This window comes from Equus caballus, chromosome 14 (genome assembly GCF_041296265.1).
Source record: "Equus caballus isolate H_3958 breed thoroughbred chromosome 14, TB-T2T, whole genome shotgun sequence".
NCBI lineage: Eukaryota > Metazoa > Chordata > Mammalia > Perissodactyla > Equidae > Equus > Equus caballus.
This window is the reverse complement of record NC_091697.1, coordinates 72,269,096-72,413,274: the sequence shown is the minus strand read 5'-3', so window position 1 is coordinate 72,413,274 and position 144,179 is coordinate 72,269,096. Positions and strand designations below refer to the sequence as shown.

The 144,179-nt window shown below is 39.3% G+C and overlaps 2 protein-coding genes and 1 long non-coding RNA gene across 7 annotated transcripts; 2 read left to right on the top strand and 1 right to left on the bottom strand.

Annotated features, from left to right (window-relative positions):
• Positions 1–25,923: 25,923 nt before the first annotated feature.
• On the top strand, positions 25,924–103,929 carry LVRN (laeverin). 3 transcript variants are annotated; one of them, XM_070233223.1, is made up of 21 exons: positions 25,969–26,797; positions 50,472–50,614; positions 51,656–51,795; positions 55,518–55,644; positions 69,658–69,812; positions 71,543–71,656; positions 77,283–77,426; positions 77,960–78,025; positions 78,115–78,180; positions 78,595–78,767; positions 80,387–80,463; positions 80,826–80,965; positions 83,060–83,115; positions 86,613–86,766; positions 88,231–88,325; positions 90,715–90,822; positions 91,554–91,721; positions 91,941–92,078; positions 93,077–93,139; positions 93,823–93,866; positions 98,078–98,153. In XM_070233223.1, exons 1-19 carry the CDS (start codon positions 26,100–26,102, stop codon positions 93,135–93,137), a joined length of 2,823 nt encoding a protein of 940 aa, XP_070089324.1. In that variant the 5' UTR covers positions 25,969–26,099; the 3' UTR covers positions 93,138–93,139; positions 93,823–93,866; positions 98,078–98,153. The 3 variants fall into 3 exon arrangements, with proteins under 3 accessions (XP_023473606.1, XP_070089324.1, XP_070089325.1); XM_023617838.2 differs by lacking the exons at positions 93,077–93,139; positions 93,823–93,866 and adding an exon at positions 102,380–103,929 and having other exon boundaries at positions 25,924–26,797; XM_070233224.1 differs by lacking the exons at positions 93,823–93,866; positions 98,078–98,153 and having other exon boundaries at positions 93,077–93,234.
• A 4,981-nt stretch (positions 103,930–108,910) lies between these two features.
• LOC138917320 (uncharacterized) lies at positions 108,911–117,814 on the bottom strand. The gene is made up of 3 exons (XR_011425142.1): positions 117,721–117,814; positions 113,257–113,336; positions 108,911–110,153 (listed from the first exon to the last, which is right to left on the bottom strand). It is a non-coding gene; the product is annotated as an uncharacterized lncRNA (long non-coding RNA).
• Positions 117,799–138,690, top strand: ARL14EPL (ADP ribosylation factor like GTPase 14 effector protein like). Of its 3 annotated transcripts, XM_070233222.1 has the most exons (5): positions 117,836–117,975; positions 126,136–126,221; positions 130,596–130,700; positions 132,464–132,603; positions 135,706–138,690. In XM_070233222.1, the coding sequence occupies exons 2-5, from the start codon at positions 126,192–126,194 to the stop codon at positions 135,926–135,928; spliced, it is 498 nt and encodes a 165-aa protein (XP_070089323.1). In that variant the 5' UTR covers positions 117,836–117,975; positions 126,136–126,191; the 3' UTR covers positions 135,929–138,690. The 3 variants fall into 3 exon arrangements, with proteins under 3 accessions (XP_023474134.1, XP_070089323.1, XP_001504608.3); XM_023618366.2 differs by lacking the exon at positions 126,136–126,221 and having other exon boundaries at positions 117,799–117,975; XM_001504558.5 differs by lacking the exon at positions 117,836–117,975 and having other exon boundaries at positions 126,022–126,221.
• Positions 138,691–144,179: the final 5,489 nt, after the last annotated feature.

The window sequence follows — 144,179 nt, the reverse complement described above, 5'->3', positions numbered from 1 at the left end:
AAATGCTCTGAAGAGATGGGGTGTTGTCCTTCAGAATGCAGTGGATTTATTAAATCAGGGATCTCTAATATGCTGTTTCCCCATTTGAAAGGGTACAAGTCTGGAAAACAACGAGTAAAGACAGGAATGGCCCTATCTTCTATTCCTTCTAATGACTAACTAGGAAATTTTGTATTTCTCATCTCTGAAATTCTGGGCTGTGTGTGGTTGGAAGTCCTGCTGCCTTAATGGGGTGCACTCTCCTAGGGGACTCAGCAAGCATACCATTGAACTACAAGTTCTGGCTACCACGGGGCACTTTGGACTCTTTGTGCTCAGGGACTAGCAGGCAAATAGAGGAGTTACTATCCTGGCAGGTGTAATTGACCCTGATCAGCAGGAAGAGGTGGGACTGCTTTTACGTAATGAGGACAGCAACGTGATCCACTTGGGCACCTTCAGGTACTTCTTTGCCCTGTTGTAACTGAGTGGACATGTGCACCAACCCTAGACTGAGAAAAGTATGACTATCAAGTGATCAGACCCCTTAGGAATGCAAGTTTGGTTCATACCATCAGATAAGCCACTAGACCACTGAGGATAAAGGGAATCTAGAATAGATGATGGAGAAGGGAGGGGATGCATACCAATTGTGGCCTTGAGATCAACTGCTGTGTCAGAGACTGTAGTACATCCTACTCACCTCCTTTCACTGAATTTCTCCTTGGAAAGAGAGGCCCGTTGGAAACAACAATAGAGCTGCTTCCTGGACCTGTCTGGAGAAATAGATCTGCGCAGTGGTCTGTGGAAGCCATGAGAACCTGCCTAGCTGATCTCCAGGGCATGTAATTGAAGGAGGGCCCACGCTGCTGTGGTTGAAAGCTGTGCCTGAAGGAGGCCATGCCTCCAATGAGCTCCTTCTCACTGAGTGAGGTAGGGAGATGTGGAACTCTCTCATGACAGTCTGTGGGCTCAGGGACTCGCCAGTAGCCTTGTCAACACTTCCATTGACTGCAAGGCAGTCTAGAACACTTCCACCCAACCTTCTCTCCCTCTCTCTTTCACTTGAGGTCAGATTTACATTGAGGTCTAATGACTCTCCCATTCTGCCCTGGCTCCTTGCCTGTTTCTTTTCCCACAGGTATTTCCCCCAATAACATCCTTGCACATTTAATCTCATCTTGGCATTTGGCATGTGCTTCTGGGAGGATCCAGACTTCCACAGGGCTGTGACTTTGTTCCAGCAGACAGTTAACATACTTGTCAATCAAGTTCGTGCTTCTGAGGCTTGATTTTAGGCTCTGGTGGGCCAGATCTAAAATAGTCTTTTCTTCTAGGACTAGTTCAGCCCTAAAACTAGGGAGTTTTCTTTCCAGGGTTTCTGATTAAATGCCCTGAAGTTCAACAAGGACTCTCCACTCTGGCTGGCTGGAACATGAATATCTTCCAGCCTTTTGTGAGCTCTGTACTTGTTCAGCTTACGGCTTCCTGGTTCTTTCTTGCCTGGATTTGTGGCATTTTATCCTATGCACATGCAGCTAAGTATGCAGCAATTGATTCGAGACCCCTGTGCAAATTTCTCTGCCTAACTCCTTCCTCTCGGATGTTCCTGCTCTATTAATATGAGACATCTCAGTCTCCCCAAACTCCAATCTGGAAAGCCAGGATAATCATAGATGTTACTTCATTTGGGACCCTTCTCTTAGAGAGGAATCACGATCCTGTACTGATTGTTTAATATCTGAAAACAGTTGCTTCATAAATTTTATCTCATTTTCTAGTTACCATAGGAGGGCAGTTATCACAGGAGAGCATGTCTGGTTCCAGCTACTTTCTCGTGGCTGGAAGTGGAATCCCAGCACCATAGACCTGGGCAAGTAGAGCTCCCCCTCTGGCTGTGCTTTGGAAGACCATGTTTGAAGTTTTCAAGTCCCCTCTCCCCTGGTGCCCGAGACCAGCTGGGACCAACAGCACCATCCTGTTGGGGTGTCACAAGTCCAGACTGGGACCCATGTGGAACTCTGGTCCTCATTTCTCCCCTTCTGGGTGCTCTCTAACCCAAAGCAGAAGTGTGGCTTAACCAGTGCACTACTTCCTGTGCTTGATGTGGTATTTCTTTTGCAAGATTATGTGAGATTGGGCTTCAGAGAGGTGCTAATAGTCTGGTATGCTGATTTTGGACAACTCCCACTCACGTGGGACACAGTGTTAAGTTCAGTTCTGTGGTCTACCACTGGTCTACCACTGACCCTTGGGCTTTATCCATGTTTGTGGGCCCATGCATCAGCTCTCACATTCATATTCCAGTTGGTCTACAACACCAAAGGGGACAAGGAGGGGATGGCATGTGTCCTTTATCCTTTGTGCCCCCAGTCATGGGCACCTAAGGCAGTGCCCTTACCCCCTCCACAGGCTCTGTGCCGTGTATCAGGTATTCTTCCATTGGTAGCTGCACCTATTTCCTCTGAGAGCTTTTGAGACCTTTGCTCTGCGGTGTCCAGGCATATGTTTAGGAGGTGAAAGAGCAGGTCACACATAATAGACCCATTCCAATATTTCCATAAGCAGCAGCTTTTTGATCTCTTCTACTACAGTGGTTCTCAACATTAGAATTACTTGGGAAACTTTGAAAATACCAATGCTTGGACCCCATCCCAGACTAATTACGACAAAATTTCTGGGCATGGGGCTACAGCATCGTTATTTTGAAAACTGAGGTGATTCTAATTTAATTCTGGCATATCAGGCTCATTGACTGTAGGCTACTACTGAGTTTAGGTTTCCATTAATTCTGATCCAGATCTTCAAGCTAACCTATTAAATATGGAGTCTTATGTGACAGCATCATCATAAATTTGACCTGATTCACTCTTATATTTGTCTAACACTCTTAGAATCCCTTCTCATATATGCTTCACAGACCTCTGCTGACACAAAATTGAAGGATTCTAGGTATGTAGGCTCTCTTCCTGGAGAAGACTTTGCACCTCCTTATCTGGGCTATTTTAGAATCCATTTTGAGCCTGGAGGCAATGAGAAGTGGGTCTGTGAGGGTGAGAATAAGCATCCCTTTTCAAGGCAGCTGCTTCAGATGAGGCAGAAAGGTTTTGCTGCAAAGAGAGGTTGTTTCCTGAGACAGAGTAGGGAGCTGCTTCCACTGGTAAAGAAGGTTCAGAGCAAACTGATGCTTTGAAATTCTCATTTTTGTCTATTTCTGTCCAAATATCCCCACCCAAAGTCCCAGCATCCCACTCCTTCCCGAATAGTGCCCTTACCTTAGCATTAGAGACCTGGTGGGGTTGCACATGTAACTGACATTGCAACCCCAAGCCTAGTCCAAACTATGTTGGTCTTGCAGCTAGAGGAGATAAGAGACTTCTTTAAGTCAACATGGAGATTTTCTGACTGTCCATTTATACCTTGAGATGGGATTTTAAAGCCTTAAATTTACCTTTTTCTCCTTGGCTCTCTCCAGGACATTCAGAAGAAGCCATAATAGTCCACAATCCTCATAATCACCGTTGCCAACAGCTAAATCACACAGTCATTCAATCTCCCAGTGCCTTGTTTTCTACCTGTAATCTATCCTATGCCACAATGGTGAGAATGTGAGTGAGCACTGTCCCAGCAAGGAGGATATTCATGTGGTCTTCAGATAAATGAGCTGTCCAGTCCCATAGTCACATTTTGAGAGTCTATTTCCTGGGACAATTCCTGATAAAATTATTGTATCAGGATCCAACAGAAAAAAGATTTCACAATCTATGGGTTTCACTAGAGAGAATTTAACAAAGGGGCTGTTTCTGGAAATGTGGATAGGATTGAGGGAAGCAATAATGAATAGTTACACAACCAGGGAGTAGCAGCAATGAGAAATCATTGCCACACTTAGACCCGAAGGGCAAAAGGAAATGATTTCACCTGAGCCTGAAGAAAGCTGGACTGTGGAAGAGAGCCACTCAACAGGAGCTGTGGCCATAGACGAGCTCATCCCTTGCTGGAACCATAGTGCTGAGGTACAGAAGGAGCCAGGGAGAAGAATTACCTCAACCTGTCTCTCTTTCTGCCTTTTGATCTCTTGATGCTGCCTCCCATTTGTCAAATCCAACTGGGCTCAGAGGTCAAGAGGGTCTGGCTAATGCAGTTAGTAGAGATCAGCCTCCCAGAGCAAAGAACAGAGAAAAGATTGAATTGGATGATGAAGAACTGTGAATAATTAGCCCAAGATACCAATCTCTTTCCAAAGAGCTGCTGCAGGAGCAAAACAAACCTTTATGGAATCTCTGTTGATCTTAGCCTTTGCTATCTATGAAGTTACCTTTGGCCACTTCGTATGGCCAAAGATATAGGATGAGATGCTCCCAAGATATAGGAATTTAAAAAAAGTTTTATTATTCTTGATCTTATTTTACTACTGTCTAGTCCATGGGAAAGCTTCTTAGTGAGGTAGTAATAGAACCAGGATGGGAAATGACATTATCCAACTCTTAGCTTGCTGTTCAGTTCTCTACCTGAACTCCAGAACTTTCTCTGTTTTGCGTTTGTATAGTGATCCTGATTTACACAAATGCTGAAGGTTCACTTGATGCTGACTAAGGGTCTTCTGGCCTCTGAGTAGGCTGAGTGAGATGCCAATTATAGCCCAGTGCTCAGTAAAACTCCCGCCTCCTCAAGGCATAGGAAATGGGGTGGAGTGGTAATTTTAGACAGAACACTGGAGAATTGAGGGTGCACGTGGCAGGTTTGACCTTCATTTTTGGGTGAGCTTCATTGCCTTCCTATGGCTCATAAACTGTGTGACAATTGATAGCCACACTGAACGTGTTTTCTGTGCATCCTTAGATAAAAATAATGTTCGGTGCTACACAACATTTTCCCTGAGGTTTTGGTGTGGTAACTTCCTTTTTGTAAGTATTTTATTTAAATCCTGAGGCAAGACTGACTGCACTAAACTGTTTTCTTCAAGTATGGCAAGACTGCTAATTATCTTCCAATGCTCATTTGTTCTTTCCTCCTTTTAGTAATAGAAATCCCTCCACAGAATTTTAGAGACAAATTTAGTTTTCTTTAGAGCTAGATATGGCTATATGATTTCCTTACCATTGCAATATGAACCAAAAAAACATGTGCAACACATCTGCATCACTTTCCAAAGGGATCATGTGCCCTCCACTTTCTTTTCCCATCCCAGAGCCAAGCTGCAGATGTGGCACTGGTGAGCCAGTGTTGAGCTGGGGGATGGATGATGTCATGGAAAACAGCCACCAGCTTAACTGGGATCCTCTCCTTACCTCTGGACTACTATGTGAGAAAAAATAAACTGCCTTCCTTGAGCCACTGCTTTTTTTGGATCTCTTTGTTACAGCAGTTTAGGCTAAACCTTAACTAATACATCAGGGCTCATTTGGAAGTAACATATGCCAACTGACTGTTTTGTACAAATTTGTCTGAGAAGTTCTCCTGTAATCTCTAACTTCCCATCTAAATAAACAGGTAACCAAACAAAATATTTTACTGAAAATCAAGTTTTTTATTTGATTTTATATAATTAAATGGATAGCTGAAAAAAGAAATGAGCACATATTTTAATGTATGTTTTTTAGTAGTATTATCTAGAATGGTCTTCTCCTTCACATGTTTTTCTTCCTATCCTTTTCTTAAATGACTGTTTTCCATGCTTATGGCTCCCACCAGATTGTGTGAAAGATACTACAGAGAAGAAAACACAACTTTGTCCTCCTCTTCTTTACAGTTTGCTCTCAATTATTACATGTGAACTGCCAATGTCAGGCAGTGTATTTTCTGATTTAGGAAAGAGGGTTGATTTACACACAGTTGATCTTCATTTTTTTATTATTATTAACATTATGATAGATTACAACCTTGTGAGATTTCAGTTGTACATTTTTGTTAGTCATGTTGTGGGTACATCACCCTTTGTGCCCACCCCCCACTCCCCCTTTTCCCTGGTAACCACCGATCAGTTCTCCTTGTCTATATGTTAACTTCCACCTATGAGTGGAGTCATATGGAGTTCGTCTTTCTCTGTCTGGCTTATTTCGCTTAACATAATACCCTCTAGATCCATCCATGTTGATGCAAATGGAACAATTTTGTCCTTTTTTATGGCTGAGTAGTATTCCATTGTGTATATATACCATATCTTCTTTATCCAATCATCAGTTTCTGGGCATTTAGGTTGGTTCCACGTCTTGGCTATTGTAAATAATGCTGTGATGAACATAGGGGTGCAAGGGACTCATGGGATTGCTGATTTCAGGTTCTTAGGATAGATACCCAGTAGTGGGATGGCTGGGTCATAAGGTATTTCTGTTTTTAACTTTTTGAGAAATCTCCATACTGTTTTCCATAGTGGCTGCACTAGTTTGCATTCCCACAACAGTGTATGAGGGTTCCTTTTTCTCCACAACCTCTCCAACATTTGTCACTCTTGGTTTTGGATATTTTTGCCAATCTAATGGGTGTAAGGTGATATCGTAGTGTAGTTTTGATTTGCATTTCCCTGATGATTAGCGATGATGAACATCTTTTCATGTGTCTATTGGCCATACTTATATCTTCTCTGGAGAAATGTCTGTTCATGTCCTCTGCCCATTTTTTGATCGGGTTGTTTGTATTTTGGTGTTGAGCTGTGTGAGTTCTTTGTATATTATGGAGATTAACCCTTTGTCAGATAAGTGGCTTGTAAATATTTTTTCCCAATGAGTGGGCTGTTTTTTTGTTTCAATCCTGTTTTCCCTTGCCTTGAAGAAGCTCTTTAGTCTGATGAAGTCCCATTTGTTTATTCTTTCTATTGTTTTCCTCAACTCAGGAGTTATAGTGTCCGAAAAGATTCTTTTGAAACTGATGTCAAAGAGTGTACTGCTTATGTTCTCTTCTAGAAGACTTATTATTACAGGCCTAATCTTTAGGTCTTTGATCCATTTTGAGTTTATTTTGGTGTGTGGTGAAAAAAAATGGTCAGTTTTCAATCTTTTGCATGTGGCTGTCCAGTTTTCCCAGCACCATTTGTTAAAGAGACTTTCTTTTCTCCAATGTAGGCCCTCTGCTCCTTTGTCAAAGATTAGCTGTCCATAGATGTGTGGTTTTATCTCTGGGCTTTCAATTTTGTTCCATTGATCTGTGCACCTGTTTTTGTACCAGTACCATGCTGTTTTGATCACTGTAGCTTTGTAGTATGTTTTGAAATCAGGGATTGTGATGCCTCCAGCTTTGTTTTTCTTACTCAGGATTGCTTTAGCAATTCGCGGTCTTTTGTTGCCCCATATGAATTGTAGGTTTCTTTGTTCAATTTCTGTAAAGAATGTCCTTGGGATTCTAATTGGGATAGCGTTGAATCTGTAGATTGCTTCAGGTAGTATGGACATTTTAACTATGTTTATTCTTCCAATCCATGTGCATGGAATGTCTTTCCATCTCTTTATGTCGTCGTTAATTTCTTTCAAGAAAGTCTTGTAGTTTTCATTGTATAAATCTTTCACTTCCTTGGTTAAATTTATCCCAAGGTATTTTATTCTTTTCATTGCGATTGTGAATGGGATTGAGTTCTTGAGTTCTTTTTCTGTTAGTTCATTGTTAGTGTATAGAAATGCTACTGATTTATGTCTGTTGATTTTATACCCTGCTACTTTGCTGTAGTTGTTGATTGTTTCTAATAGTTTTTCTATGGATTCTTTGGGGTTTTCTATATATAAGATCATGTCATCTGCAAACAGCGAGAGTTTTACTTCTTCATTACCTATTTAGATTCCTTTTATTTCTTTTTCTGGCCTGATTGCTCTGGCCAAAACTTCCAGTACTATGTTGAATAGGAGTGGTAAAAGTGGGCACCCTTGTCTTGTTCCTGTCCTCAGAGGGATGGGTTTCAGTTTTTGTCCACTGAGTATGATGTTGGCTGTGGGTTTGTCATATATGGCCTTTATTATGTTGAGGTACTTTCCTTCTATACCCATTTTATTGAGGGTTTTTATCATAAATGGATGTTGGATCTTGTCGAATGCTTTCTCTGTGTCTATTGAGATGATCATGTGGTTTTTGTTTCTCATTTTGTTAATGCAGTGTATCACATTGATTGACTTGTGGATGTTGAACCACCCCTGTGTCCCTGGTATAAATCCCACTTGATCATAGTGTATAATCTTTTTGATGTATTGCTGTTTTCGGTTTGCCAGAATTTTGTTGAGGATTTTTGCATCTATGTTCATCAGTGATATCGGCCTGTAGTTCTCCTTCTTTGTATTGTCCTTGTCAGGTTTGGGGATCAGAGTGAGGTTGGCTTCATAGAATGTGTTAGGGAGTACTCCATCTTCCTCAATTTTCTGGAATAGTTTGAGAAGGATAGGTATTAAATCTTCTTTGAATGTTTGGTAGAATTCTCCAGAGAAGCCCTCTGGCCTGGACTCTTATTTTTGGGGAGGTTTTTGATCACTGTTTCTATTTCTTTACTTGTGATTGGCCTATTCAGATTCTCCATTTCTTCCTGATTCAGTTTGGGGAGGTTGTAGGAGTCTAGGAATTTGTCCATTTCTTCTTGGTTGTTCAATTTGTTGGCATATAGTTTTTCATAGTATTCTCTTATGATCCCTTGTATTTCATTGGTATCTGTTGTGATTTCTCCTCTCTCGTTCCTAATTTTATTTATTTGAGATTTCTCTCTTCTTTTCTTGGTGAGTCTGGCTAAGGGTTTGTCAATTTTGTTAATTTTTTCGAAGAACCAACTCTTCGTTTTGTTGATCCTTTCTACTGTCTTTTTTGTTTCAATATCATTTATTTCTGCTCTGATTTTTATTATTTCCCTCCTTCTACTGACTCTGGGCATTGTTTGTTCTTCTTTTACTAATTCTGTTAGGTGTTGTTTGAGGTTGCTTATGTGAGCTTTTTCTTGTTTAGTGAGGTGAGCCTGTATTGCAATGAATTTCCCTCTTAGGACTGCTTTTGCTGCATCCCAAATGATTTGGTATGTTGTATTCTCATTTTCATTTGTCTCCAAGTAATATTTGATTTCTTCTTTAATTTCTTCAATAATCCATTGTTTGTTCAGAAGCGTGTTGTTTAGTCTTCACACTTTTGCACCTTTCTCTTCTTTATTCTTGTAGTTGATTTCTAGTTTCATAGCATTATGATCAGAAAAGATTCTTGATATTATTTCAACTCTCTTGTATTTATTGATGCTTGCTTTGTTTCCCAAAATATGGTCTATCCTTGAGAATGTTCCATGCGCACTTGAGAAGAATGTGTAGCCTGCTGTTTTTGGATGAAGTGTTCTATATATATCTATTAAGTCCATCTGGTCTAATTTTTCATTTAATGCTATAATTTCCTTGTTGATTTTCTGTCTGGATGTTCTGTCCATTGGTGTTAATGGTGTGTTGAGGTCCCCTACTATTATTGTATTGTTGTTGATGTCTTCTTTTAGTTCTGCTAAGAGTTGCTTTACAAATTTTGGTGCTCCTGTGTTGGGTGCATATATATTTATAAGTGTTATGTCTTGTTGGTGGAGAGTCCCTTTTATCATTATATACTGTCCCTCTTTGTCTGTCTTTATCTGTTTTGCTTTGAAGTCTAGTTTGTCTGATATTAGTATAGCGACACCTGCTTTCTTTTGTTCATTATTAGCTTGGAGTATTGTCTTCCATCCCTTCACTCTGAGTCTGTGTTTGTCTTTGGGGCTGAGGTGTGTTTCCTGGAGGCAGCATATTGTTGGGTCTTGTTCTTTGATCCATCCTGCCACTCTGTGTCTTTTGATTGGAGAGTTCAATCCATTTGCATTTAGAGTGATTATTGAAATGTGGGGGCCTACCGCTGCCGTTTTATGTCTTGTTTTCCGGTTTTCTTCAATTTCCTTTGTTTCTCATCCCATGGTTTAATCTGTTCTGATGGAGAGCTGCTACTCTCTGTTGTTGTCCTTCTACTTATCTCCTTTGCTCTTGGTTTTGTAGCCCCTTTCCTTTCTTTGATTTTTCAGGAATGAGGGTTTTCCTGAGCATTTCCTGAAGAGGAGGTTTTGTGGCAATGAACTCCCTTAATTTTTGTTTTTTTCTGGGAAAGTTTTTATTTCTCCATCGTATTTGAAGGATATTTTTGCTGGGTAGAGAATTCTCAGCTGTAGGTTTTTGTCCTTCAGATTTTTGAATATATCATTCCACTCTCTTCTAGCCTGTAAAGTTTCTGCTGAGAAATCTGCTGATAGCCTGATGGGGGTTCCTTTGTAGTTTAATTTCTTCTGCCTGGCTGCCCTTAGTATTTTCTCCTTGTCGTTGACTTTTGCTAGCTTCACTACTATATGCTGTGGGGTTGGTCTTCTTGCATTGATAAAGTTTGGAGATCTATTGGCTTCTGTCACATGAAGTTCCATCTCTCTCACCAGGTTTGGGAAGTTCTCAGCCATTATTTCTTTGAATAGGCTTTCTGCCCCCTTCTCCCTCTCTTCTCCCTCTGGTATACCTATGATCCTTACGTTGTATCTCCTAATTGCGTCTGATAATTCTTGGAGAGTTTCTTCATTTCTTTTTAGTCTTACTTCTCTCTCCTCCTCTGCCTGCAGCATTTCTATATTCCTATATTCCAAATTGCTAATTCTTTCCTCCATATTATCAGCCCTACGGTTCAGTGCGTCTAGATTTTTCTTAATCTCCTCTATTGTGTGCTTCATTTCCAGTATTTCGGTTTGGTTCTTCTTTATAGTATCAAACTCTTTTGTGACATAGCTCCTGAACTTGTTGAGTTGTCTATCTGAATTCTCTTTTAACTCATTGAGTTTTTTAATGATGGCTGTTTTGAAGTCATCGTCATTTAGGTTATATATTTCATTTTCTTTGGGATTGTTTTCTGTGTATTTGTTATTTTCCTTCTGTTCTGGAGATTTAATATATTTTTTCATATTGCTTGATGTTGTAGATTTGTGCCTCCGCATAGCGATAGAGTTTAGTTACTGCTTCCACTTGTTTCTACTGGTGTGGTGGGGGAGCAGCTGTTTATACTGCACCAACCAGGAACCCTATCAGCTGTTGCTAACTGGGCCTGGGCCCCTCCTTGTAGTCACAGTGGTCCTGTGGGTTCCCTCTTCAGCTGTAGGGGCTGTCACAGGGGGGCTTCAGGCTGCTGGTGCCTACTGTTGCAGACCACCTAGACGTGCTCCCTCCTTAGGTTCTGCAGCAGTGTTATGGGCTTTTCCAGCGGCCAGGGGCAGGACCACTTATATTTGCAGCTCCGTCACTGTTGGCGCTCACAAAATCTCACTTGTCCACGATGGGTCACAGCAGAGCTATTGGCATCTTCTGCAGTCTGTGGTTAGCTCACCTAGCTATGCTACTTTTGTCCCAGGGTCTTCCAGCCTTGTGGCTGCCAGATGGATGCTCTCTACTAGTGCTGTGCAGAGGCTTTCATGAGGCTGCTGTGAGACTGTAGGGTTTCCCCCTGGGCTACAGAGCCGGGCCGCTGGAACTCCACCCAGCCCCAGTCCTCTCCCCAAGGATGTCAGGGAGCCCCTTGCCCTGTCTGGGGGATAGCCGGAGACCTTGAGTTCAGTGGCAGCTGGCCGGCTGCTGCCCTGCCTGGTATTCTCCTCTCCAGGACCCTCCAGGTGTTGTGGATGCTGGGTGGAGCCTCTCTGCTAATGGCAGGTAGAGACTTTGCCTGCTGCCAGGGCAGAACTCTGGAGTATCCCCCCCAGGTCACGGAGCTGGCTGCTGGAGCTCCACCCAGCCCCAGTCCTCTCCCAGGAGATCTCCGGTAGTCCCGAGCCCTGCCCGGCAGTCGGTGGGGCCAGCAGCGGCAGCTGGTGGGCTGCCGTGCCATTTGGGATTCTCTCCGGGACCCTCCCAGCATTGTGTATGCTAGGCGGGGCCTCCCCGCTAATGGCGGGTAGAGGTTTTCCCCACAGACTCAGGTGTGTAACTCTGGAGCTTCCCTCTGGGCTTAGGTGTAATTGCGGGGGGCTTAGGTAGGGCTCTGGTCACCTGTTTCCACTGTCGCTCCTCTGGTGTGCGCTCCCTCCTGCCCTAGGTGTGTGTCAATGTTCTGGGGGCATCCGCTGGAAGAATGAATGTTTTTGATGAAGGATCAAGAACAATTGAGAGAGAAGAAGCAATAATTCAAAACATAAGTGTAAAAAATTTCTTAAACTGAAAAACTGATTAAAAATCTCAGAAAAACTCATGACATTCTAATAAAAAGATTCAACGAAAGAGGCTTGCTCTTAAACACATCCTAGCCATAATTTTTGAATTGTGAGGATAAGAAAAAATTCTATATATATCCTGACGTAAATGTAACAGAATTCTAAATAGGACTTTTTCTATAGTGTATTAGTTTGGGTCTTCCAAGAAGCAGACTCCAAGATGGGGTTAGATGTGAAAAGAATTTACTGCGGAAAATGATTGTGAGAGGAAAGGGGCAAGGAGCCAGAGGAGGTGGGGAGAGCCTTCAGACTGTGATGCTGGTCAGACTTCCATGTAGGAGGAAGGGAAGAGAGGAGTGCTAGACAAGAAGAGTCTCAGATTGCAGTGCAGTGTTAAAGTTTCTGGCAGGCCAGTGGGAGGTCTTCCAGCCAAAGCCGCTCATCAGCCAAGTCCTTCATAAGACCTTCATTAAAAAGCCTGCTAGGCTCAGTCATTCATTGGCGGGGAGCAGCCCAGGGAATACAGGATGCATAGCCTCAGTGTGAACACAGTGGTGGACTCAGAGCAGCAGCTGGGGCTGTCAGTCAGTTGCACTCCCTGCTGCAGGGGATCTGAATGATAATATTTTCATGACCACCACATGCAGTCAGCCAAAACCCGAAAACTGAGGACCACAGATGATAGGTATTATCACACTCTAAAAGTTTACAGATGCACGTAAGCAGGACTTGGTAAAGGATAACAAAAGTAGTCTAGAGACTGCTGCTCTGAGCAGGCTCTAGAAGAGAAGGCTACAGTTTGGAATTTCAAAAGAAAATATTTGAAACGAAATTCTTCTCTTCCTGGAAGGCTCCTACTCTCTTTTCAGCTGTCTCTATCCTGCTTTAATATCAAAAGAGGTATTTGCAACATACGTATCCAACAAAGGACTCATATCTAGACAATATACAAGTCAATGAGAAAAAGACAACCAGTAGAAAAATGTGCAAAACCCTTGAATAAGCACTTCACAAATGTGGAACACCAAAGACCTAATGATTATGTGAAAAAGTCCTTAGACATTGTCAATTAAGGAAGTGAAAATTAAAAACACACACACCAAAATGGCTGAAACTTAAAAGATTGATAATATCGAGTATTGGCAAAGTTATGGAGCAGTGGGAATTCTTATACACAGCTGTAGGAGTGTAAATTGGTACTACTAATAGCTTTGCATCTTCTACCTAAGTTGAAAGTACACACATATTCTATGGTTTAATAATTTCATTCCTAGATATATATTGAACGAAAATGTATACCAGAAAACATACAAGAGTATTTATAGCAGCACTTTTCATAATGGCCACACATTAAAAACAACAACAAAATGTATAATAGCCACGCATTAAAAACAATTCAAATATCCATCAACAGTAAAATAAATCATGGAATATGCATACAATGGAATACTGTATATTGGTAAGAATAAATCAAAAGTTAAATGCAACGTCATGCGTGAATCTTACAAAAATAACATTGAGCTAAAAACCCAGACATCATAGAGAACATATTAAGGTTCCTTTTTATATGAAGTTCGAAAATAGGAAAAACTGGGGGCCGGGCCGGTGGTGCAGCGGTTAAGTTCACACTGTCTGCTTCAGCGGCCCAGCGTTCGCCAGTTCGGATCAGAGAGCAGACCTGTGCACCACTTGTCAAACCATGCTGTGGTAGGCGTCACATATATGAAGTAGAGGAAGATGGGCACGGATGTTAGCTCAGGGCCAGCCTTCCTCAGCAAAAAGAGGAGGATTAATCCTGGGCGCGGACATGGCACTGGTCATCAAGCCACGCTGAGGCGGCGTCCCACATGCCACAACTAGAAGGACTCACAACTAAGAATATACAACTTTGTACCGGGGGGCTTTGGGGAGAAAAAGGGAAAAAATAAAATAAAAGAGGAGGATTGGCAGCAGATGTTAGCTTAAGGCTAATCTTCCTCAAAAATAAAAGAAAAGAAAAAACTGATATATAAGGATTAGGGTCGCACATATAGGTGGTAAGATAAAGAAAATGAAGGAAATGAATATCATAAAACTAGAGGATGGTAGTTTTGGGGGGAAGGAAGTTTATTATTAGAAGGGGATTGTAGATTCTGGGGGTGCTGGTAATGTTTTCTTTCTTTTTTCTTATTTCTTCTAGTCTTTTACTCCAACATAATATTCATTTTTCAAAAGGATTCATATTTTTCTCTTAACAGTTCGGTTGTTAAATTTCCAAAGCAACAGGTACAATTATAAACAAACATTCACAGACTAAACATCCAGAGTGACAATAACTTTTAAGCTAATATTGTCTGCATATTCCTGAGTTTTAATAAGTAATAGCTCTTGATCACTGTACATAATGAAATCTTACTATTGTGCTTAGGTTTACGGTATTTTTTTAAATTGTGGTGAGATATACATAACAAGTATCATTTTAACCATTTGTAAGTGTATAATTTAGTGGCATTAAATACAGTCAGACTGTTGTGTGACCATCACCACTGTCTATACCTAAAACTTTTTCAGCCCCAACAAAAATTTTGTACCCGTTAAACAATAACTCTTCCCTCCCCCTCACTCCAGCACCTGGTAACCTCTAATCTACTTTCTGTGTCTGTATTTACCTCTTCTAGGTACCTCATATAACTCATATCATCATATAACCTTCTGTGTGTGGCTTATTTCACTAAACATAATGTTTTCATGGTCCATCCTTGTTGTAGCATATATCAAAATTTCAGTCCTTTTTGTGGCTGAATAATATGCCATTGTATGTATATACCACATTTTGTTTATACATTCATCGGGTGATAGACATTTGTGTTGTTTCCACCTTTTGGCTATTGTGAATAATGTCGCTATGAAATTTGTATACAAATGTCCTTTTGATTCCCTGTTTTCAATTCTTACGGATATACACCTAGGAGTGGAATTTACTTGGTCATGCGGTAGTTCTGTTTGTCTTTGAGAAACTGCCAAACTGTTTTCCACAGAGGCCGCACCATTTTACATTCCCACCAGCAGTTCATAAATGTTCCAATTTTTCCACATCCTCTCAACATGTTATTTTCCATGTTTTTTATTATAGCCATCCTAATAGGAAGGGAGTGGTATCTAATTGTGGTTTTGATTTGCATTTCCCTAATGACTAACAATGCTAGGCATCTTCTTATGTGCTTATTGGCCATTTGTCTGTCTTCTTTGGAGAAATGTCTACTTAAGCCATTTTTGAATTAGGTTGTTTTTCATTGTTATTGAGTCATAGGAGTTCTTTATGTATTCTGGAACTTAATCCCTTATTAGACATATAATCTACAAATATTCTAATTTTGCATGTTGTCTTTTTGCTTTCTTGATAGTATCTTTTGATGCACAAAAATAATTAATTTTGGTGGAGTCCAATTTATTTTTCTTTTGTTTCCTATGCTTTTGATGTCATATCCAGGAAGTCATTGCCGAATCCAGTGTCATTAAGACATTCTCCAGTGTTTTCTTCTACAAGTTTTATATTTTTAACCTTATGTTTAGGTCTTTGATCCACTTTGAGTTTACTTTTGTATATGGTGTAAGGTAAGGCTCCAATTTCATTCTTTTGCACATGATTATCCAGATTATTGGCACCATTTGTTGAAAAAACAGTCCTTTCCCCATTGAATAGTCTTGGCACTCTTGTTGAAAATCAATTGGAAATATATGAGGGTTTATTTATGGGTTCTCTATTCTATTTTATTGATATATATTACTATCCTTATGCCAGTACCACACTGTTTTCATTACTTTAGCTTTGCAGTAAGTTCAGAGTCAAGAAGTGTGAATCCACCAACTTTTTCTTTTTCAAGATTATTTTGGCTATTTGGGTCCATTTTCAATTTCATATGAATTCGAGGACTGGCTTTTCCATTTTTGTGAGTTTTGATGGAGATTATGTTGAATCTGTTTATCACTTTGGGTGGCATTGACGTCTTAACACTGTTAGGTCTTCCTATTCATGAACATGTGCTGTCTTTCCATTTATGTAGATCTTTAATTTCTTTCAGCAATGTTTTGTAGTTTTCAGCATACAAATCTTTCACCTCATTGGTTAGATTTATTCTTAAGTATTTAATTCTTTTAGGTACTATTGTAAATGGAATTGCTTTCCTAATTTCATTTTCAGATTATTCATTGCTGGTGTATAGAAACACAACTGATTTTTGTATGTTGACGTTGCATCCTGCAACTTTGCTGAATTCATTTTTTAGCTGTAATAGCTTTCTTGTGAATTCTTTGGGATTTTCTATAAATAGTATCATGTTTTCTGCAATATAAATAGTTTTATCTCTTCCTTTCCAATTTAGATTACTTTTATTTATTTTTTTCTTGTCTAATAGCTCTGGCTAGAACTTCCAGTACAATGTTCAATAACAGTGACATTAGCAAGCATCCTTGTCTTGTTCCTGATCTCAGGGGGAAGTCAGTCTTTCCCCATTGAATATGATGTTAGCTGTGAATTTTTCATAAATACTCTTTATTATGTTGAGGAATCTTTACCTTTATTCTTATTTTTCTGACAGTTTTTATCATAAAAGTTTGGTGGATTCTGTCAAATGCCTTATCTGCATCGAGATGATCATGCTATTTTGTCCTTCTGTTCTATTAACGTGTTGTATTACGTCAATGGATTTTCTTATGTTGAACCACCTTTGCATTCTTGGGTTAAGACCCACGTGGTCATGAGGAATAAAACTTTTAATACTCTGTTGGGTTTTATTTGCTAATATTTTGTTTAGGATTTTGCATCTATACTCATAAAGATATTGGTCTGTAATTTTCTTGTGATGTCTTTATCTGGTATTGATATCAAAGTAATGTTATCATAAAGTGTTTCCTCCTCTTCAATTTTTTGGAAGAGTTAAGAAAGATTGTTTTTAATTCTTTTTTAAATATTTGGTAGAATTCACTAGGGAAGCCATCTGGTCCAGGACTTTTGTTTTGGGAGAGGTTTTTCATTACCTATTCAATCTCTATTTTCTATTTCTTGTTGAGTCAGTTTAAGTAATTTGTGTGTTTCAGAGAATTTCTCTTGTGGGTTAATTAATTTGTTAGCATATAATTGTTTATACCATCCTGTTATAGTCCGTTTTATCTTATCTATAATCCTTTCATTTGGAGTAATGTTCCCACTTTTATTTTTCTGGTCAGTCTAGCTAAAGGGTTGTCAATTTTGCTGATCTTTTCCAAGAACCAACTTTCGGTTTCATTGATTTTCTCTATTGTTTTCCACTCTCTATTTTGCTTATCTCTACTCTAATGTTTGTTATTTCCTATCTTTGAGTTTATTTTGCTCTTTTTTTCAAATTCTTTAAGGTGTAATATTAGGTTATTGATTTTAGATCTTTCTTCTTTTTTAATGTAGGCACTTATAGCTACAAATTTCCCTTTGAGCATTGCTTTCACTGTATCCTGCAAGTTTTGGTATGCTATGTTTTTGTTTTGATTTGATGCTAAGTATTTTCTAATTTCTCTTGTGATTTATTTTTTGACCCATTTGTTGTTTATGTTGTTAATTTCCAAATATTTGTGAATTTTTCACTATTCCTTCTGTTACTGATTTCTAACTTCATCCCACTGTGTTCAGAAAAGAGGTTTTGTATAATATCTATCTTTTAAACCAACGAGACTTGTTTTCTGGTCTAATATATGGTCTATGTATGGAGAAGTCTCAGCTATGCTTGAGACGAATGTGTATTCTGCTGTTGTTTGGGTGGAGTGTTGTGTATATCTGTAAGGCCTAGTTGGTTTATTGTGTTCAGTCTTCTGTTTCCTTACTTATCATCTGTCTGGTTGACTTATCCATTATTGAAAGTGGGCTACTGAAGTCTCAAACTATTATTGTAGTACTGTCTAATTCTCCCTTCAATTCTGTCAAATTTTTGCTTCACATAATTTAAGGTTATGTTATAGATGTGTAAATATTTATAATTATTATATCTTCTTCCTGTATTGAAACTTTTACTAATATAGAATATCCATCTTGGTCTCTTGTAAACTTTTTGGTTTAAAGTTTATTTTATTTGATATTAGTATAGCCACCTCAGCTTTCTTTTGGTTACCATTTGCATGGAATATCTTTTTCCCTCCTTTCACTTTCAAGCTGTATTGTTGGATCTAAAGTGAGTCCCTTGCAAACAGCAAATAGTTAAGTCATGTTTTTTAAAAAAATCCCTTCCACCAGTTTCTCTCTTTCCATTGGTGAGTTTAATTCATTTACATTTAAAGTAAGTACTTATAAAGAGGGATTTACTTCTGACACTTTGCTATTTGTTTTCTATATGCTATATAATTTTTTTCACTTCCCCCGTTACTGCCTTCTTTTGTGTTTAGTTGATTTTTGTATGGAACATTTTGAGTCCTTTCTTTTTTTTTCAAGATTGGCACCTGAGCTAACACCTGCCTCCAATCTTCTGTTTTTTTTCTTCTTCTTCTCCCTGAAGCCCCCCAGTACATAGTTGTAAATTCTAGTTGTAGGTCCTTCTGGCTCTGCTATGTGGGATGGTGCCTCAGCATGACCTGACAAGTGGTGCTAGGTTTGCGCATAGGATCCAAACTGGTGAAACCCTGGGCTGCTGAAGTGGAGCACACAAACTTAACCCCTTGGCCATGAGGCCAGCCCCTTGAGTCCTTTCTTATTTCTTTATGTGTATTATCTATAGCTATATTCTTTGTGGTTTCCATGGGGATTACGTTTAACATTCTAAAGTTATAACAATCTAATTTGAATTCATACCAACTTAACTTCAATAACATACAAAGTCTCTGTTCCTATACAGCTTGATATCCCCCCTTCCTGTTATTGATATCACAGATTACATCTTCATTCACTGTGTGCCCAATAACTTAAATTAATAATTATTTTTTATACATTTGTGTTTAAATCACATAGAAAATAAAAAGTGGAGTTATAAACCACAATTACAATAATACTAGCTTTTATAATTGCCCATGTTTTTACCTTTACCAGAGATCTTTATTTCTTTATATGGCCTTAAGTTACTGCTTAGTGTCCTTTCATTTTAACCTGGACTCCCGTTAGCATTTCTTGCAGGGCAGATCTAGTGGTAACAAAGTCCCTCAGCTTTTCTTTATCTGGGAATTTCTTATTTCTCCCTCATTTTTGAAGGACAGTTTTGCTGTATATAGAATTATCAGCTGACAGTTTTTTTCTTTCAGCATTTTGACTATATCAATACACTGCCTTCTAGTCTCCAAGGTTTCTGATGAGAAGTCAGCTGCTAGTCTTATTGGGAATCCCTTGTATGTGACAAATCACTTCTCTCGCTGCTTGCAAGGTTCTCTCTCTGTCCTTGGCTCTTCATAGTTTGATTATAATGTGTCTGATGTGGATTTCATTGAGTTTATCCTACTTGAAATTTGTTGAGCTTGTTAGACTTGTAGATTTATATCTTGCAAAAGATTTGGGAAATTTTTGGACATTATTTATTCAAATAATCTCTCTACCCCTTTCTCTCTCTTCCCTTTCTGAGACTCCCACAGTCTGTGTATTGGTCTGTTGATGGTATCCCACAGGTCTCATAGGCCCTGTTTATTTTTCTTCATTCATTTTTGTTTTCTTTCTTCTACTCAGCGTGGATAATCTCATTTGACCTATCTTCAACTTCATTGATTCTTTCTTCTTCCTGATTAAAAACTGCTGTTGAGACCCTATAGTGAATTTTTTATTTCAGTTATTGTACTTTTAACTCCAAAATTTCTATTTGGTTCTTTTTTTAGAATTTCCGTCTCTCTATTGATATTCTCTATTTGATGAAATATCATTCCCATACTTTCCTTTGGTTATTTAGACATGATTTCCTTTGTTTTTTAAAAACATACTTAAAGTGGCTAATTTCAACTCTTTGTCTAGTAAGCCCAATGTCTGAAAGTCCTCAGGGACATTTTCTGTTGACTATTTTTTTCCCTGTGTATGGGCATATTTTCTTGTTTCTTTGGATGTCTCATAAATTTTTTGTTGGAAACATGGTATTTTAAATAATGTGACAACTCTGAAAAAAAGATTTTCTTGCCTCTTCAAGGTTTGTTTTTACTGGTCATTGTTGTCATTTGTTTGCTTGGAGACTTTTCTGAACTAATTCAGTAAAGTCTGTATTCTCTGTTGTGGTGGTCACTGATGTCTCTGCTCAGTTATCTCAGTGGTCAGCTAATGGTTAGACAGAGATTTCCTTAAATACCTAGAACCAATAAGTTTCCCAGTTTTTGCCAAGGGGATCTGTGTATGTGTTGAGGCATCCTTTTAACACTTGCCAGGCAGTTGACAACTCTGCCTTAGCCTTCAAAGCTGGCTTGAGCAACACCTTAACACTAGCTAGATGTGAGAGCTCAGGGCCTTCTCAGGTCTTTTCTGAGCATATGGACAGCCTTAGGCATGTGCACAGCCCTATGCATTCATGTGGCCTTCTAGATTTTCAGGAACATTTTGGAGCTTTTCAAAGCCCCTATAGATATCTAATTCCTGAGCTTTTGCTTTCAAGCTTTCTGATGAGCTTAGTGTTTGCCTCAATACTGCCCACCTCAGTCAGTTGGAGTGTTAAACAATTGCCTATGCTTGTTTTCAACTATTGCTCATGGGAAAGGGATGTTTGCACTGGGTGAACTCTGAATCAAGTCAAATAAAGGCAGCCTTGAGAGTAGAGTCTTCCAGGGATTCACTAGATAGTTCAAATAATGACAAGTTTCTGAGAATGGGGCCTTGATGGAGCTTTAACACTTTTATGCTCCTTCCAATGGCTGCCAGGCTGCTGGTTTTCACTATGATGGCAGTCTGTTGATTTTTAAAGCTACCACAGAGCTGAGAAGAAGGAAATGAGAATAAAGCAAGTGAAAATGCCATAGACATCATTGTTTTCTACTGAAATTTGGCTGTTTTTCTTGAACAGACTCCCTGTATTGCTGCAAGCTTTTGGTTACTTTCCAGAGTTCTGAAATCATTAATTCTGACAATTTTTCCAGTGTTCACTGGAGAAGAGGATTTTCAGTGTTTCTTACTCTGCCTTACTTCTGGATATCTGGTTTCTGACTCTTGATCAATTTATGATGTGCAATTAAGGTCTGAAATTCTCCCTGGAGGTCACTAGGTTTAGTTTCTTTACTGATGGTTTGCAACTGGATTTATGGGTCTGACAAAATTGCCTTGATTATTTAAAGGACCTCTCTAAGAGCTTCTCCTTTGAGCTTTTTGTAAACAAGATTCCTCTTACAGACCCTGGTGGTTCAAGCTGATGACGCAGTGTGGTCTGTTTAGGCAAATAAGGGCCCTTGGGGAGCTTGCACATGGGCGCTCTCTCTGACCTCCAGTGCTTGCCTGTATTCTCTTTCTCTTACTGAACCATATCTTTTGCTTTTAAATAAAAGCCTGTGTGAAGATACTCTGTGGAGTCTGGTGAATCCTTTCAAGTAACCGAACTGGGAAAATCTTTGCAATGGTATCTGCATACAATATAATACTATGCCGCAGAAGTATAATACTATAATACAGCTGTGGAAAAGAATGTGAAAGATATCTGTGGACTAATATGGAAAGACATCCAGGATATATTGGTAAATGAAAATGCTAGATGCAGAATTGCATATTTAGTATATTATTTTTTATGTAAGAAAGGGGAGAAATACAAGGGTATATAATTGTATTTGTTTGATTTGCATAAGGAAACACTGAAAAAATACACAAAAAAACTATTAAAAATTCTTAACTATGGAAGTGGTGGGGGCAAGACATCTCAACATATAAATTTTCATATTGTTTCTATTTTTGAACCTTATGAATATATTACTCATTCAAAAAATTTAAATTTTCAAAATAAATGAAGCAAAAAAGAAAAGAAAACTTAGATCATGTGGCCAAGGGGGATAATAAAGTATAATAGAGTTTCACAATAAGTACCAAGAAATAAAGATGGACATGAAATGATGCTCAGCATCACTAATTATTAGGGAAATGCAAATCAAACCACAATTAAATACTCGTATCCACATACGTCACTTTTCAGTAGAGTTTCTTATATAAAATTGAGGAGAGGGAAACCTCTGACACGAATTTGAAGTAGTTCTGTTACTCCATTTTACTTTTTCTTGCCTTAGGAGTCTGGAATCCTTCAAAGAATTGTCCAGAGGGTGGTAAGACCAATGATTGACTAGCTTCATATCTGTGACAATCCCCATCTAACAGTGACCTAAATCCAGAGGCCCCTGCCTGCTTAGCAGCTTACAATTCTGGCAGCCTGACTTGTGGTAGGTTATACAGAGAGCAATAGAAAGAGCTTCTGGAACTCCCTCAGCTTACATGGGTCAGAATGGCTATAATAACTAAAACAAAGAACAACAAATGTTGAAGAGGCTCTGGAGAAAAGGGAGCACTCATACACTACTGGTGGGAATGCAAATTGGTGCAGCCACTATGGAAAACAGTATGGAAATTTCTCAAAAGATTTAAAAATAGAACTACCATATGATCCAGCTTCCCCACTACTGGGTATGTATCCAAAGAACTTGAAATCAATGATCCAAAGAGATTTATGCACCCCTATGTTCATTGCAGCATTATTCACAGTAGCTGAGACGTGGAAGCAGCTCAAGTGCCCATCAACTGACAAATGAATAAAAAAGATGTGGTATATGTATACAATGGAATACTACTCAGCCATAAAAAAGACAAAATTATCCCATTTGCAACAACATGGATGGACCTTGAGAGTATGATGTTAAGCAAAATAAGCCAGACAAAGACAAACACTGCATGATTTCACTCATGTGGAAGACAAAAAATACATGGATAAAGAGAAGAGATTAGTGGTTACCAGAGGGGAGGGCAGTTGGAGGGTGTGCAAAAGGGACAGAGGAGCACATATGTATAGTGATGGATAAAAATTAGACTACTGGGGGTGAGCGCGATGAAGTGTATTCAGGAACTGATAAACAATAATGTACACCCAAAATTACACAATGTTATAAACCATTATAATCCCAATAAAATTACTTAAAAAAAAGGGAAAAAAAATAGGCATGCCAAAGCATAAACATAAGCAACAAAAGTAAATAGTGACACAAGATACAAAGGTGAAATTTCATCTGGGTAGCATATAAAAGGCTTGGATTATTGTTTTAGCTTAGGATATCTGAACAGCAGAGATTTTGGGTGGAATAGTTCTTTTCGTGAGGGGCTGTCCTGTACATTGTAGGATATTCAGCAGTATCCCTGGCCTCTACCAACTAGAAACCAGTAGCAGCCCCTGCAAAGCTGTCACAAACAAAAATGTCTCCAAACATTGTCAAATAGGGGAGGGGGCACCAAAAGCACCCCCAGTTGAGAATCACTGCTTTTGCTGATCTGAATGGCAACTAGATCTTCTGAGCAGCTCAGTAAAAAAGTTTCTTTCTGGGGCCGGCCCCAGGATGGAGTGGTTAAGGTCGAGCTCTGCTTTCACGGCCCAGGATTTCGCTGGTTCGGATCCTGGGCACGGACATGGCACCGCTCATCAGGCCATGCTGAGGTGGCATCCCACGCAGCCCAACCAGAAGGATCTACAAATAGAATATACAACTATGGGGGGTGGGGGGGAGATTGGCAACAGATGTTAGCTCAGGGCCAGTCTTTAAAAAAAAAAAAAAGAAAAACATTTTTAAAAAGTTTATTTCTAATTTTCTAGTGAATGTTTTCCTGATGACTGATCTATGTCCCAGAATGACTCTTTCAGTGAGATGTCAAACATTTCACATAATAGTATTTTCCAGTTTATTTATTATTAACGTAAGCATGACTAAACTGATATACTATTTTGCAACTTCTTTTGAGTGACATTAATGACTTGGAAATATTTTCCCTTTTAATAAAATATTTAATTGCTGAATCATTTGGTGTGATTTTATTACTTTGAAACTCTTTGTATGGTAGCCAACCTCTATTTCTTTAATGAAATTAGAGAAATGGAATTAAATACTCATGTCCACATACACTTTTCAGTGGAATTTCTTATATAAAATTGAGGAGAGGGAAACCTCTAACATGAATTTGAAGTAGTTCTGTTACTCCTTTGATTTTATTTTTTCTTGCCTTAGGAGTCTGGAATCCTTCAAAGAATTGTCCAGGGGCTGGTAAGACCAATGATTGATTAGCTTCTTATCTGTGACAATCCCCATCTAACCGTGACCTAAACCCAGAGACCCCTGCCAGCTCAGCAGCTCACAGTTCTGGCAGCCTGACTTGTGGTAGGTTATGCGGAGAGCAATAGAAAGAGCTTCTCCTCCCTCAGCTCTACTCAGGATCTTCTGGGAGTGATGCATGTGGCCATAATTATATTTAAACGTGACTGTTCTGTTTCTGAAGAAAGCAAATCAAACCTGTAATCAGGAAACTGGTCCGCAGATTACAGCACAACCACGTGCGTGAGCCTGGAAGACAAGTCTCCTTGCTCTTCTCTGAGGGTTTTTTTTGTTGTTGTTAATGTGATTAATTTCAGTTCAAGGAGCAGGGAACATCACATTTTCCAGGAGAATCATCTTGGTTTACCCCGTCTCTCAACTCAGGTGGAAGGGTTTCCTCAATCGGAAGGGAGATACAGTTCAAAGCAGGAAAGCGAAGACCGTTTTATGACTCCGACGGAAAAACTCTCTTCGTTCTGAAAAAACCGAAGGCGTCTAAAGACAGGATACGCTCAAATAAATCTTCAGCCAGCAACAGGATCTGTAACCAACCTGTCCTGCCTCTTCCCCAGCGCCCGCTGAGTGCTTGCAACCCTGTTCCCAGTTCACCCAGCGGGCGCGTGCGGAGTCGGCCCTCGGCTCGCGGGCGGGGGAAGGCTCCCAGGGCGCCCGCTAAATAGCAAACAGATGCCGGACACGCCGGAGATCTCACGGACCAGGGCACCGCCGCGGAGACGAGTTCCAGCCCGGAGGCTTCCAAGGGAAAAGGCTGGCGGCCGCCAGACTGTCTTAGTCTCTTTGCTTGAAACGGGCTAGTTTTGAAAGCAGGGCGACCTTTTTCCCCGGGCAGGGGTGCAGAGAGGCAGATCCGGCTCCAGGACTGGAAACCGCATCCCAGCTGCCGAGGAGCTAAGTGGCGGCTTCCCGCCTGGCCCCTTCCCGAGGTAAAGCGGCCGTTTCCTTTCCTGCACCGGGGAGACCCAGACGCCACGCTCCCTGGCTTTATGTCGCCCCCTCCTCGAGCCCCACTTCCCAATCTCTGAAAGGCTCCAGGACTCGCGACCTTGTTTCCCTCCTCGCGCTTGCTGCCTGGGTCGCGTGAGTCCCGAGCTTCTTCGGGAATTTAAGGCCAAAGGTTTGGCTCTGAAAGTTAGTTTTGACTGCGCCGCTGTCCCTCCCAGGGTCATTTCAGAGCGCGCCCCCAAAAGTCCTGGTGCTTAAGCCCCCACCGCACCCCCTAAAGCACGAATCCCCGGGGTGGTGGCCAGCAGGTGTGCTGCCGGCAGCTCATCACGGCAGTCGAGGAGCTGAGGATGCTCTGTACCTGCCTCTTTTCCGACAACACTTGAAACCGCCCCGGGGCACACCCAACACATCCCATGAATCCAAATATCCCTGACACAGGTGTCCGAATTCGAGTTTGGTCCGACCCTCCCCTCCCCGCGGCGACGCGGGGAGCCTCTTCTGCAAGGTCTTTTCCTTCGGACCCGAAGGGGCGCGCGCTTCGGTGCGCTGGGTCCACCTCTTCCCTAGGCTCGGGCGGGGGCGGGGGTGGGTAGGCAGGGACCTGGATCTGATTAGCTGGGAGGGGGAAAGCCGTGGGCCCAACTGCTCTCTCCTGTCTGCCGGGTTCCTCGAGGAGGAGGAGGAGGGACGGTACAAAAGAGGAGGGGCAGGGGTCCCATGCCTGAGCGCCCGGGCCTGTGGTTTGAACCGCCGCCGCCGTCACCGGGCTCTCACCTCGCCCCCGCCCCAGGCCCCAGCCATGGGGCCCCCTTCCAGCTCCGGCTTCTACGTGAGCCGCGCCGTAGCCGTGCTGCTGGCCGGGCTGGCTGCCGCGCTCCTGCTGGCGCTGGCGGTGCTGGCAGCCCTGTACGGCCAGTGCGCGCGCGACCCGTCGTCGGAGATGCAGCACCGCGGGGGCCCGGGCGCCGCGCCGGTCCCGCCCCGCAAGCAGAAGGAGCAGCCGCCGACCCCGAAACCTGGCCCCGCTCGTAAGCCGGCGGTGGCGGCCACCCCAAGCGACTGGCGGCCCCCAGGACCCTGGGATCAGCTGCGCCTGCCTCCCTGGCTCGTGCCGCTGCACTATGAGCTGGAGCTGTGGCCCCGGCTGCAACCAGACCAGCTCTCGGCGCCCGCATTGCGTTTCACTGGCCGCGTGAACATCACGGTGCGCTGCATCGTGTCCACCGCGCGGCTGCTGCTGCACAGCCTCCTCCTGGACTGTGACAGCGCCGAGGTGCGAGGTCCTCTGTCCCCAGTCACTGGGGACGCCACCATAGGCCGCGTGCCCGTGAACGACGTGTGGTTCGCGTTGGACATGGAGTACATGGTGCTGGAGCTCGGCGAGGCCCTGCAGCCCGGGAGCCGCTACAAGCTGCAGCTCAGCTTCTCTGGCCCAGTGTACCAGGACACCTGGGAGGGGCTCTTCCTCAATCTCTACACAGACCAGGGTGAGCGCAGGTAAGGGCAGGTTGTGCGGGCCTCCTCAGCCCCCGCGCGGGCTGCGGGTCCACCTGCTTACATGCGTCCAGGTGCGCATCTCCCGCCTTTCCCAAACAGCCTCCAGCCCATCCCTCGCGACGTTTTCTTCCAAAGCCAGAGGGCGAGCGCCTCCTTCCTCTTCTTCCGTCCAGAGATTCTGCTTGGAAGAAAGGCTTCGAGACCATAGTCCTTCCTCTGGCCAGTTTTCAGCCCCATCTCTGCCCATCCAGTTTGTTTCTATAGTTGCCCCTTTTAAGGTCACTCTAAGTTTATCGTCCTTTTCAGAAAGCCCCTGTCTTCTCTAACCTGGAGTTTCTTCACCGCAGTGAACAAATCCCTTGCTACTCAAAGTTTGGTCCGCGGACCAGCAATAGCTGCAATATCTGGGAGCTTGTTACAAATGCAGACTCTTAGGCCCCACTCTCGACCAAGGGAATTAGAATATGCGTCTTATCGAGATTCTCCGGTGATTCACGGGCGTTAAAGTCGGAGCAGCGCCGGCCTATAGCACCCTTGCCCGCTCTGTTTTTCCCTCCTGGAGCGACCCTCAGCGCTCAGCTCTCACCTCTTTCCTCTGGGCTCTGTAATTGCTGCTCTTGCAACAAATAGACTCTCGTTGGGACTGTTTGTTCTTATACTTTCTTCTTTTTGCTAAGGTTTTCCAAAACTTCAGAATCCCCTTTAATTCATCCTCCTCTCCCACCCCCTGCCTGGGTCCCGCGTCTCTTTTTGCTGGCGAGCAGAGGCATTCCCTTCCCCTCCTGGCTCTTTGAACAGCTCTGCCGAAAAAGTCGGGGGGCGGCGCTTTCAGGATTCCTCCTTTGGGAAAAAAAATAAAAGCGATGACAAGAGACCCCCGCCTCTGAGTTTGCAAGCTCACGTAGCGTACATGTGTTCTCTTTACATTCTTTTGAGATAATGTCTCCCACGTGGAGTGTTTCCAGCTTAAAAATTGCCTCTTTCCACGCTCTGTGATCACATTACTGACCTCGGGCGAGCGCCAGGGAAATGGTTTATGTAGAAGATAACTCTCTTTTCAAACTGGCGATCTCCACTCACGCACTGGTGGAGCATTTGCGGTTTACACAACTGCATGTACTTTGCCCTTTATTATTAGAGAAAATGTTCTCAGATGTTCTCTGAGGGGGGAAAAACACTAAATTACCCACTAAATCATCTCCTTCATTATTTTCAAAACTTCAGGGGGTTTTAAATAAGTTTAATAAACTTCCTTAGTGGATGTGTAATCTGTAACTTTTGTTTTTAAGGACAGTGTGTCTGGTTTTTCTCTTTCAAAAATGCATCAATGCTTGAAAAATAGTTTCGAGAAGTTTCTCATTAGGATGGTGTGTTACTGGATTTATAGGCACTGGAAACATTTTGAAATACTGTGTAGAGTTCAGGGCGCAAGATTTTGGGGAGGAAAAAGAAGACCACTCTCCTTGCACAAATATGGGGTGGTGTATTCTGCTATCAGTCAGTAAATCTTCATCTGCTCACCCTCTTGCTTCTTCCTGTCTTGATGGGGCTGTGGCCCAGACAAACTGCCCCAGCAAACATGGGAAAGCAAAGTCTCTTTCCAGTTTTCTATTGTGCTGGTGATTCTAGAGGTGACTAGAAATCAGCTTTGGAGAACATTAAAACTCAAACAAGCAGAAATCTTAATAAGTCCTGCAGGTGTTGACAGACCAAGGCAGAGCTCCAGAATCGTGGTATCTTAGAGGAGCAGTTGCCTCTAAGTTGTCTTCTAGGTCTCTGCTTCTGAAACCACGAGGAAAAGGAGTCTGCCGCTGCGTTTGAAGCCAGGATCACAAAGAACCTGGTCAAAATGACAACTTGTAGAGGAGCAGATTTTAGAAGCCCCGTAGGCCTGAGTTGGAACCTGAGCCATGTGACTTGAGTCAGTCTCTTCACCTCTCTGAGTTTGTTGTCTCATTCATGAAATAGTCATAGTAAGTGCCAGCCTGTACAGTGTTGTGAGAATTAACCCAGACAGAGGGGACGGTGACTGGTACACAACCTGTGGTACTATCATTAGCTCGGGGTATAATGGTTCGGAGCAGCCTCCTGTTATCTAAATATGGAACCTGCAACATTCCTGGAAGATATGAGTCTAAGAAGATTCCCAGATGGGAAGAAAGGGCCTATTGATTTCACGTTTTTCTCGGGGTGTTTAATACCAGCTGCAAAGGTTGGAACATGTTTAGCTCTCTTCTTTGGTGACCCCTTGTCAGAGTCTGGACAGGCTAATGTTTTTAAATAATTTTACTCAACACTAAGGGAAAAGAAAAAGAAAATCATTCCAGAAAATACAAAGAGCATCAGTGTCTCACATTTCTAAGGTTTAGGTTATGATTTTCTAGCTTCAGAACTTGTTTGGGATGCTTCCCACCTACGCTTGGCCTTTCTCTGCTTAGCACGTGCCATCACCTTCTGCCATATAGAAGCCATCTATGGATGCCTTGGACATGTGCTTCTGTGTGTCAGTGTCTGGCTCCCTCGTTTCATGTGTAGAAAGTTGAGAGCAAGATCCAAATGTTAATGTCCCTCAGAGCAGTGTGTTCTTCATTCCTTGGCATATCACTGTTTCAGGGTTTGCCATATTCACCTATCTCCAGCCATGTTATTTGCTAAAAAAAAGTTACTTGATTTAAACAAAAATATTAAGTAGATTTATTGAAAAGCAGCTCTATCCCATTGTCATAAATGGAAAACCACTTGCAATTTATAGAAAGTAATGGCACTAATTTGATAAAACAAAACAATGTTATTAAGTTCTATCTATATTACTGCCTGCTAAAGGATCTGAAGACTGAATCTGAAGGCTGCTGTCTCTCTGTTAAAAAGAGAAGGTAGAATTAGGTATTCAAGATAACACTGAACTAAGACTTTCTCTTGACCTAATCAGAATGGCTCATAAAATTGGAAAAGGACTGACTTTCTCATGTGTGAGTCAGATCTATATAACAGTGTGTCTGAGGGCGACCAAAAATCTTTCTCCAGCTATACTTTGGAAAATCCTAAATTAGAGTAGTGGTTCACAAACTTTAATGTGCATCAGAATCACCAGAGGAGCATATTAAATATGCAGATTCCTGGGGCACACCCTCAGAAATTCCAGATCAAAACCCTCATGTTCATACCAACATTATTCATCATAAGATAGAAGCAACCCCAGTGTCCATCGATGGATAAACGGATAAACAAATGTGGTATATACATACATTGGAAGATTATTCAGCCTTAAAGAGGAAAGAATTCTGACATATGCTGCTGTATGGATGAATCTTGAGGACTTTATGTAAGGAACCCAGACTAGCCAAATTCATAGGGACAGAGAGTAAACTGATGATTGCTAGGGGCTGAGGGAGTGGGGAGTTTTAGTTTTTCAAGAAGAAATGAGTTCTGGAGATTGGTTGCACAACAGTGTGAATGTACTTAACAGTACTCAACAGTACACGGTTAAGATGGCAAATTTTATGTGTATTTTACCACAATTAAAAATGTAAAAAGAACAGAAAATTTTTAGATCATTGAGTTTTGAGTGGGGTTTGGAAGTTTATATATTTTTAACAGTTGCTTCAGATAATTCTGGTGCCCACAATCAGTGCCCCATTTATTTTTCTATTATTTTGAAATCATTACAGATTCACATAAAGTTGCAAAGATAGTACAGAGAGGTCCCATGTACCCTTCATCCAGTTTCCCAAAATGATTATATCTTACATGATTATAGTACAATATTAAAACCAGGAATTTGACACTGATACTATGTGTGTATATTGTTCTATGTCATTTATTACATGGGTAGATTTGTGTAACCACTACTACTATCAAGATACAGAACTGTTCCATCACCTCAAAGGTCATCTTCATACTTTCCCTTTATACTCATACCACCTCTCCCCCCACCATCCCAAACCCCTGGCAACCACTAACCTGTTCACCATCTCTGTAATTTTGTCATTTTGAGAATGTTATGTAAATGGCATCATATAGTATGTGACCTCTGGAGACTGGTTATTCTCACTCAGGATAATGGCCTTGGGATCCATCCAAGTAGCATGTATCAATAGTTTGACCTTTTTAATTGCTGAGTAGTATTCCATGGTACAGATGTGGAGTTTGTTTAGCTGTTCACCTATTGAGGGACATTTTGGTTGTTTCCAGTTTTGGGCTGTTACAAATCAAGCTTCTGCTAGCAATTATGTATAGATTTTTGTGTGAATGTGAGTTTTTATTTTTCTAGGATAAATCCCCAGGAGTACAATTGCTGGGTGGTATGGTAGTTGCATGTTTAGTTTTTAAGAAATTGCCAAACTGTGTCCCAAAGTGTCTGCACCATTTTCCATTCCCACTAACAATGTACGAGTGAGAGAGTTTCTCTGCACTGTGGACACCATTTGGTATTGTCACTGTTTTTCCTGTTAGCCGTCTGATAGGTGTTTAGTGATTTCTCATTGTGGTTTTAATTTGCATTTCTCTAGTGGCTAATGATGTTGAACATGTTTTCATGCTTATTTGCCATCTGTCTATCAGTTTCAATGAAATGTCTCTTTGTGTCCTGCCCATTTTCTAATTGAATTGTTTGTTATTTTCCTGTTGAGTTCTGGGAGTTCTTTATATATTCTAGATCTAAGTTCATTGTGAAATACATGGCTGACAGATGTGTTCTCCCAGTCTGTAGCTTGTCTTTTCATCTTCTTAATAAGGTCTTTCAGAGAGCAAAAGTTTTTAATTTTAATAAAGTCCTATTTATCAATTTTTTTATAGATCATGCTTTTGGTATCATTTCTAAGAATAATTTTTTAAGGCTTTATTTTTTTAAGAGCAGTTTGGGGTTTACAACAAAATTGAGAGGGAGATACAGAGAGTCCTTGTACACCCCCTGTCCCGACACATGCATAGCCTCCCCCATTATAAAGATCACTCATCATAATGGAACTTTTTTTTCTTTTTTTTTTACCAAGGATGAACCTATATTAACACATAACAATCACCCAAAGTCCATCGTTTACTTTAGGGTTCACTCTTGAGGTTGTATATTCTATAAGTTTGGACAAAGGTATAATGACATATATATCCATCATTACAATATCATACAGAATATTGTCACTGCCCTAAAAATCCTCTATCTGCCTGTTCATCTCCTCTCTCCCTGCAACCATTAATCTTTTTACTATCTCCATAGTTTTGCCTTTTCTATAATGTCATATAGTTTGAATCATACGGTATGTAGACTTTTCAGATTGGCTTCTTTCACTTAGTAAAATACTTTAAAGTTTCCTCCATGTTTTTTCATGGCTTGATAACTCATTTTTTTTAGGGCCACATAATATTCCATTGTCTGAATATACCACCGTTTATTTATCCATTCACCTACTAAAAGACATCTTGGTTGCTTCCAAATTTGGGGAATTATGGAAAAAACTGCTATAAACTCTGCATTCAGGTTGAGATAAGTTTTCAACTTCTTCAGGTAAATATCAAGGAGCATAATTGCTGGATTGTATGGTAAGTGTATGTTTAGTTTTATAAGAAACCACCAAACTGTCTTCCAAAGTGGCTGTACCATTTTGTATTCCCACCATAATTAATGAGATTTCCTGTTGCTCCACATCCTTGTCAGCACTTGTTGTTGTCAGTGTTCTAGATTCTGGCCCCTCTAATAGACATTTAGTGATGTCTCATTGTTGTTTCAATTTGCATTTCCCTGATGACATATGATGTGGAGCATCATTTCATATGCTTATTTGCTATCTGTATAATTTCTTTGGTGAAGTGTTTGTTGAAGTCTTTGTCCATTTTTTTAATTGAGTTGTTTTCTTATTGTTGAGTTTTAAGAGTTCTTTGTATATTTTGGATAACAGTCCTTTATCAGATGTGTCTTTGCAAACATTTTCTCCCAGTCTGTGGCCTGTCTTCTCATTCCCTTTATATTGTCTTTTATAGAACAGAAGTTTTAAATTTTACTGAAGTACAGCTTATCAGTTATTTCTTTCATGGATCATGTCTTTGGTGTAATATCTAAAAAGACATTACCATACCAAAAGTCATTTAGGTTTTCTCCTGTGTTATCTTCTAGGAGTTTGATAGTTTTGCATTTTACGTTTATGTCTATGATTCATTATGAGTTAATTTTTGTGAAGGTTGTAAGGTCTGGGTCTAGATTATTTTTTCTGTTTTTTTGCTTTGGAAGTTTGGCCCTGAGCTAAACTCTTTTGCCAATCTTCCTCTTTTTGCTTGAGGAAGATTAGCCCTGAGCTAACATCTGTGCCAGTCTTCCTCTACTTTGTATGTGGGTTGCCAGCACAGCATGGCTAATAAGTAGTGTAGGTCTGTGCCCGGGATCCAAACTTGTGAACCTGGGCCACTGAAGCTGAGAGTGCCAAACTTAACCACTACTCCATGGGGCCAGCCCCCTAGATTCATTTTTTTGCATATGGACATCCAGTAGTTCCAGCAACATTTGTTGAAGAGACTATCTTTGCTCTATTGTATTGCCTTTGCTCCTTTGTCAAAGATCAGTTGACTTTATTTATGTATATCTATTTCTGGGCTCTCTATTCTATTCCATTGATCTATTTGTCTATTATTTTATCAATACTACACTGTCTTGATTACTGTAGCTTTATAGTAAGTCTTGAAGTCAGGTATGTCAATCTTCCAAATTTGTTCTTCTCCTTCAATATTGTGTTGGCTATTCTGGGTCTTTTACCTATCACTATGAATCTTCAATGCCGTTTGTTGATATCCACAAAATTAGCTTGCTGTGATTTTAATTGGGATTGCACTGAATCTATAGATCAAGTTGGGAAGAATTGACATCTTGCTAATGTTGAGTCTTCCTATCCATGAACATGGTATATCTCTCCATTTATTTAGTTCTTCTTTGATTTCATTCATCAGAGTTTTCTATTTTTCCTCACATAGATCTTATACATATTTTGTTAGATTTATTACCTAAGTGTTTCATTTTAGGAGTTGCTAATGTAAGTGGTATTGTGTTTTTAATTTCAAATCCCACTTATTCATTGTTAGTATATAGGAAAGCAATTGACTTTTGTATATTAACCTCATATCCTGCAACCTTACTATAGTCACTTATTAGCTCCAGGAATTTTTTTGTCAATTCTTTTGGATTTTCCACGTAGACAGTCATGTCATCTGTGAATAAAGAGTGTTTTATTTCTTCCTTCCCAATCTATACACCTTTCATTTCCTTTTCTTGTGTGAGTTTTGGCAGATTGTGTCTTTGAAGGAATTGGTACATTTTATCAAGATTATCAAATTCATGGGCATAGAGTAGTTCATAATATTTCTTATTATCTTTTTGATGTTCATGGGATCTGTAGAGATGTCCCCTCTTTCATTTCTGATATTGGTATTGATATAGTTGGATTCATTTGTTGTTGTTGTTAGTTCTGTCACTAGATTTTGACCCTGTGTACAGCAGAGCAGAATTCTGGTCTTTTTGCACCCCCTCTCACTTCCAGTGCTGCATCAGACAATGCTCCAATGCTGTTCACAGGGTTTTCATGGCCATTTTTTTCCAAAGTGGGTGATCAGGACCTTCTTCCTAGTCTGTCTTAGTCTGGAAGGTCTTCTGAAACCTGTCTGCAATGGGTGACCCTGCTGGTATTTGAAATACTGGTGGCACAGCTTTCAGCATCACAGCAACATGCAGCCACCACAGTATGACCACCAACAGACTAGGGGTGTGGTTCCCTGACCAGGAAATGAATCTGGACTGTGGCAATGGGAGCACTGAATCTTAACCACTAGATCACCAGGGCTAGCTAGTTGGATTCATGTCTACCATAGTTATTACTATTTCCTATTTGTTACCCTTTTCCTTGTTCCTATTTTTGTCTTCCACTATTTTTCTGCTTTTCTTTACTATACTGAATCTTCCAATCCATAAATACAGAATGTCTGTCCGTTTATTTAGATTTTTGATTTATTTCCTCAGTGTTTTATACCTGTTTTGTTAGATTTACACCTAAGTATTTAATTTTGTTTGAGCAATTGTAAATGGTGGGTTTTGTTTTCGTTTTCGTTTTTTTTTTTTTTTTTTTTTTGGAGGGAAAGATTCATCCTGAGCTAACATCTGTTGCCAATCTTCCTCTTTGTTTCTTTCTTCTCCCCAAAGCCCCAGTGCATGTTGTATATCCTAGTTGTAAGTTCTTCTAGTTCTTCTTATGTGAGCTGCTGCCACAGCATGGCAACTGACAGACAGGTGGTGTGGTTCTGTGCCTGGGAAGCACACCTGGGCTGCTGAGGTGGTGAGAGTGCTGAACCTTAATCACTAGACCATCAGAGCTGGCTCAATGGGGTTGTATTTTTAATTTTAATTTTAATGTGTTTGTTGCTATTATATAGAAATACAGAGTTTTTCTGTCTGTCTAGGACTTGCTGATCTCACTAGATCTAGGAGGGTTTTTTGGGTTCCTTGGGGTTTTCTGTGTAGATCATCATGTCATCTTCAAATAGAAACATTTTATTTCTTCCATTCCAATCCATATGCAGTTTCTTTTTTTTTTGCCTTATTTTCCTGGATAAAATTTCCAGTACTATTTTGAATAAGAGTAGTAAGAGTAGACATCCCTGACTTTCTCTTGATCTTCGGGGAAAACTTTTTAGCCTTTTACCATTAAGTATGATGTTGAGTGTAGTTTTTTTGTATATATTTTTTATCAAGTTGAAGAAGTTCCCCTCTATTCATGTTCTTTGTGAGAGGTTTTTTTTTTAATTTATGGTGAATGGATGTTGGATTTTGTCAAACACTTTTTCTGCATCAGTTGATATGATCATGTGACTTTTCTTCTTTAGACTGTTAATATGTTGTATTGTATTGATTGATATTTGAATATGAAACCAGCCTAGGGTCCCTCGCTTTGATGAGAGCAGTTTCTGTATAGGAAGGGGGAATAGTGGAAAGCCCTTCCAACATGGAGAGGAAGGCTGGGAAGACAGGGAGAAGCCAAGTGGAGAGAACAGGTGTTTTTACTTTTTACACTCCTCCTTCTGACAGGGTATGACACTAAGACAAATTTTCCTGTGAAAGTAATTTCTTAGGAACTGATCCCAGGAAAAACCAACTGGAGAATGAGGAAGTATGACTGAGAAGGGAAGGAGGCCAAGCTAGGGTATGAGATCAATCAAAGTCCCATGGAGCAGAGTTCTGGAGAGTGTGTGAGGCTTGCCTCCAAATTGTCCCCATCAGGAGCAAGGGAGCAGGAGCATTTGTACTCCTCACATCTGTAATTCATTGATTACAGACTGGCCCTTGGGCCAAGTTAATTCTCAGGCTGTCTTCTCCTTAAGGGTGCAGGCAGTGCAGGTCCACAAGGAGACACAGGTGCTGACTGTTGGACGAGAGAGCAAAAATGATAATGAGATCTGAGAAGATATCACTGACATTACCTGCAACAGGGTAGAATATAATAAAGGGTGGAGGATGCAGCAAAAAATACTGAAAGAGTACATAAGGAAGATGTCAGAGCGGGAGGCTTGTTTTTTCTTTTATGGTCAGCATGGCTCTGCAGCCAGTGTGGCTTCTAATTTGTAGAATAGAAATGGCTTAGGCCATTGGGTCCTAGATAGTGCACATGGTTCCTGTGATTTATCTGAGGCCTCATGGGATCTAGAATTTCCCACATGGGCTGAGGATATTGACTATGGAGCTACAGAGGGGCCACCATGCCAGGGATCAAAGTAACTATTGCAGTGACTGCTGTAGGGTGGTTACCTAAGGTGTACTTCCAAAGGGAGTTGCAGCCAGGACTGGCCATGTGAGCTAGAGCCCAGGTAAGGGTCATGTCATCAGTGGGAACCACTGGGCCTTGACTGTTATGAAGGAATGGTTCACAAGTCATTCCAGTCAAGAGAATGTAGTCACACCAGTCTAGTGAATGCAAGAATTCCTTCAAAAGGTCTCTTTCTTCTCTCCCTTTTGCCCATCTGGCATCTGGGTATAGGAGGAAGCTTCTTAGTTCTCATGTCCTAAGGAAATAAAAGAGCCCTGAAAGGGAATTTGGACTTTGAATTGACTACCCCCTGCTCCCCCCCCCCCCCCCCCCACAAATAAGACTGTTTTAAACTCAGTCACAATGAATAACCTTTAATTGGTAAGCTTTTGGGTTTTTCCCTCCACCATCAGTGAGAACATGGGTTCCAGAGTATAGTTAGTTATAAGACAGTTTTCCTTACACATCTGACTTCTGATAAGTAAATGCTGACTAATAACCCCCTACACGTAAAATAAATGTCTCATCCAACATGAATGACTGGAGTTTGTAACAGTCGAATTCATCCAAGGGTTCCAAACAATTGTTATCAAGGACTTCACAAAACATTATACTACAAAACCATATTTTTTACCAGTTGCTTCTGACCTTTGGAACCCATTGCAGATGATACTTATGCTAAAGGCTAGTTACTCAGCTTGTTGAGGGTCGCTTAGTTATCTGATAACAGGGGCACTGAGAAAGTAAAAAAAATGATTTTTTTTCTTGTAAGTACAAGTCACTCAAATGGCCCTGGACTACAGAATGGATAACAAGTTGTCTTTGGCCACTTTAAAAGCACAAGGAGGCTTTTTCTGAAATATCTTTCCCAGGGATAAAATTAGTTACGCCAGTACTGAGAATAGTAGAGGACGATGTTTCACTTGTAACCCTTGAAGATGAGCTTGACCTTTCATGAGACCCTTGTTGGTAGCGCTAATCCCAATTAATAAATATCCCTTGGAATCCCTTTCATTAGGGTGATATTGTACCATTATGAGTTATGAGAATTTTTTTTATATTTACCTCTTAATTAACTGTGTGAAAGACTTATATAAAGTATGGATAGAAGTGAGAAGCGTGGGATCTAACTCCATGAAAAACAATACAAAGTACTAGGGGCTGTCTCCTTTTCTTATTGACATAGTGGATTGAGAAGGTTTAGAATGAGATCTTTTAAGTTTACTGTAAAGAAAATGCCTTCCTTTTGTTTGAAAAACCTAAAGTTTTCAAATCAATATTAGAAATGCCAATCCCTGCCTAAGCTGCCCACAACATTTTTGAGAGACTATCTCTATGTAGGGGCCATGCTCTAATCCAGTGATCTTCTCCCACCTTCCTGTTCCAGCTTTCTTATGATTACTGTTTATACATCTTTTTTTATTCTATTTTTAACTTATATGTGTCTTGATATTAAAAGTGAATTTCTTACCAAAACACAGTGTTAGGTCTTACAGTCTGACAATCTCTGCCCTTTCATTGGGATGTTTAGATTGTTTACATTTGATGTAATTATTAATTTGGTTGGGCTTAGATGTACCATCTTGCTATTTGTTTTCTATTGTCCCATATATTATTTATCCTATTTTTATCTTTTGCCTTTTTTGGATTGAGTAGTTATTAACATTCCATTTAATCTTTTTTTTTTTTAAAGATTGGCACCTGAGCTAACATCTGTTGCCAATCTTCTTTGTTTTTTCTTCTTCTCCATAAAGTCCCCCAGTACATAGTTGTATATTCTAGTTGTAGGTCCTTCTGGTTGTGCTATGTGGGACACTGCCTCAGCATGGTCTGATGAGCGATGCCATGTCCGCACCCAGGATCCAAACTGGTGAAACCCCAGGCCGCCAAAGCAGAGCATGCGAACCTAACCACTCAGCCATGGGGCCGGCCCCAACATTCCATTTAATCTTAACTCAGCTAATTAGCTATATCTTTTTGTGTGGGGGAAACAGGGCAGGAGGATTGCTCTAGGATTTACAATGTGCGTCCCTAACTTATCACAGACTACAGTTAAATGATATTATACCACTTCACATATTATATGTGAATCTTAGAACCCTATCCTTCCATTTTCCCTCTCCTTTGTGCTATAGTTGCTACACACTTTACTTCTACATTGGTTATAAACCCTATAATATATTGTTACTGTTTTTGCTTTAAACAATAACTTTTAAATAAATTTTTAACAAGATAAAACCTCTTTTTATTTACTAACATACATACCATCTCCAATGTTCTTCCTTCTTTTGTGTGCATCTAAGTTTCCATGTTGTATTATTTTGCTTCCACCTGAAAGGCTAATATTTCTTCAAGTTCACGTCTACTGTTGATAAATTCTTTCAGCTTCTATTTGTCTAAAAAGTTTCACTTTTCCTTCATTTTTGAAAGATATTTTGGCTGGATATAGAATTCGGTTCTAGGTAGATTTCCCATAAGTATCTTTGCTGTAAACATGTTTGCCACAAGAATTTTTGCCACAGACATTTTTGCTGCATAATTGGTCATAAGGCAATTTTGCTGTAAAAGATAAAATAATGAGTTAACCGTTTTTAGTTTCATTTCTCCATTGACGTCAATCAACCACCTTTGGCAGACTTAATGTATTTCAGCTGATTGTCAGTTTGGTTTTATTTACTTTCCATTGACATAATTCTTGCAGTACTCCCATTTGTATATTTCCCACATTTCCCATAGAGTTCTGGAACATCTATCAATGGACATGTGACAATATTGCATTTCACAATGCAATTCAAAGCTCAGTTACAAATACGTATCCTAGTATTTGGAAACTGATATGTCTCTTAATGAAGGTAGAAACTTCTTTTGTGAAAAAGAAAAAGTATGATGGATGCCAAATGAGAAGAACAAACCAGGGTGTAGATTCATGGCAATACTGCACACACAATTGATTTTATTTTGTGGATTGTACCTAAGTACTTGTCTTCCAAGTCTTTCATTTATAATATTATACATTTTTTGTCTTCTTTTGATTTGCCTACTTGTAAGATATTTATTTATTTATGACAAAGATGTATGTATATCTTTTCCAGCAAAACTGCCGTAAAATTCAATAAATTCGGTGTTACCAAAAATTACCAAAAGATGGAAATGAAAACAAACTGTCAACCAGTTATTTTACCTTTTTTGGCAAAATTGTTGTATGGCAAATTAGTTATGTAGTGAAAATGTTTGCAGCAAAAATGCTTATGGCAAACATGTTTATGCTTATGGTGAAATGCTTATGGTGAAAATACCAGACAGAATTGAATTCTAGATTAGCAGCTTTATTCTTGTTGTTATTTTTTTCATTTCAGCAGTTCAGAGATGTGATTTTGTTGTCTTCTGGCTTGCACAGTTTCTGAAAAGAAGTCTATGGATTTTAATTTTTGTTCCTCTGTGTGTGATTTGCCTTTTTCTCTGTTTTTGAGACTTTCTCTTTATTACTTGTTTTCAGTGATTTGATTATGATTTGCCTCAGTATGTCGTCATCTGCTCATCCTGTTTGAGGTTTAATGAGCTTCTTGTATCTGTGGGTTTACAGTGTTAATCAAATTTGGAAAAAATTTCAACCATTATTTCTTAAACGTTTTTTTCTGTCCCCTACATTTTCTCCTCTTATTCTGAGACTCTAATTACCTATTAGGCTGCCTGACATTACCTAAAGGTCGCTGACATTCTTTTCATTATTTTTCAGTATTTTTTCATTGTGTATTTTATTTTGGGTAGTTTCTATTGTTTTGTCTTCAATTCCTTTGATATGTTTTCTTCTGCTCCAAGCTGCTTTTAATCTCATCCAGTGAAATTTTTACTTGAGGTATTACATTTTTATCTCTAAAATTTCTACATTTTTATATCTTTCATTTTATTCCTCATTATGTTAATGTTTTCCTTTATATCCTTGAGCATATTAAGCATATCTGTAACTGTTTTAACACCCTTGTCTGCTAATTTTATCATCTCTGTCAATTTTTGTTTTGTTTGTAACTTCTTTTTCTCCAGGTTATAGTGCACATTTTCTTGCTTCTTTGTATTTCTATTAATTTTTAAACAACTTTATGGAAGTCTAATTGACATACAATACACTGTACATATTTAAAGTGTACAACTCAATAAGTTTTGGCATATGTACACATATGTTGTGGCGAAACCACCACCACAATCAAGATGATAAACGTATCCATCGCCTCCAAAATTTCTTGCACCTCCTTATAATTCTTCCTTTCAACACCATGCTGACACCCTCATCCCCAGGCAACCATGGATCTGCTTTCTATAACTATAGATTAATTTGCATTTCCTAATGTGTTATATGAAGGGTATACTGCAATATGTACTCTTTCATGTGTGACTTTTTTCACTTAGGAGAGTTACTCTGAGATTCATCCTTGTGTATATCAATTCTTTTTTATTGCTGGTAGCATTCCATTGTATGGCTATACCACAATTTGTTTATCCATTCACCTGTTAATGGATGTTTGGTTGTTTCCAGTTTTGGGCTATTATAAACAAAGCTTCTAGAAATATTCATGTACAGGTCTTTATGTGAATTCGTTTCTCACGAGCAAACAACTAGGAGTGGAATGGCTGGATCATATGGTAGGTGAATGTTTAATTTTTTAAGAAACTGAAAAACTGTTTTCCAAAGAGTTTGACCATTTCACATTTTCATCAACAATCCAGGAGAATTCTGGTTGCTTCACATCCTCACCAACACTTGGCATTGCCAGCCTTTTCATTTTAGCCGTTCTAACAGGTGGTTCTCATTGCAGTTTTAATTTGTATTTTCCTAATTATTAATAATATTGTGTATCATTTCCTATGTTTATTTGCCATCCATGTATCTTAGTAAAGTGTCTGTTCAAACCTTTTGCCCACTTTTTCTTGTTTCTTATTGTTGAATTTTGAAAGGGTCTTTTTTCAAATACGTGATTTGCAAATATTTTCTCAGTCTGTGCTTTGTCTTTTTATCCTCTTAACAGTGTCTTTCAAAGAGCACAAGTTTTTCATTTTGGTAAAATCCACTTCATCTAGTTTTCCTTTTATGTATCAGCTATATAGTATTGTATCTGAGAAAGCATTGCTCTGCCAAGCTCACAAAAAAATTTCTCCTATGCCTTTTCTAGTTTTATAGTTTTAGGCTTTATAATTAGATTTATGATCTATTTTGAGTTAATTTTTGTATATGGTGTGAGATACGGGTTGAAGTTCAATTTTTTTTTACATGTGGAAATTGAACTGTTCAGACACCATTTGTTGAAAAGTCTATTCTTTCTCCATTGAATTGTCTTTGCACCTTTGTAAAGAATCAGTTGTTCATCTATATGAGGGGTACATTTTTTGATTTTCTATTCTGTTCTATTGATCTATTTTGCATATCTTTATGCCAGTTCCACGCTGTCTTGATTACTATAGCTTTATAATAAGTCTTGAAATAAGGGAGTATTCATGCACTAACTTTGTTTGCTTTTTCAAAGTTGTTTAGGCTGTTCTGGGTCCTTTGCATTCTCCTATGAATTTTTAGAATTAGCTTGTCAATTTTTACCCCCAAAAAAGTCTACTGAGATTTTGATTGGGATTGTGTTGAACCTATAGAACAATTGGGGGAGAATTCAAATTTTAAAAATATTGAGTCTTCCAACCCATGAATGTGGTATGTCTGTTTATTTATGTCTTCTTTAATTTCTCTTGGTGAGGTTTTATAATTTTTACTGTGCATATTTTACATGTTTTATCAGATTTATCCCTATTTCATTTTTAAAATCTATTATAAATGGTATTTTTTTAATTCCAATTTCCAATTGTTTGTTGCTAGTTTTTGTCTGTTGCTCTTGTATGCTATAACCTTACTAAATTCACTTCTTACTTTTAGCAGCTTTTTTGTTGATTCCTGTTGTGACTTCGTTAAATTAACATTTGTTAAATAGAACACTGGGGTGTTAGATGGTGAGCCATAGTTCAACAAAAGACCACAAGGGAATTAAAATAAAGAAGTTTATTATTCACAGGTCCTGGAGGAAACTGGCATGCCTTGAGGGGTAACATGGGGAGGTCAAAGCAGGGTATAGGATGGAAGTAACAGGACCTGGGGCACATGCCTTTATTAGGGTCTGTGACTGGAGTGCTTTGGGGTTCCTGGGCTAAGGCCAGATTGGGCAATTGGAAGTATTCCTTTTTCTTTAATTTTCTGGAAGAATTTGTATAGAATTGACATTATTTCTTCCTTAAATGCTTGGTTGAGTTTCATCAATGAAGCCACTTGGGCCTGGAACTACTTTGTGAGATGGTTTTTAACTATAATTATATTTCTTTAATAGATATACGGTTATCTGTTAGCTTATCTATTTCTTCATGAGTGGGCTTTGGTAGCTTGAGTCTTTCAAGGAACTTGTCCACTTAATCAAAGTTATCAAAGTTGTAAGTATAAAGTTGTTTAAAATATTTCTTTATTATTATTTTAGTATCTGTAGAATCTGTAGTGATGTCACCTCTCTCATTCCTGATTGGTCATTTGTATCTTCTCTCTTTGAGGAGCTGGAGCCTTGGTTCTAGTACCAACCCTGCCACTTACTAGTTCTCTAATTAGTTACATAAACTCCCAGGGCCTCAGCTTTTACATCTATAAATTAAGAGACGGGGCTTTCCAAGGTCTCTTCCACTTCTGATAGTCAATAAACTTGATTAGTCTGCTTAGAGATTTATCTACTTTATTAATCTCTTTATAGAACCAGTTTTTTGTTTCACTGATTTTCTCTATTTTAATTTTTTTATTTCAATGATTCATGCATTATTCTTTATTATTTCCTTTCTTCTTCTTACTTTGGGTGTTGATTTCCTTTTCTTTTTCTATTTTCTTAAGGTGAGTGCAAGGTCATTGATTTAAGATCTTTCTTCTTCTCTAATATAGGCATTTACTGCTATAAATTTTCCACTAACTACTGCTTTAGTGGCATTCCACAAATGATTTTATGTCGTTTTTTCATTTTCATTCTGTTCAAAATACTTTCTAATTTTCCTTTTGATTTCTTCTTTGGTTCATGGGTTATTTAGAACTGTACTATTTAGTTTCCAAGTATTTGGGCATTTTCTCATTTTTTATTGAGTGCCTGACATATTTTATGTTGCAAGTGCTGCATTTTGTTATATTGCTTTAGTGAACGCTGGCCTCTTTTGGATAGGCATGTAAGTCATTTGGTGATCCTCTTGATCCTTATTTGATCTCTCGCGGCTTGTATTTAAGCCTTTTGAGAGCGGATCTAAAGTTGCCTTTAATCTAGGGCTACTTTAGCTTGCTATTCAGGCATTGCCCTTTTGATCTCTGTTGAAAAAGCCTTATATTCTGGAGATTTCTAAACTCTGGCTTGTGGAAATTTGAACAACTCCTAGCACTATGTGAGCTCTAGGGATTGTTCAGCTTTCCCCTCCCTGGTAGCTATTCTTTCCCTGACAGCTTTTCTTTGTGTGACTTCATGAAGTGCAGATTAATGTTTGACCAAAGACTGAAGGGGACTTCCATGTAGATTTCTGGATGTCTTTCTCCACCTAGCTACCTCCTCTCTTATACTCTACCCTGCAAATTCTAGTTATCCAGGTCTCCCTAAGCTCCAACCTCTGTGGCCTCAACTCAATGAGGTCACCAAACTCTTTATCAGTTCCGTTTCCCTATGCTGCAGTTCTGAAATTACTTCCAGGTAGGAAGACAGAGTGATCGTAATGTTTACCTTGTTTGTTTCTCTTCTTTTGGGAATCAGAGTCCTGTGCTTCCTGTCATCTAATGTCTGAAAACTGCTTGTTTTATGTATTTTGTCAGGTTTTTTAGTTGTTTTCTGCAGAAGGCTAATTCTGGCCCATGTTACTCCCTCATGGTAGAAAACAGAAGTCTCAATTTCTAGATTTGGTAATGCTGATAATTATAAAGTTAACCCTCAGTCATCTTCACAATATCCAAGTTTGCTTTTAGTATTTACTGTATTATGTACTTCAAAGCAGGCAGCACACTGGAAGGGACCCCAGACTAGGGAGCTGGAACCCTGGTACCAGAACCAGGTACCATCCCTGCCACTTACTAGTTGTCTAGTCAGTTGCATCAACTCCCAGCTTTCACATCTGTAAATTCAGACTGTGGGACTTCCCAAGGTCTCTTCTACTTTTGAAATTCAATGAAAGAATGTATAATCCCATTCTTGTTCAAAGAGTCTTTTAGGAGTGCTTCTTGCATTTCTGATCATACCATTTTCTTTATAAAAGATAAGACAGAATCTGGAGGTATTTAGAGAAATGAAAATAGAAAAATCAAGAGAAGGGAGTGGCTTGCTAGTGTGAAATGGCTGGAGAAAATTAGGATCTTTACTTGGATCAAATTAAGGTGAGAGCAGCGTGATCAAAATCAATCAATTTGTGCAGGTGAAGGAAAAGTGACTAGAGAATTGAGAAAGTCCTCCTTCCATCGCTGTTTATGCTGAGAAATCTGGCACAGTCCTCAGGGTGTGGCACACAAGAGAGAAATTTGAGTAATATTAGGAAAGAATTTAGAAGTCTCAAAACAAGGTCAATGAACTCAAGTGCCAGGCACAGGATGATTTTGGTGTCACAGAGAAAAGAGGTCATTTCATTATTCTAGAGAGGTGTTGAACACACATATTTCATGTGGCTGAGCAGTTTTCTCTATGGGATGGTTTTGCTTGTTAAAGATTTAGATCCTATATCTTTTAAAAACAAGTGTAACTAGCATATTGAAAAAGCATACCTCATAGTTCAGTAAAAAAGCAACCACGTTTCTCCCACTGTCTTTTTACAGTTTAGTCTCTGGGGTAATCTTTCCTGCTCCTGCGTGAATACTCTAGCAGCCTACAATTTCCTGCTCATTCTTAGGTGACAGATGATCTATGGTCACTAAGTCACAAACACTGTCCAGATGCAAAAATTAGAAAATTCAGTCCTGTGTGATACTCAAAACTTTAAACTTAATTTACTGGTAAATCTCCCTTTCTCCCCCTCTACCCTCACTTCCCCAAGCTCAGGCTGGCTTCAGGATAGCCTCAGCCTGTAAGGTAAGTGGTAGTGGTCCTTCCGTTTCTCCACCTCATGTTTCTAGTCCTCCACTTCCATTTGAGAGCTGCTGCTTCAACACCCCTGGTGCAGTGCGACTAGAGGAGACAGGGAGTGGTGACTCATAGGGCAGTTCTTACTTGAACCAGTGTTCTTGTCATTTGGTCTCACTCTGGTCTAGCAGATGCCTTTTTACTTCGGGATGTTATTTTCCTGGACTTTTCAGAGTTTTCTCATTATTTCTCTTTCTCCTATAATTCCCTTGACCCTGCAGATGTTTCTCCTATTTCTACATTCTAATGGTCACTTGTGACTCTTTCCTCAGCCCCTAGACATTGAGTTGTGCATCTCCAAGCTCCTCTAGCTTGCTCCAGGTGGCTCTATTGAACAGAACCCAAGACGGTCTCCTTACTGGCTTTTTCTTTGTCTCAGGGCCCACAGCTCTTCCAAGGAACACTCATACGTCCCTTGCCTGGGACTGACGTGGGTGCCAAGGCAGCAGCACTCTTCTAGTTCTGCTAGTCAGTTCTCTTGCCTTTCAGTTTCCTACCTGGCAGGAGTTAGACTCCAGCCAATGTCAACGTCAGCTTCCTCAAGAGTGAGGTGAGCACCAGCCTCTAGGTCTCTCCGCCTCAGGAAACACTTCTACTGCTCTCCAGGGGTCTTCTTGCCCAGCTCAGAGTTAGAAGCTTGCACATGCTCCCAACTCCCTGAGAGTATGACGGCTTGGCAAAATAACACCCCTCCCCCACCAAGAAATCTCTTCTCTGATCTCTTTTGTCTCCATTCCTTGACTCTTCTTCTATGTCCTTGATATAGCTGAGAAGCCCCAGAGGGGCCCACAAGTTCTCAAGCCCGTTTACTTTGAAAATATTCATAACATGGTCTGGCACCTTTCTTTGGAATTTTGCTCCTATTATATTTTGTTGCCTGATGGAAACTTCCATTTTAAGATCCTATTACACAAGTAATAAACAAACATGATTCAGGGGCCAATCTTTAAACCACAGGCCAGTGGTGTAACATCTGTCTTTACTATAGAGATTTTGATTTCTGAGTCTGTTATTATATTTAAAAAATTGGGGGGACAACTCTCCAAGGAGTCTTATTTAATTCTTGACCAGCTATGTTATTTAGCACTTATTAACTAGACCTGTAGGCATACGGAGCTCATAAAATAATTTGGAATGAAATACCTTACTGAGTGGATGGATCCCCAAGGGCATCATGTGCTCTTGACTGCTAAGACCCCTTCCAGCTCAAGAAAGTAGTGAGTCCGTGATTCTCTGGCTATTCAAGAGGACAGGAAGATGGCTTTGCAATACTGAGCCGCTAGGAGACAAAGTCTCCCAAATTAACTCCCTTGCTGGCTGACCACTCTAAACTTCATAGGCACCATAATAGCATGTTTCAGTGAGGTTTGAAGGGAGGAGAGGGCGGTGGATGCTTCTATTTTCTGAAATCAGGATATTCTTACAGGGTTGCTTGAGTCCAAAGCAGAGAGAGATGGGAAATAAATACCAGCCTTTGGTCTCCTGATGTGGCAAAATCAGATCATGCGTGCTGCTTTCTGGCCCAGATCTTTGCAGTTAAGATTGAGTCCAGAAAGGCTGTGTCTTGTAGAGAATTTTCCCTTTTTGTTTGTTTGTATAAACCAGGGAGAGAAATAGTTGAGTGAAATCCAACAGAGTTTCTGTTATTTTTTTCTGGAGACCTGAGTCACGGAATTGGAAGGCCGTGCTCGGTGTTTGATTTGGTAAAGTGGTGACTCTCAAAGCTGATGTCTCTTAGACTTTTTGAACCTGGAGTCCCTTTCAATGAGCACAAAAGTTTCCCACTTCCTTGAAGAGTCTGATTTTCTCCCTCCTCCCCGCCTTGCAACATCCTTGAGATTCATCTGCTTTGTGAAGTCATGGCAGTGGAGAAGATATTACCAAGCTTTACTCTCTTTAGTTTCTGTTACAAAAACAATAGGCATTTTTTGGCTTTCCAAATATATAAGCATGTATTATATAATTGAGTGTGCTTTTTCACTCTACACTACACTTTTTTATGCTAATATATTGCCATGTGTACAAAATTTCCTATAATTTCAGAGGGCTCATAGACGTCCTGAAGGCTGTGCATGAACTTCCAAGGGGACTGTTTCTCCCAAGCCTAGATGACTCAGCCATGGCCACTTCATGGGCTCATTTTTCCATCTGTTGGATGTCTTTATCCCTGTTAGATTGGTTTTAGAGCTGTAAGTGAATTTAGAGATCATCTAGTCCCATCCCTGTACTTTCTAGAAATGGATGTCTGGAGGGTTTAAGCAACTTTCCCAAAGTTGCACCACCGTATTTAGACTGCAGATCCTGAGCAAGAACTCAGGTAACTCATTTCCCTTCTTTCCTCTATCTTGTCAATTGCTTGACTCTTCTCTACTTTATCCTATACTTTTTAAAGATAGCAACCACTACTACAAAACAAACAAATGCCAGTTTAACAAACTCTGAAAAATACTTTGTATTCTTTTGAATATACTAATATCAAGCTGCCTTTATTTTAGAAAATACTTATTTAATTACTATGAACTCATATTTTTGCCAAGTATTATAAACGATACAGAAGAAAAAATACCTAACCCCTAACTTCTGGTAGTTGAAAATTTATGGAGGAGACAAACATGGTTCATATTCAGCTTGTGGTCAACTGTGACTTCTGGGACGGTTTTAAATGCATTTGTAATTAGGGATTTCCAACCCTCCACTGCTACACTGTAACTTATCCCTCTTCGAATTCCTCTCTAGTTCATCTATACCAGGAATGATTTGTGAGGTTGGAAGGAATATAAGAGAATACAAAGGTAATTTATTGGTAAATTTAGTTACTAATAAAATGAAAACTGAAACAGCTGATGAATAAATGAAAAGCAATAGGATATATTGGAGTACATGGGGAAGCCATTTGGTTTAAAACTAACTTGGCCTGACCTTGTTTTTCCAGAAATGCCTGGTATGGCCTGCTGAGCACGCATCGCACATCTGCTTTAAACATTTACAATGTCCCAAAGCCAAGAATGATGCCCTTAAAGATAGGGATGTTGCCTCCCCCGTATCAGCATTTCTTTAAGAATAAGCATTTCTTCCCAGAAACTAAAGATTAATTACTGACCTACTTTAACTCATCTCGTGACCGTTGACCTGCTGACCACCAGCTTGCTGTGCTCACCTTGCGACCACTGACCTGCTGTGCTAGCTAAGCATCTTGTGACAGTAGTAAAAGAGATATTCCTGTCACATGTGTCATATTCCTGCCTTTGTTCCAAGACGGTATACAACCACTCTGTATACCCTACTTCTTCGGAGAGCTCCCTCTCTTGTGGAAAAGTTCTCCTGGGCTATAGCCCTCAAATTGGCTTATCATAAACTCACCCCAATTTTGATTTATAGATTGATTATGGATTATTTGTGCTGATACAGCAATAAAAAGCTGATAGTGTTGTTATTTTCTAAGTGAGGAAACTGAGGCTCAGAAAGAATATGTCACTTGTTCAGAATTGCTCATTTGGTAGTAGATAAAGCAGTCTTGCAGCCAAAGTGGCTGATGTCAGAGCCCACGGGCCTCCTTCAATCCATGCAAGCAATAGTATAATAAAGTGGAAAAAGCAAATAAGACAAAACTGACTTGTTGAAAATTATAGTTTGTTACAGTGAAGTTATGAGCACCTCTGATGAGCTGACTGTCAGAGGTTTGGGCCGTGCTGACTGTTCTGTGTGTCCTTCCTAAAGCTGTGTGAGCCTTTATGTGAGCGGGGGCCCCATCCTGAGGGAGAAGGGATTCACAGAGGTGGGTGATCGATGGGCTGTGCTCTCTCAAGATATCTTTATTGAATTTGCCTTTTATTTATCTAAGAATTGGGCCTGAAGCAAGAATAAATGCATCAGAGACACTAAACCTCAGGACCTTATAAGGAAAAAGGAATTTAGCATTCACAAGTGTCATCTAAAAACAGTTCCTAGGGCACAGAGTCTTGAAAAATGGGATAGTGAGACCACAGGTTTATTTCGAGGAAAAAGTTGTTTGCTAGGACTCAGGCTCTTGTCGGACTTGGGGGATGTGTACAGAGGGTGGACTTGACAATCTCCTTGTTTGCTCGGGGTATTCTTGTCTCTAAGCTTTCCCCTCCAAATCACAGGTACACGGTGGGATGATGTCACTTTTCGTATTTCTCCATGCAGATCGGGGAAGGAGTGGTAGAGATCTGATAAATCTATCCATAGGTAAAGGAAAGTTGTTTATTTCAGTTGGCATGTACCCATGTTGTTTACCCCCAGGGGTGTGCAAAATAAAACTTTTTGTAAGTTTTCAACCAGGAAGAAGAGGGAATATGTGAGAAAAAGATAAAAAATGTCACCATTCTTCAGCTGACCTGCACTTTGGTGGAGGGCAAAAGTAATAAACCATTCGCAAAGAAGTCATCCTGGTTTAAAAGAAACTTGGTTCTCAAAAGCCTGGCAGTGCATATTGGTTATATTTGTTCTTATTTTGTTTGTAAAAGGTTTTAAAGATGTATGAAATAATGAAGTAAATGTCATTTTGTAATTGAAAATTAAATAGTTCTTTCGTATTTTAGATCTTAGAAGATTCGAAGGGGCAGTAAGACTTGAAGTGGGAGTGTGTGTAATGGGAGGGTAGCGAGGAAGATGAAGGGAAAACATTCTAGCTCCTTCCTGTATATAATTATGAGCCATAATCGCTCAACCTATTTTTTTTTTTTTTTGCTTCCATTGGTCTGAGATAAAAATAAATAGATTTTTCCCAAAAATGTATTTCAGGGCACTGTTAGCATCTCATATGGAACCAACATTTGCCAGGTATGTTTTCCCTTGTTTTGATGAGCCAGCTCTGAAGGCAACTTTTAGTATTACAATTATTCATCATTCAAGTTATGTGGCCCTTTCCAACATGCCGAGGCTAGGTAAGTAATGTTTCCTGTCCTCTCACATATATGTATTTTTCTACGTTAATTATATATATATATATGTATATGTATGTATGTATACATATATATCTACATTTACCTCTATAATAGCTTTTAGAGCCAGCCCTGGTGATCTAGTGGTTAAGATTCAGCACTCTCACCGCTGCGACACTGGTTCAATTCCAGGTCAGGGAAAAACACCACCCATCTGTTGGTTGTCATACTGTGGTGGCTGTGTGTTGCTGTGATGCTGAAAGTTCTGCCACTGATATTTCAAATACCAGCAGGGTCACCCATGGTGGACAGGTTTCAGCAGAGCTTGCAGACAAAGACAGACTAGGAAGAAGGTCCTGGCCACCCACTTCCAAAAAATTCGCCATGAAAACCCTATGAATAGCAGCAGAGCATTGTCTGGTACAGTGTTGGAAGGTGAGAGGGTGGTGCAAAAAGACTGGGCAGGGTTCTGCTCTGCTGTACACAGGGTCGCTATGAGTTGCAATCAACATGACAACACTAACAACAGCAACAAAAATAGCTTTTATAGCAGTAGCTTTTCTAGGCAATGTGTTTGTAGCGTATTATCATTAGGGAGAACAGTCACATGGGGTATGTATCAGCAGCCACATCTTGGAGATGGTAAATCCTGATCTTTTGTAGTAGACGCTGGGGCCATTATACTGTTCCTTTACATTGGCAGCCTGTCAGCCCATGAGTTTGGGCTTCAAGTATTGATCATTAGCGATGACAAGCTAGTGGGCTTAGTCTGAATCTGGTGCACAGATGTGTTGTATTTGGTTCACATGACTTTTTTCTTTTGATTGAATTAGTATCCAACTTTTAAAAATTCAGAGATTTCTCATAAAAGTCAAAATTCTTGCATCCTTGGAAACTCAGAACATCTAACAACACTGGGCCTGCAGTTCCTATGTGACAGCAATAGTCACAGCTAAGAAGTGATGGTCAACTTGACGAGTTATTTCAAAGGTAGATATTATTGCTTAGGTTCACAGTAATTTGGACTAAAATCAATTTCCCTAGGTCAGTCTGAAAAAGAAGATGTGAATGGAAGCAAATGGACCGTTACCACCTTCTATACTACACCCCTCATGCCAACTTATTTAGTCGCATTTGTCATATGTGACTGTGACCATGTCAACAGAACCGAAAGGGGCCAGGAGGTGAGTAAGGAAGATTCTGCAGGTGAAGGTACTATTTGGATGGCTGCAGATTGTTCATCCACTCTTTCTGCATCCAGGGGTTATTCCATGTATCCCATCGCCTCCTGGTTCTCGCTCATACTTTTCCCAAGCCCTGTTAAAACCCTTAGTGTGGCTTTGCAGAATGGGACACAACAACTCCCGCTGCAGCTCTATGGAGGGGTCTCTGTGGAAAGGCTGCACATGAAGCCCACTCAACGCAGGTTCTGAGCCCCTCTTCCCGGGCTGTTGCTGCCTTTCAGTGGACAGGAGAGAGTAGGGCCAGCTGTCGCACTAGCACCTTGAAGCTCAGGATTCCCTGCTGTTTACATACCCACACTGTTAATGCAGCCTTGGAGCTGGGCTGGTGCTCAAAGTGTCAGCAATGAGCATGGCACAGGCCCCAAACAACCAAAACGGACACCAGCCGGGACAACTGCTGTGGTCGAAATGGTGCACGCGGGTTAAATGTCACCCCCATCTAGAAGCAGGGCTGCTGAGGTCCGAATCTCGGCATGCAGCACTTCCCCAGAGTGGTATAAAGTAGTGCTCTGTCCTGAAATACCTAGTTTTCACCCAATTATACCCTCATTACATAATAATCCTTTAGAAAATATCAAGGTTATTGTGGCAGCACTTTATATACTGGTTCACTCCCTATACCAGAGTGTGGAGGTAAGTAAGGCCAGTGCCTGAGGCCCAGTTCCTTCTAGTCAGATCGACTTCACGGAGCTGAGGAAAATCAGGCCTTACAGCTGCCTGAAGCTCTCTGCTGGGCTCAAGATCTTCCAGGCTTGTACCATGGACTTGTGGGGACAAGAAAGTTGTGGATGAGCCAAGTCTATCACCAGAGGGAGAATCACTCAAAGGTACTCCTCCTAAGGGTAAATAAATAAAAATGTGTTAGATGCAAACAACAGCTTGTTATTGTCCTCAGCTGTTGGCTTCAGCCCCTGATTTTCCTTATTGAATAATCACTGGTACATCCTTGAATATTCACAGAAAGAACACTGGCCAAGTCAAATGTTCATGACACATTGATAAATCTTCTCAGGCATGATTTGGAAGCACATGCTTTGTACCTGGCAAGAAATGGGCCCAAGAGCTAAGGGGTGACCCAAGGTGACCTGTCAGCATCCACATCTCAAGTGGCTTATTGCTCTCAATCCTGCTGCATTGTGAACAATTCTTATAAAAAGGTCATATCTGTTGCTTCATGAAAGATCACCCTGAAAAGAATGCCAGCTGCCGTAGAAGCAAAGCGGAAATGGAGCATGCCTAAGAAAATGATGTTCTTAGCCAGAAAATAGAATTTTGGGATGAGTTTATCAGTGGAATGTTGCATTTGGCAATGGGTCAGCTCTACAAAGTGAAGGAGTCCACCATATACTCTACAAGGGAACCAGAATGTACTCTTGGAATAGAGTCCAGACTATACAAAAATTGCTCATGAAGTAAGAAATAAAAATTTAGTGAAATTGAATATGTTGTTAATGCAGGGCATGAGGATAAACATAGGAAACATACAACAAGATAGGAAAAAATGTATTTTGAGTAGAATTTAGCACACATGGGTAAAGATATTCATCTCTTAGAGGGTGAGCTCTGCTATGTCTCGGGAGACCTGAGAACACACTGGTGCACCAGGTGGGATTTCAAAGGAAATTTATGGCTGTATCTCCAAAATGTTTCTCACTGGTTTGTGTTCCTTGCTGGCCTGCCAGGGGCCACCTGCCTCTCCTACCCAGCTTGAAATCTCCATTTTTTGCTTCCCGTTTGTCTTATAGAACGGTAGTTTTATAAACTGAAAATTAACATATGAATGTTAATTGTTATTGCCCTTATTTTCCAAAAGGCTTCAGTTGAAATGCAGACATTATCTTCAATGTGGGGAGAAGTGTCTGATCCATAATGTGTGCTTTGGTTTAGCAGTCTTCCTGTTCCCTCAGCAGTTGGGACTGGAGTTGGGGAGGTAAAGTGTAGTTCAAGGGCAGGGCTGAGGCCTAGGCCTCTCTTTCCCAGGATAATGAGGCCTCTGCAGCATGGGGGCAGCTGACAGCAATGAGATCAAAGCAGCAGGCTTCAAAAACAGATGGTTGCGTTTTGTGAAACGGGAGCATTCCTGAAGACTTCACGTAATTCCAGACAAATTTTCCAGCAAACATAAAAGCAAAGTAAGGTGAACATGTTCTTGGAGTGCAACAGTCTGCAAGTATTGTTCTGCTGCTTTTTGTTTCCTTAGCATTTTCTCTAATGTTTTGCAGAGAGCTCTTTCTCAAATTAATGGTACTCACATCAGAACAATTATTTTCACTCCCTCATCTCTAACTTTCGTTCCAGGGTTATTGAGTTTCATGCATGTTCTTTAGCATTAACACCAGCATCTCCATTTAAAAGTGGTTAGATGGTGGTGTTGTAGCGGATAAAATGATTTCATGGTAAAATAATGATAAATGTTAAAACAACAGCAAGTTAGTCACCAAAATCTCACAAATAAGTTCCCAAGTGCCCAAATAATAGCACCATTACTTTCACTTACAGTACACGGCAGGGATTTCTTTTTACCTAGTAACGTGAAAATGTCATAAACAGAGAATATAATTCACTTAATTTAATAACTGTAAAATCATAAGACGTTTGGTGAACTTTCTAAAATTAGGGAAATTAGCCTTATTTCAAATTTTGAAAATAAGATGGGACTATTAATGTTTTCATTAAGAAACCATTTTAAACTTGTATGATTCAAATTTGCTTCATGTGTTCTGTAGGGGAGGAAGACATTTCCTCTGCCCACTCTAGGTCCTTCTGGCTGGGCTATGAATTAAATCCACGTGAGAGAGAATAACAGGAGAAAATTAAACAAAGGTTTATAACATGTATACATGGGAGAGACACAGGGAAACTGAGCAACTTGCCAAAATGGCCGAGGTTCTCATCTTAAATACCACCCTCAGCTAAAGACAAAGGAGGATGTTGGGGGTTGAGGGAGGCAGTTATGGGAGATTACCAGGAAAGTACAGGAAGCAAGAATAAGGTTATCATGCAGATTTACATCCTTGCCTTCCACATTGATAAGAGTTTCTAGAGATAAGGTCATCCCCCCTTCTTCCTGGTACAGAGGGGGACACCTTTACAGATGGAGATTTCCCTTTCAAATCTAGATGTGTCTTACAAAGGTTAACTTCTACTTTTCAGAGTTTCTCTCATGTCTGCAGTTTTTAAAAGTAACCAGCCCAAAATAATCCTCATGCCAAAGAGACATATCTTGGGGTGGCCAATTCCAATCCCCCACAGTACCATACTGTGTAACCCAACTGCCTGTACAAATCTGTTTTGGCTCATTGGAAATATGTCCTAAAGAGGGAATCAAGGGTCCCAGGTGCCTTTTACTCTGACATAGAGTCTACATTTTCTGAGGAGGTAGATACGACTCCAGGAATTATTTTTGAACTATATTTTGAGTTATACTTGTTATTCTAAAAGATTGAAATAACACACTTTCAGAGAAACCACTGTTCACAACCTAGTGAGTAGCCTTCTGGGGTTTTCTCAGTCCATATACACATTTAAACAGTTTAGTACGTAGCTGCTTCTGAAAAGCAAAGGCTTTGGCTCTAGAGCATCAGGGAATTGGAGCAGGGAGGCTGCCACTTTCCAAAATCATTACTGCTTTTCCTAATCACTGCCTAATTGTTTTGATTTAGATAAGCATCTGGGCCCGGAAAGATGCCATCGCCAATGGATATGCAGACTTTGCTTTGAACATCACAGGTCCCATCTTCTCTTTTCTGGAAGACTTATTTAATATTAGTTACCCTCTTCCAAAAACAGGTGAGGTATTTCCCCTTCCAATGCAATTGGTTTTCTTTTATGGGGCCCTGGGTTGAGGTCAAAAGGTATCCAAATGAGCCTCCAAGGACCCATTGTCACCGTTTAGCTGCTATTTCAGAGTTAGCCCCACTGGCCTCTCATTATTATGTCCCACACCTTCCTGAACACACAGAGGCCCATCTGCTCTTTCTCTGTATGGTGCCATGTGTCCAGCACATGTTCAGAGAGCCCTCAGGCTTTAGATCCCTCCTGGGTAGTCACTGACAGCCTCACATCCTCCAGACCCTACCTTCTTTCTTGCATTCTGTCCTTTACTTTCATAACACAAGTGTGCAATGCAATGTTCTGGATCCTTTTAGCAAGCCTGTGTGAGTTACATCAGTTCCCGTTAGTAAGGTTTTGTTAGTTTTAAAAAAAAATTCTTTAGCCATAAGTCAGTGGATAGGACTTGGCGTCCCATCTGTGAAGGTTCATTTAATAAAATTGGAATCATGAGTGAACTTAATATTATCCTCAATAAACTATGTAAATATCTTATCTCTAATAGATGTGTATGGTACGTCCTTAAAATTGTGGGGCACTCAGCTCAGAAAGTTGTTCAGAGTTTTTTCTCTCTAAACTGAGGGTATCATGTAAATGTATTTTGTTTCTCTGACATGTTAGTTGAAATCTTAGAAAAAGTATGCTCTGCCTATACTGGTAGACGGTGGAAGAAGGTGGGGAGTAAATAAATATGTGGGAGCTCAAGCCTCATGAATTCCAGGAAGCCAAGGGCTCTGCAGCTTGAGCCTTCTGGTTAAGGAGGAATGGGGACTGAAGGAATGGGACCCAGCCTTGGTCCACTCAGAGATCCTGGAGGTGATAGCTGTCATATTGGGAGTTGGAGGCAGCAGGAGCCTAGGCATGGAGACCAAGCTTCTGGCACTTCTGTGGTTGGAGGTTCTCAAGATGACCCATGTGTGGCAAGAAAAGTTCCATTTATCTTTATTTAGATGAGAAGTCCAGAGTTATTCTTGATACTTTGTTCATGAAAGCATCTCCTCCGTGCAGTTAGTCACCTCCTTTTTATGTCTACATCCATCCATTTCTTCCCATCCCCCTAGTTCTCCCTAGTTTGCATCACTAACATCTCTGCCATAACAGCCCTCATCTGGTTTCACCTCTAATCTTCTTGCCCCCTCCAATCCATTTTCCACACTGAAGCCAGAGGGATCTTTCCAAAGTAAAGTCTGATCATGTTACTGTCCTCTTTAAAACCTCTTTGTGGCTTCCCATTACCCTGAGGATAAAGTTCAAACTCCATACCCTGTCTTTACAACAGTGCGTCTCTTGCCAATCTCTTGGGGCTTTTGGCAGTCCCTCAGAGTGGGAAGGATGCTCTAGTACTGTCTCTGTCCTATCCTACACTTTCACCTTCCTCTCCTCTTCTTTAGGCTCTGCACATGCGTTTTGCACATCCTGCAATGCCTTTCACCGAACTGGTTGATTCTTGTATTTCTCAACTCAGTGCCACCTCATCCAGGAAGCTTTCCCTGACTCCCTTTCTCATGCTTCCACAGCATCCTGTGCACCCCTGCATTCAAGCCCTTGACCTACTAGATCCTAGTGGTCTTCCCCATTAGGTCAAGGGTAACTTGGGGTCAGGGTCTGGGTTGTCTCTTTGTTTTGTACCCTCAGAGCCTATGACAGCGATTCTCTCATAGTGGTGAATAGTGAACTTTTTTTTGGTGGGGGGAATAAATACATTCAATTAGTTCAGTAATTCCATGTAAATTCTGGCTAAATTATCACCTCCTGGGAGTCAGGGTTGTTTCTGGCATTTTGTTGGTATCCTTCATAGCACCTCAACCAACGTTACTCTATGAACACACACGGGAGGTGCTCAATCAAAATTGTATTTCGATAGAGAGGTGATTAAAATAAGGAGTTTCTTTATTACAGGATGTTTAAGAGACAGATATATTAATGTTTCCTAGTTACTTTAACTCTTGGTTGAGTCACTTAAAAAAATAAAAGCCCCAAAAACCAAACCTTACCTACTAGCATTTCCCACAGATGCGATACTCTTACTCTCAGTGAGTCGAGTGAAAAGCCATTTTGTTTATTTCTCCCATGTTGCTCTTGTAGCTTATCTTCTTGTAGCTTCTCAATGAATTCTAAGTCTTAGAATCTAAACCATGTTTATGTACCTATTGTATAGAACAGCCTTTTTTCTGATGTTGCTTCCATCTTAATTCACTCTGTTTAAAGTCAAAAGTGGACTGAAATATCAAAATATTACAGAGATTGGTAGAGTTGGCTGTTTGAGTTGTTATCAGTTTTGAAAGAATAAGTGGCATGCTGCTTTTAGGAATAAATGTGGGCATGTAAGATTTGCAAGCTTTTAAAATGGCAACTTCCCTTTTAAGTTTTGATTATACTTTTAATTTGTATCAATAGTACAAATTATACATCCAAGCATGATTTGTATTTTTGTAGCAATAAAGCTCAAGTACAGTATAACTCATAAAGCAGTAAAATAATGGCCAGAATCAATGAGAATCTGAGTAAATACTAGTTACCTATGACTTTTCTAGGTGCTCTGTGAATGCAAAAGAAGTAGATGGCTGAGGCTCCGTTCAAGTAGCTGAGTTAGGGAGATAGCTTCTATATGTTAGAAACAAAAGCGAGAAATTACGAAGCAAGAGATAACGTACCAGCTAAGTAAAAGTCTTAAAAGAAAGAGGATTGAGAAGTGGTCATTGGAGTAGCCCAGATATATAAAGAACACCTACAAATAAATAAGAAAAATAAAATAGATAAAACAAATAAAGGATATCTGAATAGATATTTTACAGAAAAGCGAACACGTGGCTAATACGCTTGAGATATTTAACTTCATTAAGTAACCTGAGAAATAAATATCCAAAGCCACAATGAGACACCATTTTATACCTATTCAGTTGTCAAAAAGTAGGCATTCTGACAAATGCCAAGTGTTAGAAAGTGACATTGTCAAAGGGAGTATCAGTTGTTACAACTTTGAAATGTATTTATTATCTTTCAACGTTGATCATTAGAATAACTTAAAACCCAATAATTCCATTTCCAAATATATCCACAAGAGGCATTTGAGCACATATGTACCAGAAGACATGCAAGAGTGTTCATAGCTACACTTTTTACAATAGCTCCAAAATGAAAGCAACCAAAATGGTTATTGATAGGAGAATGGATAAGTTGTGGTTCATTCACACAATGGAAAAGTATATAGCAATGAAAATGAAATGCTTTCTTAAGTTAAAAAAAATACCTAAACAATATCATATCTAAGCATTATGTGTATATATTATAGATATTATAGATATTTTATATCTATAATATATATAAGCAAGGGAATGATAAACACAAAATGTAGTCTAGTGGTGAAACTCTGGAAAAATAGGCTAAAGGATCAGTTGAGAAGGAGCACAGAGAAAGACTACGTCAGCTGTTCTCAAACGTTAGCATGCATTGGAACCCCCTGGAAGGCTTGTTAAAACACAGATTGCTGCTCCTGACCCCTGAGTTTCTGATTTAGTAGGTCTGGGGTTGGTCTCAGAAGTTTCATTTCTAATAAGTTTCCAGGTGGTAGTGATGCTGCTGGTCTGCAAATCACAGTAAGAGTTATTAGTAATATTCTAAATTAGGGGTTGGCAAACTATCAAATCCGGCCCATTGCCCATTTTTGTATGGCCCATGAGCTAAGAATGGTTTTTACATTTTTCAACAGTTGAAAAAGATCAAAAGAAGAATAATATTTTGTGACATATTATATGCTAGAGTTGAAGATGCAACAGAAAACATGTAGCCCACAAAGCCAAAAATATTTACTCTCTGGCCCTTTACAGGAAAAGTTTGCCAACTCCTGTTCTAAAGTATAAGTGCAGATTTATGGGTATTTATACTATTTTAAAATAATGAGTTAATCATTAAAATAAAACTGGGTCATGTGTGAACCAATAATGATGGTTTATCAAGAAACAAGAATTTTGTTTATTCCAATTCTGTGCATCTGAAGTGTACAAAAAAATAATTTTTTAAAAATACTTATCAGGTTATCAGGTTAGTCTGAAATGACTTCTTAGAATTGGGGAGACTGGACCACAAGTATTGGTGGCATTCATAGATTGAGCAGAGGATTTCCTGGGAAACCAAACAGCTTGAGCAGAGAAAGGCTCAGTGGTTGCAGAGAACAACAGTGTTTGTCTTGAGCAGAGCAGAGGAGTTTTTTGTGAGAAAAGTGGGTGGGTTTGTGGGTGGGATGGGTGTGGGTGAAGGAAAAGGAAGGCTAGAAGAATGGGAAACTTAGGCTAAGGCAACTAAATACGCCCAAAGTTAATAGAGCATTAACTGGTGGAGGCCACGTAGTAACCTGGGTAGGCTTTACTACACACTGTCAACTTCAACCATGTGTAAAGTCAACTTAAATTATTGAACATAGCACAGTGTAGAACATTCATTAGGCAAATGTAGCATGGATTATAAGAACAATATTTCTTTCATTAACAAAAGACCATAGAAACGTTTATTGTTCTTCTAGCTATAAAGGTAATAAATGATCACACGACAGAAAATCGTGGAAAAATAAGGAAAAGCACAAAAAAAGAGAAGAAAAATCTCCTGAAATGCTACTATGCAGAGATAACCAAGGCTAACATTTGGCGTATATTGTCCCAATGTCTGTTTTAGTCCCACTCTCTGTGTTTGTCTATTTTCTTCTTTGTTTTTAACAAAGATGGCACCATAGAGTTGACATTGTTCTTTGAATGGCTTTTTAATTTTTTTAGCTTAACAGCATGTAGCAACATGATCCAGATAACTAAATGTTGTTTTTTATTGCCATTTTTAAGACATAGAATACCTACATATCAATTCGACAAAATATTTAATTCTCAGTGGTTGAACATTTGGACTGATTCTACCATTTTGACGGTGGAGGGGGGGCTACTTTTAAAATGCTAAAGAAAACCCTTATAATGAAATGTTTACAAATATCCATGCTATTTGCCTGGGTACAAATTCCAAAAGTCAAAGAGTAGGAAATTAATTTTTTTATTGTGGTAACATTGGTTTATAACATTATATAAATTTCCAGTGTGCATCATTATATTTCAATTTCTGTGGAGACTCCCTCATGTTCACCACCCAAGACTAATTACCGTCCATCACCATAGGCGTGTGCCTTGTCACCCCATTTGCCCTCCTCCCTCTCCTATTCCCTTTTGGGAACCATTAATCTAATCTCTATATGTGTCTGTTTCTTTGTTGTTTTTGTTTTTATCTTCTACTTATAAGTGAAATCATGCAGTTCTTGACTTTCTCTATCTGACTTATTTTGCTTAGCATAATACCCTCAAGGTCCATCCATGTTGTTACAAATGGCACAATTTTGTCTTTTTTTATGGCTGAGTAGTATCACATTGTATATATATATATATATATATATACACACACACACACACACACACACACACACACCAGATCTTCTTTATCTATTGGTCCTTTGAGGAGCACTTAGATTGTTTCCAAGTCTTGGCTATTGTGAATAATACTGTGATGAACATAGGGGTGCATAAATCTCTTTGAATTGTTGATTTCATGTGCTTTGGATAAATACCCAGTAGTGGGATAGCTGGATCATATGGTATTTCTGTTGTTAATTTTTTGAGAAATCTCCATACTGTTTTCCATAATGGTTGCACCAGTTTGCATTCCCACCAGCAGTGTATAAGGGTTCCCTTTTCTCCACATCCTCTCCAAAGCTTGTTTTTTCTTGTCTTGCTAATTTAGCCGTTTTGATGGGTGTGAGATGATACTTCATTGTAGTTCCTATTTGCATTTCCTTAATAATTAGTGATATGGAACATCTTTTCATGTGCCTGCTGGCCATCTGTATATTTTCTTTGGAAAAAATGTCTGTTCAGATCCTCTGCCCATTTTTTTTTTAAAGATCAGCACCTGAGCTAACATCTGTTGCCAATCTTCCCCTTTTTTTTTCCTTCTTCTCCCCGAAGCCCCCCAGTACACACTTGTATATTCTAGTTGCAGGTCCTTCTGGTTGTGCTATTTGGGATGCCCGCTCAGCATGGCTGAATGAGTGATGCCATGTCCATGCCCAGGATCTGAACCAGTGAAACGCTGGGCCACAGAAGCAGAGGGTGCAAACTTAACCACTCGGCCATGGGGCCGGCCCCTCTGCCCATTTTTTGATCAGGTTGTTTGGTTCTTTGTTGTTGAGCTCTATGAATTCTTTATATATTTTAGAAATTAACCCCTTGTTGGATATATGATTTGCAAATATTTTCTCCCAGTTAGTGGGAGAAGTCTTTTCATTAGTTCATGATTTCCTTTGCTGTACAAAAGCTTTTTAGTCTGACATAGTCCTATTTGTTTATTTTTTCTTTTGTTTCTCTTGCCTGAGTAGACACAGTATTCGAAAAGATACTGCTAAGACTGACATCAAAGTGTACTGCCTATATTTTCTTCTAGGAGTTTTATGGGGTTTCAGACCTTTAATCCATTTTGAGTTAATTTTTGGTATGGTGTAAGATAATGGCCTACTTTCACTCTTGCACGTGGCTGTCCTGTTTTCCCAGCATCATTTATTGAAGAGAGTTTCCTTTCTCTATTGTATATTCTTGGCTCCCTTGTTGAAAATTACCATAGATGTGTGGGTTTATTTTTGGGCTCTCTATTCTGTTCTATTGATCTGTGTGTCTGTTTCTGTGCTGTCTTGATTACTATAGGTTTGTAGTATATTTTGAACTAATGGAGTATGATACCTCCAGCTTTGTTCTTTTTTCTTAGGATTTCTTTGGCTATTTGGGCTCTTTCATTGTTCCATATAAATTTTAGGATCGTTTGTCCTATTTCTGTGAAAACTGTCATTGGAACTTTGATAGAGATTACATTGAATCTGTAGATGGCTTTAGGAAGTGTGGAGATTTTAACTACATTAATTCTTCCAATCCATGAGCACAGAATATCTTTCCATTTCTTTGTGTCTTTGATTTCTTTCAGCAATGTTTTATAGTTTTCAGTGTACACTTCTTTGGTTAAATTTACTCCTGGGTATTTTACTCTTTTTGTTGCAATTGTAAATGGAATTGTATTCTTAATTTCTCTTTCTGACATTTCATTGTTAGTGTATAGAAACACAACTGACTTTTGTATGTTGATTTTGTATCCTGCAACTTTACTGTATTCACTTATTATTTCTAATAGTGTTTTAGTGGATTCTTTAGGATTTTGTATATATAAAAACATGTCATCCACAAATAATGACAATTTTACTTCTTCCTTTCCAATTTGGATCCCTTTTATTTCTTTTTCTTGCCTGATTGCTCTGGCTAGGATTTCTAGTGCTATTGTAAATGTGTGGTGAAAGTGGGCATCCTTGTCTGGTTCCTGTTCTTAAAGGGACAGTTTTCAGGTTTTCACCAGTGAGCATGATATTAGCTGTGAATTTGTCATATACGGCCTTTATTATGTTGAGTTACTTTCCTTCCATACCCATTTTATTCAGAGTTTTTATCATAAATGGATGCTGTATCTTGTTGAATGTTTTCTCCACAACTGTTGAGATGATCATGTGATTTTTATTCTTCATTTTATTGATGTGGTGTATCATGTTGATTGATTTGCAGATGTTGAACCATCCCTGCATCCCTGGAATAAATCTTACTTGATCATGGTGTATGATATTTTTAATGTATTGTTGTGTTCTATTTGCTAGTATCTTGTTGAGGATTTTTGCATCTATATTCATCAGTGATATTGGCCTGTAATTTTTTGTGTGTTTGTTGTTCTAGCCTGGTTTGAAAATCAGGATAATGTTGGCTTTGTAGATTGAGTTAGGAAGCTTCCCCTCCTCTTGAAGTCTTCGAAAGAGTTTGAGAAGGATAGGTATTAAGTCTTTGAATGATAGAATTCACTTAGGAAGCCATCTGGTCTTGGACTTTTGTTTAGGGGAAGGTTTTTGATTACTGTTTCAATCTCTTTCCTGGTGATTGATCTACTCAAATTTTCTTCTCTTCTCTATCTCAAATTTCTTTTTTCCTGTGAGGAAGATTGACCCTGAGCTGACATCTTTTGCCAATCTTCCTCTTTTTGCTTGAGGAACATTGTCGCTGAGCTAACATCTATGCCAATCTTCCTCTATTTTGTATGTGGGATGCTGCCACAGCATGGCTTGATAAGTGGTGCTGGGTCCATGCCCAGTATCCAAACCTGTGAACTCTGGGCTGCCAAAGCAGAGTGCTGAACTTAACCACCATGCCACCAGGCCAGCCCCTCAAATTTCTTTTTGATTCAGTTTTTGAAGGTTGTATGATTCTAAGAATTTATCCGTTTCTTCTTGATTATCCAATTTGTTGGCAAATAGCTTTTCATAGTATTCTCTTATAATCCTTTATATTTCTGAGGTATCCATTATAATTTCTCCTCTTGCATTTCTGATTTTGTTTATTTGAGCCTTCCCTCTTTTTTCTTGGTGAGTCTAGTTAAAGGTTTGTCAATTTTGTTTATCTTTTCAAAGAACCAACTCTTAGTTTCATTGATTTTTTTCTATTGTTTTTTCAGTCTCTATTTCATTTCTTTCTGCTCTGATTTTTATTATTTCCTTCCTTCTACTGATTTGGGGCTTGTTTGTTCTTTTTTCCAGTTTCTTTAGGTGCACTGTTAGATTGTTTATTTGAAATTTTTCTTTCTTTTGAGGTAAGCCTGTATTGCTATGAACTTCTCTCAGTATTGCTTGTACTATATCCCATAAATTTTGGCATGATGTATTTTCATTTTCATTTGTCACCAAGTACTTTTTGATTTCTCCTTTGATTTCTTCATTGACCCAATTGTTGTTCAGTAGCATTTTGTTTAATCTCTACATATTTGTAATTTTTCCAGTTTTCTTCTTGTAGTTGATTTCTAGTTTCATACTGTTGTGGTTAGAAAAGATGTTTGGTATTAATTTAATCTTCTTAAATTATTGAGACTTGTTTTATGGCCCAATATGTGATCTATCCTGGAGAATGTTCCATGTACTTTTGAAAGGAATATGTATTTTGTAGTTTTTGGATGGAATGTTCTGTATATATCCACTAAGTCCATCTAGTCTAATGCGCCATTTAAGGCCAATGTTTCCTTATTGATCTTCCTTATGGATGATCTATCCATTGATGTAAGTGGAGTGTTAAAGTTCCCTACTATTATTGTGTTACTTGCTATTTCTCCTTTTATGTCTGTTAATAATTGCTTTGTATATTTAGAAGCTCCTGTGCTGGGTGCACAGATATTTACAAGTGTTATGTCCTCTTGTTGGATTGTTCCCTTTATCGTTATGCAATGCCCTTCTTTGTCTCTTGATGCAGTTTTTGTTTTAAGGTCTATTTTGTCTGATACAAATATTGCTACCCCCAGCTTTCTTTTCATTGCCACTTGCATGGAGTATCTTTTTGCATCCCTTCACTTTCAGTTTCTGAGTGTTTTTAGGTTTGAAGTGTGTCTTTTATGTGCCACATATATATGGGTCTTGCTTTCTTATCCATTCAGCCACCCAATGTCTTTTGATTGGAGCATTTAATTCATTGACATTTAAAGTAGCTATTGATAAATATGTACTTATTGCCATTTTGTTACTTTTTTCTGGATGTTTTAGTAGTTCTTCTCTGATCTTTTCTTCTCTTGCTCTCTTCCTTTGTGATTCGATGTTTTTCTTTAGTATTATGTTTGGATTCTTTTCTCTTAATTTTTTGTGCATTTATAACAAGTTTCTGGTTTGTGATTTCCATGAGGTTTATATATAATAACCTACATACATAGCAATCTCTATTAAGTTGATGATCTCTTAAGTTTGACTTCTTACTAAAAGCCCTACACTTTTACTCCACTCCTCCCACATTTTATGCTTTTGATATCACATTTAACCTCTTTGTGTGTGTGTGTGTGTGTGTCCTTTAACTTCTCATCTTGGAGGTAGATATTTTTAGTACTTTTGTCTTTTGGCTTCATATTGGCTTGTAAGTGGTTGATCTGCTACCTTTACTGTATATTTGCTTTTCTAGCGATTTTTTTCTTTGCTAATTTTCATATTTCTATGTGTGGTCTTTTCTTTTCCACTTAAGTCCCTTTAACATTTCTTGTAAGGCTTATTTATTGATAATAAACTCCTTTAATTTGTACTTGTCTGGGAAACTCTTTATCTCTCCTTCCATTTTGAATGATAACCTTGCCAGGTAGAGTGTACTTGGCTTTAGGGTTTTTTTCCTTTCAGCATTTTGAATATATCATGCCATATTGGGCCACTCCTTTCTAGCCTGTAAGGTTTCTGCTGAGAAGTCAGCTGATAGCCTTATGGGGTTTCCTTTGTATGTCACATGTTGCATTTCTCTGATAGCTTTTAGGATTCTCTCTTTATCTTTAATTCTTGACATTTTAATTATAATGTGTCTTGATGTAGGCCTCTTTGGATTCATCTTGTTTGATGCTCTCTGTGCTTCTTATACCTGGATGTCTGTTCTTTTACTTAGGTTAGGAAAGTTTTCAGCTATTATTTCTTCAGACAGGTTCTCTGCCCTTTTGTCTCTCTCTTCTCCTTCTGAGACACCTGTAATATGGATGTTAGTGTGCTTGATGTTGTCCCAGAGTTACCTTAGACTGTCCGTGTTCTTTTTAATTATTTTTTCTTTTTTCTGTTCACTTTGGGTGATTTCCTCTACTCTTTTGTCAAGCTCACTGATCCATTCTTCTGCGTCATCTACTCTGCTGTTGATTCCCTCTGGTTAATTTTTCATTTCCATTATTATATTCTTCAGTTCTGATTGGTTGTTTTTTTATATTTTCCAATTCTTTGTTGAATTTCTCACTGTGTTCATCTTTTCTTCTCCCAAGATCAGTGAGCATCCTTATGACTGTTAGTTTGTACTCTTTATCAGGTAGATTGTTTATCTCTTTTTCGTTTAGTTCTTTTTCTGAGAATGTGTCCTGTTCCCTTACTTGGAACATATTCCTTTGTCTCTTCATTTTTCCTCCTTCTCTGTGCTTTTATCTGTGTATGAGGTAGATCAGCTATGTCTCCCAATCTAGGAGATGTGGCCTTATGTAAGGGATGCCTTATGGGGCCTAGCAATGTGCTTCCTTCTCATCACCAGTTCCAAATGTTCCAAGAGTGTCCCTTGTGTGGGCTACGTGTGCCCTTCTGTTGTGGCAGGGTTGTTCTTGCTGCAGGCACATGGGTTAGGCTAGACTGGGCCCCCTGGCCAGCTGGTTGTAAGACTCAGCCACACGTGGCTGCTACAGTCACTTTAGTCATTTTATTGGGCAGGGGGAGCCCCAGCATGGCTGGCTACAAGGTCTAATAGCACATACCTGCTTCTGTTTTCCTGTTAAGTGAGTAGGCCCCCAGGGTGGCTGGTTGCTAGGCTTAGGAGCTCACAATTACTGTAGGCCTCTGGCCTGCAAGGCTGTTGTCAGCTGTCTCAGGATTGTAGCTTTGTGGGTCCTGCCCCAAGCTTGACAGCACACAATTGTTTCTGGTATTGGAAGGTGAGGCAGATCCCCTATAAGGCTATTTCAGATGGCCAGTGGCACAAGTCTGTTGCAGCTGATCCACCCCACTGCTCACAGGTCCACACACCCCACCAACACACTCCTGTCTGATGTGCATGCCCTGTCCCACCAAGGCAGACCTTCCAGCCCTGCTGTAAATGTCCCACACCCTCCACCTACACAGGCCAACAAATTCCCTGCAGGCTTGCTGATGGGTGGGGCCAGTCCGTAGGGCAGGCTGCCTACCCTGGCTGAGCTGGATTAAATTGGTGGGCAGGGAAAAACTCTGGGCTAACAGGCCAGAGGAAGAAATCCAATGGTGTCTGCCAGCATCTGTGTCAGCACTCATGTACTAGGTCAGAATAATGGCTGTTGCCAGTGTCTCCTCCCTGGGGAGGTGAGCCCAGCCACCTTCTACCTCTCTGAGATGTACTCAGAGCTTATCAGATTAGTCTCTTCTACCAAAGGACTATGTGCCTTTCTTTCTGGTGATTTTGTGTTGATTTCCAGAACGGGCGAATCTGTGTTGGGGCCCTTTGCTTAAGAGCAGACTTTTCTTTCTCTTTTGTTCAGTAGCTTTTCTGGGAGCATTCCCCATTGGTTTTAATAGCCAGCAAAGCCAGGTATTAAGGCACTCATCTTGGTCGTGCTGAATTCAAAGGCATAGCTCTCCCTCTCAGATCCTCTGCTTCTGCAGGAAAAGTTTAGCATCTTAAGATTGTTCCTGGCTATGAAGCGCCATGGCTTGAATGTGGTTTTTCCCTCAGCAGACGATGTTTCTGCCTCTTCTACCTCTGTCAGTGTTGTTCCCTGTTGTCGGGGCTCTTTTTATCCAGTTTCCAGTTCTCTCTCAGAGATAATTGTTCCACAGGTAGTTGTAGATTTGTTGTGTTCATGGGAGGAGGTGAGTTCAGAGTCCTATGCCACCATCTTCCCAGCATTCCCTGAAGTTGAACATTTTAAATGCGTTTTGACTGTTTGAATTATTTAGTGAATTTCTCACATTTTTGTTTTTTCTTTTTGATTTGCCAGAGTTCTTTAAATACTGAAAAAGTATTGTCTAGTTGCGATAGATGCTGCAAATATTTTTCCCAGTTTGTGCTTTGCCTTTCAAAGTTGTTTGTGATGTCTTTTGATGAACTAAAATATTTAATTTTAAATAGACTTTATTTTTTAGAGCAGTTTTAGCTTTACAGAAAAATTGGCAGAAAGTGTAGCATTCCCATATACCTTCTCTCCCTACCCCCACTCCTCCCCTCCCTCCAGTTTCTGCTATTGTTAACATCTTGCATTAGTATGGTACATTTGTTACAATTAATGAACCAATATTGATACATTATTACTAACTGAAGTCCAAAGTTTACATTAGGGTTCACTGTTTGTATGGTACAGTTTTATGAGTTTTGACAAATGTATAATACATGTATCCAACATTTCAGTATCACACAGAATAGTTTCACTCCCATAAAAGTCCCCTGTGCTCCACCTATTCATTCTCCTGCTTTCTCCCAAGTCCCTGAAAACCACTTATCTTTTTATTATCTCTGTAGTTTTGCCTTTTCCATAATGATATATAGTTGGAATCATACTGTGTGTAGCTTTTCTAGACTGGCTTCTTTCACTTAGTAATATACATTTAAGGTTTCTCCATGGCCTTTCATAGCTTGATAGCTCATTTCTTCTTATCACTGAGTAATACTCTATTGTATGGATATACCATGACTTGTTTATCCATTCACCAATTGAAGGACATCTTGATTGCTTCCCATTTGTGGCAATTATAAATAAAGATGCTATAAACATTTGTCTGCAGGCTTTTGTGTGGACATAAGTTTTCAATTCATTTGAGTAAATACCTAAGAGCTCAGCTGCTAGACTATATGGTCAACCTGTGTTTAACTTTATAAGAAACTGCCACAGTCTCTTCCAAAGTGGCTATACGATTTTGCATTCCCACCAGCAGTGAATGAGAGTTCCTGTTGTTCCACATCGTTTCCAGCATTTGGTGTTGTGTTTTGAATTTTGGATGTGGAGTAGTATCTTATTGTTTTAATTTGCAATTTCCTAATGACATATGATATTGAGCATCTTTTCATATCATATGCTTATTTGCCATTTGTATGCCTTCTTTAGTGAATTACCTATTTAGATCTTTTGCCAATTTTGTAGAGTTGTTTATTTTCTTATTGTTGAGTTTTAAGAGTTCTTCGTATATTTTGTATATACGTCTTTTATCAAAAGTATTTGATTTTTATATAGTCAAAATAATTTATTTTCTGGCTTCTGTCTTTGATACCAGTCTTTAAAGCCTTCTCTCCCTTCAGGCTATTAACAGTCACTTGCATTTTCTTTCAGTAATTTTATGATTTCATTTTGAGAAATTTATATCTGGAAATCTCAAATTTTTCAGAAGAGATGATTTCATTTTTCCCTCCATTTAAATCCACTTAGATATAATTGCCTTGCCTACTTTTGACAAACGTGCAATGGAAAATTGGGGACTACTGATGTTCGATGAGTCATTATTGTTGCTGCAACCAGAGGATCAGCTAACAGAAAAGAAGACTGTCATCTCCTCCATTGTCTCCCATGAGATCGGACATCAGGCATGTGGTAAAATGTTTTCTCTTATTTACATGGAGATATTCTCCAGCTGCTCTACCAAAAATAGCAAAAACAAAAAATGCTGCGGTATACCAAATTTTTAAAAATTATTCAAAAAGTGGGACAGTGAGTAAAAACAAGGAAGGATGTATGTAATCAAATCCTCGGTGGATTTGAGCTATTGGGTTTGGATCATAGTGATGAGAACTTGCAGTCCATTCGAGGGTCAGGTATTTACATCCAAAGATTAACTTTTCTCCACAAAGTCCTCTTAAGAAAACGTAAGCCAAGCAGAGCTTTGATGATTTGTTTTCATTCCATCTTAAGATAAGGGATATTGTGGGGTTGACATATGGCCGAGTGGTTAAGTTCACATGCTCCTGCTTCGGCAGCCCAGGGTTTCACCAGTTCCCATCCTGGGTGTGAACCTAGCACCTTGCATCAGGCCATGCTGGGGCAGCATCCCACATAGCAGAACTAGAAGGACCTACCACTAGAAGATACAGCTATGTACTGGGGGACTTTGGGTAGAAGAAGAAGAAGAAGAAAAAGATTGGCAACAGTTGTTAGCCCAGGACCAATCTCCAAAAGAAAAAAAAGATAAGGGATATTGTAAAATGTCACTGAAAGATATCCACACTTCGTCAAGATTGTGATAAACTTGGATTTTTTTTGTTCTTTTTGGAGAGAGGTTAAAAGGATGTAGGCAATATTAGTGTCAGTGAGATGAGCAGTAATTAATCCTTGAGCTGCATCCCAAAAGGCGCTATAAAGAAGAATTCAGTTCATTAGATCTGTATGCTTTCATGTTGTGACTTCAGAAGTTAAGTTTTTTGATTTGATGGAGATTCTCACATCTGTATTTTGACCTCCACTCCATTAATACAAGTTTGTCAAGAAAGAAATCTCCAAACTGTGAAGTGATCTTCTTCTTGTGTGGGTCCGTAAGAAGTTTTGGGAAAGAGTGATTTACTGGGATTGAATAACACCCTATTACACAGTCAACACACACTTTCACAAGTTTTGAGCAGTCACCCAAAGTGTCATTTTTTGTTAGAGCCTAAGTAACATGTCATTTGGAATATAAGCGCTGTTAGTACAGCACAGTTGTTATAAGAATTTGGTTAAATACCAGGATGTGGATTTGTTAGTTTTGGAAATTATTGTGTTTTTCTTTCCTGATTCAATTCATCATCTGTTTGACACTTTCTCTCTGTTAAGCTCAAATAGAAAATAATTATAGCTGGACCACTTAGCAGAACATATGATTATTTGAGTGATTTGTGCATAATGCACATCAAATCATGTTCTTAAAACATCATAACTTCGTCCAGCGAAATCCTGACGTAGTCTGTTTAGTGTATAAGATGCTGTAATTAGTAGGTGTTAAACGAACATTCAAGACTTCTGCTTTTTTAATTTAACATAACTTTTGGGCAAAGTGGACAGTTTAAGAAATGCTGCTTTAGCTTACCTTATTTTTGAACATCACAGTTTTAAAACAAAAATTACTCTCAATCATTGGCTGGGAAGTAATTACTTCAGAGAAATGCATCACTGATATCTCTTCATGTTAAAACAGCAACATGCTTTTTGGCATCTTCTTTTCAAGTTTTATTATTGATGGCAAATAAAGTTTAATGATGTCTTTCACCTCACATTTATTTAACATGCAATTACAGTAAATATTACTTAAATTTAAGGGAGCTCTTTTTTTTCCAATCTCCAAAAGTGGTTTGGAAACATGGTTACCATGGCTTGGTGGAACAACCTCTGGCTCAATGAGGGTTTTGCATCTTATTTTGAGTTTGAAATAATTAACCACTTCAATCCTAAATTCCCAAGAGTAAGTATTCTGTTAAATTTATTTATAATTTTTTCTCCTAATTATAAAAGTAATGCATATTCATTGTTGAAAATATATAATACAGAAAAAAATGCATGGAATATTAAATTATCTGTAATCCCAGAGATGATCAGTGTTATCTTTTGAAGTGTTTTCTTTTTCCATGGTTTTACTTATTGTAAATATTCATAAAAGTGGGACTTACGCAGAAATATGTAACATCTTTTCTACTTCATATTATATCAAAAGCATTTCCATAAATCATTAAATGATTTTTGAAAACAAGATTTTTAAGATTTTTTAAGAACCTAATGTTTTATTATATCACCTTATAAGGTATGTGTATATTATCTTTCCCTATTGTTAGATTTTAGATTATTTTAACTTATTCCTATCTAAACTAAATTTTAAAGCAGTTAAAATCAGTAGTCTATCACTTTAATGATAAGTAGTATGCTATATTATATAAGTATTGTATATTATATTTTATAAAATAGAGCTGATATTATATGCATATTATAGCTGATATTATGTTCTCCCCTCTGAAGTTCCTATCTCCCATCACCTCTCTTGCTCCGGACTGCTCTGCCTGGTGCTGTTTGCTGGCTCCTGCCTCGTCTCCCCTCCCAAGTGTTTCTAGGGCTCGATTCTTGGCCGCCTCCTCTTCTCCCTACACCCACCCGTTCAAAGAGAGTATTGATATTTGAAATGCTGATTTCCACTAGCCAGATATTCCTTACAGGCCAAATTTATTCACTTTGAAGGAGATTCTAAGATTATGTTCCTTCTATTATATCAGTAGTAAAATTTCCCTTCTTTTATGAAAGGATGGTGATAGGAGAGAGATGATATTTGTCTTGGCCCCACAGAAACTTTAAAAAAAAATGTTTTTCCATCTGTTTATGAAATCAGTTTCTGGGAAGCACTCATGTAGCAGCCTTTTAATGCCCCAGTTTCATGCCACCCTCCCTACCCTTTGCAGACATCCTATCAAACGCCCATCACCCTGCCGTCCAGCCGCTCTGCAGTGCCTCTGCTCTTCCTCCCCTGGATTGGACATTGTTATATAGATCATGGGAATGAAGTATTGACAGGTTAAGTGACTTTCCCAAGGTCATTTGCTTGATGGAGTCAGAACTGTGATTATAACCACGTTGTCTGGGTCTAGTCTGATGATGAGGATCACGATGACGATAACAAAAGTAATACTGTATTGGTAACAACAATTTACCATTCACTGAATATTTAGGTCTTAAGTGCCAGGTGGTATGAGTTCTATACATACATCATCTTACTCAATCCTCGAAACAATCATATGAGCATAGTTGTTATTTTTTCCATTTTATAGTTGAGAAACTGAGGCATAGAAGCATTAAGTTTTTTAAGGTCTCTCAGTTATTAAACATCAGAGATGAGATTCAATTCCAGGTTTTTCTGTCTGCAAAGCCCATGCCTTTAACCACTGTGCTCTACAGAGAAAACACCTGGCAATGTAATTATTCTCAAGGAGCTAATCGGGAGTGTGTGTGTGTTCATTATATGACTCTTTTCATATATATAAACTTTATATACATACAGTAAATCTTAGTTGTCTTCAAAAGTCCTTTCCATATACTCTGTACTTACAGAATTGTTTATACCTCTTTTTTATGAAATAGAATCTACACATGGTTGGTGTCTTCTATAACTGATTTTGAATGCATTTGGTTGTATCCCAAATTAACTTTGTGCTTAGAGTCCATTAGGAAAAATTTCCATTCGCATAAAACAATTAGAGTCCCCTCTATGTTCTTAATTGAATAGAATATATTGTTAACGTTAATCAATTACCTCTCAGTGCAACTAAAATGGCTAAGATATTATCACATCTGGGAAAACTTGGTGAAAACGTATTATTGGTATTTTTGAAACTAAAACGGTAAGATTAGCCCTTTTTTGTACCATTTAGTTATTTCTTTTTATCATTGGTTTCTTACTCACTCTTTTCTGTGTCTACATTTCTCAATCACTTGCAGAGCTAAGTGAATATAACCCTTGCCAGAAGAGTATCGGATCCTGGCACCTGAGAAAAAGTGCCCCAAGCTTTCTGTTTTAAAAGCTTGAGACCTGTTTCATTGATCTTTGAGAGATCAAGAACTTTGGCTTCCTTTGAACTAGGGAATCAAAGAACCATATGCAGAAACACAATTCTATTTTTTCTATTTCTTGGTCTAATTTTCAGCTGAAAGTCATTAAAACATGAAATGAATGGGTCATGGTCAAGAATTCAGAATATTAAGGACCAATTGGTTTTTTGTTCTCTGAAGCTCCAGCTCTGACATTGCCACTCACTGACTCTTCTCTATCTCTCTTCTTCTGCCTGGTCCAGGGAAGCAGCAGAGTTGGGGGAAGGGAAGGGCACATATGGACCTTGCAGCCAGTCAGATCTTGTTCTGTTTTTATGATCATTTTAAGTGGAGGCAAGCAGTTGCACACCTCTGAGCTTTAGTTCCTCATCTGTAAAATAAGTTTCGTGCAGTCATTCAACAGATTATGGAGTATCCACTAGATATCATTGTGACAACTACCATTTACTAAGCACTCGCTGTGTGCTTATAGAGTATTATAGACATTATCTGATTCAACCCTCAGAAGAAGAAGGAGGAGGAGCAAGAGGAGGAGTAAGGAGTGAGAGCGCTGGGAGGGAAAGTGGGGTGGGAGAGAAAGAGGTAATCACAGTCGTGGTTAGCCCTTATGGAGCATGTCCTATTTGCCAGGCACTGTGCTAAGAATTTTATGTAAATTAATTTAGTCCTGATAATAATCCAGTGAAGACAGTGTTCCTTCCCCCATTTTCAGATGGTGAAACTGAGTTTCAGAGAGATAAAGTTCGTTGCCTTTTATGAGTCACACAACCCCTAAGAGGCTTCAGGTAGGATTCAGACTCAGGCGACTTGAGTCCAAAGCCTGTGCTTTTAACCACAGTGACATTCCACACAAATTTATTATAATAAATACAGTTGTATTTCTTAGGATAATAATCGATTTAACAGAAATCAGTCTTGTTCTCTGGGAGATCTCACAGCTTGCAGGAAGAAAGGGATGGTGAGTGCACAGTCTCTCTTTATCCAATCACTAAATGCAGTGACTAGATAAGTTATTTTAGAAAAGCTAACATCACTTTAAGTTGTGTTTCTCTCTGGCAGAACAGCAACAGCCTGGGACAAGCATCACCTTATGTGAGGCCCAGAGTAGAAAGACCTCACGGATGTTGAGGAAGAAGTGTTTGCCTCGTTCATCACAATTACCTTGTGTGATTCGATGATACCGAGAAGGTTATGTAAAATCTTATTCCAGGCAGGTAGAAGAGAGACAGACAATCCATTCTAGGGGCAAAAACCCCACAAAATATGGAAAAGGCTATGTGTACAAAAATGTTCATTAAAACATTGTTTATAATAGCAAATAACTGGAAGCAACTTAAATGCCTAACTAATAGGGAAATGATAAAGTCAATTATGGTCCACCAACCTGATGGGGTATTATGCAGCTATGCATTTATTTATGTTAATGTTTTACTTTTGCAAAAGTTACATCTGCTGTACTTTGAAAAGAAGAAGATCATCTTTGATTTGGCCATCTTGTGTAATCACTATTAAGTTTTTGTTTATTTCCTTCCAATTTATATGTGTTTCATTTATAATGCAACAGCCATTATTAAGAATAGTTAAGAAGATGAGATAGCAAAATTTTTAAGTGAATGCTATAATTAGTAAATGAGCAGGTGTAGAGGAGGAAGAACTCTTCCTCTACCCTCTAGATTCTTCTGGCTGACCTAAGAATTAAATTGACATGAGACGGAATAACAGGAGAAAATCAAACAAATTTAATAACATGTATACATGGAAGAAACTCAGGAAAACTGAGTAGTTCACCAAAGTGGCTGAAATCGCCACCTTAAATACCATCTGTAGCTAAAGACAAGGGAGGGTGTTGGGGGGTAGTGGTTTGAGACTTCAAAGAAGAGGAAGGCCATTCACGTGGAGATGGAAAAGCAAGTGTTTGGTAAACAAATGTTTGCTGGGCCATGGCCTTGCTAAGTGCCTTTCTGGCTACCACACCTAGAGTCATCTGTGATGATAGCTCCTTCCTGAGACAGGCCTTCTATTTTAAATTCTTTGAAACGGTTAGGTGGAAGGTCAAAGATTTTTTGTTCTTTTTTTTTTGAGTCTTTTGTTCTTAAAAATAATCAAGCCAAAGAGACACATTTTGGGGTGGCAAATTCTATCCCCTCCACAGGATAAAAAGTTTTTACAACTGTGAGAAATAAATAAATACATAGGAAAAAAGATTGGAAAGAACTGTACTAACATTCTAATGGTCATTATTGTAGGGGGTATTTTCTCTATTTTCTTCATGGTGCTTATATGACACATGGGTCAAAAGTGAGACACTACCAAGAACTCTTGAGTATTAAACTAGTAAAGGCCATACTTAAGAAGATCAGACTTATGCAAATGTCTCCTCTAAATCCTTGCTACTCAAATTGTGATTCTTGAACTAGCAACATCAGCATCATGTGGCAGTTTATTAGGAATACAAGCCCTAACCCAGACCAAATGAATTAGAATATGAGTTTGACAAAATCACCAGGCAATCCTTATTCACATTAAAGTTTAACATGCATTGCTCTAGATGACAGACTTTCTCATTTTTGGAAGAGCAGAGTTTGATAGTAGCCTAATCAATGGCAATAATAAATCTAAACATAATGTGCTCATCGGAGAATGTTGATTGGAACATTGGCAAATGGAAACTGGGGAGAATTTGAAAGTTTACCTGACACTGTTGAGGGTTGAGAGAGTCACTTGGGGACCCCAGAGAGAATCACTAGGGAGTTGAGGCTTCATGTGGATTATCAGGGGCTCGCGCAACTCTGCAGGGTATGAATGAGCTGTCCCTGAAGCTTCTCCCCTGCCCTTTCTTTGACTCCCATCCCACACACCTCTTGGCTATCCTTTGGTTTTCCTTCCAGCATTTCTTCAGAAAGAAACGGCCCTTGTTGTGTGTCTGAGAGAGACGGTCTTTTGGAGAGTCCTGTACTTCTCATCAAAATATAATCAATTGCCTTCTCTTAATGCATGAACTATAAACTGTAGTATCCAGTCTGTGGATTTATTTCCAGTTACAAATTATTTTATCAGCATCCTTGTGAATTTGTAAATCTGGCATGCTTTTGCTTCATACATGCCCATATAAGAGACATTGATCAATTTTAAAGGGTTACTAATGAAATTCTAGAAGATTAAAACTGTCTTGAGATGCTATTTCTTGGAGGGCCCTGTCTGGGTGGTCAGGGACCTCCTTAGGGGAAATGTAAATAGCTCTCTTGGAAACCACATTAACTTTTGTAATTGATTTTTTAAAAATTGAGTTAAAAAGGATACCAAATGGGAAGGAAAGTATCCTAGACTTTTGTTATTCAAGGAATCTTGACTTATTTGGCATATTGCAGCTCACAGAGCCCTTCTCAATTACTGTTTTTCCCCTCTTCAGTGTCAGTTATTGAAAGTTATTTTAGGAACATTGAATTTTGTGTTTCTGTGACACCTCAGCAGTTAATGGTGGCTCAATCTTTTCCTTTTAGAATGAGGTCTTTTTTACTAACATTTTATATGGTGTCCTCAAAGAAGATCACGCCCTGGTATTTAGAGCTGTATCCATGAAGGCGGAAAATTTCACAGAAACGGGTGAAATAAATGAGATTTTTGACTTATTTACTTACAACAAGGTAAAATCACTTAGATCTTTCCTTTTATTCTGCACTCTTGAAGAAAGTTGCATAAAATGGATTGTAAGGGTCATAGACTCATATGCTACTGTACAACTTTTGATACAGATAACTTTAATGTTTTTCAGTAGATGGATTTCAGAAAATGTGATTAAATTGATTTTTATCTAATAAATATTAGTCAAGCCCATATTGGGTGCTCAGTACTATCCACCATTATAAATAGCCTTAGACAGCTTGCTACTTTGAAGGCAAACACGTCTGTTTGGTGGAAATTTTTCTTGCCGTGTAATTCAATTTAAAAAAATTTGTGTACTCTGAACTCTCTATATGTAGGACATTGGCTCACCTTTTATCTACTGATTAGTGACAGTCTACTATTTTATTAGCATACTTTGGGATAACACCAACATTCGACTAAAGTGCATAATACAATCAGGAGCACAGCCCAAAATATTGCATAGCAAAATGGACTATGTCAGTATTTACATATCGAATTTTGTTCAAATAATGGACAGCTTTTTATGTCTTAGGGAGCGTCTATGGCCCGCATGCTTTCTAGTTTCCTGAGTGAGAGTCTGTTTATCAGCGCACTTAAGGTGAGTTTACAAAATCGTTACTGGAGGACAGTAAACATAAATTGCTTTGGCATGTTATTTATTTTAACCTTAACTTTTCTATTTTTCAGTCCTATTTGAAGATATTTTCTTTCTCAAATGCTGAGCAAGATGATCTATGGAGGCATTTTCAAATGGTAATTGTCCAACTTCCTGACGCATTTTCCTGAGTTGTTTTGTGTGATATAGTACAACAAAATCAGGAGGCCAGGCATGTATGGCGATGCCACAGGAAAGCAATTTTGCCTTGTTTGTGAAACTCCCTTAGGTCAGAGGTTGTTTCTTTAGTCTTCACCACAGTATTCCCAGTGCCCAGAACAGAGCCTGCACGTGTTAGATCCATAAATATGTGTTCAGTGAATGAATGAATGAGCTAAGGAACCATTCATATGGAGAGTTGAACAGAGTTCTGAATTTGGCCTAGAATATCACCCACTGGAAGTTGCTATATAAATGAGGAATAGAATAGCTATGTGGGTTTTTTTAGGAGATTGCTACCTTGAAAGATTTTGATGATAAATAACTGCTTTTGTGATGATTTTTTTAAACAGGCCATAGATGACCAGGGTAAAATTCTTTTGCCAGCAACAGTGAAAAGCATAATGGACAGTTGGACGCACCAGAGTGGTTTTCCAGTTATCACCTTAAATGTATCTACTGGCGTCATGAAACAGGAGCCATTTTATCTTGGAAAGGTTAAAAATCAGACTCTTCTAACCCACAAGTAGGTAGATTTGCTCCTCTGTGTTCACCTTCCTTGAGACTGAGCTCTGATCAAATGGAAACCAGCCTGTGGACGAGGAGCATAACCCCTGCTGGCTACACACCTTTCTGCAGAGTGACTCCGGGATGATGACTTAGTGCTGCAGGCTGGCTGTTACTGGGGTGCCGGGATGAGGTAGAGCCCCTGATGTCCTGAGCAAGGCCAGAGACCTGCATTTGTGAAGTCAAGGCAATGCCCCTCCCCTGGGATTTAGGGTAGCACTAGCAACCAAAGCTTTGGGTGTTATGTATTCCTTTTTGTCCTTCAGACAGAGGTAATGAATTACTCAGGATTCTGGGTGAGAAGCAATCGGATTGAGCCATGGATGGCCTCATGTCAGTTTAGAGAAAAGGTGATCCTGTTGCAAGGTTGTCTTCTCTTCCTTAGAAACAGAACTGAATGGTAACTGCATCCTTGGGGAATAGTTCTGTGCGTGTCTGCACATGAACATATGTGTGTATTTGTAGCCATACTTATATTAGAATTAGAGCCTTGAGATTCTGTTAGACCTGGGTTTAAATACTAACTTCACCAAAATTCAAACCTTAGGAAAGCCTTATTTAAACCTCTGAGTTTCAGTTGCCTTATCTATGAAGTAAATGTAATAACATGTGTCCCAGGGGATTGTTGTAAAAATGAAAGGAAGTAATGAGTATAAAGTGGTTTAGCATGCATCTCTTTCTCCTCTTCTCTTCTCTTTCTTAACTTGTTAAATAATTTTCAGCTGTTTTCAATCCTCACATCTCATTGTAGTATCAGCACAAATGAGGAATTAATTTTCAAATACCACCACCAAAATCTTCTGGTCCTCCTACTCTTTCTTTAAAACCCCCGGGGAGAGGAACAGGAGACCTGGATGTTTCTTGTCACTATGACATTCTGTGACTTTTGAGAAGTGTGCCTTAGCTATCAGATAAACACAGAGCAAAAACTAGACCCGTGAGCAAGATTGGAGCAGACATTTGAGCAAGACTGGAGCTATTGCTGAGACTCCAAATAGTGTGTCTCTTCAGATGACGAAGCCCTCCCTGTGGTCAGCTACTTCATCTGGGTCACATCCACCAACGTGGGAAAATGTGAATAATCTGGATGATTTGCGCTGAACACTTTTCAGATGGGGAGAAAACTTGAGGTGGAAAAGCGTTATGAAATGTTTGAGGCTTTTTCTTCTTAAATTCCTCTTCCCCTCTCTTGCCACAGATGGGTTTGGATCTGTCTGCCGCATTGGAATGACCCTGGACTAAGCTTAGCTGGCTAAAATTTAATATGAATATGAATATGAATATGAATTAATATGAATAGGTCTTTAAAGCTTCAGATACAAGATAGTCTTAAGAGCTGCTTTAAGTTATAAGAGGAAGTAAATCTGTAAGACATAAGAAGAGAGAGTAAACAAGTAGCCAAAGCAAAGCTGGCTTGTAAAAATGACAGTGAATAATCCTAAGAGCAAGTCCTGCACTTCCAGAGGGAGAGACCAAAGGATTTGAGTCCGGTTGTTTTATCACCTCATTGAATATTGGCTCAGAGTTTATATTCTTATGTGTGAAAATTAACTGAATTTTTAATTTTTTTTCGATAAGTGACACATGGATTGTACCTATTCTTTGGATAAAAAATGGAACTACACAGTCTTTAGTCTGGCTAGATAATAGCAGCAGTAAGTAACAAATTTCAAAAATATCTTCGCATATCTATATGAATATAGTTTTATATATATATATATATATATATATATATAGGAAGAGAGTAAAATCTTGAAATGTCTACCTTTTGAAAAGCTATCTTGTTTAAAACTAAAATATTATATCATTCTTGTTCAACATTGAGCTTTAAAGTTATAAATCAAAAGCCATTATGTGTGAAAAAAATAATTATATGGTAAGATTGGTATATATTTTAGAATTCATTTACTTTTTGTTTTCTTGGGTTTATTATTTAGAATTAAGAGGATATAGTATAAACATGTATTGAATATTTTAAAAATACACCATTTCAAACTTTTCACATGTTCCTTTGTAGAAGTATTTCCTGAAATGCAAGTTTCGGATTCTGAGCATGACTGGGTGATTTTGAATTTGAATATGACTGGATATTATAGAGTTAACTATGATAAATTAGGCTGGAAGAAATTAAATCAACAGCTTGAAAAAGATCCTAAGGTAGGGTTAATTTTTTATACCTTTTATTAAATACCATTGATAATGTGCTGTCCAGCCTTTCAGAGGTTGAACTTTCATAAACCTGGTGGTTTATAGTGGATGAGGAGAGACGCCACCCCCATTGCTGCCTCTCACCCCAAGATGTACTGGATTTTTAAATTTTTCTTAGAAAGGGGAGATTTTCGTTGAATGTATTATGTTTTTGAACATTAATCTTGCCTTCCCACAACAATTTTACCTTTCTAAGTAAAAATCAGAATACAAATTAACCATTAGTTTTGTGATCTTCGGCAAGTTACTTAAATATTTTACTTCTATTTCTTCATTTTAAAAATGGGAATAATATCATATTTTTCTTATGTATGTAATAAGACAATGTAGGTAAGCATATACTTAAAATTTCTAAGCTCATAATGGATGTGCAGTGTATGCTAGAATAGAGTTTTTAGAAATTCTCACTCTCCCTCATAGCAGAGAATTTAATTAATAAAATATCAATAATAATCCAATATCACTTTAAATTGTAAAACAACTATAAATCATTATGCAATATATAAATATTAAAATGTTGGCTAGCTCTAGTCAGTCAGATTTTAATTGGTTGAATTAAACCAAATCTCCGTTGGTGGAAATGGATGCTACCTTAGAAGTCTATCAAGTTGGCTCTGCTGTGAAGCCTGGCCCAGTTCAATGAGACTCCATGCATAAAAGCAGAGTGTTGAACTAAAAGATATCCTAGGTGTCTCTCTCTTCGAAAGTTCTCGGAGACACGCATCAGCCTTTCTAGCAGAAGAGGCAGTACGGCATTTTGGTCCAGAGCTTGGGTTCTGGGTCAAGTAGACTTGTGTTCAGATTTTTGTTCGTTTACCAGATATGTGACCTTGGGCCTCTTATTGACCAGTCATGCCTCAGTTTCCTTATCCATGTAATAATGGGTATAATAGACCTTATAATCTTATAGGTTACAAACAACCCTAAGAGCTGTTGTGAGGATTAAATAAGGTTATGTGGGTATCATGTTTAACAGAGGCCTGACAAAATTCAGGTGTTCAGAACATGTTTTGTAATTTTAAAAAATTATTATTGGGCTTTTGAATAAAGCTACAAAACCCACTTATAATAATATTTTCTTCTTAAATCTTTTCAGAGTAGCTGAATACTTATTAATTGCTAAGGGTACTCTTGGCCTTGGAAGCACTAGGTCATGCCACTACAATAGTTGTAGATTTACTTATTGAAAAACTGAGGTCAGTTATTCCTACAACATAATTGGTGAGCAAATAAAACACTTCTATTATTAATATTAATCTAGAAAATGTAAGTGCTGTTACGGCCAGAAAAGAAATGAGACTACTACCAAGGAAAGACTGGAGCTTGGCCTGGTCAGATGCTTGAAGGGATGTTGTGAAGATAAATCTTCTGGGACCACAGAAGTGGACGTGCTGGGAGGTGTTGGAGGAATGCTGTAGGGGAGTTTGGGCACCCTCAGGGCACAAGACGAGACAAAGTCCTGGGGTCTGGCAACGCCAAGGAGCTCAAACAGAAGCCTAAGGAGTTAGGTTGGCAATTGACCCCTGCCTTTCCGTGTTTCAAAGGGCTCTGTCAGTGGTTTTGTGTCAAATTAGTAAAATCTCGAGAAGACAGATGCCATTTAAAAGAGTATCTGATTACTGCCAAAAATAGTGGTAAATAATATTTATTTAAGGCTTCACATGCTTCAAATTCCCCTGACAATAATTTTGACATTGTAATACAGTTTAATATATATTTCTGTTTTGGAGAAGCCTTTTAAACTTGGCTTCTTGCTTTATTTTTTAACACACTGTTTTTCAGGGAGTATTTTGGCAAAACTCTTCACCATATTTAAACCTTATGATTGGTGTCCTGAGGGATCATTTATCAAAAAACAGATATATAATAAATAAGTTATGGAAACTATCTTTAGAAATTGTTATTTCTCTGCGCATGAGATAATTCACATGAAAGTACTTTGTGAGCAGCAATGATCTTTAAATGTTGTTATTATTTTGAAAATTATTTTCTTACTAAAAATGTCTTCATCTTTTCCTGAACACGCTTGGATCTAATTTGCAGGCTATCCCTGTTATTCACAGACTGCAGTTGATCGACGATGCCTTCTCCTTGTCTAAGTGAGTACATGTTCTTCATTCATGGTTTAGAGTGGACCTGAAGAAATTTGTAAACATCATAACCTCATCACTGTAAGGATGGTTCTTTAGTATATACAGACCCTAACTTTTTAGATTAGGATCAAATTCTGTAGTTATAGTGGAATTTTATAATATATGAGTTGCTGAAATATGCAACAACGTAGATGAATCTTGAGGACATTATGCTAAGTGAAATAAGGCAGTCATAAAAAGACAAGTACTGTGTGATTCCACTTATATGAGGTACTGAAAGTAGTCCAAATCATAAAGACAGAAAGTAGAATGATGGTTGCCAAGGAGCTGGAGGGGAAGGAGCAATGAAGAGAGATTGTTTAATAGGTATAGAGTTTCAGTTTTAAAAGATGGAAAGAGTTATGGAAATGGACAGTGATGATGGTCACACAACATTATGAATATATTTAATACCACTGAGCAGTACATCTAAAAATGGTTACTATGGGGGGGCCACCCTGTGGACAAGTGTTGAGTTTGTGTGTTCTGCTTTGGCGGCCTGAGATTCACCAGTTCAGATCCTGGGCACGGGCCTAGCACTGCTCATCAGGCCATGCTGAGGCGGTGTCCTACATAGAAGCACTAGAAGGACCTACAACTAGGATATACAACTATGTACTGGGGGGGCTTTGGGAAGGAAAAAAAAAAGAGCAAGATTGGCAACAGATGTTAGCTCAGGGCCAGTCTTCCTCACCAAAAAAAAAGAGGTTAAAATGGTAAATTTTGTGTTTTGTGTATTTTGCCACAATAAAAAAAAATTGAAAAAAGCCAATTCAAAAAAGTCATATCAGGAAGAGCAATAACATCTACTGCTATTAGAAATGAAAGCCAAAAAAACAGTGTTTTTTACAACAACTTGAGAAGAAGGAATATATTCTTTCTCAAGTCAAAACTTGGCTGTCAGTTATATCAAAGTCCAATATATTTTCAGTCAAATTTACTTTGGTATAATAAGATTTAAACTGATTATGGAGAATTTTTTAAAGGATCATAAAAGAACAATAAAGATGATTCACTGTCTTAAAACAAAGCCCTTGAAGGAAAACTTTTAAAAGGATGCAGTAGAGGAGATATGAACAGAAAAAGATAATGGGGTTTCAATATTTATAGAATTATTTTTAATAGTATAGGAATCATTATTTTTAAAATCTTAATCAAGAATAAAACTTAAGTAAAATACAAGTGATTAGGCTTTTTAAAATCTGTTAAATATTAAAATGGATAAATTTAGGAAGATTGTAGAGGATGTATTCATATTTTTCTATACTGTTGGAAGTCAAGGAGATAAAGTAGCTGACGTATCAAAAAAGAAAGAGTTGCTGGAAATAAATAGACTATCAATTAAGTTTTTTTTTTTTTTTTGAGGAAGATCATCCCTGAGCTAACATCTGCTGCCAATCCTCCTCTTTTTGCTGAGGAAGACTGGCCCTGAGCTAACATCCATGCCCATCTTCCTCTACTTTATATGTGGGACGCCTGCCACAGCATGGCTTGCCAAGTGGTGCCATGTCCACACCCGGGATCCAAACCAGCAAACCCTGGGTGCCAAAGTGGAACGTGCACACTTAACCACTGTGCCACTGGGCTGGCCCCTCAATTAAGATTTTGAAGTGATTTTTGTTACTCAAGGGTGATGGCTGTAGGTATAATTTTAATGAGGCTGTAATTTAGTATATTACAGAATTATTGATTTTATCTATATTGGATTTACTCAATATAAGCTATGCTTCTAAATATTTAACCAGGTAAATTAATATATGTTCAGAATTTAAATTTTCAGACAATAAAATTAAGGGGTATACATAATAAGTTATCCAGTGTGCTCTCTCTTTCTTGGGCCTGTCATATTTCTTGAATGAATGTCTGCTTATGTTATCCTTCATTCTCCACTACTTTTTCCCTCTGTGACCTGCGGCACATTTCTTTGCCTCCTACTTTGCTGAAACTCCTCTCTAAGGTTAACATGACTCTGATATTGTTGACCACATCCTCCTGGAAACTTCTTTTTTTGGCTTCCTGAAACTCCAACGTGCAAACCTGGTTCTCCTAATATATCTGACTTCTTCCTGCTTCTGTGAGCATCCTTAAGACCAATCATGGTTATGTTATTTTCTGCTGTCTTTCCTTTGGATAACTCATGTATTCTTATGGTTTCAGTGATCATTTTATTACATACATGTGCAGTGCCCAGCAGATATAAGTTCCTCAACAAATGTTTGTGGAAGGATATGTTGATGACTTCTAAGTCAACATCTCTCCTTGTCTCCTGTCTTCTGTTCATCCTGTGGTCATTTAAATTCAGTACCTTAAACACTGAACGTTATTTCTGTCTCTAAATCGCTCCTGCTATCAATTTCTCCCTCTCTGTCAAAAGTGCTACTATTCTTCCCATCACCCAAACTTGAAACATCAGAGATATCCTTGACTTCCTCCTCTCTCCATCTCCCAAATAGTCACCATGTCTTATCTATTCATTCTTGGGAATGTCTTTTGGATTCTCACCTTGCTTACTACCTTCACTGCTTGCATACAAAACCAAGCTTTCATCATCCTTTGCCTGGCCTATGGCATTAGCTTCCAGCCTCATTCCTTTGAATTCCATTCTGTCTTCTTTAGCACAAGGCAATGGAATTATAAGGCATCAATTTCATGATGTTACTTCAGTTGTTTAAAAACCTTCCCACCAAATGTAAACTCTTCATCCCGATATTCAAGGCTCTCCACAGATTTGATCCCCCTCATCTATTGGGCCCCACCTCTTGCTATGCACAAAAGAAACCCCCTGCCTCGGTGAGCTTGATCTGCCTATCACACTAATTCCCACTTTATCTTCTTTGTTCCAAGCTGCCTTCCCCTTTCTCTCTACCCATTTCAATCCTACCCATCCTTCATTGCCCTTCTCAAGTTTCTCCTCTAGGAGGCCTTCCCTGACTTTTTCATCACGTGCACATGTTTTCCTTCTTTGCTACTTTATTGTATTCTTTGCCTTTTCTAGGACCTTTCATTAACAGATTCTTATACGTAAGTTTCAACTCCTCACTGAAGTAATGAGCTCCTCAATGGTAGGCAGGAGTAACATCCTATGTACTAGTTTGTGTTCTTATTAGTGGTCAGCAAAGTATTAGATAAAGAATGACTTTTAATTAATATTTGTTGCATGGAAATTATACTCTCATAAGAATCATACTAAATGCACCAATACTCTATTGCTTGATAATCAGTCTAAGGTTTGGCCTGGATTTTCTATAGCCTCCAAAAATTTGGGCACTTGAACACACCAAACTGAAATGGAGGGTCTGTCAACATTGCTTGGATTCCATCTTAGAGAGAACTTTACCCTCTAGCTTCCTGATTTCACATACCTTATTGAAGTCAGGCACTGAAGCAGGGAACGAATATGGAAAGTATGCAAATTATTTAGCAAGTAAAAGTTTTTTGAGTGTACTTTTTTAAAAACCAAACAGAAACAATTATATCGAGATCGAAACAGCACTTGATTTAACCAAGTACCTTGCTGAAGAAGATGAAATCATAGTGTGGCATGCAGTTTTGTTGAATCTGGTGACCAGGGATCTTATTTCCAATGTGAACAACTATGATATATACCCATTATTAAAGGTAATTGCATTCTTTGTTGTGTGGTTTTGAAAAAAATCTTCTCTTCCTCTTTCCATGTTCTAGACAAGCATCTGTGAGACAGGTCTTTCCCAGAGTAATAGTCTATTGGTTCTGTATATATTCATTCTCTTCACAATGGCTGATTATTGTTGGAAGAAAATACCTTAGTCATAGACCTGTCTAGGAGATGAGTGTGAGTGAAGTTTGGAAAGGTACTTAATTTGTGGCAAAGTGACACTGTGTCCTGAGAAACCAGAAGTGGATGGAAATGGTATGCTTTTTTTCTTATAGAAGAAGATAGTATCTATTAGCAACTGGTTCCTTAAAAGATTGTTAGTCAAACAGCATGACTTTTAACAACTCTATATTTATAATTGAAATACTCTGATTTACAGGACCAGCACTTAAGTCCAGAGAGATATGTTCCAGAAAAAGTAAAAGTTTTGAAGCTGCTTTTGAAAGAAAGAAGAGACAAGGGGAAATTAGAATTAATGAATGAAGAAATGACATGCCATCATGTCATTATAAAAGGGGAAAATAACATAAATAACACAATATAAAAGGGGAAAAGTTCCATTATTAGATCTTAAACAGTGGTCATAAAACAGATGGCACAGGAGAATTGAAAGCAGAAGCTCATGAGCAACCCTTCAGAGAGCTGGGGGCCGCAGACAAACCGGCAAGTAGGTTAGGCAAGGATTCCAAGTGAGTTTCTGGGGCAGCCTGTAGGCAAGATCACAAATACCTTGGGTTCCATATTTTCTTTTATCTGGCGTCCTATGTGCTAATGGGCACTTACTTGAATATGGGGATGATGCCCAATAAAAGAGGCGTTTAATGTTTGTGGGGTCAGGGTGGCTTGTTGATAATATCTGATGACTGGTTCTGAGTAAAGTCAAAACTAATGTTTGTTTTTAAGAAGAATTTCTATGAATTGCATCTGGTTTATTCTTAGGAATGTACTGGTACATGTATAACTTTCATAATCTTATTATTTACCAACTGATAGCTAAATTGAAGAAACTTTATTTCAGAGTTGGGGCTTAAATTTGTCAAAGGCATAAGTCAATTCTCCTTATTTTCTTGGAGGTAGATATACTAAGATGGAAGTTTTAATGTAGAAGGTTTAATAGTTTTATATTTTTCCCTTTTTTTCTCTATTTTGAAGAAAACTGGAAATGTTTGCAGTGATAGTGAATGATAATAATAGCTAATATTTACTGAATTCTTCCTGTATGCCACGCGGTGTGCTTGTATACTTTATATTTTACAAATTACTTAGTATAAGGAAACTGAATCCAGAAAGGTTAAAAAATAAACCAGTTACACATTTAGTAACAAAGATCATTTCTGAAGAAATATCTGTCAGTTCTCTATTAATGTCTTTTCAGGCAAAGAGAAATACAGTGAAAAATTCAGTGTTGTGAACCAGAACTAACAGTATATTTTCTTTATTGTTTATAGAAGTATTTATTAAAGAGACTTATGTCAATATGGAATACTTATTCGACTATAATTCGTGAAAATGTGGCAACATTGCAAGATGACTATTTAGCTCTGTAAGTATTTTTTGAGCAACGATAATTGAATAAAATGATTCATATGAATAGATAGGCTTCCAGATTCATAAAATAAGATCTGAATACCTCTGATTCGCTGAGAGATTTTGTATGCTACTTGAGAACAGTAGCTTTGGGATCGGTGAGCTACACATATCCTAATGAGAAATAATAGTTTGAGATCTTAATTTACCTGAAAGGACATACATGTACATACAGGAATTTATAGCTCTACATTCTCAAATCTTAGGCTACTGGTTGAAATTATAAGTTTGTCCTACTGTTGTTAAAAGGTTGTATTAAGCAAAGCCAGCTATACCAATGAATTGAAGGGCATGCGAAGGCCATGGGGAAAACGTCTCTGTATATTATTGGTGACAGCAATTCTACCATTATGCAAATATCACGAGGGAGATTGAGAGTGAAATATATCAGTCATTTGTGTATGAGCATGAGTAAGTTCTGCAAATGATTTTCACATCATTGGTTTGGTGAGGGGAATAAGTATGTTGTCGTGATGGCCTGGGAAGGGGGTGAAAGGCAAGACAGGGCTGTGGTACCACTGGCCTCCCTATGACCCAAGGTTTGTTTGTTTAGGCTGGACTTGTAGATTTAGGGAGGGAACTTGTGACCAACAATGAATGTTACAGGGATTATATTTACAGCTCTAGTCAACATCAAGCTAAAATAATTAGACCAAGCAAGAAATACCAAATCTACAAAATGTGATTATACTCTCTGAAGAGTATCCTGAGAAGAGATAAATTTTAGTGCTAGGGCGTGACTGGATGGACAAAATGTCGAACAGACAAGTAGATGGAAGGCGGAGGATAGAAAGTGGTTAGGCAAGTTGTGTGAATGAATAGGAAGGCAAAAGCGTACTCAATCAGGCAGCACATACGCTAACCAGCCATATCCTTGGCTCTCCTAAAATGAATTGAAATGACCTGCTTTTTTGTAGCATCCTGGGGCCAGTTCTTCTCTTCAGAGCAACCTTGGGGAGTTGGACTGTACTTCCAGAGCACTTCATCTTGCTGCAGCCAACTTGGGATGGGTGGGGAGAGGGAGTGTGTATGTAAAGGATGCCCAGAACTGTCTCTCAGAGGGCCTCCACCCTTGGACATTCCACTTCTGCTTATCAGGAGGTCAAGGCAGACTGGGTTGAAACTGGAGGGTGGAGCAATGGAGATTTGGCTCTTGCATTTTCTGGAAACTTATGGACAGTTTCAATTCTTTTACCTCTCACTCCAAACTCAGAGAGTGTAGGGAGACACACCTCAAGGCACTGCTTATCTGGATTTATTATCTGGATTCTTCACTGTATCCTTTTGAATTTATTTTGTTTGGAACCATAATGAGTACCCCTGCCCAGCTATAAAAACCTCTTTTTTTTTCTGGACATGATTATAATAGCCAGGAGGAGCAGAGGAAGGAACAGAAGCTCAAGCAATGAAGGCGTGTTGTCGCAGAAGAGAAATAAACCATCCTTCTTGTTTTCATGTATGGAAGAAGAACTTTATTTATTTTTTTCAAGATTTTATTTTTTCCTTTTTCTCCCCAAAGCCCCCCAGTACATAGTTGTATATTCTTCGTTGTGGGTCCTTCTAGTTGTGGCATGTGGGACGCTGCCTCAGCGTGGTTTGATGAGCAGTGCCATGTCCGCGCCCAGGATTCGAACCAATGAAACACTGGGCCGCCTGCAGCGGAGCGCGCAAACTTAACCACTCGGCCACGGGGCCAGCCCCAGAAGAACTTTATTTTTAAGTGTATTAGATCAGATACTCTAAAGTCATTTTTTTAATCCATAAGGCAATTATTATAAAACCGAGGAAAAATAAATTGATAACAGATATGGCGTGCATGTACACCCATGTGTGTTTGAGAGAGATGAAGGATGGCAGTAATTTATTTCTAACCTTCAAAAAATACCAATTTTGGGGCTGGCCCCGTGGCCGAGTGGTTAAGTTCGCGCCCTCTGCTCAGGCGGCTCAGTGTTTCGTTGGTTCGAATCCTGGGCGCGGACATGGCACTGCTCATCAAACCACGCTGAGGCAGCGTCCTACATACCACAACTAGAAGGACCCACAACGAAGAATATACAACTATGTACTGGGGGGCTTTGGGGAGAAAAAGAAAAAAAATAAAATCTTTAAAAAAAAAAAAAATACCAATCTTAGAGCTTATTTGATGCCCGAGATCCTCTCAGCAAATATTTGTCTGAATCTTAAATACGTTTGCCATCTACAAAAGCTGCTTTTTTAACAAAACTGATGTTATTGGAAGGATGTTTTAAAATACCTTTTCTTTTATGAAACACGTATTCTTGGAGGCAGAAAAAATAAATGTAGTAATGCAAGATATAATGTTTCTCTTTGACTTTATCTTCAAGAATGTCACTGGAAGAACTCTTTAGAACTGCGTGTTGGCTGGGTCTTGAAGACTGTCTTCAACTGTCAAGAGAGCTCTTCAGAAACTGGGTGACCCATCCAGAGAATGAGTAAGAGTAACATTGTAATTGCCCTTGTTTTTGCCCTGTTTCAGCACCAAAAATTTCTCTACCTTTTTGCTGCTCTAGCTCTGGGAGTGACCCTTTCATTTTCACTTGGTTAATCTCTCTCTCCTGCTATTTTTTTTCAAACACCCTTTTAAAAAAACAATTGTGTAATGTAGGTCTGTGCATAACAACAGATTAGAATTAATACACTGAATTGTCAATCAGGACCTCTCGTGGCCAGTGCTTTCCCTAATAAGCACTTATGTCTATTTTGAGTCTTATTTATGTTGTGCTTTATGCTTGTTTTTTATTGTTATATATATATATGTGCTTCAGAGCATCTCTTTCTCTGAGTTTGCAGTCTCACTGAGAGCTGAGACTAAGACTCTGTCATTTGGTGTTACTGTATTACCTTTAATATATCACCTCAGATGACAGATGGACTTTTAGGAAATGCTATAATAAGATTTGAGACCAAACTGAATTATCAACGTACACTGTTCTATTCTAACTTACTTCTCCTTTAAAACTTCTTAGTTTCTAAACTAATTTGATGATCTCTTCTGATGATATTAATGCAAATGGCAGTTCCCACAATTGCTTGTCTATTTTTTATCTTCGTATCTGAGATCTCAAACATTTTTTCTAGATTTATACTTCTAAATATATGACAACCTAGGTAAACATATAGCTTAAGTACTATGAGAAATATCGTTGCATGTTATACCTTACAGAATACCTTATCCGATTAGAAATGTGATTTTATGTTATGGCATTGCCTTGGGAAATGAAAAAGAATGGGACTTTTTGCTAAGTATCTACAATAACAAAACAAAAGAAGAAGAAAGGATGCAACTTGCTTATGCAATGGGCTGCAGTAAAGATCCATGGATACTTAACAGGTAATTATTGTCAACTTACATTGAAAGTTCCTGGTGAAGGAATGCAATTAATGAACCAAAGGGAGAAAAATAAAAATGAGCTAATGTAAGAATTAATACTATACATATTTGTGCATCAGCAGCTTAGAATCATACGGAATTTTAATTCCATTTATTTAAATTAACTCTTTCTATTGGATAATTTCTACATATTCATTTTCTGCAAATGCACTTTTGCAGATATATGGAGTATGCCATTGCTACGTCTCCGTTCACCTTCAATGAGACAAATATAATCCAAGTTGTGGCGGAATCTGAAGTTGGCCGGTACATCGCAAAGGACTTTTTAGTCAACAATTGGCAAGCTGTGAGTGAAAGGTAGGAAGGAAATGTGAGACGTCTTCTTTCATTTAGGTCATTGGTTTGGTGCTAGTAGCTCAGCTTTAGTCTGGCTAGGTCACAAAAGTCCTTTGCATTGACTAGAAAAGTGATAATTTTTCCTGCATTTAGTCTCACCACAAACTGATTGTGTTCTAAAAGAGAAGAACATTTATCCTCAGTTTTGGCTGTCTGTATATGAATGGATTTGCATGGGATACTTATCTACCTCAGTTTCCTCATTGTGCCCACCAAGAATCTTGTCTTCAATTTTTTAGTATGTGTGTACATCACTCATTCATTTATTTTGTGAAATACATCACTATGTCTTTAAGAAACAACAACGCTCATTACTAACATCAGCCTGGATGCGGCTTATGTCTTTTATGTGTCATATTCCCTTTATACATCTGGGTTCCATATTTTTTAACTTTTTATGTTTCTTGCCTTTTAAAATTAAATCTGCTTACTTCTTAGCTCCTCTGTTGGATAAAACATACATTGACATGGAAAAATCAGACAGCATGTCCTTGGTGGTTGCTCTTTCTAGAACATTACCTAACCACACATTCTTCAAAGCCTAGAATAATATGTCCTACAAGTATTCACATAGAGTTAGCAAATACAAAGTAGCCAACAGTTTAGGTCCTTACACCTGTAAAATTGGAAGATACTTCCTGTAAATGAGTTTATCCCTTTAGAACAGAAAGTATGTTTAGAATATCAATGTTTAAGAATGTGAATATCATTCTTTTATAGGGAAAAATAATGGAATCTTTTTCTTTTCTAGACATTTATTGAATACCTTTAAAACAACATTTATTGAATACCTTTAAAACAACAAAAAATGTGTTTTTAAATCAGAAATTAAAAACATGTAGATAAAAGTTCATTGATACAGTATTGTTTTTTTTCTGGCTCATCAGTGGAACACATAGCTTACTTACGTATTGAGAAAATTGTCCTTATCTCTTGTTTTAAATTGTCTGTCATTCTAGGTTCATTGCTTCAGAGGGCCTTATGAATTCCTTAAATTTCCTGGGATCCCTAAGACCTTGAGGGTAAATGGTGTCTTCCATTTTTGCTTAAGTCATTAAAAAGAATTCCCTCTTTCCTAGATCCTACCTCCCACTGGGAATTTTGGAGTTGGGATATAGTAAATCAGAATTATTTACACAGGTCTCCTTGTTCTTTGAGGTTTCAGAGATTCTAATCTTACAGGGTTGTAGTTTCTGCTCTCTTCTTGGAGCTTGTAACGACAGCTCTGTCCCCAAGCAGGTGAGCCTAAGCATAAACCAGACACTTCCTAATGTAGCAGAGCTTCGGAATCACCTGGAGTGGCTATAAACCTTAAGACACCCAAGCCCCCTTTAAAATCAGAATCTGCCTGAATAGGGAGGGAAATCTGTACCTTTCGCTAGCTCCCCAGGTGACTCCAGTATAGTTTAACAGAGCCAGTTGACGCTGGATTTAAAAATTATCTAAGGCTGTGCTGCTCAACATAATAGCCACTAGCTAACATGTGGATATTTACATTTAAATTTAAATTAAATTAAATTAAAATTCAGTTTCTCAGTTGCACTAAACCCATTTTAAGTGCTCCATGTGGCCAGTAGCTACCATATTGGACAGCTCAGCTAGAGAAAATTTCCATCATTGCAGAGAGTCCGACTGGACAGCACTGCTCTAAGGGGTAAACCAGCCCCTCAATTCACTTTTTCCTCTCTTCTTTTACCATACACAGAACACGTGCCAATAAGCCCCCAAAATGGCTTTCAGCAACCATGGGTAAGATTCCTCTTAATTAAGTGACTCTAAACGTGTTTTAAGTTTCATTCCTCGGAAGAACTTTTTTCTGCATTTAGAGAACAGGAACATGTTAGCAACTCTCTGAAAAGCCCACTGTCTAGCAATTTATTCAAATGATCTACAAAACTGTATTAAATAAGAGTATAGAAGGGATTCCTTTTTTAAAAAACTCTAAATGAGTGTTACGATTATCTCCAAGAAGTACCTAGTATTATAAATGCATGAACTTATAACTATGGCTTGAATATTTTTATCTTTTATCCACAGAATTCTATGCTCATAAAATAAATGCCTATTCTATTTATGGTAAATTCAGTTCACTCCTCTTGCACATTCTGCTACAAAAAGTCTTTTGGACTCAAATTTGCTTTCTTCATCTAATATTTTTATTTTTCGGGTTCAATTTATATTCACCAGTCCCGCTGAATTTTGCAAATCATTTTGTTCAAATAGGTAATCATTATTTATAGATTGTTAGAAGGAAATAAATATTAAGATTAAGAATTAAAATGTTACATACACTAAAAAATGGCACAGGAATGCTCACTTAATTCTTTATACATCAGAATATTGAATTATTACTTATTAAACAGTTACATTTGACATGAATATTTGCATGTCACCAGTCCTCATGTGATGATAAAGATAGTATCAAAGTGTAAGTAAACAAATGCTTATGACAAATTAAATTTTACATTAATTATGTGGAAAGGGTTTATTCTGAATTTGCTAAGATGTGGCTGATCACTGTCAAGTTAGCACTGAAATTAGTGTTTCTCCAATATGTTCCACTGAACGTTATTCATCGAAGCTGTTGACAAGCCTTCTTTACCAAGGGACACAATAACCCAATTAGTTTGGAAACTGTTTTAACCTCCACTTTTGCAAATTCACAGTATGTGTTAGCATCGTAAAGGCTCTAAGAAGTCCTGTAGAAGGAAATCTAGAGTTTTCCGTACACCTTGCCCAGCATCTTATAGCTGTAATCCTGTTATGTACCATAGATGGTAATGTAAACAGAGTATCATTTTCCCAGTAGATCAGTTGTTCTGGGAGAAACACGGATGAGAAACTAAATTCTCCAACCCTCTCATCTGGAACTGTAACTAGAACATCTATTTATTGTTTGCCTATTAGTTAACATTTAGGCCTTAGTTTCCTCTCTATAAAATGAAAGACATTGTATTTGATCAATTCTAAGGTTCCTTCCAGTAATAAAAAGTTTTGGTTTTTCTATGCCAAGGCACAGTTAGTTCAAGCTGTTGTTGGGGATATAAAGTGATTGGGACGTGATGTCTGATCAATGCTGGAGAGGGATTTGGGGATTGAAAGGGATTTGAACAGTCAGAGTTGGAAAAAGTCATCTACATGGAAGGCCTGAGAGGCTGCCTTGGGTCTGGTCACAGTAGCAGGCTGGAGCTGAGGACGCTGGAAAGGAGGAAAGAGGGGTGGTCAAGAGTTAGAGTTGAGTACACCGCCAATAGCAGTTCAGGAACATCTGGTCCCCTCATCCAGGCCCAGAATTCTCCTCAGGAAGCCTAATCTGAAAATACATTTTCGAATATGTGATTGAGTGAAACAACTTTGGCTTGGTCCTGCCCCTCACTCCCATGTGCAAGGCACTGCACTGGTTGCTGTGGAATAATCAGTTCATTCTTGGGCCAAAGATGATCTTTTGAGTACTGATCCCAATGAGGGAAACTCTGCAGGCCATAAAGACATCTTTCAGGTTACGGAAAAATCAGTATGTACGTACAGTTATGGATAGATCCTGTGAAAGAATGTGTGAAAAGAGATGAAGCAATAGGATTTTTTCTGACTTTTTATTGTATCTTGTAGAAAGGGTATTTGTGCTCTTATCAGCCTTGTTAAGTTGCTTCTGGCTCTCTCAAAACAACATAGCCTTCACAGCCTATAGGGAAAACCCTAGTTTTGGGTTTTTTTTGTTTTTTGGTGAGGCCCTGAACTAACATCTGTTGGCAATCTTCCTCTTTTTGCTTGAGGAAGATTGTTCCTGAGCTGACGTCTGTGCCAATCTTCCTCTATTTTGTATGTGGGATGCTGCCATAGCATGACTTGATGAGAGGTGCGTAGGTCCGCAGCGCGATCCGAACCTGCAGACCCTGGGCCACTGAAGCGGAGAGTGTAAACCTAACCACTATGCAACCACGCCAGCCCCAGGAAAACCCTAGTTTTATCTGAATATAGAAGACAAGGTATAATCACTTTCAAACTCAGCTGGTCCAAAATGAGTCTTACCGTCTTCTTGATTTCTTCTCCAAATACTGTTATATTGGCTAAACTCTCTTAAGCTTGAAAACTTGCACTCATTTTCGCTTCCACTCTGCTGTATTTCATGATGGGGAACACAGAGTTGAAAGGGCTAAACAGGAGCACAAGGGAACTAAGAGAGCTGAGAAGGTATCGGAGGGGTGTGCCCAAGCACTGGAGGGCCCATTCCCGCCAACTGTCAATGGACAAGGCTGGATGCCTTGGTGTCCCCATGTTGCCTAATGGCCATGCTTATCACAGGAAGTCAGACATGGCATAAGAAGGGCTAGGAGGGGAGGGGAAATGGGAGAAAGGAGAGAGACAGAAGGCAAGCTAAACTAGAGTACCAAAATCACTGTGCCCACACCGGCATCGAATGTTACCAATTTTTTAAGAGGGTAACTCTCCTGACACAAATTGGCTCTTGTCTTTATATTAATTAGAATGCATGTGAATACTGGTAGGATAAATTATTTGTAATGTATATGTTTTGTTCAGTAATGCTTCAGAGTGTTCTCTCTCAACAAGAGTGACAAGTCCTCTCTGTCTCACAAACATCTCCTCTTGAAGCTTGCAAGAGCGGGGGGAATGAAGTGTGCTGGCTGCTCTGATAGGTGCTTCAGCATCCATTATCTCATTTAATCTCCAGAAAAGGCTTCTAACTGTGTGTTAGTCCCCATTTTTACCATTTATAAGTTGCCCAAGGTAACTTCAAACCCCACTCTGCCTCTTGGGGTAAACTTTCTCCTGTGTCTGGTTGAAAATCACATAGTTAGCAGCCTAGGTAGCTTTCTACTTTTTATTTTAAGGTTGGAATTCAATTTCTTTGCAAATTTTGCCAAACATTTTGAGTCATCTCACAGGCTTTTTATATCTGGCCAACAAAAATCGGAGGAGTAAGAAACATTTCCTCTTTCCTCATAGAAACAGGCTTGCTTGCCTGGATTACATGTAGACTGTCTCTTGTCCTCCGCTCTGCTCAAGTAGACACGACTTAAGTTACAGCTGGAAACTTAAGAACAAAAGTCCTGTTTCCTCTCATCTCTGTATGTTATGCCAAGGTTAACTCTTACAATTTTTAATTTCAAGTATACGTTTTTAAAGTAAATCAATTGTTTATTACCTATCAAGGCAGTTCAACCATTTCTTATTCGGTCCCTTATTTTATTTTCAGTCCCTGAACTCTATTTTAATTTTTCTTTCTTTTTTAATGCATCCAAAAGTCTTTACTTTTTTAACTACAGCAACGCTTTGGGCAGGTATGTATCTGCTGTTTCTTTGTAGCAATGTTTCATGGCTTTTCTTAGATGATTCTTGTTGGGTATTCAAGGACACTAACCTAAAGGGGAAGTGTCGATTACCATGTTCGTTTGAGGGACCATAAGCAGAGCCAGGTTCCTAGCCTTCAGTGATCGCCAACATTTTGAGAATCTCAGAAGATAAGGATTTTCTCTTTAAAAAGCATATACAAGTACAAAATTTTACATAAACTTTCAGGGTATTTTAGTCAGAGTTTCTGAAATTGATCTCATATTAACTGTTGTTTTTTAAGGAGCATAATTTGCATATTTACTTTCTTATAAATTTTCTTAATTTGAGGTATGTGACATCTGTTCTAACCACCTCATTTAAAGTGATAAAAACAGTTGTTATTTTTTTGAGAGCCTTTTACATTTAAATAAAACTTTAAAAACTCTGTATTATACAAATCAGTATTTAACTATAAATATTTCTTTAGTGCTAATATAATAGATTTTCTATTAAAAGATGAAGCTAAACTAGTTCATATATGTTTTTGCTTAGATCTGGGAGACAGGAATTATTAGGGGCTGCACACTTAGCATTGATCTGCTATATAAAATATAGCTTTATCTTGCAAAACATTTTCCACTCCTGATTAACATCTTGTTGCTTTGTAGGTATGGAGCACAATCGTTGGTTACTCTCATAGATATAATAGGGAGAACCATAAGTACGGATTCACAGATCGTGGAGGTAAGTACTTTAGATATTGTGAATTATAATGGTAATTTGGAAGCCCCGTTTTATGTAATTTGGAGTTGCTAAGTTTAAAAATAATATGCTTATCTGAATGATTATATTCTGTGCTCCCATTGGTGCTATTATCACTGTGCAGAAAATGTTTTTAGTTATATCTTGCTTCTGAAATAGAGACCATCCTTGTTTACAGAGGACTGGACTTTATTCCTTCTTGCCTGAGGGAAAGAATAGTAGTAGACTCTGGCCTGGGCTGCCTGCCCCAGGCTGGTCTTCCCTCCGTCCATCGTCCACATTGCTCCCAGCTGCCACCCTGCTCCCAAAGCTTTGGTAGCTCATCGTAGTTTTTAGAAGAAACTTTAAAATCTTTTCATTCTCATGTGAGGCTCTTCGTAATCTGCCCCTGCCTTGCTCTTTAGCCTCATTTTTACCCATCTCACCACCGAGTGTCAGAGAACAAGAGACACAGACACCCCCAAACACTTTTCCTCTAGTTGTACTATGCCGCTTACAGATTTTCTTAAATTATCATGCTGTGTCACATTTCCCAGGTTTCGGAAACACTCTACCTTCTGCTGGCGTGCCCTCCCCATGCCTGTCCTTTGCTGAGTAATTCCTAATCGTCCTTTATGACTTTGTTTCTAGGAATTTTTTAATTAACTGATTTGCACTCTCACCTCCTCCCTGCTCCCAAATCATCCTATGGATATCTTTATCATAGCGCTTGTCACATTATACGTAATCATGTGTGAATATGTCTACCCCCTGAGGCTATCTGATGAGTTCCTCAGGGACTGAGACCACACTTTAATCATATCTGTATCTAGAACCTAACGTGGGGCTTGCCATTTCTAGGCTCTGCTTTCCTCTGGGCTGAATTTCTTCTTAGATGGGCTTTCTCTACATGGAGGCAAGCATGGCTCCAGGCTTCCATGAGCTGGAATCCTTTCTCAGCCAGCTTCAAGTTCAGCCCTGAAGGAGGGACTCTGGTTGGTCCTACTTGGGTCACAGGCACCACCCACTGTGTCCAGGGGGAATGACATACTCTGATTGGCCTAGCCTGGGTCATGTGCCCACACTTACAGCCAGCCCCACCCAAATCACAGGCACTGGGATAGCAGAGGGGTAGTTCTGGAAAGAAAGGGGGATCCTATAACCAGAAGGTAAACTGAAGGACAAAAGTGAATGTCTACAAGAAAGCCACACACACACAAAGGAAAACAAGAGTAAAATATAAATACAACCTGTACACACTCAGTACCATAGGTAAAATTAGAAAGATTTACAATACCAAACGTTGGCAAAGATATGAGGCAACTGGAACTCTCTTATCCTCCTGGTGGGAATGTAACATGGTACAACTACTTTGTAGAACAGACAGTTTTTTAAAATGGTAATTAGTGTCGACGAAAATAATCCATAACCAATCTGTAAATGAAAATTTGGGTGAGTTTATTCTGAGCTGAAATCTGAGGACCATGGCCCGGGGTCTTTCTTCCCAAAGGAAGAAAGGGCACCGAAGAAGTGGGGTGCACAGACTGGTTATATACCCCCAAACAGGGTGTTTCACATATGATTGAAATGTCCCTCCCACAATAGTCACAAGATTGCCCTGTCGGCACAGCACTTGATGGACACAGCAGGTAGTGGGTCTGCTATCTCAGAGGGCGTAGCAGGAGGCAAGTCTGTTGTCTCGGATGGGCAGTCACAGGTGAGTGCAGCAATCACTTTCTAGCCTAAGGAAAGATACTTAATCCTTAAGGAGATGCCAATGTTGGGAGGGGGAGGGAAGTTGAACCTTTATCTCAAGGGCGTTTGTTCTTGCCATAGGGAATATCTAAAGCAGATATACAATGCATGCTCAACAGCCACGGTCAGGCCCTTTTGGAAAGACAAAGTCAGGCCGAATTAGGTTTGTACCAAATGGCTTCCTCCTGTTCTCCAATATATCCTATTGCTTGCCATTTTTATTTGTCATTAGAAACCTATGGCCTAACAATTCCACTTTTAGGTTTTTACTCAAGAGAAATGAAAACCTATGTCCACACTAAGACTTGCACATAAATGCTCATAGTAGCTTTATTCACATCAGCCAAAAACTAGAAACCATTCAAATGCCCATTAATAGGTGGATGGATAAGAAAAATGTAATTATCCACACAATGGAATACTACCCCCCAATAAAAAAGGAACAAGATTGTGTAGCAATGTGGAAGAATCGCAAGATGATTATGCTGAGTAAAAGAAACCAGACGCGTTCTAGGAAATGCAAACTAATGTGTAGTGACAAAGGGCAGATCAGTGGTTGCCTGGGACAGACGGAGGGATGGACTATACAAGGGCCTGAAGACACTTCCGTGGGTGGCAGAAATGTACTTTATCTTGACTGTGGCTGTGGCTTCACAGGTGTACACAATGGTCGAAACTCCTTGACTCGTACACTTGAAGTGGATACAGTTTAGTATGTGTAAATTGTATCTCAATAAAGTTGATTAAAATTGTTTTTAAATTACGTGAGAGCAAATTAAACACAAAGGCCTGGAACTATATTAATAAGGACAGAAAGCGCCTGTTTAAATAAGAAAGGAAACTCAACTCCTCTGCCCCAGCAAAGAAACAAATAAATGTGTAGTCATAAATGCCTGAAATTTGAGCCTGAGCAAAAAAAACAAAAAGCAGCAGCCAGTTACGTAGTTGTTATTATGAGAGAGAGGGGAGGAACCCGCATTCCTGAAGGAATCATCATTGTTTGGGTTTGGCCTGCCTCGGGCTGAGCTGCCAGGACCTGATTTATGAGGGATTCCCTGACAGGAGTGCAGGGCACACCCAGCATCTCTGGAACAAAGCTCCTAGATCCCCGACTGGGTTTGTGTTTGTATCTTCTGAAGCGCCTCCGGTCATCTTTGTCTCTACAGAACCTGGGAAAGTTTTGTTGTTGTTTAACAAGCAAATGAAGTTTGTATAAATTTAGCAATCCTCAAAGTTCCAAAACTCTATAGTCACTGATAGTTTATTAAAAAAATGCAAAAATGGCTTTAGCACTGGTTAAATTATTGCAATTTTGAAAACAAGTAAATTAGCTACTATGAATATCCTTGTCAAAAAAAGTGTTAATGCCCCACAGTCCTACTATAACATTAGAAATTCACATGCTAGTATCGATAATAATTACTACTAAAAAGGAAGATGAAAGTTGCGTGAATCCCTTCTCCCTCCATCCCAGCACAGTTTCCATACTCTCTCTGAATCTCTTGCTCTGGTCTTTATACTCCACCCCGCTGGAGCCTGGCCTCCTGCTCTCAAGCACTCATGAAGCCCCGTCTACAATCCCACAGACCGGACTCGTCTCCCACCCACTGCAGGCACAGTTGTGGGCACATGACGAGTAGTATGGGGCCGTGGGCATGTGGCTCCCACTCCATGGTGGGAGCGGGCAGGATTGGGGAGAGTGGAGGTTAGTTCCTTGTTCCTTAACCTACTTCTTCCTGGAACCTTACTTCTCTTTTACATTGTAATTAGGCTTGATAGCCCTATTACTACTTAATTTCAAGTGCATTAGAGTTTAAGTGACCTTTTTGTGAGCTGGTATGGGTACATTATCATCTTATAGTAACATGTGTTCTGAATTCTAACCCACTGACACAGAAATAGACTATTTGAATATAACTTATTAGTCACTTGGGGTCTGGCTTATATGTAATATTGTGGCAAATGTTCCCATATCTGACGCTTGACCTGACTCAATGAAGGAATTTAGCCAATGGACAAATCCACTATAAATATTCTTAAATAAAAGATAACATTTGTAAAGACACAGATAGTATGTCCAGTTTTGAGCTGTGGAAGTTGCAAAGTTTCTTTTGAGATAAGAAAATGTGTCCTTGTATCTCTCCCCACGAATCTTGTATGGTGTCCAATATGCATTCAGGAAATCCTTACTGAGCACCTGACGTGCACTGGGGATGAGAGAAGTGAATAAAACAGGTAAGTTGCCACTTCCGAGCTTCCAGTCTACATCTGATTCTTCGGGGCAGGTGTGGTCTTCAGCGCATGTTCTCAGTCACAGTCTCCCCAGGGACACACAATCTTGGGGTTCACATTTCTACTCATTCCAACCATCATCGTCCATTTGCAAAATCACGTTGCGACTTAACATGAGCGTTCTTGTTGTGTCTACACAAGAAGTTAGATGGCACCAACCGCTGGGCTCTTTGTCCTTCCAGATGCAGCAGTTTTGCAGTAACGTGTTGGAGGAGCACCAGAGGCTCTCGATTCATGCCAAGTTACAGACGATAAAGCAGGAAAATCTGGAAAAGAAGAAGCGAAATGCCAGGATAACTGCGTGGCTACGGGAAAACACATAAGTTAGCGGCTACTTCCAGCTCGCCTCTTGCATATTATAATGTAGCTTGCTCACAGTTTGGTTTTCCCACACTTTGTGAGTCTGGAAAACCACATGTTTTGTTATTTGTATTTCAGTACACTTACTACCTGTTCTTCCCTTCTTGTCACATTTGGCCCCAAGGCTCAGCCATTGCTGAGGATTTTGCCAACCCTGCTGTATTTCCGGGGAAGATTTCACTTCATGTTGGGCTATAAAACCACAGAATTTACTTTAAATGCCTGGTAAAAACAGTGGAGTATGAAATAAGTGGCTAAATGAACACATTCTTTTCTGAGGGAAATACAGATTTGCAATACTCTAAGGCTTATTTAGTTCAATATTTAAAAGCTCAATGAGCAAATAACACAACAATGTAAGGAAACAGAATCCAGAAAAATAATATTCACTAGAAGACAGCAAAGCCAAAGAAAATCAAGTTTTAAAAAGAAGGAGCAGACAATTTTATGAGCCATATTAAGTGCCCTAAAGGCAAGAAATGTGTCTTTTCCTGCCCATTTCTCTCTCCCCACAGTGGCTGCTGCATCGCACCACACTTACTGGCTACTGAACTTTATGGAGTCGCAAAAAGACTTAGGATTGTAGGATCCGTGAAGTGCCCTTGGAATCGCTGTTGTGGAGGCCAGAGTGGAGGGGAGGGCTCTGCCCTGGAGCTCGACTGTGCATTCATCTGTGGGATGGATGCTCTTTCAACCAGTTTATGAGCAAAATTAATGACGTCAACAGACCGTAGCAATTATGGGCTAATCTTCAGCACAAAGGGAAATTGTCAAATAAGTAGAAATAGAACTAAAAGGCTAACCAGAGCATAATCTTTACAGCTTTGCACTCAGGGGAGTAAGTTTGAAACGTGGTTTCATTTAGCCAAATTGAACCTACTTGTAGTCTGGACAACTTTAAAAATTTTGACCCATCACAACTTATGGAATTAGCTTAGTTTTGTTACACCCGATTAAATCAGGACAACTAAGGCACATCATCCTACCCTAGACTTTGTGTGTATATGATATAATTCTGTTTTAATTTTGATTTTGTTTTTGTAGAATGGGGGTAAAACTACAGATCTCCTATCTACCTCAGAGCGATATTGTAAAGATTAAGGAATCCGTCAATTAAAAGCCTTTAAATGTGTTATGTAAACTCATGGCAATGTGATCTAAGGTTTCCCCCTATTTCTTGTATAAGTAAATGTGGCCACAAATTAAAATGCAATACACAGTTCACTTCTGTATTCGCTTCACAAGATGCTTCGAGGGTGAGTGGGAAGCTATGGGACTTGGCCACGTGGAAAAATCATGGGTCATGGGTCAGAGTTTTCTTTAAATTTAGAAATTTAAAATTTAAGCAATAAATTATCTCCGTGTCTTCAAATTGTTATGTGTGAGATATCTCCTGCCCTTTCTTAAACATTTATTCTATATTTCCTGTACTTTCTCTGATCATCAGTCTGATCTTTCCATAGCCATGTCGCATGGCCTCTCTACTGCCTTTCTCCTCCCGTTCTTCCTGTCCTCCATTTCCACTCCCTCCCTTCTCCCTTGGGCTCTCCTGTCTTCCTTCTCCCTTTCCAGTAACCTCTGTCTTCCTTCTGCCCAATTGGCCATGTCCTCTCTCCTTGGTCTTCCTGCCCTGCTGTGTTCTCAGTCCACCAAGTGCACATGGAGGCTGAAAGTGGGCGCCTGAGCGGGCACTTGTTACCAGGTGATGCCAAACACAGGCTGATTCTACCAAAAGAGCGCGTAGGCAGGGCTCTCCAGACCATTTGTTGAAAATTAAAGTCCTGTGATATCTTAGATTCTATAGTAATTAAACAGCACTGAAAGTGTTTATCCAAAATCAATGCCCAAATATTTAATTATTAATATTTAATTAATAATCCTTCCTCAATATTAAAAAGAATTGTGAGTGATATACATTTTTCTTACATGGATGAAGCCAGTTACTCCAGATAAGCATTACATTTTATTATACCATATCTTGTACTTAGCATAAAAAGAAGTAATTGTTGATTGACTACTGTGATGGCAATAAGTCGGGCAGTGACATTAGGCAGATTCGTCTAAAAGGTGTAAGTATTTTATTAACCAATAAACCAGCTTATCTATTAGCACCCCAACTAGAAAACAATTTTTCTGACTCCACTAGTTTACTTTACAATGTTCATCCTAAAACATGTTAGCAAAATGTACAATGTATTTATGATTGTTTTTCCATTTGGTAATTAGAAATGAAAGTTTTCCCCACAATTTTATGCTTCTTTCCTGCTCAGATCTATTCCATGACTTTCCATTGTTGGCTTTGAGTGAGAGAACAAATGCCTTAGTCTTGAAGACTCAAGATCCTCTGTAATTTAGAGCTCGGGGGCCCAGCTGTACAGCAACTTATTCTGAAGAACAAATGAAGCGGCAAAATGAGATGAGATTTAAAAGGGAGCCATACTTGATACTGTGCTTGTTTCCTCCAGTGAATGCTATCTTTTTTCCATCCAACCTGTAGCAGGATTAATATGTCAAAAGCAAAGCCTTAAGGGGGGCTTACAAATAAGTACAACACAAAGCATTATGTGTTCCCCGTACACACAAAGAATTACGTAGCATAGCCAGCAGCTCTTGAAACCATACCTATATGGTATTGTCTCCAGCTCAATCTTCTCTCTAATTCAACAACATTCAGCAAGGATATTCTTTGCAGCACACATATTTAGGAGTTATTTGGACTCTTCCTCTTCCCTCCTTTTATAAACAGCTCAGTCCTAGAGATGAGGCAGAGCAAGGTAGGCTCCTACACCAGTGGGAGCTGAGAGGGAGCTGTGGTGGCCTGTGACCTGGAATGGGGTGTAAGAGCTGGAGTGGGACAAAGAAGGAGTCCACACAGCAGGGAGCAGCTGGCACAGGATGTCAGAGCCCAAGAAGAGTGAGTAGGGTGACCACACAGTGCAAGGAGCCGGGTTTGGCAGGGAGAATCAGAGCCAAACAGGATAAGGAGGATGTCTATGCAGAGGGACCACCTAGCATGGGCAGTCAGAGCCCAAATAGGGTGGGATTGAGGAGTCCAAGTCCTAGTGGGTGAAGAGGAGGCCCAGACTGGGGATAGGGTGGCCCAGCATGAGGTATCAGAGCCTGAGGAGGGTGAGGAGGGCATCCACACGGGGTGGGGGAGAGGCAGAGATGGGAGCTTGGTTACTGCAGGGGTATAGATCAAATAAGAAAATATACAAATGATAATAGGACCCAGGTTTCTCACTTTTGGAGAAGGGAGTTGCCGACATTCAAAAGGAAGAAACTAGAATGAACTCTCTGTTGTTGGACTGGAATTGGAGGTATTGGTGTGAATGGTTCTCACAGTTGCCAATATACAGATAGAGTTATACATATAGATGTAAATGTGTGTTTGTAGACATATCTTGCTCTTTCTCTCTCTCTCTTTAGATATAGCTATAGGTATATGGACATAGATATAGATATACAGATACAGACACAAATACAGATACAGATAGATAGAGATACAGATGTAGACATGTACCCTAGCTTTTCAACTGAGCGGGCCTGGGTGCAGCAACATCTTAATAACAATGAGCACAGCTAGTGCCCAGATCTTGGCTTCTAAATGCCATGCTCTGCTACAAGAACCAGGGCTCCTTGGAGAAATGGCTGATTTTAGGGCTGGGGCAGGAAAGGGACTATTCGAGATGGAACATCTTTTTATACCAAAAAACAAGGAAGTGTGTAAAGAATGATGGGGACATATGAAGAGGTACAAAAGCCAGCTTGAAGGGGCGCCTACTAGTCAAATCGGGCAAAATTTGAGCATCATAATAAATAAAGACAGTAATGGAATAAGATAGGGACTCATGAATCTATACCTTATATGTCTAAATAATGAAAAATTGAAATTTTGGTGAGGAAAAGACATATGCATAAGTTTAAAGTAACTTTCCACAAAATACTGAAAAATTGCAAAGGGAAAGTGAATAATTTATAGTGGAAAAAGCCGGCAGACATCACCTTAATTAATCAATGTGAATATCGTCACAGTGGGATAAATAAAAAATTTTGTTCTACTTAATAAGATGAAATGACAGAAATACAATATCACTTTTGTTATATCCCTGGAAAATCTACATAACATGAATCTAATCATGAGGAATCGTCAGACAAACTGAAATTGAGGTACATGCCCCAAGGTATCCTTCAAAGTGTCAAGGTCATAAAAGTCAAGGGAAGATAGAGGACTGTTTTAGACTGAGGAAGATTAAAGATACATGACAACAAAATGTAACATACGATTTTGAACTGGATCCTTTTGCTATAAAGGACATTATTGGGACAATAGGAAAAATTTGAATGAAGTCTGAGAATAGGTTACTAGAAATGTATTAATTGTGAATTTTCTGACGGATGGTTGTGTTGTATTTATGTAGAAAATATCCCTGGTTATAGGAAATACACATCAAGGGGTGAATGGGGCCTAAGACGACAACTTACTCATAATGATTGAGAAAAAAAATTTTCTCCTATAATTCCAACTTTTCTATAAATTTGTGATTGAATTAAATTTTAGAATAAATGTTTTTTGATTAGAAGTGCAATGCACTTTCTTTGAAACCATTTTTTCTTTCAAACTTGGTAACGGCCACAGCCACAGCCCTGAAGTTAGCTACTCAACATTTCAGTAAGCACAAAGTACAAACACAAGTTGTCCCAAAAGACTTAATTTCTTGTTTCAGCTAATATTTTCCATCTTAAACCAGAGGGACTAAAAGATTAAAATAAAAAATTTATTACTCAAAATTAACAAATCTATATAAATGTAAAATAAATGTAAATCATTAAACTTTCAAATAAAGTTTGTTTGAAACTTGTAGGTAGGTTTGTAGCATTTATGATTCTGGAGTTATTAAAACTTAAAACGGAACTAAATCTTTTGGAAAAAACTTTATATGGATGAATGTAACCTTGAAGTCACTGTGGTAACAACTTGACCTAATCTATGCTGTAGCAATGCCTAAATAATATATTGCCATTACACACAACTAGTGATAAATGGCATCGAAGTCTAGAAGTTGTGTAGTGTACAATACCCGCTATATAGCTATGTATTCTTAAGTATTATAATCTTGATTTAATTTAAAAAACTCTGCGAGGTACATATACCAGCTGCTTTCATTATTTTCTTCCTTGGAGAAAACCTAACTAGATGAATAAAAATTATTTTGACGTGGGTGTTCTAACATGACTTCAAAATTCTAAACGGGATTTAGAGGTAAAGAGTGAAAAATTCATATATGGACTTCTGCTCTATTTTAAAAAATTAATATCCTTGGATCAGGATTTTCAAAATAATAAGTTGCAGACATTTTATAGAAAATTTTCCCACTCAAGCTGTATCCTTTCAAGTGCACTATAAGTTATTATGTTTGCTAAAAGTTTATTTTTTGAAAAAAAATCTGTGTATGTGTGGGTATATTTAACCTGCATATGGATTGTGTATGTATAAATAGTATGTGTGTGAACACCTGCCTGTCCTAGGCTGAACTGTACATTGATTCCTTTGATTCCCATGGGAAAGAAAAAGCAGGATATTAGGTGAGATGAGTCAAAGTTCTCCTCTCTTTACTCTCTCTTGCAAACGATGCCAAGCTGCTGAAAGTGGGCTATTTTGATGACGAATCTTGGACCCTGGGAGTCCATACGCATATATCTGAAGAGTAAAATGGTGCTAAGCATGGGGTTTGCAGGAGTTTCTTCTTTTCTGTCCTCAGTGCAATGATCACCCTATCATTTATAATGGCCCTTCCATCTTAGCATATCTTACTTAGGATCAACACAGTCTGTTAGTTCCGTCAGTCCCTATGAACCTAAAGAACCTTCGTGATGCCGGGAGTCTCATTTAGCAGACTGTCCTAAGAATGCCCCGTAACAGAATAGGTGTGCTTCCTTTCAGAAAGTGTTTCTTGGACTTAGCAGCAGTGAGCAGAAAGCTTTCCTAACCACCAGCGCTGCAGCTGGTGGCTTCCGTGTTTATGAGCAGGATGAGGGTACGTATTTCTTCATGAGGTTGATGCTCTCCTTCATCTTTCTCCCACCAACACAGACCCCAAATTTTAGAGAAAATGTACTCATTTTACAATTAAGTTCAGAGAGAAGTTATCACCTACCCAACTCAAAGTAACACAATATAGTGGAGATAGATGTGGTCAGCAGGAAAAAAAACTACTACCTGTTTGTTGAGTGCCCTCTGCCTATGACAAACCGAACTACATGCTATCTACGCTTTCTCTCTCCTCAAAAGAACTCTATGAGGCAGTGTGTCCTTAGGCTCCACTCAGAAAAACAGAAACCAGACTAGCTACTTTTTTGTTTGTTTTACCAAAGAGGCTTTAATGTTAGGGATTTATTAAACAGGTTAGAGAAGTTAAAAAGCAAAAGACGACCCCCCAACTTGTGGCCCAGGAAGTAGTTCTCCCCAAGGGCTGGAGTTACTAGAAAGCAGAGCTTGGACTAGGGAGCACCCGATTTTCTGTTATGTTTCGATGTCCTCATTCCAAATCTCAGGGTCTCTCTCCTTCCCAATCAACATCCTAATTCTACATAGAGACTTGGGAAGGCTGTGAATTCAACTCACACTGTAATGGTGCATCCTGCAGAGCAGCTATAAGAATCAAGAGGTTCTTTTAGAACTGGCTTTGAGGTTCTCTGGTTCTCTGACCACAACTTGATCTGGTCATTTTCTTCCTGTAAGCGCTCCAGCACGCTCAGAAATAGCCACATCCTTGTAGTCAGTCACAGTGGTGAAACACAGCAGCCGCTGGGTCTCCAAAGGTACTTGCTGCAGTAGGTATTTCACTGCCATCAACTAGTGATAACCTGATTAATTGTGGTGGCACTAGGGGTCAGTGCTGTGTTCAAGGCCAAAGGCGAGATCAAGCCTCATCTCAAAATCCCACCTCGAGTCTGTTTCCTGGGAGTCTGCTGGTATCAGTCAGGGTCCAGTCAAGAAAACAGAAGCTGGACCAGCCTTTTTTGACTGAGAGAACATATTATAGGAATTGGTATCTAAGAAACTGAAAAGGCAAAAGAGTAACACTGAGATAACACCAAGACAGGAACTGCAAGAAACAGTTAGCACTCCTGTGGTGGTGGCAGCAAAGGGAAGGGTGGGTTATTAGAACCTAGAAGCTGGTGCTGCTGCCCTGGAAGCTTAGAGGAAGGGCCAGGCAGAGCTGGGATCCAGACCTGGAGGAGGGGGTTGACTTGACTGGTGCTGATGCCTCAGGAACTCAGAGGAGGGCCTCTTGGAGCTGGACCTGGACCTCTGAGGACGGGGTGCTGGCTAGGTGCTGGTATCTCTGAGGGGACACTATAGGCCAGGTCTGGAAGACTGCCCTGGGTAGGAGGGAAGGCGAGCAATCCCGAGAACTGGAATCCAACAGCCGCTGTCAGGAGGAAGAACCATTGCTGAGGTGATGCTGGCAGAAACAGGAAGCAAACAGGAAGCAGCAAGCCCCTTCTCCCTCCGCCAGCTTTCCTGTATCCCCGAGCGCCTCCTGTTGGCAGAGCTGGCAAAGTTGAAACGTGGTTTGCAGAGTCCTAGTCCTAACATCACAGATCAGAGAATAAAAAGATGGATTTGGAACTGAGAGACAATGGCTTGCTAACCAACTCAGGTCAGTATAATTGTTTTGATTTTAACACATGAGGAAACAGAGGCTTAAGGCCACAGTGCTCGCAGAGTCAGAAGCCAGCATTTAAGACCAACTCTGTTTACCGCCAAACCCATTTACTTTGGGTTTTTCTTTTACTTGTAAATTTAGGACACAGTTAAGAAAGAGACTACTATATGCTGGGAAGCCTCATCTGAAAGCTTTTAATCCACACACATCTAGTGTGGACCAGAAGGATAGGGTGTCAAGTAGGCAGCTCTTGGAAATAACAGGCAGTGCTTTCATGTAAACATTGCCATTCAAAACAAAAGAAAACTTTCTAAGAATGATTTTTAAAAGAAAGTTAAATTTGAACTTGTATTGAAAAGAAACTTTAGGCAAGTGCATTTAAATAGGTTGTTGCATCTACTTTGCAAACATAATTTATGACAGATTTTTATGAGATTGCAAAAGTTCTAAAATAGCTAGGTTCATGCTTTCAACTCATAATTGCATTTAAAAATTATAGATTATACAGGAAGTACAGCCTAACAACATTTTATTGATATAAATAAACTGTATTGATATAAATATAACCCAAGAATATGCTTATATTCCTCATGAAAGCTAGCTTTAGCTGAAAGGCTGAGTTCACATAGTTTCCATAAACCATATACAACCATAAAAAGGGTTTAAGTAAATCCTGAGTCAAAAATATCAGAAATTTAATTCAATATAAATTCTAAATATGGATGTAAAATTTGTGAAAAATCTTAGTGTTGAATCTCTTGATGCATTTTGAATGTCCTTAATTGATTTTTACCTTTAATAACAATTAATGATTTTTTTTTCTTTTTATATATTTTTCCATTTCAAACCAGAAACTCTCTTCCTCTGAGCATCCCTTTCCTCAGTGGGAAAGTGAAAGTACTGCATTACTGGTTTTTCCTAGGGCTTCTTGGAAGTATTTTATGAATTCCATAGATACTGATTAAGTAACCAATTCGTGATCATGTCAGCCACCAGGGGGATGGGGGTGGGGAGCTTGGGCAAAGAGAAGACCCAGCATGGTTCTTGTCCCCAATCCCCACGTCAATTAGGTTAGCTCCAGTGTTGTTGGTTTCATATATTAGGATTTATTTAGAGAAAAATATCTAAAAAACAATGTTTGAAAACTGATGCACTATATGATCTCTGAAGCCCTTTCCAGGCATGACATCACACTGACATCTAGCTTGTCCATTCCTCAAGAATCTTCTACACAAATCCTCTTGCTCTGCAGCCTCTGTAGGTCCCACATATGCCCTCTTCAGAGGTCCCTTATTCACCTCTGAAATGACTCCTTTGACTATAGAAGAGGTCAAACAAATTATATTTAATGGATATGAAAATTCCAGAGTCAGTGTCCATTTTGACTGATCCTTGGTCACTAAGAAACATGCCCTCCACATGGCATTTTTGAACTAGTAAGGATTGTTTTAGTCTGTTGTAATTCTGAGTTAAGGTTTTTGCGCCACCTGCTGGCCAGACTTATTTTGCACATACTAGGAGAACTGTACATTTATTCTCAGAAGTCTCTCTTAAAATACTTATTAATACTTTAAAAAATAGTAAAATATATGTCTATTACAGGAAATGTGTAAGTGTAGGAAATAATAATGGATAAAACAAAAATCCAGAGATACTTACTGTCAAGATCTATCGGTATTTCCTTCTACATACACAAGAATATGTTATCTTTTAGTTTGGGTTTGTGTTAAACAGAAATTTGAGATCAATGCTATAGTGACCAGGTTACGGCAGCATTAAAAGAAGAGGGCATCTTGCAGAGATGAGATTCATGGGAGGGACTGCTCTCTGTCCCTGTCGTGTGTGTGAGCCTTGAGGTTTGCTTTGCCTACTCTGCAAGGCAGGAATCTTACGTTCCAATTTAACAGGGGAGGGTGGGATAGAGGTAGAGTTGAGGCAGTGGGTTAAACCCTGGTAAAAGTGCCTTATATTGCTCAGATTCACAGGAAACAGAACCCCAAGTTACCATTTCCTGTGGTAAATGTGACTTTCTGTTAGCAGATATGCATTGAGCGCCAATGATCTAGTTGCTGTGACACATGCTATAGAGTGAAGAAATCTTGTAGATGCTGCTTTGAAGTGAAGGAAGTCTAAGAAGGGAGACAAGAAGGTAAATAACTACAATATCAGCTTGGAAACGTAGAAGCAGGGGTGCTTTTCCTAATTGGGCAACAGGACCGTGAGGAAAGCATGAGTGGGTGCTGGAGATGGGAACATTCCTGGCATTTAGGGCCAGGTTAATGGAAGGATGCAAGACAATGAGGCTGGGGAAGTAGTCTTAGGTCACACCATGGAAGGCCTGGAATATCCTGCTGAGCATCACAGAGCACCACCAAGGTGCTGGACAGGAAAGTGACACAATGTAACAGGATTTGAGGAAGATAAAACCGTGATTGTGTTGTGTGAAGATGTGAAGGACTGAAGGCAGAGAAACAAGGTTAGGGCTGAAGCTGGCCTGGTAAATACGGGGTGCGGGTGAAACAGAGATGAAAATTCATTACTCAGTGCACCTAGCAAACAGCACAATCTGAAAACCACAATCATGAATAATTACTGCTAAATAAAGTAAAACTTGGACCCAATTGTGAAAGAAATCTTAGAGCAAATATACAGTTTTATGGATCTTTAACTATATGCAGAGCCTTCCAAAATTAAGCAGCACACCTTGAGGGAAACTGGAAACCCTTTCCTTGGAATTGCAAGCCTCAGACAGGGTTCCAGCATGTCTCGGGGCCTGAAGACATCACAGAGTGACAGAGAAAATGGAACAGAATGTGGAAATGCACAGACAAGCCACCTCTGCTGTTGGAGCAGTAGGGTAGGGAAATAGGGTGGGTGCCCATCAGCCCTACAGGTACTAGTCTTGATCAGTAAAAGGACCAGGGACATTGCAGGCTTAATTGTAAGCTAGGAACACATGTGGAGCCTTGGATGGGGGCTTATGACCAGAGCAGAGGGTTTGTGGGAAAATTTCCAAGTCAACATACCTCTACTTGCTCTCCCAGTTCATCCCTTCAGTCCTTTTTTCCATTATCCTTCAACAAATAGCTGTCCCAGAAAGAATGGCCTGCATGCATAGATCACAGATAATCAGAAAGGATCAGAATGGGACCTCTACAAAGGCACTGGGCAAAAAAAAACTGATAAAAAATATACAGCAGAACAAATATACCATAAAGCAGAAGAAAATATGCACAAACTTCTCTATGGAATAAAAAAAATAGAAAACATTTCTTCTTTGAAACAAGAGATCAAATCAGAGATAGGAGTCAAAAGAGATATGATGTAAGGGGGGAAATAGATCAAAAGTAAAGTAAGTTGGCAGAGACAGACTTAATGAGATTTATTTTAACAAGTGCTTATATTAGGAAAAAAAACAACTAAGGAGCTAATCATACATCTTAAAACAATAGAAAAATACCATTAAAATATACCCAGAATAGAAGGGCATGAAATAGAAAAGAAAAATGCAAGAAAGAAAGACAGGGAGAGAAAGGGGACTGGGGGTAGGGAGGGCGGTGCGCAGGGAGGGAGGAAGACAGAGAGAAATGGGGAGAGAAGGGGAGAGAGAGAAAGGAGAGAGAGAGAGAAAGGGAGAAAGAGAGAGAAAAGGAGAGAGAAAGAGACAGAAGGAAAGTTTTCTTTGGCAAGATGAAAAATTGGAGAGAGAAGGCACAAATAGTATCAGGAATGAAAAGGGAGACATAACTACAGATGCTGCACACACGAAAGAAAACATTATGATATTACGAACAAATTTATGTCAGTAAGTTTGAAAATTTGGAAGAAATGGTTAAGGTCCTAGAAAAACGTGATTTAACAAAACTGTCTCAAGAAGAAAAAAAAAAAACCCCTCTAGATTCTCATTTGGAATCTGCTCTCTTTTTTTTTAAACTTCTGCTCTGTGTATGCTTTTTTTGGTGAGGAAGATTGGCCCCGAGCTAACATCTGTGGCCAATCTTCCTCTTTTTTTTTTCTTCCCCCAAAGCCCCAATGCATAGTTGTATGTCCTAGCTCTAAGTCCTTCTAATTCTTCTATGTGGGACGCCACCACAGCATGGCTTGATAAGTGGTGTGTAGGTCCACACCCAGGATCCAAACTAGCAAACCCTGGGCCACCAAAGTGGAGCATGTGAACTTAACCACTAGGCCACCAGGTCAGCCCCAGGAATCTGTTTTCTTAACAATAAAGTGCATACATCTTTCTTCCTGATAAAATGATACTGTGGAAATATTTCCACAGTATCATTTTAATGCCTACATTGTGTTATATAATTTTGCTTGATAATCAAGTTCTTAAACTTTTACTCTCCCAAACTAGTAACTCTATAATCTAGCAATTAATACATGATGCTAAATTTTTGCAAAGAGTTTTATCTTTCCTTGGAAGAAATTCCCCAAAGAAGAATTGCTGGTTCAAAGATACCTATTTTAAACCTTTTTGTTACACACCAAATAGCTATAATTTTTTTTTTTTTCTAAAGATTGGCACCTGGGCTTACAACTGTTGCCAATCTTTTTTTTTTTCTGCTTTATTTCCCAAACTCCCCGAGTACATAGTTGTATATCCTAGTTGCAGGTCCTTCCAGTTGTGGGATGTGGGACGCTGCCTCAACGTGGCCTGACGAGCAGTGCCATGTCCGTGCCCAGGATCCGAACCCTGGGCTGCCTCAGCAGAGCACTCGAGCTTAACCGCTCAGCCACAGAGCCAGCCCCCTATACTTTTTTTAAAAGTGTGATGGGAAGGCATTCCTGGAAGAGAAAATAACAGGAACAAATTTAGATACAGCAAATACAAAATGTGTCCTGCGAATAGGAAGTAGTCCATGAAGTAATAAGTGTAGTAGGACATTAGTAAATCAAATTAGTGAAGCAACATTAGCATGACAGTTATGCTACTAGTAACAGTGAATAATGGTAAATATACTATAGTAACAGTAGTAAACATAATAGTAATAATAGTAAAACAATTCATTCTTTTAAAAACGACGGCTGTTCACCTGCACATTCTATATACTTATGCTGATCTCTGTTCAGGTTAGAAATTGTGTAAAATTATCTTAATGGTTTTCCAAAACGGAGCTGCTGGAGGTCCTGAAATAGCATAACTCCGTTTACTCTCCTCCCCCTTGCATTATTATTTCATCTGCCACTCCATTTCTGTCATTAGGAATGACATTCTTTAGAGTCTATATAAATACACAGATGCTATTGCAGTGCACTTGGGGTTCAGCCTTATCATAGCCTGGACAACCCCCACCTCCTCCCACTAGACCCTTCTGAAATATGCAGGCCTTCCCCACATAAAGCTCTTGCTCCGAGCAGCTCCATCCGCCGAGAACGCCCTTCTCACTCCCTCTCTACCTGGGTTTCCTTGTTCCTTTTTCAAAGTTAACTCAATTGCCACCTCTTTTTGGAAGCCTTTCTTGATACCTCCCTCCCTAAGAAAGCCACTTGTCCCTCCACTCTCCCCACTGGCCCTGGCAGTGTCCTGAGCACTTGCAATGCACATCTTGTATTTATTTGATTGCATATCTCCTTCTACTAGACTTGTGAGCTCTTTAAGGAGAGGAACCATGTCTTCTTTGTCTTTTTTTGGTTTTTTTTACACAGTGCCAGGGCAATAAGAGGTATATAATCAATGCTTGCTGAGAGAATGATTCGAAGAGTTGTGGTAATAGACAACCTTGAGCACTTCCGGTGATGGAGCCACTGGTTGTGCTCAGGTTATCAGCTCCATTTTCTTCTGGACCTCCATGGTGATTCCCACTAGGAAGTCTGCCTTTTCAAAAGTACAACTCATTACAGTTTCACAATGTAACCGCACTTTAATCAAACAGTAACCACAGACAAACTGCAGTAATAGTACCCAAACAATAAGGATTATTCTTATCTGGATCTTTCCATTGGAGGATTGAATAAGCCCAGTGAGAGTTTGTTCAGTAGCTGCTGAGAAGGATGCTAATACATTAAGGAAGATAAACTAGAGAGTTTCCTTACTGCAGCAGCCCCTAGAGGCTCATGTCTCTCAAAGCCAGTGACTTTTTATTTTGGAAGCCACACCCTACATCATGTTGAATTTATTAAACTTATTTGGCTACAGGTAACGGATTTTATTACATCTCCTTCTTTCTTACATGAAGGGTAGTACACTTTCTTACTTGAAGGGTAGATACTTTTTTGTACTCTAATTTAATAATATATTCTAGAAGTCTCTATCGCTCTGTAGAGATCTTCCTTATTCTTTTGTCACAGCTGCATAGTACTCCATGTTTATGGTACATGTGGATATATGATAGCTTATTCAACCACTCCCTTGCATATGCGCATTTCAACATTTTGCAATTATAAACAATGTCACAATAAATAAGCTTATGAGTTGTGTTACTTTTAAAGTACAGTATACATTACAAATTAATATACAGATGGCTACAAACTAATAAAATAATTTAATACAACTCATAAGCAAAGATTCGTACTCTCCAGGAATTAAGAGGTAAACTGAGGAGTGTTTTACTACATGAATCCTTCATTTGAAAAAGCAACCAATTTTAAATTACATCAATTTGTTCTCTAGGAAAGCTGAGAACATCTGAAGAGAAAGAAATATATTTTTCTAAGTAAAAGTCATGTATAAGTGCTATAAATTCTGGACTAGTAAATTTAGTGAGGTATTAACTTTGAAAAATTCTCTTCCATCTTTTAAGATTAAATTGTTACATGTTTTAAAAATAATGCAAAGTTCTTCTGAAGATTTGCAAGTTACACCGTTAGTTTGAAGGCTATTAGACTTTGCTTGAGAAACTTGGAGATAATACAGGAGGATTATTTTGTATGATTCATTTTCTGTTTTAAATTGAAGAAATGAGGGGAAGTAACTTTCAACTCTGTGGTGCCCTATTATTTCTTAGCACTTTAATTTTTTTTAAAAGTTTACAGTCGGGTCTTTTCTTGGCTGACCACAATTCTTATCCTTTAGGAGATTTTCCTCTGTCTAGTTCTAGAGGATTCCAGCCCTTTCCCTTGGCCCTTGATGTGTTTGTTCTTTCTGTAGCATCTTGGGTGGTAAGATCAGTGAAGAGCACCTTCTCCTGCTGATTGTATAAGAACAAAGGCAAACGTTGGCCAAAGAATGTATTTTTGTAAGGTGTGACTGACTGTGGAAAAGTCTGGTAGGATTTTTACCTGCTTTGAGGTTTATCATTCCTTAATTGGCAAGATGGAATTGATAATCATTAAATGGCAAGATGGCAAACTTTTGATTTGCAAAATTTACTGTGTAATTTCAAAAATACAGCAGTTGCAGGGAGGAGCAAAATGGCGGGGTGAGCTGACCCGGGATTCTCTGCCCTCCAAAATACAACAAAAGATTGGAAGAACTGAATTTCAGAGAATAAACATAATGCCAGCTCGTTAGAGACCTACAATACCAAGAAGGAGGAGATCATAACCTTGCTTACACCCTCGGAGGTGCCGGAACGGTAGGAGAGAACATCGCTCCCTCCCCTAGAGTCTGCGATTGCTGCGGTGCGGGTCGGGAGGGAGCGGGGGAGGGGCCGCGCGACCGGGGGATCATCCAAGACTCCTGCCGCTGATTCAGTGGAGACCCGCTGACGGGGGGGAAAGCTTCCGTCCGCGGGGACCCTATAAATCAAGGGCCTTGGGAGACCAGAGAACAGAACTGATCTGAACCCAGACCGGCGCATGTGAGTAACAACCCCTCCCCCCTAACAAAGCCAGTGGGCGCAGCCATCTTGCCCCAAGGCGGAGAGCTAACACGCCGCTCTCGACCCCCATCTAGTGGCGACAGGCTGTAACTGCAACTGAATTCTACCACCATGAGAAAAAACCGCTCCTCTACCATCCAGCAATTTATAAAAGCCCCAGACCAGAAGGAAAACAATAAAAACACAGAATTAAGTCCTGAGGACTTGGAATTAGGTAAACTAAGTGATAATGAATTCAGAGCAGCTATAATCAAAAAACTCAATGAGGTAGAGAGAAAGAGAAACAAGCCGAGTTCTGGAGTTACTTCACAAAAGAGATTGAAATCATAAAGAAGAATCAAACAGAATTACTTGAGATGAAAAACACAATAGACCAGATAAAACAGAATATGGATTCCCTGAATGCCCGTGTAGACAACCTAGAGGAGCAAGTCAGCATAATCGAGGACAGACAGGCTGAATGGTGCCAGACAGAGGAAGAAAGAGAACTAAGAATTAAAAAAAATGAGGAAAATCTCCGAGAGATAATGGATTCAATGAGGAGTAAGAACATAAGGATCATAGGAATTCCCGAGAATATGGAAAAGGAAAATGGAGCAGAAAGTGTGCTTAACGAAATTATTGAAGAGAACTTCCCAAATCTAGGGATCGACGGAGAAATGTGTGTAGAGGAGGGTTTTAGATCTCCTAGATTTGTCAATGTAAAAAGACCCACCGCAAGGCACATAATAGTAAAGTTGGCACATAGGAATGATAAGGAAAGAATACTCAGGGAAGTAAGAAAAAAAAAAGAGAATAACCTATACAGGAGCCCCTATCAGACTGTCAGCGGATTTCTCTACAGAAACCCTACAAGCTAGGAGAGAATGGAGTGATATATTCAAAGCTTTAAAGGATAAAAACCTTCAGCCACGAATACTCTATCCAGCAAGAATTTCCTTCAGATATGAGGGAGAAATTAAATCTTTTCCAGACAAACAAAAGTTAAGGGAATTTGTAACTAAAAGCCCTCCACTACAAGAAATCCTCAAGAAGGCTCTCATACTTGAAAAAAGAAAAAAGGGAGAAAGGGAACACAATCCACAGACTAGGGAGACCGATGGATAGAACCAGAACAGGATAGCAAATATTAAACTATAGCATTAGGGTAAAAATAAGGAAACTACCAAAACAAGGACGATCTTAGCACTCTAACTACAAATTAATAAGACGAGTTGGAATAAAAAATGAAAATAATTATTTAGGAGGGGAAGAGCAAAGGGTCTAAATCAGTATTGGTCGAGTAAGTAAGAGACCACCAGAGAATAGACTATATTATACACGAGATTCTAAATACTAACTTCAAGGTAGACACTAAAATAAAGTACAGAACAGAGTCACAAATCATAGATAAGGAAAATCTAAGAAACCCAGCATAAGAAATTGCAGTATTAAATGGGTAGTCTAAAGCACACAGGAAAAGAAACACAGGAAAACAAGATAATGAGCGACAGATTGACAGCATTAAGTCCACATGCATCAATAATCACTCTCAATGTGAACGGATTGAACTCTCCAATAAAAAGACACAGAGTGGCAAAATGGATTAAAGAACAAGATCCAACAATTTGTTGCCTCCAGGAAACACACCTCAGCCCCAAGGACAAACACAGACTCAGGGTGAAGGGGTGGAGGACAATACTTCAAGCAAATAGCAAGGAAAAAAAGGCAGGTGTTGCAATTCTCATATCAGACCAAGTGGATTTCAAAATAAGACAGGTAAAGAGAGACACAGAGGGACAATATATAATGATCAAAGGGACACTTCATCAAGAAGAAATAACACTGATAAATATCTATGCACCCAACACAGGAGCACCAAGATTCATAAAGCAACTATTAACAGACCTAAAGGAAGATGTTAAAAACAACACAATAATAGTAGGGGACCTCAACACCCCACTCACATCAATGGACAGATCATCCAGACAGAAAATCAACAAGGAAATAGTGGAGCTGAATGAAAAACTAAAACAATTGGACTTAATAGACATATATAGATCACTCCACCCTGAAGGAGCTGAATACACATTCTTCTCAAGTGCACATGGAACATTCTCTAGGATAGACCATATGTTGGGAAACAAGACAAGCCTCTACAAATTTAAAAAAATTGAAATAATAGCAAGCATCTTCTCAGATCATAGTGCTATAAGGCTAGAAATTAATTACAAGAAAAAAGCTGAGAAAGGTACAAAGATGTGGAGACTAAACAACACACTACTGAACAAGCAATGGATCATTGAAGAAATTAAAGAAGAAATAAAAAAATACCTGGAAACAAATGAAAATGATAGCATGCCATACCAATTCATATGGGATACAGCAAAAGCTGTATTAAGAGGAAAATTCATCGCAATACAGGCACATCTTAACAAACAAGAAAAATCCCAAATAAGCAACCTTAAAGCACACCTAACTGAACTAGAGAAAAAAGAACAAATGAAGCCCAAAGTCAGCAGAAGGAGAGAAATAATAAAAATCAGAGCAGAAATAAATACTATTGAAATGAAAAAGGCAGTAGAAAGGATCAATGAGACAAAGAGCTGGTTTTTTGAGAAGATAAATAAAATTGACAAACCACTAGCCAGACTTACAAAGAAAAAAAGGGAGAAAGCTCAAATAAACAAAATCAGAAATGAGCGAGGAGAAATAACAACAGACTCTGCAGAAATACAACAGATTATAAGAGAATACTACAAAAAACTATATGCCAACAGAATGGATAACCTAGAGGAAATGGATAAATTCCTGGACTCCTACAATCTCCCAAAGCTCATTCAAGAAGAGGCAGACAATTTGAATAGACCAATCACAAGGAAAGAGATTGAAAGAGCAATCAAAAACATCCCAAAGAATAAAACCCCAGGACCAGATGGCTTTCCTGGGGAATTCTACAAAACTTTCAGAGAGGATTTAATACCTATCCTTTTCAAGCTATTCCAAAAAATTAGGGAAGATGGAACACTTCCTAACACATTCTATGAGGCCAACATCATGCTGATACCAAAACCTGACAAGGACACCACAAAAAAAGAGAACTACAGGCCAATATCACTGATGAACATAGATGCAAAAATTCTAAACAAAATTTTGGCAACCAGAATTCAGCAATTCATCAAAAGAATCATACATCAGGATCAGGTGGGATTCATACCAGGGACACAGGGATGGTTCAACATCCACAAATCAATCAACGTGATACACCACATCAACAAACTGAGGAATAAAAACCACATGATCATCTCAATAGATGCAGAGAAGGCATTTGACAAGATCCAACAGCCATTTATGATAAAAACTCTGAACAAAATGGGCATAGAAGGAAACTACCTCAACATAATAAAGGCCATATACGACAAACCCATAGCCAACATCATACTCAATGGGCAAAAACTGAACCCCATCCCCCTGAAAACAGGAACAAGACAAGGATGCCCTCTATCACCACTCTTATTTAACATAGTACTGGAGGTCCTGGCCAGAGCAATCAGGCAAGAAAAAGGAATAAAAGGAATCCAAATAGGGAGGGAAGAAGTGAAACTCTCACTGTTTGCAGACGACATGATCTTATATATAGAAAACCCCAAAGAATCCATTGGAAAACTGTTAGAAGTAATCAACAACTACAGCAAAGTTGCAGGGTATAAAATCAATTTGCATAAATCGGTAGCATTTCTATACTCCAGTAATGAACCAACAGAAAAAGAACTCAAGAATACAATACCATTCACAATCGCAACAAAAAGAATAAAATACCTTGGGGTAAATTTAACTAAGGAAGTGAAGGACCTATATAATGAAAATTACAAGGCCTTTCTGAGAGAATTGGATGACGACACAAGGAGATGGAAAGACATTCCATGTACATGGATTGGAAGAATAAACATAGTTAAAATGTCCATTCTACCTAAAGCAATCTACAGATTCAATGCCATCCCAATCAGAATCCCAATGACATTCTTCACAGAATTAGAACAAAGAATCCTAAAATTCATATGGGGCAACAAAAGACCCCGAATTGCTAAAGCAATCCTGAGAAAAAAGAACAAAATGGGAGGCATCACAATCCCTGACTTCAAAACATACTACAAAGCTACAGTAATCAAAACAGCATGGTACTGGTATAAAAACAGGTGCACAGATCAATGGAACAAAATTGAAAGCCCAGAAATAAAACCACACATCTATGGACAGCTTATCTTTGACAAAGGAGCTGAGGGCATACAATGGAGAAAAGAAAGTCTTTTCAACAAATGGTGCTGGGAAAACTGGAAAGCCACATGTAAAAGAATGAAAATTGACCATTCTTTTTCACCATTCACCAAAATAAACTCAAAATGGATTAAAGACCTAAAGGTTAGACCTGAAACCATAAGGCTTCTGGAAGAAAACGTAGGCAGTACACTCTTTGACATCAGTATTAAAAGGTTCTTTTCGGACACCATGCCTTCTCAGAGAAGGGAAACAATAGAAAGAATAAACAAATGGGACTTCATTAGATTAAAGAGCTTTTTCAAGGCAAATGAAAACAGGATTGAAACAAAAAAACAACCCACTAACTGGGAAAAAATATTTGCAAGTCATATATCTGACAAAGGCTTAATATCCTTAATATATAAAGAACTCTAGCAACTCAATCACAAAACATCAAACAACCCAATCAAAAAATGGGCTGGAGACATGAACAGACATTTCTCCAAAGAAGATATACTGATGGCCAATAGGCACATGAAAAGATGCTCATCATCGCTGATCATCAGGGAAATGCAAATCAAAACTACACTAAGATATCACCTTACACCCGTTAGAATGACAAAAATATCTAAAACTAATAGCAACAAATGTTGGAGAGGTTGCGGAGAAAAAGGAACCCTCATACACTGCTGGTGGGAATGCAAACTGGTGCAGCCACTATGGAAAACAGTATGGAGATTCCTCAAAAAACTAAAAATAGAACTACCATACGATCCAGCCATCCCACTACTGGGTATTTATCCAAAGAGCCTGAAGTCAGCAATCCCAAAAGTCCTGTGCACCCCAATGTTTATTGCAGCACTGTTTACAATAGCCAAGACGTGGAAGCAACCTAAGTGCCCATCAACAGATGAATGGTTAAAGAAGATGTGGTACATATATACAATGGAATACTACTCAGCTGCAAAACAGAACAAAATCATTCCATTTGCAATAACATGGATGGACCTTGAGAGAATTATGTTAAGTGAAATAAGCCAGCAAGAGAAAGATAATCTGTGTATGACTCCACTCATATGAGGAATTTAAAACTATGGACCAAGAACAGTTTAGTGGATACCAGGGGAAAGGTGGGGTGGGGGGTGGGCACAAAGGGTGAAGTGGTGCACCTACAACATGACTGACAAACATTAATGTACAATTGAAATTTCACAAGGTTGTAACCTATCAATAACTCAATAAAAAAAAAGTGAAAAGAAAAAAAAAAAAAACAAGGACCCTGGGGTCCATAAAGCACCTCCCTGCAAAAAAAAAAAAAAAAAAAAATACAGCAGTTGCTTAGTGGATATAAAGTTCAGGTCAATATCCTTACTTCTGGAACCACCTTAAGGTTTTGCATCATTGCCAGATGGGGCGCAAGCTCTTACAACTGAAGATTTTGTTTCCTTTCCTTGTTCTTTGCAGCAAAAGTAATTAGGATTGAAATGGCGGTTTTTACCCTATAATTCACAAATGAGTGAGGCAGGTATTAACCTGCGGTGAAGTGGTTTTAATGACTCACAACACAATATCTGAGTCCTAGTGGCAAAGGACAATTGTTAGAGGGTTATAATTTAGAGATTAGTAAATGTCTTAGACACAGCTTATAAACGTGGTTCAGTTTTCCCTTGGGACAACATAGTTTTTCTTAGATTTTTTAGCTTAAAAATAAATATATATATTGTGTGTGTGTGTGCGCGCGCTATTTACACTGAAGTACAAAAATAGCCAGGGGGCAATTTGATGTTAGTATTAGTTGAACATTTCAAGTCAAGATATGAAACTGAGCAATAGAGTCAAAATGTAAACTCTAGATTCATTGCTTATTGCAAATGGAAGATGGGTGAGCAGATGAAGGATCGTTCCCTGATTTCGCATGATTTTAGAACAGACTCATGCTGGAAGAGAGAGTTAATGATTACATCCACCCCCCAACCCCTCTGCTTTTCCACCTCTCCTCCTCTCAGCCATTATTATAAAAGCGTTAAATTATAAGAGCACCTTAGAGGCCTCATCACTTTTTCCCTAGAGAGTTCTATGGTTTCTCAGCAAAACAAAGGAAACAAGGCAGTACAGTTTCTCTTTTTTCCCCAGTATTCTTTCCTTCTTTTTCATCCAACTTAAAGGTATGTGTACTTTCTTTTTACCACCTACTGCTTCAGCTTGACAAGGCAACTCTCATTAAAAAGTGGGAGTAACAGAACTGTGGAAGGTCATCATTGGAAAGGCCCTGCTTCTCCAATGATGCTTTTACACTTGACTCCTTCTGAGGCTAGTAGAGAGAGAAGAGGCAAAAGCAAGTCAGCAGATGCTGACTCTGAATATATATTGCCATATTAATGTGTTGTAGTTAAGAGTCGAAGAAAATTGGGGCTCTTTTGCTGCCGTGTGGCCTGAAATAAAAATTTAAGCTAAGAAAGGAGCATAAAGGGGCCCTAGGGATCTGGAAAAAAGATTCTCCACACTTAAAATTTGGGATGAGTGGTTTTGAAGTATTTTTATCAGGATAATGCTGAAAATGGCCCAGTCTTCAGGCCTCATAGAAGAGTTTTCTTTCTTCTCTTCTTTCCATTGATGGGGCAGAGTAAACAGGTTTCTGTTTTTCATACTCCTTAAAATTGCAAGGAAGAATTAAAATATATAATTCAAGAGATCCAGATTCTAAATACTGTGTGAGCAGAGAGGCCCTCATGGCTGCCGCCCTGTAACTGACCCAACGGGCCCTTCAAGGGTGTTGGTTTCAGAGCGAGGCCAGGTGGCAGCCTTCCCGGCATTAGCAATAACAACTGCGTGGTTGCATTGCGTTCCACAGCTTATCGAATTCTCCGCTGAGTGCACTTTCAAATTATTTTAAATATATGATATTTGTTTACGTAATATTTTATACTGAGCCACAGAAGGGGCGGGGGGTGTGGTGTGTGTTGGAAAATACAGCAATAAAAGTATCCCGAGGATATATATTTATATATTGTAAATAAGGTTGTTTCTAAAGCATTAACATTGTTTATCTAAAAAACACTCAAAGGCTTAGATCAAAATCACTTTTAATTCTTATGGACAAATGGCAATGGAGATTTTGTTAGAGGTTATTGAACAGTTCTGTGGCTTTAAAAACAGCTGAATCAGCTGGGCGGGAGCAGTAAGGGAATGACTTAATTGATCATCTGCCCAGCAGTTGTTTCTCTTTATCAAATGTGTCCCTGGTGGGATCTGACTCACCTGTCAATATCTCAGTGAACTGTCATTTTTAACAAGTATAGGAACTACGGCTTGAGACAGAATGAGATTAAAATAGCTTTACTCTGTTGTGATTGCTTTTAATGGAAACCTTTTGATTAAGTCCCTGCTACATTACCCATCTGAATGTTCTCTGCGGATGTCTATGTGTGTATCTTTTACTTGTAAATATTTCCTGAGGGGTGTCTTACAGAAGGTGTCTCTAAAAAAACTGTTTTATCTGCTATTGAATGAAAGTAGAGACCGACTTTTGATCTGGAGTTTAAACTGAACACTTTTCTTGCTTTGATAATTTGCCGGTGTCCTTAGGGATAAAGGTAGAAAAAATACTTATTCTACCTTAAGCAAGACACAATTACATAAATTCAGCTGTACGGTACTTTAGGGCATCCTAAAGACAAGTATAAATGATTAAAGTATGAGGCACTTTGCCTGCATTCCCTTCGATGACCTGAGCCTCAGAGGGAGCAGGAAGTTGGGGATCTGAACCTGGTGCTGTTTGTAGGGTGACCTAGTTCCTGAGGCCTCCGTAGCCAGGATGTGTGACTCTGAGGTTTAAAGGTAAACATAATTTAAGCATAATGGCTCGTATGTGTAAGCCAACTCTTCTTCTGATGCTCTACCTAGGAAATAAGAATCCATTTCAATGCTGGAGAAATGCCTGTCTTCATAGGACTATTCCTATGCCGCATTTACTGAAGGGATTTTTAAAGGTAATTTTGTCTGTATGTGACTTTCTTCTTTCATGCTGACTTCGGAATCCAATCCTGAGGTCAGATGTGGCTCATGTGCCTGAGGTGGGAGTCTTTTCCAGCATTACCTTTGAGATGTGTGCTCTGACAGCAGAGCTGGAGGAGGCAAATTGAGATTATCTGAAGTGTGCCCGCCCCTCTTTCTTCTTCAGGCCTCTTTTTGAAACGGCTCTGTGCGGCTGGCGCTGATTACATCCCATCCCTCAGCAATGTACTGTATAGAGATGGTGGTCATCATTAAAACAAACCTTAAGCAGTGTAACACCCTGAGAAGGGCTTAGTTTTGGGGGTCAGACAAATCTAGGTTTCAAAATCATGCAGCCTGCTAGTAACTATGGGGCATAAATGATCTCTCTGGGCCTCAGTTTTCTCATCTGTAAAACAGAGATGGCCATATCTAACTCAGAGTGTTGCTGTGGAATTAATGAAGTAATAAATGTAGAATGTTTAGCAAAGTGCTTGGCACATAGTAGGTGCTTAATAATTGGCATCCATCCATTAGTATAATACTCATGAGCTATTTATTGAGCAGTAACTAGGTACTAATTCTAGGCTCGCTGGGGGTAAAGAAATGTGTGAGACTGCTTCCAGAGCTAAAGACCTGATAGAAAGAGGCACTTGCCTGTGAAAATTGAGCTAAATACAGAAGGAAGGTGTGTTACGGCCAACATGTACTCCAGGGCTCCTTGAGGTTCCTGTTCATGGTGAATCAAGGAGTTTGGGCCAGAATGTAAATCAGTGAACTGCTTTACTCCAGGAAGACAGCCTTGCTGTGAAGCAAAATGTCCACTGAACTACCCAGTGTACTTAGTGAAGCAGTTGATTTCCATTTTGGCCCAAGTCTGGCCCTAAAGAGTTGTCCCATCCTTGGGCCATGCCTTGAGAATCCCTGCTGTTGGAGTCTGTGTTATGTCTGCCACTTGGGGGAGCCACTTCTCTTTGGGCTAGACTATATTTTGGATCTTTCACAGACAATCTGACATAATGTTGGGACAAAATGGAGAGTTTGTTAAATTTATGTCAGACACTTTGTGCTCCATTAAATGTAATAAGGCGGGATGTAACCACATTGCTTCCAGCCCTGTGCTTGAAGATGAGCATCTTCTATAGCCAGAAGCTGTGTCTCAACACCACGATCCATGGCAGTGGCGGCAGTGCGTTCTCCTGCCTCTTTGCAAGGGTTCTTAATCATATTTTTTGTGTCACGGAACCCTTTGGCCAAATGTTATATCTATGGACTGTTTCTCACACAATGATGTTTTTAATTGTATAAAATAAAATCTGTAAGGTTACGAAGGGAACAAATTATATTGAAATACACTTAGCAAAATGTTAAAAATTGTGGTAGTAATATATGTGTTTCATTATTCATGTATCAAATAAGATCTAGCAGCAGGTCTAAGAGCTACCATCATTTTGAAGAAGTGATGAGTGTAAATAACATTTTGACATATCTACAAGTGAAAACATCTGTGTTTTCATAGGTAACAAAGTCACAAGTACTGCTAACACTATTGTGGTTTGTTGGTTGAATTCTAATAGAAGGAAATGCCAGAGTTTCAGTTAGAGCTTAGTGAAAATAAATATGTATTCTTTACTCATCCAAGTTCAAGGGCCCCCTGTATTCATTCTCTGGTTAAGAACCTCTGTGTTGGGCATACCAAGCAGGAGAAAAAGGGGAGTTCTGAACCTTTTTATTACTTTTCCTGGGACAGATATTTTGGGCTCATAATAAAATCCAATTATAATTTCAGTCCCTCGTGAAATTCTATTATAATTTCCTTTTGCTTTATTTGGAATACAAAGGAGCAAGTTTTCCCCCTAATCTATTTGTGGAGACCTACATTTCACAAAGGACTTAAACAAAGGCATCTCAGGCAGAAGATTTGCATAAAATATTCATTTCTCCCAATGTAATTAGATGGATGCCTTTTCAGGAAAAGTTCTTGCTTGCAAAGATCATCATAGGTCATATCTATTTCCAAGAGGAGGGAAATTTGTTATGTGAAGAAGCTAGAGAGTTTAGGGCCCCTTGGGGGTGGTGGGGGGGATTTCTTGAGGAAGCTCCAAACAGAGCCCAAGAGAGAAAGGCAACTTCAAGGACTAGGGTGATCAGAGGAGGCTTCTTGGAGGGAGAAACAGACCAGAGTTCAAAAGGGAAGCCTTGAGTTAGGTAAGAGATGGGAGGCGTGTTAATGGGAGTGGTGAGATCAGGTAGCTTTGGCCCAAGTGAAGCTGTTCAGCGAGTCAGTTTGGACAGGAAGGTGGAGATGGTTGTGATGGACCTTCGCTGATAGGCTGGGGGTATGGGATGTTACTGGCAGAGGGGAGTCATTGAAGTCTTTTAATAGGAAGGAGATAAAGAAATTTCTGATTTTGGAATATCAACGCAACCACAATGTGTGGATGAATTGGGACTGGGAAGAAAATATGGACAATAGTTTTAGGACAGATGGCAAGACTGAATGGAGAAAATTACACCTACTTTTCCTATCCTTATGTCTCCCATAATTGCCTAAGGATAGGATTCACCTGGAGAGCTTATTAATTATACAGGTTGCCAAGATTCTCCTCTGCAAATTATAACCCCAGTAGGTCTGGGATTCGACAGGGAATTTCTTACTTTTAAAACAGTTCCATGTGATTTTATCTTCAGATAAGTTGGCAAACACTCCACAGGAATGCTTGGCTGGTCAGATGTGAAATTGTATACGAGGGGGTCAAAGCAAAAATTGCACTGGACACAGTTAAATAGACAGAGAAGACTTTGTTCAAGGCTGTCATCATAGGGGAGAGGAACCAGAACTCAGTCAAACTCAACGCCACTGAAACAAAGGGCAGGAAGAAAATACTAGAGACTTTAGGGGAGCGATTGATCCCTGGGATGTGTTGAGCAATTGAGTTCTTCCCAAATTTGCAGCTGTTTCTCTCTGATCAGGCCACCTGTGTTTGCTAATTGGCGCCCACCAATTAGCAAGTGAGGCCTCCACCTTCCCACAGAGACTCTCAAACGGGAGCACTATCTTTCTGGTTGATTAGATCTCACAGGCTTCTAATCCTTGAGAAAGACACTCCTGGGTTGTAAAACTTGCAAGAGGCTGGAAGAAGATTTACATCTCAGTGGGGGAAAGAAAGAATTTACACTTCCAGGTTTTCTGAAGTAAATACTCTAAGAAAAGGGGAGTCGGGTCTATAGTGAGGAAGATGCCTGTCTAAAGTTTAGTCAAGCTGACAGGAATGTTAACGCCATCGTGGTCAAGGATAAGGTACTACCACTGCTGCTACTACTGTCTTGAGGGTAGATTCTTCCTGATAGAGAATGGAAAGGAAGAATCAATATTAGGAAAGAAAAATCAACATGACTCCTAACCTCATGTTGGGAGTTGGTGAGGGGGCTACAGAAAAGTGAGCAATCAGTGTCTAGTGACCCTAGACATGGGAAAATGAGGTGCAATGACAGAAATGGAATTTCCAGTTGGCAGGCAGAGTGCTGGTGCCAAATGACCCAGGCCCACTTGGTAAACCGTAACTCTTAGGTTCCTTTGGTAGAAACAGCACCTGACCGTCAGCTCTGGTAGTTGACGGGAGAGAGTGAAAGCAGCAGGGCTGTGGAAGCCTCCCCTGGAGCGTGGCCCTTTCTGACAGAAACTGCACAGCAGCGTGCACTGTTCGTGAGTGGTTCACACCCTGTGTTAGCTTCACCTGAGTCACACACACACACACATAGTGACACCCCGTATACATACTGAAGTATTTCAAAGTAAATTACAGGCATTTTAGCAGCTGAGTTTTATGGAAAACTGAGGACTTTCATTTAGCTCAAGCTGTATTTGAAATTTTTGAGAAAACTCGAGTGAGGAGGTCAGAGCTTTTAGAGACAGCCTGCGGAATGATCTCTGAAGAGCGGACAACGGAAACCGTGGAAATGGATAAGATTTCCACAAAGTTACTGGGGATGTATGACATTAATGTCTTTCTTTTTCCAAAGGAGTAAATGTAAAAGGGGAAGAATGGAGGTCTAACAATTCACAGTCCTCTAAGCAGGAGCGGATGGCCCCAGGGTTGCCTGTTCCAGAGAGGTCTCTGATGCTAAGAGCTGTGAAAGGTACAATTGATTTGCTCTTGGAACACGCAGCAGAGAAGAGCATCAGCAAAGTGGATTGGGCAAGTCAGATGCAGGATGTAAGAGGGAATGGTAAAACAGAAGCCAGGAGTCAGGAAGTCTGGCTTTGAAGGAAAGTAAGATGTAGGGAGAGAGCAAGCAAGACACAGGATAAGTTTACTGGGGACGTGTGATGTTAATGTGTTTTACTTTTTTCCAATTGCTTTCTTTAGTGCTCAGAAATGAGTGAACAATCAGAAAAAAACAGTTCTACTCCAGAGGGACACACAGGTCGAAGTTCTCCTGAGAAAAACTGTCAAATCGGACAGAAGCAACTGGTATGGCATATGGATGTTATGATTCCATGGTGTTCGCGGAGTTCCCAGCTTGGGAATCTCTGATATGCCCTGGTCTTGGGTGGGAAGGTGGGCTCAGTCAGGACTCCAAGGGAGGGTCTCTGCTCCCCCGTGTTCCCCCATGCTCCCCCTCCTCTTAACGCTGCTCACCGCTAGGCTGGTCTCCCCTCACCTGTCTCCTCTCAGTCCCCTGATTTTCAGCCCAGTGTACTGTGCAGTAAAAACCTGCCCTTTAGGAAGAATATTTGTAGAGAATATAGTCAAGTGTTTTTCTTTAACAAACCCTTGGTTTTTTTCCTATTACGTGTTAGTCATGGTTCTAAAATTTTGTATATAGTCATGCACCACATATTGACGTTTCAGTCAACGATGGACCACATATACAACAGTGGTCCCGTAAGATTAGAACCATATAGCCTAGCTGTGTAGTAGGCTCTACCATCTAGGTTCGCAGTGAGTACACTCTACAATGTCCACACAATGACGAATCTCCTGATGACACGTTTCTCAGAATGTATCCCCATTGTTAAGCAATGCACAACTATATATTAATTTACTTAATCCTTATCACAAGATATTATTGTTAACCTCTTTCACAAAAGGAGAAACTGAGGCTTAGAGAAGTAAGAATTTGCTCGAGGCACATCATTAACGAATGGCAGAGCCAAGATTTGAATACAAGTTCAAATAGTAATAGTAATCTATAGTAATAGATGGTAGTAAGTTGTACTTATTTCACAGCTATACCTAAACAGAATTGTTTCATAAGGTTAAGTTTGTAAAACAAACCCATACACACACATCAGAATGAAATTTTAAAGAAACATATTTACGTTATTTTAGACCAATTATTATTAAACTAAATAGACTATAGAAAAGTCTGAGATTCTGTTACTAATTTTTTACATTAAAATTCGTACATTAAAAGTTTCCCTTGTTTCCAGGTGTAGTATTTTCATGTATATGTTACCCTGTATGTTTTGGGGACACTCAGATTATTTTCTTCTAAAATCCTTCAAAAGAGCATTCCTTTCCCTCATGACATGTGCCTCGTGTTCAAAATAAGTTACCAGGATTGATTGGAGCATCTTTGTTGCTTCTCTTTCCAAGGAGGCCTCATTTAATTTCAAATTGTAAATATCCCCAGAGACCTTTGAAAATTTCCACTAACACTCCAGAAAGTCATTCTAGCAAGATTTTCTTCTTCAAATGTGGCTTTGACTGAGAGTGGATCCTTCATGTGGCTGTGTCCTGCATCGGAGCCCTGATGGAGTCCACACTCCCAGGGTAGTGAGTAGTTCAGAAACCCGCCCCAGAGCACTGAAAGGGAGGGCTGGTATGCTTTTGGGTTCTCACTGTGGTTTGAGATACTTTACCTGGGCTTCTTCAGCTAACAACTGTGGAATAGCCTTTCCTCCCTGTCCTACTCTGCCATAATAATGCTAATTCTGACTTCCATCCCCAATAGATTTGAGAAGGCGACTGGTGTTTTGCAGATATAAAAGGAATTCTGTTCCTGATTGGTTGGTTCTCACATTTTTATTATATGAGTTTTATACTATGTATTTATTCAGAAAGAATGACATAATTTACATCATCTTTTGAAACTTAATCAGATTAAACTGTTTATTTCTCTAGATAAAACATCTATCGTTTCATGCCATTATGGTAAAAGTTATAGAAAATTCCTTTTGATACAATGTAAAATTTGGTTCTTATACTAATAGATTTTATTTGTTTCATAGCAACAGATAGAACGGCAGTTAAAATGCTTGGCGTTTCAAAACCCTGGACCACAGGTAGCAGACTTTAACCCCGAAACAAGGCAGCAGAAAAAGAAAGCACGGATGTCAAAGATGAATGAATATTTTTCTGTAAAACACAAGTAAGATCATGATTTATTACATTTGATCTGTGGGATTATAAAATGCGTGAGTTTTCCTTGACAAAGTAATTAAAGGTTGCCTCTTTTCATGATTTTAAAATATCTTTTCTAAAGGATAATATTACCCTATAATAGATTTTAAATCTCCTTGTCTGCTGACACCTGAATTTCCTGGTGGGTGTGGGAGCTCTCATTCCACAGATGAAATGCTTCAAGTGTAAATCCTCATTGGAATGCATTCTCACGAAAGTGTGATAATCAGGCAAGCAGACATAATCGTCCTCAATCTTCTCTGCTTTCTTAGGAGAGGGAAGAGGATGGAACAGCATTATTTAACTGAACAGAAAGTTAGCAAGTGTCTGGAAGTTAGCAACTTCAAGAAATGGACTATAATTCCAAAGTAGGAATCAATTTAAAAAAAAAGTCTTCAAAATCCTTTGGCCTAGAGTAATAGCTTTAGTAGGAAAGATGATTAAAAGTAAGAAAGTGTATCATTCAAAGGAGAAATAATATAACCATGGGAATGGATTCAGGTATCAAGCGGGCACAGAAGTTTGTGAGTACAATGATTGCTCGTGCACCAGAAGTATAAACTAAGCAACCATAAAGGAAAAGTTTGATGAATTCAACTGCATTAAAATTAAGAATTTATGCTCATTATAAGACACCCTAAAAATAATGAGACACAAATCACAAGGTGGGAGAAGTTATTTACAATTAAAAAAAATCAGTATCCAAAATATAGTGAGAATCCTACAAGTCAATAAGAAAAAAGGTAAACATCCTAAAAGAAAAACGAACCAAACTCTCTATGAAATAAACAGATATTTCATAGAAGAAAAGGTTAAACGTTCAGGATACTAACCCTCATCAGTACAGTATGGGGAAGTGCCCCACTCCCCAGATAGGCCAAGAGTTTAGTCTGATGACATCAATATTGATGAAGCTACAGGACACAAACTGAGTGCAAAATGGTACAACCACTATTTAAAAACAGCTTGGCATTAGCTATGTCCCTTACAACCTAACATCTTGGCTCCTGGGTATATGTCCTAGAAAAACTCTTATACATGTGCAACAAGAGACATGTTCAAGAATTTCCTAGCATCACTGCAATAGCAAAGAAAATAAAGTAGTAATAATCCAAATGCCCATCCATATTGGAAAAGCTAAGTAACTTGTATATTCATACAGTGGAGTACATATAGAAGTGAAAATATTTGAATACAGCTACATGTAGCATCGTGGATGAATCTCAAATCATGAGGTAGAATGAAAAAGCAAATTACGGAAGGGAAAAATGAAATATGATTGGAGATACGTAGACATGTGGCATAAGTAAAACAAGGAGATGATTTTCATACTATCAAGGTGAGGTTCCTCTCGGAGGTTGGGGTAAAGGGATGCAATGGGTGGGGCACGAAGAGGACCTCAAAGGTGCAACACTCTTTTATTAAGCTGGACCGTGGGCACATGGACATTTCTTTTCTTCTTTTTCTGTGCATGCGTGCTCTGTACACTTTCGTATGTATGATAGTTCAGAATTTTACAAAAGATAGCCTCAGATGGGCAGGAAACTATAAAATCTGTGTCTTGATGTCTGAGTGAAGGCAAGGGAGAAGGACAGAATCTGATCTGTGTTCTCTGTTGGCTTCACCACCACGTACTCCCATCATTCCTGTAATAGATTTTAAATCTCCTTGTCTGCTGACACCTGTATTGCCTGGTGGGCGTGGGAGCTCTCATTCCACAGATGAAATGCTTCAAATGTAAATCCTCATTGGAAGCATTCTCGCTGAAGTTGATAATCAGGCAAGTATACATAATGGTTCTCAACCTTCTCTGCTTTATTAGGAGAGGAAAGTGGATGGACTGCATTACTTTTTTTTTTAAACATTCTTTTTTTCAAAGATTGGCACCTGAGCTAACATCTGTTGCTAATCTTTTTTTTCTTCTTCTCCCCGAAGCCCCCCAGTACATAATTGTATATTCTAGCTGTAGGTCCTTCTAGTTGTGGCATGTGGGATGTCGCCTCAGCATGGCTTGATGAGCGGTGCTAGGTCTGCACCTGGGATCTGAACCAGAGAAACTCTGGGCTGATGAAGCCCAGCGCACGAGCTTAACCATTCGGCCACGGGCGGCCCCCTAGGGACTGCATTACTTAACTGAGCAGGAAGAAAGGAGGCCTTATGCGTGCTTGGGGATCAAAGGTGCAGAAGTTCATAGTTCCACCACTAGCTTAGGGCTAGCCTTTTTTGACTTCAACTGGTAATAATAGATACAAGCTGTACAGAGGTACTTTTGTCACTCTAAGGCTTTCAAGCAGCTCAATTTTGAAGGATTTATTTCAGAATGGTTTGGCCTTGAGAGGGTGGTGGAATTCTCGTGAAAGCCTTTTGCCTTCTGGACATGTTGTAGAGGCTGACAGTCAGTGTGGGAACCGAAAGCCGGGTGTAGACTCTGGTGCTCTCCTCTGGCACAGAACTTCTTGCCTTCACTCAGAGCTTACAGCGAACCCTACCATTTTGATCGCCTGCTTCCTCCCTCCACTCTGGGTAAGAAAACAGAAAAGAACAGAAACAAGGGCACCTGGAGACTGTTAGCAAAGGAGGTTTTGCGTTTAGTTTGTTTGTTGATGATGATGTAGTAACTGACAGTTCTAATTTTTGAGTCATTAAAAAATGTAATTGCATTCACTATAGTGCTGTTTCTTAAGAAAGAAAAAAAGTAATTTATTAGGGAAAATTCTATCAAGAACAGCTATATTTTAAAGAAAAATTTGGGGCATTCGTAGGAGGAAACTTTTGATAGCTTTTCATTAGTTATTCCTCATAATTTGCTTAGGTGGAATATTACACTCCCAAGCATGCTAGAAAAATGAAGTGTTACTCTTGATAACAAGCCTGGCTACATCGGAAGTTGGTGGCACATTGAATTTTCCAGGACATTGCTGTCAGAATATTCTGAAGGGTTGCTGGGTAATCTTTAGGGTGGTTTCCTCAGAGTAAAGGGATCATATTTATGAAGTTTGCTTCGTAATTATTTATTCTCGATGTCGAGGAAAATCGCACTGTCATGTAGTGTCATTCTTTTTCTTTGCAGGGCTATGAAGAAGTACGACAAAAGCGGCAGGCTCATGTGCAACGACGCTGACCTGTGTGACTGCCTGGAGAAGAACTGCCTGGGCTGCTTCTACCCCTGCCCCAAGTGCAACTCCAACAAGTGCGGGCCCGAGTGCCGCTGCAACCGGCGGTGGGTCTATGACGCCATCGTCACCGAGTCTGGGGAGGTCATCAGCACGCTGCCATTTGATGTTCCCGACTAGGAGCTTTTACATGTGGACTGATTTGTATCTTCTTCCTTATATTTAAGCCAACCTCTTTCTCTTGGATGAGTTTTAGGGGTTGGGGAAAATGTTGGAATAACATACTTAAGACTCATGTTCTCTGAAGCTGTAGGACAGTGGAGAATGGCAGTCATTCTCTAAACTTCTTACGGTGTCTTCTCAAATTCCTTCACTTGTAACCAAAGAGAGTGACAGTGAGTGGATATCAGCATCAACACCTCCATCTCTACTCTGCTCTCAAATTAAAAATCTCTTTTCTCTTTTCTGGTAGTTGAGAGTATGTAGTTTTAAGATTTTCAGGGGCTGCCCAAGTGGTTAAGTTCCCATGCTACGCTTTGGTGGCCTTCGGTTTGTCAGCTCAGATCCTGGGCTCCAACCCACACTCTGGTGGCTCATCAAGCCATGCTGAGGTGGCGTTCCACATAGAAGAACTAGAATGACCCACAACTAGGATATACCACTATGTACTGGGGCTTTGGGGAGGAAAAAAAAAGAGGGAGATTGGCAACAGATGTTAGCTCAGGGCCAATCTTCCTCACGGCTTCCCCCAACATTGCGCCCCCCCCCCCCCCGCCCCCCGCATACCTTAAAAAAAAAAAGAATTAAAACACGTTTGAAAAAGAACGATTTTCAGAATTCGGTACACATCATCAGTTCTAAATCAGTATTGCTATTTGGATTTTAAAAAACCAAAACCTTGTAGCTTTGAACTGTATATCTGTAGTCTTATTTTTTATGGTTAACATTTTAATAGCATTAAAATTAAATTTGGTAATACTTGGCAGTATTTTTGTTAAAACTTGTATTTTGCTTTTAAAATTGATTAGAACTTGAGTTTCCTAAAAGCCAGAGTTTAATTTTTTTTTTTCATTTCAGGATCAGTATTTCAGAATTTTTTTCAAAAGGAAATTTAAGTTATTCTATAAAAGCATGCTGGTGTATGTTTGCTAATTGAGTGTATCGACATGCAGTTGGCTAGATACCTGATGTGTTTTTTCAGTTGTGATACATTGTAGGAGGTTTACAGAAACTTGAACTCAGCCTTCTTTGAATTTGTTTCTATAACAGAGTCTTGTTTACCCTAAGTCAGTGGTTCTTATACTCCCCTTTGCATCAGAATCAGCTGGAAGACTTGTTGCAACATAGATTTTTGCTCTCCCACACCCTGAGTTTCTGATTCATTAGGTTTGGGGCAGGGCTCAATAATTTGCATTTCCTGGGTGATGTTGATGCTCCTAGTGTGGGGCCCACACTTTCAGAACCACTTGTTTAAGTTATATTAGATAGACAATATATGCAAGTGTTTAAATGGAGTAATTTGTAAATTTTTTAAAAATTAAGGGCATTTGATTTTAAAGTAAACTTGAAATGTTATAAATAGAGTTTTCAGGGTTTAGTTCTTCTTCATAATCAGTTTCAAAAGCACTTATTTCTGCACAATCCATATGGGCCAGGGAAGGTTCCTAATAACTCGAGACTTGTTACTTGACAGTATGTTTTGGGACTAGAGAAACAAAAATCCTAAAAGTCATGCTGTGACTACAGTACTCCTGTATGGGTAGCAGGAGAACTTATTCTGTTTTTCATAGAATTTACTGGGTTTTCCAGATTCAACTCACTTTTACTGAGTATCTATGGTGAGCCAAACATGTACCCAGTGGTTCCAATTCATTCCCTTTAACCCTTACTGCCCCGTGAGGAGGTTATGAAAGCAAATCGCCCCCGTCAGATCCTTTGAGATTCTCACTGGAACCTGCAGCCTGAAACCAGTCAAAAAGAGGAGAGGCCTTTTTGGGTCTATATTTTGTTTTGTTTTGAGAGTAATTGTTATTTTGTAAATGGCTGACCAAATGAATAATTTTATTTATTTTAGGACCATAATTTTAAAGTTGAAAAGGAATCTTATAGGTTGTCTAACAGATTAGTCAACAAATATTAACCAAGAAGCTGCTCTGTTGTTCTCTGCTCTGTTGATCTAGGGGATGGAGCTGTGAGCAACACCCAGCTGGTTTCTGTCTTCATGGGGTTCATGGACATAAACCAGTCTTTTGGTTGTTTCATTATTTTTAGAACTGAGGAAATTTAGACCCAATGAGATGAAGTAACTTGGTTAAGGACATACAGACGAACTGGCAACCTTGGTGCTTTGAGCCCTAAGACTGGGTCAGTGTTCTTTGCATGACGCCAAGTATTTCCCTAATTTGCCTGATGGTAAAACTCATCCAGGTGCTTTTAGTAATACTCATTCCTGAGCCCCATCCCAAACCTCAGGGATCAGAACCTCTAGGGAAGAGGTCTGGGAGTCTACCCTTTCAAACAAGCACCTCAGGGACGTCCCACGATCGGGTAATTTTGAGAAATTCTGCCTTATCTCTAGTTGTCCAATTTTCATATTGAAAAGTAATTTTAGGCAAATTAACGCAAAATATCTTTCCCTTTGGCTCTTGTCATTGTCTTAAATATTCGATGAGATAATCTGGTTTAAAATGATCTGGTTTAAAAAGTGTGTTGGCAATTACATTGGTAAGTATTTCAAGTAAAGCAAAAATAAAGTAAAAAAACTGCATAATTACTAAGCAGACACTTCATACTGCTTTTATGGAAACCTAGTAAAACATTTGATGAAGTGCTCTTTTAGAAATTAGGTTATTCATCTCGATCTAATGCCAATTCAGTGAGTTTTTAAAACCTCCTGCCCTAAATGATTATCGCAAAAATAAATTTATGTGAATTGTCAGAAACTTATTTTGCAAGTGTCTAACTTTATCACAAAGTGAACAAAGCTCTTTAGTTATTTGAGCTAAATTCACATTAACAAGGAATATAGCTATACTATCTGGTTACATTAACTAAGGAAATTGTCTTATCAGTGTAATAGAATATTTCTCTTTCTGTTTGGCTGTCTTTCAATGCTGACCACGCATCTTCATGAATATGTAGGAGATTTTAAGGAAAGCTATTTCACAGAAGGTCGTTTAAATATAAACTGTTACATACTGAAGGATTACACAAGTTACCCTGTACCCATTTACGCAAGGATTTTCAACTGGTATCAGTTCGTGGAGTAACTTTCTCTGAGTCTATTTGTAAGAGTGAAAGAATATCCACACAGTTTCTGAACCCTTCTGCGCCCCCCTCCCCACCCCCGGCCAATACAGTATCCTGGATCCATTGCGAGTATAAACCTTGGGATGTAGCTCACAGAAAAATCATTTAACCTCTCCTTCATATATTTATTTGCCTTTCTGGAAAGTGAACAATGCTGACTTGTACATTTCTGTGGATATCATAGATTGTGGTTCTACAATGCTTTGGAAAAGTAAATGTTTATTTGAGCAGGGCTGCAGTGTTTGGCAGGCAGACTACTTGCTGCACACGTCCAGGGGGTGCCTGTCACATAGACTACACTGCCAACGATGCCCCCCAGAGTTGTACAGCAGTGTGGCCTGGCAAGCAGGTGCCATTTGACATGTGGATTTCTTGATTGTCTGGTATTTACTGGCACTTAGTATGTGCTAGGCATTGAGTGCCTTAGATTAGTTTATATTCTTGTATAAAGTAATGAAAAGAAAATCCTTACATCTTGTTCCTTGCCCTTCTACTTTTTTTCTTTTTCCCTCATTCTCCCTGGTGTCTCTACTGGCAGAAGATGGTTTTCAGGTTATTTATGATAGTGGTCCATACATCTGACCTAGTCTAAGCAGTTTTCAGACTTTGTTGCTTTCCCAGATTCTATTTGATCCTAGATTTGGAATATTCTTTTTCATATTCACAAATTTCCTAAAATTCTGCCTTTTCCACAGTATTTTTCTGCATTCTGTGGAAGGGAAATGATTCTTTTATCATCACTATCCAAGTCTAACAAGCAATTTATTTTGTGTTTATAGTTTGTCGTTTTAGCAGATTCCCCCCCCTCACTTTGTATGGTTGTCTGTGTCTTCTTTTCAAATTGGCTAATGAGATCAGGGACTGATTTTCTTTTTTGAGGAAGATTGGCCCTGAGCTAACATCTGCTGCCAATCCTCCTCTTTTTGCTGAGGAAGATTGACCCTGAGCTGACATCCCTGCCCATCCTCCTCCACTTGATATGTGGGATGCCTACCACAGCATGGCATGGCAAACGGTGCCAAGTCCGCACCCGGGATCCACCCTGAAGCAGAACCTGCGAACCCAACTGCTGCGCCACCGGGCCAGCCCCCAGGGACTGAATTTAATTGTTTTTCTTTCAATAGCCTTGCATGCTTAATAGATGGACTACTTAGTGACCCCTCATTCACTCATGCATTCCTTCATTCAGTACCTCCTATCTGCCAGACACTTTACTAGGTGCTAAGGATACAACGGGTGAGAAAAAAAAAGAGAACCCCAAAAGCTGGGATATATGAAGTAAAAAGGAAACCCAGACTATTTCCCACTGTGTCGTCTGTGTCATCCCTCATGTCTGAGGTCCCTGTCCAGTCTGGCTTCCTCTCTCCACCTTTCAGAGTCATCTTACGTTTGTTTTATTTATAATGTCCGCCTTTTTAGCTGTACTTCCTGAGAGGAATAGAAAAAACTATGTCTACCCCATCTTTCTGGAAGTGGAAGTCCCTTGTTGGGCTTTGATATCGAGGTAATGCCAGCCTCACAAAAGGAGTTGGGAACAACTTTCTCTTTCTTCTTCGCTGGAAGGCTTGTTTCAGATGATGTTTTTCTTCCTTAAATATTTGTTGGAACTGGCCAGCGAAGCCACTGGGCTTGAGGTTTTTTGTTTGTTTTATAGTAAGTTTTTTAATAATACATTCATTTGTAAAAATAGTTATATTCTGTTTTCTTCTGTTCTAATGTCAATTTTGGAGAGATTTTTCTAGGAATTATCTGTTTTATCTAAATTTTTCAAATTTGTGAACATAAAGTTGTACAGGATAAACTCATTTTGATTTTTAATTATAAAATATTTTCCCCAAATTTTAATTACAGACTGTTAACAGGGTAGTAGAAACCAATATCCTTTCAATAAATTCCTTTCCCCCCTCAAGTTGGTCACAGTTGGATTCTCTTGCTTATCAACAAACACCGTCACTAACGCAGGTATCATCCAAAAATGGAGGGACATTTATATTTAGTTGCAGCGAATTCCTTTTCAGCGAACTTACACAAGAAAGGTGTTCCCTCTCTTTCCTAAGATATACCTAAGGCCTGATGTAAGAGGTCTGAGCCAGAGGCCCGCCTTCTTTTCAACACACCGGTAACCAGTATGACCAGTATGCGATGGGAACTGAAAAAGTGTTGACACAACTCAGACTGTTTCAACTGGGATAGAAAAAAAATTGCCTAGCTGTGGGAGAGTTCCTACAAACAAGTCTAGAGAGGAGAAAGAAAGAGGGAGGGAGGGAGGAAGAGAGGGGTGTTGCTTCTTAGAACTACTTAAGATTCAGAATCTCATTCTAGCTTTAAAATTTGCTACACAGTACTTGGCAGCAGAGTAGCACTAAATTATATGATTTCTATGGTTTTTGCATATATTCTTGGAAGATGAGGTTCATTTGCATTTTCCAGTTTTTCTTAAAAGCTATGTAGAAAAGAAAACTAACTTGCATGGTTTTGGCTCCCTCTGCTGGCCATTCATAGAAACTAAGTTCTGCACAGAGAACAAAACTAAGATCCCACTGTTGAAACACATTTGGGTTTTTTTCTCAAAGTTTATTTCAATTTTTAAATTTAATGTTTCCAGATTTATGACAGAGTTTTAAACTGGTAAATAAATTTTTATTTTGGTACTTTTTTTCCTTCAAAATTATCACTGAAAATAAAGGGTACATTTGGCAAAAATTAAAGTTTTTAGAAAGATTTTAGAAAATATTTCAGATAAAGTGTGTGACTGCCGCTGCGTATCTTTCTCAAGCTGTCTGTGGTACCCAGTTCTGCAGATGATGCTGTTACCTATTTCCATGGCAATACCTCCCTGGTCCAATGCACTCCTCAGCCATTCACCACAGCAGCTATTTAAAGCTCGAACCTTTTTAACTCACCACCTCTTCATCCTCTCAGCAGTGTTTCTTCCCTCTTAGAAATGATAAACACAGATAACTTTGACATCCTGATTATCTCCCCTGCCCCAGATCTTCATACAAATCTCTATCCACACCTCTTCTTGCCTCTATTCCTCCAGGTTCAGTGAAACAAGTTTCTCACCTGTCAAAGACCAGTCAATTGGAATGACCTCTGGATCCCATTTCCCCTCATTCCACAGAAGCCCCATTGTATTAATCATCATTATTTTTCCTCTTTCCCTTCTATATCTTTGCACTCTTAGTCTTTGCTGGCTTTTCATGATCAGCATGTGGAAATGCTTATGTCAGCTAGAATTTTTCAACTGCAAACAGCTCTGGCTAAATTAAGCCAAAAAAGGGCCCACCACATGTAAGGAAATGCAGAAGAGCCCACCTCGGGCAGAACAGGTGCCAGGGCAGCTCTACGGAGCCGGGTAACCACATCGTGGACAGTGTCCTCCAGGACCAATTGTTAGGAGCTCAGCTGAGCTGGGAGAGAGGGCGCTGAGTTGTCAGGTGTCACAGTCACCCATTAAAGCAACGAGCCAAAAAGGAAGGAGTTAAGGCTTTACTCACTGCCATGGCATAAGCTAGAGGCTAAAACCAGAAAAAGTGCAGCTCCTCCGGTTCCATTTTCCCCACGGTCAAGGGTCGGATGGATCAGTGCAGACATGGGTGATGTCTCACTGTCAAGAGAACTCTGAACAAAAGGCTCCTGCGGTTTTGTGGACCCTGGGATCAGGGAGACAAGGGGAGTAAGGGCTAGTAGTGGAAAAGTAGTGGCTACTGAGTCAGAGTGGGGAAACGTGTCTACAGGTTTCCTTCTCCTCCCGATAAGGAGGCCTCAGCAGAGGTACCTGAAGAAGACCTCTCCCCAAGGCCTCAGACAGACCAAGGAATGAAGGCACCGGGGCCAGGGATGCAAACACGCAAAGAGCATGAGCCGAAGGGGCCTGAGGCCTTGACTGAACTCCCCAGACTGCATGTACTGGCTAAGCCCCAAGCTGACTGGGAAGGGTGGCTTTCACCTGTGAGGCCTGCCATGGAAAGCTTCAGTCATTACCTGGGTCAGGCCTGCAAAATCACACATAGATTTTTTAACCAGGAGCCGGACTCCTCGTCATTCTTGGGGTGAGTGAGCTCTAACCATTTTTTGTCCTGGTGTCAATCAGTCAAGTCTTAAAGTCCCTGGGGAAAGTGTGGAATGGTCCTAGGGTAGGTCAGAACTCACCCCCTCTCCCCCTCCCCCAGATTGGCAGTCCCACCAAGACTGCATAGAGTGAGAGCAGAGGATTAGCCTAAATAAACTCAGGGGCTGTTGCAAAAAAAAAAAGGGGGAAGAGAAGCCAGGCAGGTCAACTCAACATCCACATACTACCCATGCTCAAGTCTCTCCCTTCTTAGAAAAACCAAAGCAAAACCAATTGTAGAAAAGATCTCTCTTTGACTGTACATCTATTGCTGACCTCAACCCCTATCTGAACAGCCAGGTAGAAATAATACTCAACACTCACTGTGTCTGTTTCTGTCACTTATTTGTTCATTTCTCAACTCACTGTGATCTGGCATCAGCTCCTCTGACTCCCCACCAACCCCAAATTTTCTTGCCAAGATCCACAAGGACCTCACTGGGGTTAAGGCCCAAGGACCTTTATATCTTTAGTTTGGTTGGTCTCCTCTCGGTAACTTTTGACTCTGCTGGCTATGCTATGCTTTTTGAAACTGTCTCAACGCTTGATCCTTCCCAGTCTCTTTTATTGTCTTTTTGTTATTCATTCATCGTGAAGTTTCTGTCTTCAGCCCACTGGCACACTCCTTCTTATATTCAGTCATTCTTCACCTCTCAGCAGGACAGTGGTTAAGAGTGCTAGGTGTTGAGTTAGCACTTGGGGTTCAAATCCTAGCTCACCACTCACTAACCATGTGACTGTAGGAAAGCTACTCAAATTCGCGTCTTGAGTCTCTTTATCTGTTCAAGTGGACCTGCCTTATACGATTGTTGGGAGAATGAAATAATGTTTGGAAAGCGTTTAAAACAATGCGGGGCACACAGGAAGCATAGCTTGATAAATGTCAGCTATCGTTGTGGACTCAGACCATCCACAGTGCTCCGTGCTCAAATCAGTTACGAGACTTTTTTACTCTGTATTGTCTTTTTTTTGGCTTCACATTAGTTTGTAAATTCCTCAGGAGGAAGG

What these genes read in the sequence shown, in the direction of transcription:
- LVRN (XM_023617838.2), top strand. Translation starts at nt 26,100, where the DNA reads ATGGGGCCCCCTTCCAGCTCCGGCTTCTACGTGAGCCGCGCCGTAGCC. An exon ending in CAGACTCTTCTAACCCACAA is followed by an intron (nt 78,768 to 80,386) that starts GTAGGTAGATTT and finishes TTTTTCGATAAG; the next exon opens with TGACACATGGATTGTACCTA. An exon ending in AGCTTGAAAAAGATCCTAAG is followed by an intron (nt 80,966 to 83,059) that starts GTAGGGTTAATT and finishes TCTAATTTGCAG; the next exon opens with GCTATCCCTGTTATTCACAG.
- ARL14EPL (XM_001504558.5), top strand. Translation starts at nt 126,090, where the DNA reads ATGGCTCGTATGTGTAAGCCAACTCTTCTTCTGATGCTCTACCTAGGA. An exon ending in TACTGAAGGGATTTTTAAAG is followed by an intron (nt 126,222 to 130,595) that starts GTAATTTTGTCT and finishes TGCTTTCTTTAG; the next exon opens with TGCTCAGAAATGAGTGAACA. An exon ending in TATTTTTCTGTAAAACACAA is followed by an intron (nt 132,604 to 135,705) that starts GTAAGATCATGA and finishes TTTTCTTTGCAG; the next exon opens with GGCTATGAAGAAGTACGACA.